General features: G+C 42.7%; 1 protein-coding gene across 6 annotated transcripts; it reads right to left on the reverse strand.

Annotated features, from left to right (window-relative positions):
- Positions 1 to 668: 668 nt before the first annotated feature.
- Positions 669 to 105,072, reverse strand: LOC144495615 (DNA topoisomerase 1-like). Of its 6 annotated transcripts, none has more exons than XM_078215832.1 (25): positions 104,913 to 105,072; positions 104,732 to 104,771; positions 82,000 to 82,141; positions 81,732 to 81,831; positions 80,536 to 80,585; positions 77,514 to 77,622; positions 75,700 to 75,755; positions 73,923 to 74,021; positions 68,161 to 68,274; positions 66,906 to 66,998; positions 58,182 to 58,242; positions 48,991 to 49,160; positions 44,327 to 44,442; positions 29,296 to 29,417; positions 28,308 to 28,430; positions 22,417 to 22,604; positions 20,520 to 20,664; positions 17,270 to 17,413; positions 12,019 to 12,204; positions 9,096 to 9,164; positions 8,797 to 8,911; positions 7,646 to 7,773; positions 6,588 to 6,682; positions 2,466 to 2,615; positions 669 to 1,903 (listed from the first exon to the last, which is right to left on the reverse strand). In XM_078215832.1, exons 1-25 carry the CDS (start codon positions 104,967 to 104,969, stop codon positions 1,801 to 1,803), a joined length of 2,775 nt encoding a protein of 924 aa, XP_078071958.1. In that variant the 5' UTR covers positions 104,970 to 105,072; the 3' UTR covers positions 669 to 1,800. The 6 variants fall into 6 exon arrangements, with proteins under 6 accessions (XP_078071958.1, XP_078071959.1, XP_078071960.1 ...); XM_078215833.1 differs by having other exon boundaries at positions 48,991 to 49,142; positions 104,913 to 105,065; XM_078215834.1 differs by lacking the exons at positions 66,906 to 66,998; positions 68,161 to 68,274 and having other exon boundaries at positions 104,913 to 105,065.
- Between the last annotated feature and the right edge of the window lie 39,107 nt (positions 105,073 to 144,179).

Here is a 144,179-nt window from a genome sequence, read left to right on the forward strand (position 1 = left end):
CATGGGCAACTAAAGGTTTTGGGTTACTAAGTGAATGGAGAGATTACATTTGCATTTTAAACTGGCAAGGACAGTAGATTCAGTTCAAAAATTACAAAATTAGTTGAATTAAAATAAGTAGCCAGAAAAAAAAAGAGTATGTGAAGTTATACAAGCATTATGTATGACATATACCAAAATACTGACACACTTATTCCAAGAATCTTGAAATAAGCAAGTACAAAACTAAGAGCATTGCTGAAAAAGTGTATTGATGAGTGCAAGGCAAAGAGCTTCGACTTGTCTTTTTTTCAAGCAATATTCAAGTTCTATATTTTTAAAACTAAGGGTCTTAGCAGTTAGCATGCGAATATGAGACTTAAACCACTGCAGAACAGTGACCAACAAAAGCTAATTGGACATTGAACTGTATAGCCAGATGAAGTTGTGAACAAACTTTATCGCACCATATCACATTCGCCACTTGAATAACAGTTGTCAAATCACATCCAACTCTAGCGATAACTATTTCTTGGAGGCTATGCATTTGTCATTTTGTTAATTCTACATTGGTATATTTGCCTTGTAGGCAAATATCACACTACCAGATTAAGGTTTAGCAAACGTCAATTCAAATAAGGCACATGCAAATTAGCAATCAAGACTGGACCGTTATGTTTTTCAGTAAATGAGAGAAATATTCTTTTTGTTTGCATGGTGTTATGCAAGTGGGCAAAATGTGGCATGGAGTTAGTTTGGTGGGTTTTTTTTGTGAGGGCCTGCTGGTTTTTCAGATTTTCGTTCTGATTCTTTAGATTTATTTGACCTTTGAATAGCATTGTGTAGAAAGAATATACTCATCAGAAAATCTTACTCCAGTTGCTGGTTCTGCAGTGGGTGAGGATTTCAGTGCTTTGTCTTTTTCATGCTGCCCAAATGAAATTTCCAGTTAAGTGGCCTTATCCTTAACTCATGTTAAGATTCATTACACAGTGCCACCTAGAGGCAGACTATTTTTAAAAAAGAATGTTCTGACTGTGTACCATTCTTAACATACAATTAATTGATCAGTTTCCCGTTTTCTTAGGCCTAAAACATAGGGATTACTTGAGCCTGAATCCAGAGACTATAGCATCAATCTATAAACGGAAGGGGTAGTCACTTTAATTTTCTAACCTAGTTTCATAGGACTTGGGTTTCTGTTCAACTGACTTATAATGCTCATCGTATTACTCACTTGTTTTTGCTCTACGCTATTGTCAATGGCTTGAGCTAATTGGAGATGCTGCATTGCTGTGTGGCAGGTAGTGTACTTTACAGGTAACCATCATTCCTTCTACACTGTGCAATAGCTCTCAAGTTCCCATGCAAGCCAAACAAAGCTGGCCCAAGAGACCGCACACTTAAAACAAATCACCTACTATTGCAAAGAAACATTGGAGGATACTTGCAGGTAATATCAAGAACTTTTTGATAAGGATGATTGAGAGATGTACTGAGACAGTATATAATTGCATGTTTCATTTTTTTCTTTAGAAGCTCATCATGTTATTGCCACATGGTGCAATACAGCACCATTAAGCCAAAAACTTGTACTTTCATTAAGCTTCACATATTTCAGTCACTTTCATCTTAATTATTTCCACTGAACATTTCTCACCAACTGTGCAGCAAAGCAAATTAAAAAATAATAAATTTGCAAATATAAACAGATTGAAAGAAACAAATTCAAAGAAGAGTGTTCAAGTGCAGATTTTTGTAATCTTTTTGGCTCCCTGAGGTATTGTACAATCGTTTTTTGTGGTGTAGATGAGTTCTGTTTTAGAATTCAAAGTTTTCATCAGTCATATCAATGGCCCAGGCAAATTTCTCTCTCTGCGTCTTGTTGTAGATCTTCTCAATGGGAACGTTCCACTTCTTACACCTTCAAAGGCAGGAGATAAATGGGTAAACACATTTCATTTAGTCAGTAATTCAATTGCAATTTCAAAAATATGCAAGATAACACAAAAGATGAAAACAGTGACAGAATTACAAGCCACATGGGAAATAGTCAAAGAGTAGGGTCAGGGCCCAAGTCCTAATATTTGGAGGGTGAGGCAGAAAGATCTCAAAAAGGCTTCTGTTTGGAATATTTTTTAAAATGTTAATTTGAAAAAAACATGGTCAGAAATATACCAGTCAAATCAATATGTGAAGGGGAGGAAGGACCAGTTAAAGTTGAGGGAAGAAATTTTGCCGGGACAAAAATCAGATTCTGGGTCTCAAGTTTATGCCTTCGTCCTATATACTTGAAAAACTGAATTTGATGCGTAGGGGTGCAACAGTATTAAAATATCGCCTCTACTTCCAACTACTTGGCACATTAATGTGACTTGACCAATATTGTTTCTTGTAGTATAGATTATTCAAGATAACAAATGACATCAATCCCATGTCTCAACAGCAGCACTGTATGTCATAAATTGTGTCTAGTTCTTACTGACCAAGCAACGGTGATTCTGGGATCAAGATAGTTGAGTTTGGACGTGCCCAAAGCAATCTGCTTGTTCTCCTCTCTGTCTGTTGCTTGAACTTCCAGCTTCATTAGTTGTTCTTCTAACCTCTGTAATAGTTTCTTCTTCTTCTCCACCACCCTGCATAAAGAAGTTTTATGAGTTTCCTTTCAGAACAGGAAAGTTATTCCTCATTTCCCATCTTCTTGCCCCAATATGACAAGTGACAATTTACATTTCTTTGGGAGATAATAGAAAATTTAAGAGGACTCACTTCAACACCAATCTCTTGTCTCAATTCTTCTTGCTCCCATCCCAAACATTTACTTTCTTGACCGATTCTAGGATACAGTTCCTTTGCCTGCTCTTCATTATCTTGCCACGTGGCATGGTTCAAACTAGCTTGTCAGGGGGATGGGAACCAGAAGTGTGGTCCAAGGAAGTAAAGTTGCTAACAGGAAATAGTGGGACCAGAAGGCAGGAGAAACAAAGCGAAGCATTGAGTGCGTGTCGAATAAAGAATGATGTCAAAAAAGTTAAGGGCATGCTACCCAAATGCACGCAGCATACATAAGGTAGGTGATCTAAAGGCACAAATAGAGATAAATGGATATGATATGATTGCCATTACGGAAATATGGCTGCATGGTGATTAAGACTGGGAACTGAATATTCATGGATATTCGCTGTTTAGGAAGGACAGACAAGAATGGAAAGGAGATGCAGTTGTGCTGATAATAAGGGATGGGTTCAGTGCAGTAGTGAGGGAGGATCCCTAATCGGAAGAACAACGTGTGGAATCTGTTTGGGTGGAGCCAAGAAACAGTAAAGGGCAGCGGAAATTGATTGGAGTTGTTTCTAGTAATGGTAATGTGGGGCATGGTATTTATCAGCAGATAGAAACATAGAAGCTCGAAGCAGGAGTAGGGCATTTGGCCCTTTGAGCCTGCTCTGCCACTCACCTTGATCATGCCTGACCATCGCATTCAATATCCTGATTGCCCCTTCCTCCCATATCCCTTTAGCCCCAAGAGCTATATCTAATTTCTCCTTGAAATCAGACAATGTATTGGCCTCAACTACTTTCTATGGTAGTGAATTCCACACATTCACCATCCTCTGGGTGAAGAAATTTCTCCTCACCTCAGTTCTAAAAGGTTTAACCCATATGCTCAAACTATGACCCCTAGTTCTGGACTCCCCCACCATTGGGAACATTCTTTCTGAATCTACCCTGTTAGAATTTTATAATGAGATGAGATGAGAGAAGCATCTAGCATGGGCAATACAGTAATCACTGGTGACTTCAATCTGCACATAGACTGGTCAAACCAAGTAAGCACTAATGCTGTGACAGAGAATTTCTGGAGTGTATTAGGGATGGGTTTCTCGAACAGTATGTTGAAGAGCCAACTAGAGGACAGGCTATTCTAAATTTAGTATTATGTAATTAGTAACCTAGTTGTAAAATAATCTTTGGGGATGAGCGATCACATGTTTGAAAATGAGGAAGTTCAATCAGAAAGACAGGGTGTTAAAGTTGAATAAAGGAAATCATGAAGGCATGAGGGACAAACTGGCTGAGCTGGATTGCGCGAATACATTAAAAGGTATGACTGTGCATAGACAATGGATGGACTTCAAAGAACTATGACGTAGCTTACAAAATACAAAAAGCCAAAAAACGTCAGTCAACTATGGCTGACAAAGGAAGTTGAGGATTGTATAATATTAGAAGAAAAGGTTTATCAAGTTGCCAGAAAAATTCAATCTCGAGGATTGGAAGGTATTTAAGGCTCAGAAACTAATAAGAAAAGGAGAACAAAATAGGAATGCATTCTAGCAAAGAACATAAAAACAGATTGTGCTTTTACAGTCTATGTAAAAAAAAAATCAATCTGGAATTAAGAATCTACTGATGACCATTGTCAGTTGTCAGAAAAACCCATCCGGTTCACTAATGCTCTTTAGGGAAGGAAATCTGCCATCGTTACCTGGTCTGGCCTACATGTAACTCCAGATCCACAGCAATGTGGTTGACTCTCAACTGCCCTCTGAACAAGGGCAACTAGAAATGGACAATAAATGCTGGCCAGCCAGTGACACCCATGTCCCATGATGGATGAAAAACAGAAAGTGTTTGGCCAAGATAAATGTGAGTCCAATACAGGCAGTCAGAGAATTCATAGTGGGGATTAGAGAAATGGCAGAGAAGCTAAGTGATTACTTTGAGTCTGTTTTCATGAAGGAAGGTACAGGAAATCTCTCTGATGCAGAGATCCAAGAGATTAGCGCAATTGTGGAGTTGAAGGAAAGTAGTATTGGAGAAATTAATGAGGCTTAAAGTTACGAAGTCCCCTGGACCTGACATTATGCATCCCAGAGCGCTGAAAGGGGTTGCTAAAGATAGCAGATGCAGTGGTGATCATCTTCAAAAATTCTAAAGATTCTGGAATGATTCCTGAAGATTGGAAGGTAGCAAATGTCACCCCACTATTTGAGAGAGAGAAAAAAAACAGGAAACAACAAATGTGTTAAGGAAAATGCTAGAATCTATTATAAAGGATGCGAAAAAGGGACACTTGTACAATAATGATTTGATGGCTGGGCTTAGTCAGCATGGATTTATGAATGAGAAATCATGTTTGACAACCTGGAGTTTTTAGAAGATATATTGACAAATAATAAAATTAATAGTTGATGGACACAGTGTATTTAGTTTTCAGAAGGCTTTTGATAAAGTACACCCCTCCCCTCACAGGTTAATTAGTAAAATAAAAGGGCATGGGATCGGAGGCAATATACTGGCATGACTTCAGGATTGGCTAACAGGCAGAAAACAGAGTAGGAATAAACAAGTCATTGTCACATTGGCAAGCTGAGACTAGTGGGGTATGCAAGGATCAGTTCTTGGGTCCCAGCTGTTCACAATATATCAATGATTTTAATGTGGGGTCTGAATGTAATATTTCCAAGTTCACGGATTATACAAAACTAGGTAGAAATGTGTGTTGTGAAGAAGATATAAAGCAGCTATAAGAGGATTCAGCAAAAATATGGCAGATGGAATATAATGTGGAAAAAAGCGAGGTAACCCACTTTTGTAGAACAGATGTGCAGTGTATTTCCTAACTGGTAAGAAATTAGAAAGTGTAAATCTACAAAAGAACAAGAGTGTCCTTGCCTATAAGTTACTGAAGGCTAACATGCAGGTGTAGCAAGCTATTAGAAAGGCTAATGGAATGTTAAGTTTTTATTGCAAGATGATTTGAGAAGAGGATTTGAGTAAAGGAGTAGTAAGGTCCTGCTTCAATTGTACAGAAGCTTGATTAGACCACACCTGAAGCACTGTATGCAGTTTTGGTCCCTTTACTTCAGGATATTATTGCCATGGAGGGAGTCCAACAAAGTCTCACCAGTCTTGCTCCAGGGAGGCAGGACTGTCTTATGAAGAGAAATTGGGCAAACTAGGTCTGTATTCTCTAGGGTTTTGAATAATGAGAGATCACATTGAAACCTACAAAATACTTAAAGGAATAGACATGGTGGATGCAGGTAAGATGTTTTTCTTGGTTGGGTAGTCTAGAACCACCAGGCACAATTTCAAAATAAGGGGGATGTCACTTAGGAATGAGATGAGGAGAAATTTCTTTACACAGAGTTGTGAATCTTTGGAATTCCCTACCCCAGAGGGCTGCGGAAGTTCAATCATTAAGTATGTTTATGGTAGAGAGTGGGTTATGGGGATAGTGTGTGTAAAAGGCATTGAAGTGTCCAATCAGCCATGATCATATTGAATGGAGGTGCAGACTTGATGGGCTGAATGGCCTACTCCTGTTCCCATCATCAACTGACTGGTAGGCATCTTTTGAGAGTTTATATGGCAGAAAAATTGAAACTCTCTCCTCTGATGGAAAAATCCAGACAAGAAAACAATCTTAAAATTTGAGCCAGGCTGTTCAGTGGTGAGAGCAGTAGAAATTTGGAATTCTCATTCAAGTAGCTGTGGGGCTATGCCAATTGAAAATACCAAAACTGCAACTGATCCAACTGAATGCTCTTGCTTCAATATGAAGTTGTTTAATAAATCTGTATGGTCCTGGAAATACTTACTGTTTTGATCTTTCATCTTTTTTCACCTTGTAATCCACCTTGGCATTTTTCAGATCGTGCTTAGCTTCTACAATATGTTCCTTTTTGGTTTCAATCTGCCAATAGAGAAGTATGAACTCTAATCACAGCTTAATTGTTAATGTTGTGTTTACAGATCAGCATCCCAAACATTAATTAGTGCCATTATCTGTCAGAAAGAGAGAAACTAGTAGTCCTTTTCCTCTTCCTGACCAAGACTTGCCTTCGAGGTGCGCAGAGTGCGCCTAATAGTCTTTCAATGAACAGATAAAGCCACAATGAGCCAAATGGTTTGTGCTGTAAAATTTTATGATTCTACATTTAAAAAACAAGTATAGCCAGATGAAGTTTGTTATGGATACTGCAGCCCCCTAGCTGAGAAGAGCTGCTTTAGAATGTTACTCTGAACTGCTTCAGGAAACAAACATGTCCATGATTATTTCATTTTTTTCATTGCATACTTCAAACTTTTCAACATATTTATTTTATACTGTACAGATTGTAACCTGCAAAGTCACACCGAACAAATGGAGTAACAAGTCGGCTAAGAACAAGTGAAAGGGGTGGCTCCAGTCTATTGTGCAAGTGCCTCAGAAAATGATTCAAAAGCATTATCATGCATGATTAAGAGATTGCCTATTTGAAGTTTTAAATATCAAGGGAATTGGCAAACGTAATTTAGACCAATTGCTCACTCAAGTGAAGATTTTGAATAAAAGTCAACAAAGGAATAAGTTAGAACATGTAGGGCAGTTCAGTGGAAGTCATTGTGGGACAAGTTATTCAAAGACCATAAATGAATATATGATATAAATGGATTTGCAACACAATTTCAAATGTTTCTCAAAGAAATATTGAAATACTGTGGCAAGTTTTATAGAAGGAGCAATTTCCTTGCAGTAATACCCTGTTCTTATTCGAGAATATGTAAAAAACACAATAGTCACTTTGTGCCAGCCCAATCCACAACAACAAAATGAATGAGTTTTGTTTTGTTTATTTTGCTATGCATTTTCTGCTCAGGCCATTAAGAAATCTACCTTGGACTGAATGCTTTTCATGGATTTCTCAAAGGTTTTTGGGGGTGTCCTCTGGTGGTTGCAAAGAATGGCCACTGCTCTGTTGGCTCGGTTGTAGGACAAGATCTTTTCTGAAATACTTTCTTCGGCTGTGAAGAAAAGTATATAATGTCATTAATCAAATAATTGATTCACTACAAATTAACAGTTTCAGACAAGGTTTTAGAGGAGTCAGAATTATGTAGCAATGACTTTTTGACAAGAATCAGAAATCATAAGAATAGAGTGGCACGGTGGTTAGCACTGCTGCCTCACAGCACCAGGGACCTGGGTTCGATTCCAGCCTTGGGTGACTGTATGGAGTTTGCACATTCTCCATGTCTGCGTGGGTTTCCTCTGGGAGCTCTGGTTTCATTCCATAGTCCAAAGATGTGCAGGTTAGGTGGATTGGCCACTTCCATTAGTTGGACTCATACCTAGCACAAAGCTAGATAATTATTGCTGTTAAAGGATAGTCACCTCAGTCCCAGGACATTACTGCAGGAGCTCTGCAGGGTGGTGTCCAATCATCTTCAGCTGCTTATCAGTGACCTTCCCATCATCATGAGGTTAGAAGTGGGGTTGTTCACTGATAATTGCACAGTGCTCAGCACCATTCGCATCTCTTCAGATAGCAAAACAGTCTGTATCCATAGACAACATAGAATCATATCATAGAATCCTATAATACAGAAGGAGGCCATTTGGCCCATCCAGTCTGAAACGACTACAATCCCATCCAGGTCCTATCCCCATAAATTTACCCTAGCTAGTCCCCCTGACATGAGCTGACAAGTGGCAAGTAACATTTGCACCACATTTCATTTGGAGAGCTGGTGCAGACATGATGGGCCAATTAGCCTCCTTCCACACTAACAATTCTGAGTTTTCACACATCTATCACAACGCTATGAGAAATTGGAAATGTGCCATGGAATCTTTTACAATCACCCAGATTAAAGTCCAATCTGAAAGATGACACCTCCAATAGTGTAGCACTCCCTCAGTGCTGCAGTGCACACTCTGCCATGATTTTTATGCTTAAGCCCTGGAATGGAACTTGAGACTCAGATGAGTGCGCTACCAACCTATACCAACAAAAGAGTTCAATATTAGGATAATGATTCACTTACGGTCAGTCAATTCTGTTAACTGTTCTTGCAATGTGATGGAGGCATTGTATGTTCGAAACACTTTGGCAGTAAGCCCCTCCATTAACTCCTGAAGGTGTTTGTTCAGGTCAGAGGTCTAAAAAGAGAAAATACATTAGTTCTCTTGCATTAGTTCCAGAAAGATGTCTAATCCTTAGTTGGTGGGAAAATCTGATCTCGACAGATTCCCCTCAGCATCACTTTCCTATAATTACACAAAAGGGCTGATGTAACTGCCCTTGTTAAACTCACAAATGTAAATTTATCGAAAAAAAACATACGTTCAATCTGTCAAACAGGTCATCTACAGGATCCTTATTCTCCATGAATAATTTCAGATTCTTGAACACCTGGGAGAAAGAAATACAAGTAACATATCACAATGGAATTGTATATTTTGTACAAACACACCCAAGTACAAGAAACAAAAGACATGCCTTTATATAGAACCATTCATGACTTCAGGGCATCCAGAAGTGTTTTACAATCAATTAAGTACTTTTGAAGAATAGTCACTTTTGCCATGCAGGAAATAAGGCACCTAAAACATGCACAGCTTTGTCCCAAAACAGCAATGTAACACATGACCAAAACATTTTGCCTTTTTATTAGTAGGGCTGAGAATTGTATACTAGTCAGGACACTGGAGAAAGAGTTCCTTTGCTCTTTTTCAAATAAGAAAACCCACCAACACCTCTACTTTCTCAGGAGGAAACTTGGCATGTCTGCAACAATGCTCACCAATTTTTTATAAATGCACCATAGAAAACATTCTTTCTGGATGTATCACAGCTTGGTATGGCTCCCGCTCTGATCAAGACTGCAAGAAACTACAAAGGGTTACAAAGCCCAGTCCATCACACAAACCACCGTCCCATCCATCGACTCCGTCTACACTTTTCGCTGTCAGCATAATCAAGGACCCCATGCCACCCTGGACATACACTCTTCCACCTTCTTCTGTTGGGAAAAAGATACAAAGCGCCTGGGATCATGTACCAACTGACTCAAGAACAGCTCCTTCCCTGCTGCCATCAGACTTCTGAGTAGACCCATCATACATTAAGTTGACCTTTATCTGCACCCTAGCTATAATTGTAACACTACATTTGCACCATCTCCTTTCCTTCTCCGCTATGTACTCTGAATGGCAAGCTTTGTCTGATTAGCATGCAAGAAACAATACTTTGCACTGTATCCCAATATATGTGACACTAAAAATTAGATAGTCCCGTGGAGTCTGAGACAGCAGATAGGGTCTCTGTTCGACTTCTCACAGTCACACCTCGAACAATGTAGCTGTGAAGTGTCAGTGTCGATTATGTGCTCAAGGTTTTGGAGTGAAGCTTGAACCCACAACCTACAGACTCAGGAAAGAATACCAACTGAGCCGTGGCTGACATTCTGAGGTTGTCACACACAGGCATAGTCAGACAAAGAGGGAAGATCATGTGACTAACAGGGTAATTCATCATAATCCAGGATTAGAAACACAGAAGTCAATTTTAATTCAGTCATTCCACTCGGTTGGATACCCTAATGTTCTCAATAGAATTTTAGTAAAGTTCAATAAATAGACAAGTGAAATATTCCTATTATGCTATTTGAACTACAAAGAAGTACTCAGAACTCTTTATAGATATTGTTCTACTAAATTTGGGCTCTGTTTGGATACCACTTCATTGAGCTAAGAATGCAGGCTCTCAGTGTCAGGAATAATCAGCACTGATAATTTAAAGACACCTTACCCAATGGTTCAGACAATTTAGCCAGATGACCCACCTAATCTGCAATGAGTTAGAAGACAGATGGGAGATGAAGGAAACAAAAATTCAGCTTCTCACTTCTGATGGTCGTTGGGGGACCCTGCTGAATGTGGATTTTGGATGAGGACAAAACTGGGCTCAGCTATAATGTTTCAATCCAGTGATCACCTATTGTCCAAAAATTTCAAAACCAGATTATATTAGCCAAAGGCTTAGACTGACATCAACTGGCAAAAGATGGCACACATTTTTCCTTTGTCCAGTCATTTTCACAGTTGTGATAGGCGCAAATGCCAAGTCTTGCAATTCAATTTACAGTAGAACCTGACAAAAATGTGACTACATCCAGGGAGGTATGCTAGAACACAAGTCACTGAGCTAATGGGTCAAGAGAACATGAGACTGAGGAAAGCAATTAAGTTAGATATTAAAGAGTTGGCTCAATGTGCAAAAAATTCAGAATCCTACATCAAGAAATTTAATTTGCAGAATCATGGTGGCTGCACTCCCAGTTCACATCATGACTGCCTCTGGGTGCTGCCTCCATGCTCAAGTGTTCAGTCAAAATTCTTGTGTTATTTTGCAAATCCCCTGAAGAATCCCTACAGACAGCCCTGGGATCCGTGACCCCCAGCTCAAGGATCACTGCATTTATGCACCCAGCACGAATATAATGCCATGATGCAGGCTGTGCTTTGGATCATATCTTACATTAAGTCCACAATCTCAATTGCGGTGTGTTGCAGGGGCTAAGTGTTTCAGCAGGTAACTGGTACGAAGTTATGCACATCAGGGTTTGAACCATGTGACGTCGTCGTCAATTGCAAATGCATCAGGGTAAGGAATTAAAAACTGGCTTTGGAATCCTCCTCTTTGGAGAAGCAAGAACAAAATCTATCTAAACTTTTTACTACTAATCATCTTTCAATAACTATACCGAGAATGCATATGCAAATGCAGGGTTCAGTTTGGGTGTCATGTTCCACTATGATCAAGAATGTGCCAAAAATCATAGTCTGACTTGAATTAGTGTTTGATTTAATGTGGTTGGTAGATAGCAGGCATGGCTTCCAAGTGCTATTCTTAATGAAAACTCCGCCAAACTTTGTCACCAATCCATGAAGACTGAGCTAGATCACAACTGTACCCACTTTCCATTGTCAGATTCTCTTCAGCATCTCAGATATCAAGGTCAATTTAGTAATCACACTGTAGCCCCTCAAATCAGAGGACATGTAGCTCGTCAGCATAGCTCAGCACTACACCATTGATACATTCACAACTGAGTTATTCAAGGAATTTGTTCAGATTTAAACAATCATATTTTGGTTCTAAACAACCATTATTGAAATAATTGAAATGGCCAGATTAAGGCCAGTTCAGATGATTAATGGTTTTACGTAGGGTACTTGCATTTCTTACTGGGAACACTCTGTACCTGTTTCTCCACTGGAACTTTGTTGTAATATCTGATGGAGTCCTTTCCAAGGAAATCAAATTCCACCACGCACGGCTGTCCTCCATCGTCAGCATGCAATTTAATATGTTCGACCCGGAGTGAGCAGCAACCAACTGTATCAGCAGTCTCTCCTTCCTCCTTCTCATTCCCAGCTCTCAAAGCCAACTGCAGATGAAATACAACTACATGATCAATGTCCATGCATTGCATGTTTGAAGGGATTTACTCAATCTTCCATTATTGGGATGACTATGGCCTAAGTTTTGCGGTTGTAAAACTGTGAAACTGAAAAACATCTGATATCTGCACATGTGAAGTTAACAACTGAACATCAAAAGATTGCAAAAAAAGGGTAATCTCAAGATTACTCCAAGTGCTAGTGAGAAATTCTAATGAGAAACAGGTAGATAGCACAGATGAATATATGGCAGATAAATATGCGGGGTGGAGTGAGGCTTTAAAAAAGTTTCTGCGGCACTTGGACCAGCTTTGGGGCAGGAAGTACTTGTGCTAACTAGGAATGTTGAACCGGAACAGGGTTGGTACTAATGTCTTGATGAGTATTTATCCAAAGCTGTTGGAGTATGTTTAAACCAAGTTAGAAGATCAAAGGACACAGCAGGAGAAAGAAAAGGCAAGGTACACAGACAACCAGAATGGACAAACAACAGAAGAATAGTTTGAGAGAACAGGAGAAAAGAAAGCAGGCCAGCATGGTACTGGAATGCGTGTGTGTTAATGTGAAGAGTGCTGCAAATAAGCTCGAGGAGCTATAGGCACAAGTTGCCAGAGAGGAAACCCTGTTTAAACATAGCTAGGAATATCTAGTTGCCATCTCTGCCTATGTACTCAAGGAGGATATGAAAGGGAAAAAAGAGGGGAGGAGATGACTCTGCTGATCAAGGTTAATACTACAGTTCTACAAGAGTGAGATATACTTAAATAGACTCAGTTTTTGAATCCTAGAGTGAAGGAACAGAACAAATAAAACTGTTTAATTGCTAGGTGTTTACTATAGCCACCCAAACAATTAAAAAAAAAGTGATAGAGAAGCAAATCTGTAGGCAATTGGAAAAAAACAGTCGTAAGAAAGACACTCTCACACAGGCTGGAAAAAATAGTAGCGAGTGAAGAACTCTGAAAATATGTACTCAAGAGCTTTACTAGGACGCGAATGTCACTGGCAGGATCAGTATTTGTTGCTCATTCCCGATTACCCTCAAAGAGGTGGTGGTGAGCCTTTTTGGACCACCGCAGTTCATCTGATTGTAGGTAATACTTACTAGCTCACTGAGAAATAATGTATTGCTGGATTAAATTTTGGGGAATGAAGTAGAGCAAAGAGTGAGTTTCCGTGGGAGAATATCTAGGTGACAGTGATCACATCGTAACTGGGTTTAATGTAGTTAGGAAAAAGGGACAAAGAAAAAGTCAAGTGGAAATGCCCAACTGGAAGCCAATTTCAGCGATTTGAAACAAAACCTAGCCCATGTGGACTATAAGGATTGCCCAGGAAAATAGTATAATGAGCAATGACAGACCTAGTGCAGGCATAAACCAAGCAGATTTTCACGATGGCAAAGGATAGGATATCCTAAGCTAGGGCTCCTAGATGACAAAACAAAGATACTACTCATAACTGAAAAAGGAGACAAATGGCAGTTACAGAAAAGAGTGGAAAATAGAGTGATGGGAAGAAAATGAAAATGGCAATAGGGAAGGTGAAAGGAATGAAAATAAAGCAGGTAATATAAAAGGAAACACAAAATCTTTAAAAACATAAAATAAAAGGATAGTTAAAGGAATGATTAGAGTCAAAAAAAGAAATTTTTTTGAGGCAAAGGCATAATTAAGGTGTTGGATGAATACTTTACACTTTAGTACTCCTATACAGTGTCCTTGTGTACATCTACTGCAGTTGATCAACCTTGTTGAGAAGGTGACCAAAGAGGTGGATGAGGGTAAAGCGGTTGATGTGGTGTATATGCATTTCAGCAAAGCGTTTGATAAGGTTCCCCATGGTAAGCTTTTGCAGAAAATACAGACACATGGGATTGAGGGTGATTTAGTGGTTTGGATCAGGAATTGGCTAGCTGTAAGAAAACAGAGGGTGGTGGTTGATGGGAAATATTCATCCTGGAGTTCAGTTACTAGTGGCGTACCGCAAGGATCTGTTTTGGGGTCACTGCTGTTTGTCATTTTTATTAATGACCTGGATGAGGGCGTGGAAGGATGGATTAGTAAATTTGCGGATGGCACTAAAGTCGGTGGAGTTGTAGACAGTGCGGAGGGAAGTGGCAGGTTACAGAGGGACATAGATAAGCTGCAGAGCTGGGCTGAGAGGTGGCAAATGGAGTTTAATGCGGAAAAGTGTGAGGTGATTCACTTTGGAAGGAGTAACAGGAATACAGAGTACTGGGCTAATGGTAAGATACTTGGTAGTGTGGATGAACAGAGGGATCTGGGTGTCCATGTGCATAGATCCCTGAAAGTTGGCACCCAGGTTGATGGGGTTGTTAAGAAGGCGTACAGTGTGTTAGCTTTTATTGGTAGAGGGATTGAGTTTCGGAGCCAGGGAGGTCATGCTGCAACTGTACAAATCTCTGGTGCGGCCGCATTTGGAATATTGCGTACAGTTCTGGTCGCCGCATTATAGGAAAGATGTGGAAGTGTTGGAAAGGGTGCAGAGAAGATTTACCAGGATGTTGCCTGGTATGGTGGGAAAATCGTATGAGGTAAGGCTGAGGGGCTTGAGGTTGTTTTCGTTAGAGAGAAGAAGGTTAAGAGGTGACTTAATAGAGGCATACAAGATGATCAGAGGATTAGATAGGGTGGACAGTGAGAGCCTTTTTCCTCGGATGGTGTTGGCTAGCACGAGGGGACATAGCTTTAAATTGAGGGGTGAGAGATATAGGACAGATGTTAGAGGTAGGTTCTTTACTCCGAGAGTAGTAAGGGCGTGGAATGCCCTGCCTGCAGCAGTAGTGGACCCGGCTACATTAAGAGCATTCAAATGGTTATTGGATAAACATATGGATGATATTGGAATAGTGTAGATTAGAGGGGCTTTCGATTGGTTCCACTGGTCGGCGCAACATCGAGGGCCGAAGGGCCTGTACTGCGCTGTAATGTTCTATTGTTATCTCAAGGCTTTCAAATCAAATTTTCATAGTCAGTCACAGAATTTTGCAACACAAAAATAGGCCCTTTGGCCCATGTCTGTGAAGGCCATCAAGCACCTATCTATTCTATACCCATTTTCCAGCACTTGGTCCATACCATTGCCTGCTATAGCATTTCAAACAGTCAGAAATGTTGAGGGTTCCCACCTCTATCATTCTTTTAGGCAGTGAGTTCTGGATTCTCACCACCCTCTGGATGAAAAAGGTTTCCTCAAATCCCCTCTCGATCTCCTACCCCTTACCTTAAATCTATGCCTCCTGGTTATTAACCCCTCTACTAAGGGGAAAAGTTCCTTCCTATTCACGTCCCTCAATTTTGTACACCTCCATCAGATCTCCCCTCAGCCTTCGCTGTAGCAAGGAAAACAACCCCACCTCACCAGCCTCTCTTCAGAGCTGAAATGCTCCAGCCTAGGCAAGATCCTAGTGAATCTCTTCTGCACCCTTGCTAGTGCAATTAGGGTTAGTGCATCCTCCCGGTCATGTGACCACCAGAGCTGCACGCACAGTTCTCCAGCTGTGGCCTAATGAGTGTTTTATACAGCTCCATCATAACCTCCCTGCTCTTATATTCTATGTCTCAGCGAATAGAGGCAAATATCCCACATGCCTTCTTAATCACCTATCCACCTTTCTTGCCGCCTTTAGGGATCTATGGACTCCAAGGCTCCTCGTTAGTCCTCCCAAAATGCACCACCTCTCACTTTTCAGGATTAAATTCCATTTGCCACTGTTCTGCTATTCTGTCCATCTATATCATCCTGCAATCCAAGGCTTCTCTCTTTGCTATTCACCACATCACCAATTTTCATGTCATCTGCAAACTTACTGATCATACTTCCTACTTGTGAGTCGAGATCATGAACGTACACTACAAACAGAAAGGGACCCAGTGCCAATCTCTGTGGTTCACTACTGGACACTGGCTTCTAGTCACAAAAAACATTAGATCCAATTTGCCAAATTTCTCTGGATCCTATGAGGTCTTCCTTCTTGACCAGTCTCCCATGTGGAACCTTATCAAAAGCCTTACTTGAAGTCTATACATCCAATGCACTGCCCTCATCTATGCACCTAGTCACCTCCTCAAAAAATTCAAACAAATTTGTTAGACATGATCTCCCTGACAAAGCTATGCTGACTATTCCTCCTCCTTCAAATGGAGATTTGTTCTGTTCCTCAATTTCCCTACCACTGATGTTAGACATCCTGGCAGGTAATTACCTGGCTTATCCCTACTTCCCTTCTTGAACAATGGTACCCAGAAAAGATTTGAAAATTAATGTCAGAGCCACTGCAATTTCCTCCCTTGTCTCCCACCGCAGCCTGGGATACATCTTGTCTGGGCCTGGGGATTTATCCACTTTTAAGTCTGCTATAACCGTTAATACCTCCTCCCTTCCAATGCTAGTTAGTTAGCGAGGATGATTTGCCTTCAAAAAATTTTTGCTGGCTCTTTGATTAAACTGTGCTTTAGCCCCAATTGTGGTATCCAATAATTTTCTTGCCATCGATGTTAGGCTGACTTCCTGTTTATCCTTCTTCCCTTTCTTGAACCAAGTTATAACTTTGGAACCTCTCGTCCTCTGCATCCAAATTTCCCAGACTAGATCTAAGTTGTAGATAATAATTCTAATTATACCTTTGTTTCTTTCATTCAGAACATATTTCATTTGGATCAAGTGACTCACCTTCTTTCAGCTATTATATTTTTGTAAGGCTTCTCTATTTACTATCTTGTTCAGACTTATTTTCTCCTTAGGTGTACCCTTCACATTATTATGCGTTTTTTGTGAAGACTGAAGCAACACACTAATTTAATACTTCAATCATACCCTCTGGCTCTACAAGGCGGCAGCCCTTTGGAGACATCATAGGCCCAACCTTTCCCCCCAACTAATCGCTTACATTGAACACTGTTCATGCTCTGTGTAAGAAAGATCAAACAGCCTTCCTTAGTCTATTGTGCTATGAAATGTTCACATGCATGGATTTCATTCACCTCAAACCGTATAAAAAAATACAGTATAAACACTAGAACATTGTACTTTATCAATGAAATAGAGTGCCACTGCTCGTTGTCGTGTTTTCATTTCCCTTGACTTCCAGTCAATACGATACTGACTCCGAATTGCATCAATCTTGTCTTTCAGGCGGCGGGCTACTTCATACTTCTGCCAGTCCTTCTCACCCTGAAAGCATTAATAGATAGCATTATAAAATCATTTTTCAGTTAAGACTGGACATACCGTTTAACTGAACCCATTTTCTTTAACTCTGCAGCACAAAGTACTTCACCCTCCACATCTCAATTCCAGTTGTGGAACTGAACCAAATAGAAATGCCAAATTCAATCTCAAGTTAGTGTGGAATCTCAACCAAGATTCTATGAGGATGCTGTAATCCGTATCAGCACCCCGGGGTTGTAAAGAGGGGAAACAACTGATGTCTTTCCATCTTACAAGCATATAAAATAGTAGTAGGCCATTCTGCCCATCAAGCCTGTTCCTCCATTCAGTGTAATCATTGCTGATCCTCTACCCGTCAATGTGCTCTCCCCATACCTCTTTAGTTTCTAGAAATCCAGTTTGTTCTTAAATGCATTGTGACTTCGTCTCCAGAGCCTTATATGGTAGAGAATTCCACAGGTTCACCACTCTTGAAAGAAGAAATTTCTCATCTCAGTCCTACATAGTCTATCCCGTACCCTGAGACTGTGACCCGTTGTTCTAGACTGCTCCCAGCAAGAGACACATCAATCTTAGGTTTTTGCTCAAAATGATGGATCGAAGTGCAATGTTAGATGAGGAAGTCACAGAAATAGTCTGGATTCACAACTGAGGGGAAAGAAAAATTTAAAATTTGGAGATAGGAGAATAGGAGTGTAGTTTGAATTCTCAAAAGAAAAAGCATCTGACAAATGGGAAGATCTTTACTCTCACACAATGACATGAATCTTTATATCCGGCATTCTTTTCCGTATGCTTTAGAAATCATCAGTAGTGCAGTGCGTCATAGAAAAACTGACATTAATAAAGGTGTAACACGAGCATTATTCGTACTGGAGTTACTCAACCTCTGATGCATTGCAGTCCCACAAAAGAAACAAACAAATGCCATGACTCAGATATCAGTCACTTGAATTAACTGTGAGCGCAGCCAACAAACTCACTGATGAAGGCTGTACCTGAAGTGTTAATGTTTTTCTTTTCTCCACAGGAGCTTCCTAACTAATTGTGTTTCCTGTCGATGAGTGGAGTGCAGTGAAAGATGGCCCAAAAGTTGGCATAGAGGTTTGGCACCATTCTCGCTGTTTAGGACAAGTTAAAATGTAAGGTTTTGGCCACAAAGGGGGTGATAAATATGTGATGTTCACCTGCATATGAAGAATGTGAAAAAAATTAAAATCAAACAGCACAATGGTGCAATTCTGGGAGACATGTACATTTCAGACCCTTGAGTGACCTTCTGCTCCATTCACCATCTGCACCAGCTGTGGTATAATTAACAATTTGGGATTAAGTGCTGTCCTGCTCTTGATATGCAATTAGAAGCAGCAAAAGAATGGAATTTGGGATGCGGTTCTCTTCACTTCCATACACCAAGCTAAATGGTCCTATTAAAAGTAGAAATTTTCATTCAGAATTACTGGTTCCTGAATTTATTTCCCCATTCTCTTCCTGTTTGGGGATGCATGTCCTCCAAATGCTTACAGCTATATGCCTGAAATCAGCACCTCCGGGAATCACAGATGCTGATCTGCACTCCAACACCGACAAACTGCATTAGGGCATCCATACTTAAGTGAGCAACACTGTTTAAAACATTTGTAAGCTATACCTACTGGAGTAACTTTACTGGACCAGTTTACATTAACTATTTGCAAATAGTTAAAGTGAAATAAATCAGGCAAAGTGTTTACAGATGGCTTCGAACTCTTTGGACTGGAGTGTTTTTTTTAAATAGAAGCAGCAGTCTGGTACCATGACCCATTGATCGCAGACTAGATATGAATAAAAGTCTTCTATTTTACCACACGGGCTCACATAGTCCAACCCCCATTCTGACTATCTTCAGGCATCCAAATGCTCATTTATATAAATTTATGCATAGCAAATCAGGAGTAAAAGTCCTGACCGATTCTAATCCTCCCATTATCCAGGACCTACTGCCACACCAAGTATCTTAGCTTCTTTAAATTAAATTTATTTATATATAAAAATTATTTAAATTAATTCTCAGGATCTGTGATACTGACAACATTACATTTATTACCCATCCATAGTTGTCCTGAGAAAATCGTGGAGAGTTTTCTCTATTGAATTTTGCAGTCCAAGTAACGTATTACTGGGGGTACCCATGAGATGAATGGATGGTAGCTTATTTGAAGGGAACATCACAGCTGAATTCTGATCCCATCTGTTTTATTCCAGGCCGCCATTTCATGAAAGATGGTACTGGGTCCAATCTTTACTCAGTCTTACATTTATTTAGAGAATGAAACATTGCAATCATACACATCCTGACTGAACCACAACAGATTTCAGTAACTGTCCCTTTGTGGATGTTCAAGTACTGCCCCAATTAATGCCTTCGCCTACATATAATCAAACACATTCAATATACGATCAAGGGTCCTCACTAAATGTTCGCACATGCAATTTCAGCAGGGATAGCTCAGCACTGACCAGAGATTTAGGGTGTCTCAGCTACGCTCCGAGTTTTTTTTAAAACTGCAGCGTCAAGTTTCATAATTGAGGCTGTTAGCAGATTGAATAGAAAATGACAGATCAGATTTTTATATCACAAAAAGCCAGTCTGAAATATCCGCTTAATTCTATTCTCCAATCCCCTTTCAAGACCTTTGTTTCAGATATTTATGCACACCCTTCCTTTTGAAGAGCTATTATGCATTCTATTTCCAAAACAATTCTTATTCAGGCAACCGGATTCTTGAACCACCCTCAATTATCCTAACCTAGTCATTCTATGCCATCTAGTACTAACTCATTAGCCACTTCACCACATCCATTCACCATGTCAAAAGTTTCAATTTGAAACAATTCTATCAAAACTCTTCCAAACCTTTTCACAAAAAAAGAGTCCCAACCTACAAGGCCAAGTTAAATAGAGTGTACATGCCACTAAGATCAAGAAGGCAAGGTGAAGGTAAGAATTCTATAAATTTGTGATCCTGAGAAAGAACAAGGTAAAGTAAGGTGTGATAATCTTATATTAAGATTAAATTCATTAAATCAAGACGAAAATTATAGGCAGCCTCTGTCAGAGCATACATACCTTAAGTTTAGAGCTTGGGTTAAGCATGATGTACTTAAGTAGTCCTTGGACGTTTTCTGTCCACGATGCCAGCCACGTTACTTTATTATCAAAACGTACCTCCTTCCACCGGTGATTTTTTGGGGGCTCTGGAATCTTGGAATCCCTGAATATAATAAGCTTATTTTAGAAAAATGAAGTGAAAAACAGACAAGTCTGAACAGGTTAAACTAGCTCAAATTATGGGCCCTATTTTACCATTTTGATTCTAAGTGCTGGGCGGACTTGAAACTGGGAGTGTTTCAGATCTGATTTTTAGACACGTTCTGAGGCACCGCCCCATATGCACTTTGTGTGCAAAAATATCAGCGATTCCGAATCATGCTGCACAAGCCTGTGGGCAGAGCTTAACGCACCTGGAACCTTGCAGCTCCAATCATGTGCCTCCAACTGCACACACGCAGAAAAAAAAAGGTAGAATGCAGTTCCCCTGCCACATCCCTCCTGGACCGGATAATGCCTCCCCCGGCACCCACAGACATTGCCCCACCCCCACAACATTACTGACCCTCTTATCCCCCCCTCCGCCACCCAGACCGATCGCAGGCCCCTCTCCTCTTCTTCCCCCACCAATCTCAAGCAGTGATTAATCCTCCCCCTCTGATCTCAGGCAGAGTGGCAGCGGACCGACCTAGCCCCCTCACCCACCAATCTCAAGCAGAGCACCGTTGGATGCTAGGCACTTACCTCCTCACTAACCCTCACTGATGGAGCGCCCGAATTGGACTTATATGGAGCATGTCTGTTTCACGCTGATTCTGGATGGGCGAATGCGGTGGGAAAGCGGGAAGTGCCGGTAAAGTTGGACGTGCAGCCCATTAAGTCAATTTAAATGTATGCAAATGCATTTAAATGGCCGTCACGCCTGTTTTGGGCGTGGTCCTGAACACAGCCATTTTCAGGCCTTGGTAAAGGGGAAACCGGCGCTGAGGCGGGCGTGGATTGCGTTACTCACCTTACGCCTGACTTTACCAAATTTTCGTGCCCGAAAACAGGCACAACGTGAAGGTAAAATCGGGCCCTATATATGTGCAAGATAGACTGCTCAATGACAGCTCAGCAAACTGATTGCGTAGGGAGGAGAAAGGCACCCTCCAAGTATTGTACTTAGTACTTAAAAGATATACTGACTTCTGTGAAATTGAGAGCCTTTTACTACAAAAAATTTTTTTAGTGGATGGCTGCTTTGATATAGAATTATAACTGATGATCTATGGAACAGGGTTGCACTGACAACTTATGCAGGCCATTGGTTTTGAAAACGTCTGTGCCACCAATTACAGCATTTACACTAATGGGAATCCAGTTTCAAGCTGGCAAATCACCCGATCCACCAAAAACTTAGCAATTTGACTTTGTGTTCACATTTGCAAGGGTATTAAATTAAAATGCCAACTTAATAATGATACTTCATCTCACGTCCAGTCCACGTACACTCAGCTGGAAACATCAGTCCAGCTGAGTGTACATGGTCAGTGGAATTACCTTACTACAAGGAAGAAATAGAGCAAAAATGAATCAAGAAAGTTTGGGAAAACTGTCAGTCTGAAATGAAGCAACCAATGTATGACCGAGTTCCAAAGTCTTTCCTTGCAATGACAAAGGAAGGGGACTAACATTCATATAAAGCAAGTACAGGAGAACGTTCCCTGCCAATCTCTTCAAATAGAAGTGATTGTCACAAGAAGCTCAACCATAAATGCATGGGGAGGGGGGGCAGAAAGAAAATGGTCCAGATTTACGATTAAATCAGAGAAGGAAAACAAAATGGAAAGGTAATAACAAGACAGGACCTAAACGACAGGGTTGCATGAATTCTCTATTGTTATTTCCTTCATTCAGCATGTAAACTGCTTACTTGCTGCAGTTGATAATGACATCTTCAGGCATGATCCTTTTTTTTAGTTTTCCCATCTTTGGATGATCGCCACGACCACGGAACAGCCCCGGTGGCTCAATTTTGAAGTTGGCAATTCTCTCTCGATGTCCATCCATTATACAGTAGCCATAAATCTCGGTAATTGCATCTTGCTCTAACTTTAACTTCTGTAGGAAAAGACTGGATTTTCAGTGAAAAGTTCCAAGTTTGTTCCTATCTAATTTCTTCCTTCCTCCTGTGGGGGGTATAGGTGAATAGACACGTTTCAGAGTTTCCTTTCTTGGTATAGGACACTAAACAGCATGTATTTTCAGAGTGTTTGATTATGGATGTTCCCCAACTCTCTAGAAATCCACTTTCAAATAAGGTAATATTTACACCAAGAACCCTTGTCATTTGTCAGTTTTGTAGGCCTGGGATGCCAAGATGAATAATATTTCTATTGCAACCCAAGAGCTTGATAGAACTTGGGGTCTTGGAACAGTTTCACTTGCTTTTCATTTTTAAAAATGAATTTTTACATCTGTATGGATGATTTAACTTCTGCTCTATCCCTTCCGTTAGATCTACCATGAATTTGGCATGCTTTTCTTCATCAGCTGTAAAACATCAGCTTTAATAACAGGAACTCAAACTAAAGTGCCAACTTGCCTCTTTATAACAATGGAAGTGCTCATTCCTAAATTTTTAGTATTGATCATTTGGTCCCAGTTTTAAAAGGGGGAAGAGCAACCGAAGAGTCACGGCATGTTCTGTTCACACTGTGGGCTTCATTAAAATAAACATTTCTGTCCAATATCCACTCGAGTTCAGTCCACACCAAACATGTCAGTTTCTCTGTTCTCTACAGCGGAAAAGAACAGGCCATTCAGCTGCTTGAATCTTTTCAATATGGAGTCTAAAGGGATGTGGAAACCAGGCAGGAAAATGGGGCAAGATACAGATCAGCCATAATCTATTTGATTGGCTGCATAGTCTACTCTCTTCCTGTTTTCTTCTATCAATTAGATCATGGCCTATCTGCATCAACTCCATTCACCCACCTTGGTTCCACATTCCTCAATGGTATTAATAACAATTTTGAAATGTCCAATTGATAGACTCAACACGTTTTTGGGGAAGGCGATTTCCACTACCCTGTGTGGGAAGAAGTGTTGCTGATAGCATTCCTTAAAATGTCCTTACTTTAAGGTTTTGCCCTCTTATTTTGGAATTCCTCCACTAGAGGAACTGGTTTCTAGTCATTTACCTTATCAAATCTTTTAATTTTCCTAGAACCATCAGCGAGATCACATCTTTTCAAAAAGATATAGAGCCAAATGGGCTAAGTGTCCACTCCGGCAGGGAAATGAGTGTTTCGCCTGGTCTGTGAGCTCAGAGACAGACCTCTTCCCCCCCACCCCGCCAAAAAATGAAATTGTCCTCCCCGCCCAACTGACCAGGGGGGAGTACCACCAACCCTTCACTAAACAGAGACAACTTCCCCCACAAACAAGCACGAGGACGACCCGACCCTTCCCTTCTCTCATCTCAGGCCCGCTTTCCCCTCAGGTCTCCTATTTAACTCCCCTTCAGACCACATGCCTTGGCAGTGTCCATGGTGCACTGCCCCCTAGCACTGACACCCTGGCTTGGTGCCTTGGGTCCCAAGGAAGCCAGTCCAGTGGCAATTTGTCCCTCTTTGCTGCCAGGTTGCAGAGGAAGGGTACCCTCAGGGGTCCTGAGGGTTGGATGGGCTCAGGCTGGGGCAGGGCAAGGGGTTGACCTCACCACTCATCCTGGCATGGTGATTTCAGGCAGCCCTGAATGCAGGTTAGTGAGAATTCTGAAGTGGCCAGGTCACTTTAATCTCCATGTCACCTCACAGGCTTTTAAATCAATGCAGTTCTTCATTCTGCAGCAGAGATTTTCTATCATCCTCCAGCATACGATTGACAGCCTGCGATTTCTTCAAAGCGACTGTGGTTTGTAAAAGAGACAGTAAAACCACAGACTTCAACTTGTCAACATTGCGGACAGGATCAATAGGGTACTTGAGATCCATTCAAGCGTGAAGGGAAATGAACATAAACACAGGTGGCTGGAGCAGAAATCCATTCAGCTGTCAATGGAATCTTTTTCAAGGCACTGCACATTGAATTTGTTAGAGATCGAAGTGTTCCATTGGAATGGAGAGAGTTTAATAGATTTCAGCTCTTTAGGAAGCCACAGCAATTTCAAATCAAAGCTGTATACATACACTGGGGCTGAGTGCACAGCTGTGCAGAAGACTCCCTCCGCCAGGTGAAACTGATATCTCTGTCAGAAGACATCAAAGGGGGTCTGCTCTCACCTGCACCTTCTGGCAGGGAGAAAGGAAAATCTGTGGCAGAATGAAGTGCTGCAATGAAAGCAGACTGATCCCCCCTAAGCTCAAAATATCCACTTTGAGGAACAGAATTGAATGCAGTACTCCAGCTGCAGTCTAACCAGAGCATTGTATTCCAGCCCCTTCAGATGAAGGCCAAAACGCTATTGCCATTTTTTTCCCTGTATTATCCACTAGATTTAGTGATTTCTGTCCATGGACTCCAAAACCTTTTGGCTCATCTAGTTGCTAATTTCTCACTTCAGAAAATACTCTGATCAATCATGAGTCTAACGTGGGTGACCTCATGCTTCTCCATATTAAGCTCCATCTTCAATAGTTTTGCCTGTTAACTTTAATTACAACTTTCTGCTCCCATCTACGCCTCGTCCGGTGTCATTTTTAACTTAATGTCAATGGCGGACGTGGCTATGTAGCTCTCTATTCCTTCATCCAAGTCAGTCCCATTATATAGAGTTGTGGATGACACCACTAATAATGTTGTGACAACTGGAGTACATACCCATTATAATCTTAATCTGTCTCCTACCTCCTGACAAATTTCTTAAGTACATCAATAAGCCAACTCCAATTCCATACACTTTTTATTTTTGGTCGTATCTCAGTAAATGCCATTTGCAAGTCCAAATAAACAACATCCATAGGCATTTCCTTTATTACCACAATAGCAAACTCAAAAATTTTAACAATATTGGGCAGATATGATTTATCACTACAAATCCTTGCTGACTTGGACTAGTTCATACAGAAAGGACCTGCCATACATGGAGGTTACACTCCTGCAAAACTTGACAAATGGAGAAATTGTGGAGGAACATGTTTTTAAATGGAATTCAATTAGATCGGTTCCAGTTATGCGAGGGCAATGTTGGTTTGGGTAGTGGCAGTACTCTACAATAACTTGTGCTTCTTTTCACTGAAGCTGTTGGATCTGCTGTGTACACTCCACCATTTTGCTATTTGTTTCCAATTTCCAGCACTGGCAGTTTTATTTTCAATTTACTTAAAAATCACAGTCAATGAAAAAGAGAAAACCCAGGGCCAACAAGGGGTAAAATATGTCCTGGAAAATTTTTTTTTTTTTAAACCCCCCCCCCCATTCAGATCACTAAAACCAATTCAGAGAGATCACATGAACCAAGGGTCACAAAGACACTTGCATTCTATTGTGGGGTTTCGGTCCTCAGCTGGAACTAGTCCAGTTCCGATTGAAAATATTCGAGAGCACCTACCACACTAGTCTGCATTGTATTGCAGAGTTTCACCACTCAGAAAAGACAAGACAAATCACTTGATATCCAGTCTATTCCTATTCTCAAACTCGTTATTTAAACTCATCTTTACTGGTTCTCCCAAAATCTATTAACCTGCAATAAGCTATAAAATTACATTGAGACTCAAACCAGATTTGTGCATTTGCAAACAAGCATAGATAAGTGAACATTGCTCACGCTATATGGTGTACAACGGAATGTGAAAACACAAAAAGTCGCAAAAGACTAGAATTTTCTATATTTACCCAAGGATCAGGCCCTCTGATCTTTGTAACAGATTGTTAGATTTTAGACTGATAAAGGTCCGTAATTATTTTCCCATCTTTTAGATAGTAGAGTGACATCATTTTTCCAAACCAAGAGGATAATTTCAGAATTGAACGTTTTGAGGGAAGCATCAGCAATTTCCACAAAAGCACTTACAATTTCCAGGATGCTGCCTGGGCTTTAGACTTTTCTAGCATTATATTTTTAAAAGATTCTATGATATAGTTATAAATATGTACGAGACTAGTACACATCAAGGATGATACTGGGCCCACAGACCCAAATTGCACTTCCAGAAAAAACTAGTTCACTGGCATCCAAACAATGGTTACATTTTAACATTAGCAAAGAGCTGATGGGATCATTTAAATTTAGAACACTATTTCAAGCCAAATTTCAACAGGAAAAGGGGCACAAATTCAAGCTGAAGACAAATGTATTACTGTTAGGAAGTTCTTCCAACAAAGTCTCCATTTCTATCTTGAGACCTCCTAATCAATTCCTTATACGAGTCAATAAGTTGACTTAAATTTTAGCTTAATTTCATTGTATTTGTTGGATATCTTACTCATACTCTGCCCATCACTTACGAGAGAGGTATAGAAAGACCCATGGACAATAACAGCCTACTGGCACCTCAGCCAAGTAGTCATTCCTTAAATATGAACTTTGACAATGAATGGCGTCAGCCTATTCACTCTCAGGGACAAGCCCAATCCTTTATTTTCCAAGTTCACTATTAACTATCAAATGACTTTTGCTGCAAATTTATCAGGAGTGAGCAAGCTGCATTAATTTGTTTTCCCTACTCTTGGAGTGCTGAGGCCAATTATATGCTCCCTACTACTGCATGCAACTGACACACCTAACTAGGTCGAGAACATGACACGTTCTGGTGTTTGGTCCAATTCCACATTGTTATAAATTATGCCACATTTCTGGAAATAGAATATGCTTCAGGCATCTGATTTATGCATAGGAGTACTAATATTAACAAACCAAAATCTCAGTTTATTAGGATAGAGTACAAGTAGATTTTTCTTTCTAATCTAAGCAAAAACATTTATCCATTATACAATTATCTGGTACTAAAATCGAAGGAAATCCAGTTTTACATGCCAGGTTATCCCATGGGTCTTATTAATGCAGTGGGGGTCGGTTAGCTCAGTTAGTACGACAGCTGGTTTGTGATGCGAAGCAATGCCAACAGTATGGGTTCAATTCCCGTACCGGCTGAGGTAACTCATGAAGTCTTTCTAAACCTTGTCCTGAGGTGTGGTGATCCTCAAGTTAAAATCACCACCAGTCAGCTTTCTCCCTCAAAAAGGGGAGAGCAGCCTGTGGTCTTCTGGGACTACGTGGCTTTACTTTTAATGCACCAAGTTGGCTGATCAATAATCTCTTGGACTACTATGGAAGTAGGAAGCTAAATCTCCATAGAGGTTCATAATGTTAGGCAAAATGGCTGGATCTTTGATATACCAAGTCTTACAAACATTCTCCCCATAACCAACAACTGATGTCAGAGTGACTGGTCTCATTACTCATTTTAACTTTCTCTCCCTTCCTGAACAAAGGTGGTTTACCTCCAACCCCATGGTACAATTTCCATATCTAAAGAAAGGAAATATTTGGGCTCGACTGCCTGCTTAAATAGCTTGCCTGAATTCACTATCTAGACTTGTAAGTGAAGAATGGTCATTTGGGTGAGCTGCCAAAATCTGTTAGATTATACCTAAGCATTATCAAAGTTAAAGTTAATTTATTAGTTACAATTAAGGCTTACATTGACACTGCAATGAAGTTACCGTGAAATTGCCCTAGTCACCACACTCCAGCACCTGTTCGGGTCAGTGCATCTAATCAGCATGTCTTTCAGGCTGTGGGAGGAAACCGGAGCACCCGGACGAAACTCACAGCAGAGTGTGAAATATAATCTTCCACTTAAAATATTTTCTCACCTGTTTCTCTTCCTTGGGCAATGCTTTCCTGGCCTCTGCTTTTTCAGTGAAGTATTTATGCAGTTGTGAAAAATCACATTTATCTAGGTCAGTGATTATTATTTTTTCTTCCTTGTTCATTTCCTGTACTCGAGGGGAAAGCCACAGCAGTGAATGGGTTTCATTTACAGTAACACAGAATTTACCATTCTGAGCAGCTTACAAACCTTCAGTTTTAACACATCAGAACTTATGCAAAACTGTACCAAGCATGACGGAACAGAAAAAGTTGTAACATGCATGTGCGTAGCACCTTATAAATCAATAATTACTTTTGAAGTGCAGTGACTATTATAAACAGGCAAACTCAGTAGCTGAATTACACAAGAATTTCACAATATGGCAAATGCCATTTGTGGAATAAAAACATATTAAAATGACAAACACGCAGACCACTAAGTCTGCTCAATTGCTATTCCCAAATCATCGTGATTAGTTTCTCCATCAGCAACACTGGAACCTTTAAGGAAAGGCAAAAGAAAAGAAAAATCACATAACTTGGGGACTAACACCTGCAGCAGTAAAGATAGGTTATAAATGGAACTGTGCATGATTCCTCTTAAGTTTTAATTAAGTTTCTAAATCTGTAATGGTAATTTTCTTTTCTCTACTGATGCTGACAGACTTAATAGGATTTTCAGGTTTGAAGTCACATTTGCAGTTTTTTGATCAAATGCATTCATCCTGATCGAACAAAAATGCTGATATTTTAAAGGAAACTACGATTGTCAATGAATTTTAAAACTATGGAAACTAATTTTTCCTCAGGACTCAAAAACTGCAAATATCTTGGTCTCCCTCGGACCTTATGCCCGTGGATTGAAAGACTATGCTCTGCATCACCTAATCAATATTTAGTAAGATTGTCACCATCTTGTAATCTGCTCTTCAGCTTTGGATTTGACCGTTCATCTAGCTTTCTCAATTAAAAAAGTAAAGTAACACACACCTTCCGCCAGTCACGAAAGTAGTTTTGTCTGAAGACTTCCTTTGTAGTGTACTCATGATCCAGCATCTTGGCATAGAAAGTGGCGACTTCCTCTGCTGCAGGGCCCAACGCCATATGATTACCTACATAAACAAAACTGATTTACAAAACAGGCCATCAAATGTGGAGAGGCAAAGATAACCTACTGCATGCTAACTGTTGAAATGCATACTGAAATAAAACTGGAAAATGCTGGGTTAACAGTGCATTTCCATTAACATCCGAAAAAGGAACAAAAAAGTTATTTTTTACTTTTCCAATTCAATCAAATCAAATCCAATTCAGAGTCTCAACAAGTTGAGACATTTCCGATCCAGGCTGACAAGACAGGGCAAGCGACCAAACCACCCTGTCCTGGGCCCGATCTACATGAGCCAAGCTGATTGGAGAAGGGGGAGGTTCCTCCTCCAAGACTTGGGCTCATTTGCATCTTAGCCAAAAGGCCGAGATGCCGCTTTTAAAAATTGCTTCATATGAAACATATGAAGCTTCAATGTAACCTAATGACCTCAACCAAGTGCAGCATCCTCTCCATACTACACTTGATCTTAGCCAAAAGGCCGAGAAGCGTTTGCTAGCACTAAATTAGTTCCAAAAAGTTGAAATAAAAACAAGGTGGTAGAAATACTCAAGCAAACAGAGAGAAACAAGAGTTACCGTTTATGACGAAGGGTCACTGACTGGAACTCTCTTTCTCTCCAAATACTCCAGGCCTCCTGAGTATTTTGAATATTTTGTTTTTATTTCAGATTTCTAGCATCCACACTACTTTGCTCTTAAGAAGTTAACTTCAAATGCTGTCTTATTTCCATGCACAATTTCTAACTAATAACTCAAAGATAAAGGACCAGAAGTAATTAGAACACGGCTCTTTGCAACCTTGTCCATATGGATTAGTTGAAAGAATCTGCTCATTCTGAGCTACAGTAGCAAGTGAATTTAGAATTACCAACCCACCTTCAATTAGCAAACATTACTCAGTTTAGCTGGTGTGAGGACTATAACGTCATGGTTTTTCAGCAAGTGATCTTTAAAGATTTATTTAGATATGCGTTGTTTTCAAAATAAGGTGAGCTTAGTTTAGGTTGAAAAACTCAGTATACTGACAGTTTGTCAGCTCAAGCCCTACCTATGGCCTGGAGCACAACATGTAGACCAACAAGTGCAAACTCCTAACAGACCGTCAGCCAAGGCTGGAATTGAACCCATGTCCCTGACATTGCGAGTGCAGCACCTTCAATGCTCATTGAGCTCAGGGCTCAATGCAGTGTTTCTCAGAGTCCTCATTCAATGAAGGCGGCAAAGGACTGGGAGGTGTCACCACACAGAGCTCCAGCAAAAAGCACCACCTGGCGTTATAGCCAAGGGAAGCTACAGCATGAACAGAAGGGTGGAGGAGAGATCCAAGCAGAGAAAGGCAACTCGCTACATGAAGGGTTTACCGTTGGAGTATCCTACTTACAAATGAACAAGAAGCAGTGCCGAGCACACCTGCATTAGCCAGAGACCTCACACATCACGTGTTACATTATTTGTGAAGACCTGATGTCACATGGGTTTGGAAGCCTCCCTGCTGCCAGTAGCTCTTTGAAGGTGACGTGTTGCACTGAATTTCTGTGTCTCTGGATCTTTCCAGGGATCTGAGAACCTGTGTGGCATCTCTCAGTTTGCAACACATTGATGCATACAGGAAGGTCCATCATTATGTCAGGTTTGCTTTGGATGAAGATACAGACTCAAAAGACTCATTGGCTTTGCAGCCATCTTAGGCTTCCCAAAAGTTCAGGGTGCAATAGGCTACACCCATGTGGCTATACTGTCTCCATGGTAGAAACCCGTAATGTTTATTAACTGCAAGGGCTACCATTCCATTAAAGTGCAGTTAATGTGTGACCATTGCAAACACACCCTGCACATGTGCACAGTACCCCAGGAGTTGCCATGGCTCTTACATCTTCAGCCACTCAGACGCTTGGGATCTTCGAGGGGCCAGAACGTCTGCAGGGACGGTTGCTTTGGGACACTGGCTGATGACTCCAGTGCTTCACTTTCGTGCTTAGGAGAGGTATAATGCTGCACACAGCTCCACACACTCCCTTATAGAGCAGACCATAGGTCTTATGAAAATGCACTTCAGATGCTTGTATTGCTCAGGTAACTGACTATAACACTCTCTGGAGAGGGTTTCCTGTACGATGTGTGTGTTGTGCCCGTTACAATCTGGCTATTCAAAGCAGTTGGCCCTTGCCAGAGAGTGAACTGGAGAGCGAGAGCTCTTCAGAATATGAAGATGCAGAGGTCTAGGAAGCCCAGTGGACTGCTGAGGGATAGTATGAGGGTGCTGAAACCATGGAGGAAGGAAGACATGCCCGTGAGTCTTTAATTGTCAACAGGTTCAAGAAAGAGTAAAGTTACGTGATATTATGGACTCATCTCCCCTCGCCCTCAAAGTCATTCCATGTCATCTAAACATCTGCTCAGAGAATGAATCCTGCATTCACACTTGTGCACTCTGGTCTCAACTAGCTAGGAGATCTCCACTTTGGTCAGTGATGCCCTGTTAAATGTGCTCACTCTATTAATGTTAAAATCCACTGAGGAATGACAATGATTTAAGACAAAGCAGGACACTTCCAACACCATCCAATGATATAAACACTGCCGTGACTGAAATGAGGATCGACTTATGAATCTCATTCAAAAGCACATGTCTTGAGTTGGGGTACTAACACTGAGATAACCCATATGCCGCTAGAGTTACATTGCTGGGTTTGCAAAATCCTACTAACTGTCCTGGCTTGAGTCAATTCATACCTCTTTAACCTGTGATTATCCTTCTCTCCACGCACACAGTTTGTACCTGTAAAGACTCACATTCCAATCATTCTTCACATTCCAATCTGTAATTATCTTGCAAGTATGTCTGCCTATATATGCTGTGTTTGTGAACCTACCCCCACTCACCTGAAGAAGGAGCAGCGCTCTGAAAGTTTGTGATTCCAAATAAACCTGTTTGGACTTTAATCTGGTGTTGTGAGACTTTTTATAGTGAAAAGAGGGGACGGAGAAGAGGTTGGGTGAGATGCATGTCCCCTGTGTGTGGTGAGTCCATCTCAGGGGGTGGGGGCAGAAAATGGAGTGTGAGCAACATGATAGATGGGATAGTGGTGATGTGAAAGTCTTCATGAGAGGAGTGCTGATATCCCTGCTAATGGACGGGCAAGATATGTGATTACATGATGCCATTGCGACAATTTGATATTGGAGGGAGCTGACTTAGCCCAGTGAATTGGATGAGACCATTCATCCCCTTACTGCACTGTGGTGCTTTTGGCACAGGTGCAGCTGACCTTCTGGGTGACAGCTTCCCAGGCCGAAGGAGGAACATTCAGATGAACCTTGGAGCTATTCCTGGGCAGAAGACCTGCCTTTGCGCCCAGACTACACTGATCAAGACCGAGGATCTGGAGGCTGAGCTGGGGTGCTGTTTCTTCTTCAGCCCGGTAGCTTTTTGCTTCTGGCTGGACAACATCTTTCGCAGTATCCTGATGACAGGTGGGCTGGAGAGTGTGATGCACGGAATTTAAACATGGCACCTGGACCTTTGAGCCAGTCAGTAGGCGGACAAATCAGCTCATGACCGACAGGCGATAAGTCTGATACAGGCCTGTGCATAATGAAATTCCAAAATGGAATATCAATTTATCAAGTGCCAAATTCCACCCTACATTTCATAGAAATCATAGAAACCCTACAGCACAGAAAGAGGCCACTCAGCCCATCGAGTCTGCACCGACCACAATCCCACCCAGGCCCCACCCCCACACATTTTACCCACTAATCCCTCTAACCTACGCATCTCAGGACACTACGGGGCAATTTTAGCATGGCCAATCAACCTAACCTGCACATCTTTGGACTGTGGGAGGAAACCGGAGCACCCGGAGGAAACCCACGCAGACACGAGGAGAATGTGCAAACTCCACACAGACAGTGACCCAAGCCGGGAATCGAACCCAGGTCCCTGGAGCTGTGAAGCAGCAGTGCTAACCAGTGTGCTACTGTGCCGCCCCTTTCTGCTGAAAGTTATATTTCCCAGCATTCCCACAGGCTCTTTTCTCCATTACACCAGCACAAATCTTCCAGATTCCTTTTAAAAGACGCTTCACTCATTGACTTCCAGAAAACAAGGCACCCACTAACGATTTCTTGGTTTTTGTACAAATTTAAAGACTATCTTTTCAAATGGAGAATGAGTTTTCACCAGCATTTTATTCCCAACCCCAAGTTCACTGCTTTTTCCATGCAGCTTATTTAGCCCCCTCTCTCTGACAGAGACTCCGAGACCTTGGGGAGAGTCTGTATGGCTACCCATGGCAAAGAAAGAAGTCTACCAAACACCAGGTTAAAGTCCAACAGGTTTATTTGGTAGCAAATGCCACTAGCTTTCGGAGCGCTGCTCCTTCGTCAGGTGAGTGGGAGACCTGCTCACAAACAGGGCACAGAGACACAAACTCAATTTACAGAATAATGATTGGAATGCGATTCTTTACAGCTAACCAAGTCTTAAAGGTACAGACAATGTGAGTGGAGAGAGCATTAAGCACAAGTTAAAGAGATGTGTATAGTCTCCAGACAGGACAGCTAGTGAGATTTTGCAACTCCAGGCAAGTTGTGAGGGTTACAGGTAGATAGTGTGACATGAACCCAAGATCCAAGTTGAGGCCATCCTCATGTGTGCAGAACTTGGCCATCAGTTTCTGCCCAGCGACTCTGCGTTGTCGTGTGTTGTGAAGGCCGCCTTGGAGAACGCTTACCCGAAGATCAGAGTCTGAATGCCCGTGACTGCTGAAGTGCTGCCCAACAGGAAGTGAACACTCTTGCCTGGTGATTGTCGAGCGGTGTTCATTCATCCGTTGTCGTAGCGACTGCATGGTTTCCTCAATGTACCATGCCTCAGGACATCCTTTCCTGCAGCGTATCAGGTCGACAACGTTGGCAGAGTTGCAAGAGTATGTACCGTGTAACTGGTGGATGGTGTTCTCACGTGAGATGATGGCATCCGTGTCGATGATCCGGCACGTCTTGCAGAGGTTGCTGTGGCAGGGTTGTGTGGTGTCGTGGTCACTGTTCTCCTGAAGGCTGGTTAGTTTGCTGCGGACAATGGTCTGTTTGGGGTTGTGCGGTTGTTTGAAGGCAAGAAATGGGGGTGTGGGGATGGCCTTGGCGAGATGTTAGTCTTCATCAATGACATGTTTAAGGCTCTGGAGGAGATGTCGTAGCTTCTCCGCTCTGGAGAAGTACTGGACGATGAAGGATACTCTGTCCACCGTGTCCCGTGTTTGTCTTCCGAGGAGGTCGGTGCAGTTTTTCGCTGTGGCGCGTCGGAACTGTCGATCGATGAGTCGAGCGCCATATCAACAGTTCCAACCCGCCACAGCGAAAAACCGCACCGACCTCCTCAGAAGACAAACACGGGACACGGTGGACAGAGTACCCTTCATCGTCCAGTACTTCCCCGGAGCGGAGAAGCTACGACATCTCCTCCAGAGCCTTCAACATGTCATTGATGAAGACTAACATCTCGCCAAGGCCATCCCCACACCCCCATTTCTCGCCTTCAAACAACCGCACAACTTCAAACAGACCATTGTCCGCAGCAAACTACCCAGCCTTCAGGAGAACAGTGACCACAATACCACACAACCCTGCCACAGCAACCTCTACAAGACGTGCCGGATCATCGACACGGATGCCATCATCTCACGTGAGAACACCATCCACCAGGTACACAGTACATACTCTTGCAACTCGGCCAACGTTGTCTACCTGATACGCTGCAGGAAAGGATGTCCCGAGGCATGGTACATTGGGGAAACCATGCAGATGCTACGACAACGGGTGAATGAACACCGCTCGACAATCACCAGGCAAGACTGTTCTCTTCCTGTTGGGGAACACTTCAGCGGTCATGGGCATTCAGCCTCTGATCTTCGGGTAAATGTTCTCCGAGGCGGCCTTCACAACACACGACAACGCAGAGTCGCTGAGCAGAAACTGATAACCAAGTTCCGCACACGAGGACGGCCTCAACTTGGATCTTGGGTTCATGTCACACTATCTGTAAACCCCACAACTTGCCTGGACTTGCAAAATCTCACTCGCCGTCCTGTCTGGAGACAATGCACATCTCTTTAACCTGTGCTTAATGCTCACTCCACTCACATTGTCTGTACCTTTAAGACTTGATTAGCTGTAAAGAATCGCATTCCAATCATTATTCTGTAAATTGATTTTGTGTCTCTGTATGCCCTGTTTGTGAGCAGATCTCCCACTCCACCTGACGAAGGAGCAGCACGCTCCGAAAGCTAGTGGCATTTGCTACCAAATAAACCTGTTGGACTTTAACCTGGTGTTGTTCGACTTCTTACTGTGTTTACCCCAGTCCAACGCCGGCATCTCCACATCATGACTACCTATGGCAAATCCAGTAGCTCTTTGTTCAGGTGTTAAACCTGGCACCTGATTTTCAGTAAGACTTAATCTAGGTCCCCTGCTCCCATGGTATAACCAGGTCACACCGGCTTGTTGCTGGGTAAAGCTATTAGCAGATCACATGATCCACTTTACCTTGAATTGAAAGAGATAGATTAAAACTTAGCCAACTTATAAAAACCTCCCACTCTTTACAACCTGCTGAGGTAGATGTAAAAGATCATTTGGCAATATGTAAAAAAAGAGAGTTCTTCCAGTGTCATGGAAAATGCTGATCCCTCAGTCAAAAAAATCAAAAGGAATATCACATATTTCTTCACTAACAAAAACAGAACAAAGTGACAAACATACACCACAGAACTTCCCCAGAGTTAGTGAATAGCATTTAGTTGAGAATTCCTGATGAGCATTTGAAATGTTTGGCTGAAGTTCTCCATTCTTTATCAGGAAAAATTCTGGAAATAATTATATCAACCAAATAAACATCATATACTCATCGTAAACTAGGGATCGACTACGAGCATATGGTATGCGTGCCTTTATAGGACGGGGTATAGAGTATAAAAGCTGGAGTCTGATGATGCAGCTATATAGAACGCTGGTTAGGCCACATTTGGAGTACTGCGTCCAGTTCTGGTCGCCGCACTACCAGAAGGACGTGGAGGCGTTAGAGAGAGTGCAGAGAAGGTTTACCAGGATGTTGCCTGGTATGGAGGGTCTTAGCTATGAGGAGAGATTGGGTAGACTGGGGTTGTTCTCCTTGGAAAGACGGAGAATGAGGGGAGATCTAATAGAGGTGTACAAGATTATGGAGGGTATAGATAGGGTGAACAGTGGGAAGCTTTTTCCCAGGTCGGAGGTGACGATCACGAGAGGTCACGGGCTCAAGCTGAGAGGGGCGAAGTATAACTCAGACATCAGAGGGACGTTTTTTTTACACAGAGGGTGGTGGGGGCCTGGAATGCGCTGCCAAGTAGGGTGGTGGAGGCAGGCACGCTGACATCGTTTAAGACTTACCTGGATAGTCACATGAGCAGTCTGGGAATGGAGGGATACAAACGATTGGTCTAGTTGGACCAAGGAGCGGCACAGGCTTGGAGGGCCGAAGGGCCTGTTTCCTGTGCTGTACTGTTCTTTGTTCTTTGCGCATCCAGGAGGGCTTCTTGAAACAGTAAGCAGATAGCCCAACTAGAGAAGGGGCCGTATTGGACCTAGTATTGGGGAATGAACCCAGCCAGGTGGTTGACGTTTCAGTAGGGGAGCAGTTCGGGAATAGTGATCACAATTCTTCAATTTAAGGTGCTGATGGATAAAGTGTAGTCCTCAGGTGAAAGTGTTAAATTGGGAGAAGGCTAATTACAACAATATTAGGCAGGAACTGAAGAATGTAGATTGGGGGCTGATGTTTGAGGGCAAATCAACATCTGGCATGTGGGAGGCTTTCAAGTGCAAGTTGATAGGAATTCAGGACCGGCACATTCCTGTAAGGATGAAGGATAAGTTCAGGAAGTTTCAGGAATCTTGGATAACGAGAGATATTGAGAGCCTAGTCAAAAAAGAAAAAGGAAGCATTTGTCAAGGAACACACGAAGCACGTGTGGAATACAAGGAAAGTAGAAAGAAACTTAAGCAAGGAGTTAAGAGGGCTAAAAGGGGTCACAAAAAGTCACTGGCCAGCAAGATTAAGACAAATCCCAAGGCCTTTTATACACATAAAGAGCAAGTGGGTAGTCAGAGTGGGCTGGCTCATTCAAGGACAAGGGAGGGAATCTATGCGTGGAACCAGTGGAAAGGTACTAAATGAGTACTTTGTGTCAGTATTCACCTGGTGGATGATGAGTCTGGGGAAGGGTATGTAGATAGTTTGGGTCATGTTGAGATCAGAAAGGAGGTATTGGGAGTCTTGAAAAACATTAAAGGTAGACAGGTCCCCACGGCCTGATGGGATATACCCCAGAATATTGACAGAGGCAAGGGAGGAAATTGCTGGGGCCTTGAGAGAAATCGTTGTACCCTCACAGGCTACAGCGGAGGTCCCAGAGGATTGGCGAATAGCCAATGTTGTTCCTTTGTTCAAGAAGGGTAGCAAGGATAATCCAGGTAGGTGCAGGCCAGTGAGCCTTACGGCAGTGGTAGGGAAATTATTGGAGAGAATTCTTCAGAACAGGATTTATTCCCACTTGGAAATAAGTGGACGTATTAGTGAGAGGCAACATGGTTTTATGAAGAGGAGATAGTGTCTCACTAACTTGATCGAGTTTTTCAAGGAAGTGATGAAGATGGTTGATGAGGGTAGGGCAGTGGATGTTGTCTACATCGACTTCAGTAAGGCCTTTGACAAGGTCCCTCATGGCAGACTGGTGCAGATCGCACAGGACCAGAGGTGAACTGGCAAGATAGATACAGAACTGGCTTGGTCATAGAAGACAGAGTAGCAGTGGAAGAGTGCATTTCTGAATGGAGGGCTGTGACTAGTGGCGTTCCTCAGGGATCAGTGCTGGGACCTTTGCTGTTCGTTATATATAAATGATTTGGAGGAAAATGTAACTGGTTTGATTACTAAGTTTGTGGACAGACGACACAAAGGTTTGTGTATTTGCGGATAGCGACGAGGTCCAGCAGAGGGTACAGCAGGATATAGATCGATTGGAGATTTGGGTGGAGAGATGGCAGATTGAGTTTAATCTAGACAAATGTGAGGTAATGCATTTTGGAAGGTCTAATACAGATGGGAAATATACAGTAAATGACAGAGCCTTTAAGAGTATTGATAGGCAGAGGGATCTGGATGTACAGGTACACAGGTCATTGAAAGTGGCAACACAGGTGGAGAAGGTAGTCAAGAAGGCATATGGCATGCTTGCCTTCATCGGCTGGGGTATTGAGTTTAAAAATTGGCAAGTCATGTTGCAGCTTTATAGAACCTTAGTTAGGCCGCAGTTGGAATATAGTGTTCAATTCTGATCGCCACACGACCAGAAGGATAGAGTCCAGGACAGATTTACTTGGATGTTGCTTGATGAGGGCATTAGCCATGAGGAGAGGTTGCAGAAACTTGGTGTGGTAAACCACTGTTAAGCTTATTGCCTGCGTGTGTGTGACATATCTGGACATGCCCCTGCCGGCCCTGCCTGAGACTCCTCCCCCCCTGGTCACGGTATAAAGGTGACTGCTCCCCACCCCCCTGCCTCAGTCTCTGGACCAATTCATCAGCATGGGTGTGCTCCAAGTCTTTTGCGAATAAAAGCCTATTTTGTTCTTGCATACAAACTAGTCTTTGCTTGATTGATAGTGCATCAATTTTATTCGCAAAAAGTTTTGGGATGGAGCAGATACTAAAACCCGATAGATTAGAATTGGATCCTCATGCCGTTGGAGCATCGAACAGCTTCAATCACTGGCTGCGATGTTTTGAAACTTTCCTCACCGCCTCCGCCTCCATCGTCCGGACCGAAACCGACAAGCTACACGTGCTCCACGCCCAGGTAAGCGATCAAGTATTCTCGATGATTAGAGACGCTGAAACTTACGAAGATGCGATCGAACTTTTAAAAGGCCAGTACAACAAAGTCTAATGCAATCTACGCCAGACTTCTTCTGGCTACTCGCAGACAACAGCTAGGAGAATCGGGCGACCAATTCCTGCGTGCGTTGCAAGCACTTGGCAGGGCCTGCAACTGCAAGGCCGTAACAGCCGCCCAAAACACGGAAGACTTAATCAGAGATGCCTATGTCACGGAAATCAGGTCAAACTATATCCGACAACGACTGCTGTAACAGGGTGGGCTGGACCTACAAAAGACTGTGGTGCTTACTGGCTCGTTAGAGGTGGCCTTCCGTAATCTCGAGGCCTACACCCCCGACTACGGGGGCGCATCGCAGACGCCGCAGTCACCGCCACCTCTGTACTCAGGAGGGCCGCAGACCTACGCCACGCCACATCCCACCAATGACCCGACTGCTGTGGCAGTCTCCAGAGGCCCGAAGTGCTACTTCTGCAGCCTGGGGAAGCACCCCCGACAACGCTGCCCGGCGAAGGATGCAATCTGCTCCGGGTGTGGAAAGAAGGGCCATTACGCGAAGGTATGCAGGGCGAAAAATCGACCTCCAAACCCAGTAGCGCCGCGTGTGACCCGCGGGGGCCGCCATCTTGGGCTCCGGTAGCCGTGTGTGAGCCGTGCGGGCCGCCATCTTGGATGCTGTCAGCCACGTCGCAAAATCCAACAGTGGCTTCGGTTATGCTGGACCAATCCAGGCCTCACCAACTCGCCAGGTCCATGATGGACATAGAGGTAAACGGTCGCACTACAAACTGTTTATTTGACTGTGGGAGTACGGAGAGCTTTATTCACCATAACACTGAGTCGCTACGCCCTTTCGGTACTGCCAGTGAAGCAAACGATCTCCATGGCTTCAAAGTCCCACTCGGTGGATGTCCTCGGGTACTGCGTGGCACCCCTGATTGTACAGGGCACAATGTACAAAAACTTCAGGCTCCTCGTGCTGCCACAACTCTGCGCTGCCGTACTCCTGGGGCAAGATTTCCTGCGTCACCTTAAGAGCGTCACCATGGAGTATAATGGGCCTTTTACCCCGCTCTCTGTTTGCAATCACCAGTTCTTCGATCGCCCACCGTGCACCACCTGCAGCCTCTCAACCCTTAAAGTCGCCCCTCCCTCACGGTTTGAAAATCTCACCCCCGACTGCAAGCCCATCGCCACCAAGAGCAGACGGTACAGTGCTGGAGACAGGGCTTTTATCAGGTCCGAAGTACAACGGCTCCTAAGGGAGGGGATCATCGAGGCCAGTACCAGCCCCTGGAGAGCCCAAGTAGTAGTTAAGACTGGGGAGAAACATCGGATGGTCATTGACTACAGTCAGACCATTAACCGCTACAGGCAGCTGGACGCGTACCCCTTCCCCGCATATCTGACATGGTTAATCAGATTGCGCAATATCGGGTGCTCTCCACCATCGACTTAAAATCTGCATACCATCAGCTCCCTATCCGCCCGGAAGACCGCCAATATACTGCCTTCAAGGTAGATGGCCGCATCTATCACTTCCTTAGGGTCCCCTTCAGCGCCACCAACGGGGTCTTGGTTTTCCAGCGTGAGATGGACCGAATGGTAGACCAGAACGGGCTGCGGGCCACCTTCCCGTACCTGGATAATGTCACCATCTGCGGCCATGATCAGCAGGACCACGACACCAACCTCCACAAATTCCTCCACACCCCTAAATCTGACCTATAATAAGGAGAAGTGCGTATTCCGCACACGCCACCTCGCCATCCTTGGTTGTGTTGTGGAAAACGGGGTCATCGGTCCCGATCCCGACTGCATGCGCCCCCGCCTGGAACTTCCCCTCCCCACCAGCCTCAAAGCACTGAGGAGATGCCTGGGCTTCTTCTCGTATTACGCCCAGTGGGTCCCCAATTATGCGGATAAAGCCAGTCCGCTCATCAAATCCACCTCTTTTCCCCTGACGGCAGAAGCCCACCTGGCCTTCGACTGCATCAAGAGATCGCGAAGGCCACGATGCACGCTGTAGACGAATCCATCCCGTTCCAGGTGGACAGCGATGCGTCTGACTTCGCCCTCGCCGCCACCCTTAACCAGGCGTGCAGACCAGTGGCCTTCTTCTCACGAACCCTCCAAGGCCCTGAAATTCGACACTCCTCTGTCGAGAAGGAGGCCCAAGCAATAGTGGAAGCTGTACGGCACTGGCGCCACTACTTAGCTGGTAAACGATTCACCCTACTCAGACCAACGGTCAGTTGCATTCATGTTTAATAACACGCAGTGGGGCAAGATCAAAAATGATAAAATATTGAGGTGGAGAATCGAGCTTTCCACCTACAATTACGACATCTTATACCGGCCCGGGAAGCTCAATGAGCCCCCAGATGCCCTGTCCCGGGGAATATGTGCCAGCGCACAAATGGACCAATTGCAGACTCTCCACAACGACCTCTGCCACCCGGGGGTCACCAGGTTTTTTCACTTCATTAAAGCCCGTAACCTGCCCTACTCCATTGAGGAAGTCAGGTCTATAACCAGACACTGCCAGGTCTGTGCAGAGTGCAAGCCGCACTTCTATCAGCCAGACAGAGCACACCTCAAAGGCCACCCGCCCTTTCGAATACCTAAGCATCGACTTCAAAGGCCCCCTCCCCTCTTCTGACCGCAACGTATACTTCCTCAACGTCATTGAGGAATATTCACGTTCCCCCTTCGCTATTCCCTGCCCGGATATGACCTCGACCACGGTCATCAGGGCCCTGCACAGCCTCTTCACCCTGTTCGGTTTCCCTAGCTATATCCATAGCGACCGGGGATCCTCCTTTATGAGTGATGAGCTGCGACAGTACCTGCTTTCCAAAGGCATAGCCTCGAGTAGGACCACCAGCTACAACCCCAGGGGGAACGGACAGGTAGAGAGGCAGAACGAGACAGTCTGGAAGGCCGTTTTACTAGCTCTGAGGTCTAAAGATCTTTCAGTCACCCGCCGGCAAGAGGTACTCCCTGATGCACTACACTCGATTAGATCACTCCTTTGCACAGCTACCAATGCTACCCTCATGAAAGAATGTTTGTTTTCCCCAGGAAGTCCTCCTCGGGGACCTTACTACCGTCGTGGCTGACATCCCCAGGCCCTGTCCTGCTCCGGAAGCACGTGAGGACCCATAAGTCGGACCCCCTGGTCGAAAGGGTCCAGCTCCTCCACGCTAACCCTCAACACGCCTATATGGCGTACCCCGATGGGCGGGAAGACATGGTCTCCATTCGAGACCTGGCACACACAGGTGCGACGTGGAGATGCCGGCGTTGGACTGGGGTAAACACAGTAAGAAGTTTAACAACACCAGGTTAAAGTCCAACAGGTTTATTTGGTAGCAAAAGCCACACAGGTGCCCCAGGAACCACGACGACCCACAACCCCACACCCCCAACGCCTGTATACAGCATGCCTGAGCCCCAGGAGCCGCCACCACGCACCCGACAATCGGAAGGGACTACAGACGACGCGAGCGACTATGGCCTGGCGCCTGAACCAACACCGCGGCCACCGGAACCGACACCAATGCGGTCGCAGCGGCAGATCAAGCCCCCAGAGAGACTGAACTTGTAAATTTGTAATTCTGTAAATATTGTTCCACCCACCTCACCCCTGCTGGACTCTTTTTTTAAAAGCAGGGGGTGAATGTGGTAAACCACTGTTAAGCTTATTGCCTGTGTGTGTGAGACATGCCTGGACATGCCCCTGCCGGAGACTCCTCCCCCCCCCCCCCCCCCCCCCCCAGTCCAGGTATAAAGGTGACTGCTCCCCACCCCCCTGCCTCAGTCTCTGGACCAGTTCATCAGCATGGGTGCGCTCCAAGTCTTTTGCGAATAAAAGCCTGTTTGTTCTTGCATACAAACTAGTCTTTGCTTGAATCATAGTGCATCACTTGGTTTGTTCTCACTGGAATGACGGAGGTTGAGGGATGACCTGATAGAGGTCTACAAGATTATGAGGGGCATAGTCAGAAGCTTTTTCCCAGGGTAGAAGAGTCAATTATTAGGGGGCATAGGTTTAAGGTGCGAAAGGCAAGGCTTAAAGAAGATGTACGAAGCAAGTTTTCTTTTGTTACACAGAGGGTGGTGGGTGCCTGGAACTCGCTGCCAGGAGAGGTGGTGGAAAAAGATATGGTAATGACTTTTAAAGGGGAGTCTTGACAAATATATGAATAGCATGGGAATGGAGGGATATGGTCCCTGGAAGGGTAGGGGGTTTTAGTTCAGACAGGTAGCATGGTCGGTGCAGGCTTGGAGGGCCTGTGCTGTAATTTTCTTTGTTCTTTGAATCAGGGACTTCCCTGGTCTGCATGGTTCCATTCTACAACTAACAAACTGCACCGCCGATACGGACCTATTGTTAGGCTCACAACACTTAGAAACAAAGAAGAGTAAGGCATTCATGTAAATTAACAGCTATATTTGTAACAAAGAAATTTGATAGAATACCACATCCTTTACATTTTGCAGGAGAGAAAGATTTACTTTTCCTGTTTATATATTTGTAAATTTGACATATTACAAACAAAACTTTTGTTTAAATAACACGCAATCCATTTTTGCAATCACAAAATAAGTAAGAGGAGTGCAGGTAGTTTATCCTTTATCCCATAATTGAGTAATTTCATAGCATCCAGTCAAAGCTGTTACAGTGCTCAAAGTTATCTGAGGTGCAACTCTTTAGAATCTGAATCTGTGCATCTTATCAGCTCCCTACTTAAAAACCATGAACATTTGTAATGACTGAGGGAATGTAACTCATTACAGGAATTCCAGAAATCTACAGAAAGACATCTCCTATGTCACTATAACATTTTAATCCACACACTAAATATTTAGTTAGTGTAATGAGCAAAATACATTAAAAATGAATCTTTTATTGATAATTTCCTAAAGCTATTGACGCATTAAAAATGACTGTCAACATTGGTACTCACCATTGTAACAGAAATTGACACCAGGAGGAAGTGGCTCATAGTCAGGTGCAAACAATGGGCCTTGGTGTTCCAGAAACATCCACTTTACACCATCCTCATAGTGCTCCTCTTCCCACCTAATAACATGGAATAAAAAAGTTAACAGCAAATATTTCGTAATGAAGAGAAGCTACTTGTTACTACTGCTTCATTCTTTAAATTAAATGCATCATTCACATAGCACTGGGCAGTTATTTTATAATAATTTTATCTAGAAAGGTCACAGGAGTCAATGCCTTCACGATTGCAAATGGCATCAGGAAAATCACATATTTGATCCTTGTAAACTGTTGGGACATGCATCCTCGCTTGTCCAGCCACAAAAGGTGCTTAACTTCACTCTGGATTCTCACAAGCAATTTCCTTCACATCCTCAAACAAAGTGCCAGTGTACAACTTCAGCGAACATGTCAGTCCAGAGAGCTCATGATGAGAGATATACAGGATTGGATAATGGTAAAAAGGGAGGCCTATGGTAGATATGGAGTTCAAAATAGTGGAAGCTCTAGCAATATAGAAATTAGGAGAGCGAAGAGGGGGCAAACAAAAATACTGGCGGGCAAAATAAAGCAAAATCCAAAGGTGTTTTAGTAGTAGTTAAGGGCAAGAGAATAACCAGGAAGAGAATAGGGTCCATAAAGGACCAAAGTGGAAATCAGTGTGTGGAGCTGGAAGACATACAGGATTTTAAATTAGTTTTTTTGCATGTGTTCACTATGAAGGAGGATGATGTAGGTACATAAATCAGGGGATTGTAATTTAACTGAATAAATTAGCATTGGAGGGAGGGAGGAAGAGGGTGCCAGCAGTATTAGCGGGCTTAAAAGTGGATAAATCTCCAGGCTCGGACAAGATGTATCCCAGGCTGCTGTGTGAGGCAAGGGAGGAGATTGCAGGGGCTCTGGCACTAATTTTCAAATCCTCTCTAGCCACATGGGAGGTGTCTGAAGACTGGAGGACAGCTAATGTAGTACCATTATTCAAGAAGGGAAGTAGGGATAAGCCAGGTAATTACAGGCCAATGAGTTGAGCATCAGTGGTATGGAAATTATTGGAAAAAATTCTGAGGGACAGACTTCATCAGGGACAGTCATCATAGCTTTATCAGGGGTGGATCATGTCTACCAAATTTGATTGAATTTCGCGAGGTGGTGACTAGATGTGTAGATATGGGTGATGCAGTTGATGTATAGACTTCAACATGGCTTTTGACAAGGTCCCACATGGGAGACTGCTCAAGGTGGTTAAAGCCCAGGGGATCCAGGACTATTTAGCAAATTGGGTCTAAAATTGGCTCAGTATCAGGTGGAGGGTGATGGTCAAAAGTTTGAGATGGTTAGCCTGTGTCTAGTGGTGTATCCAGGGATTGGTGCTTTGTCCTTTGCTGCTTACAGTATACATTAATGTTCTAGATGTGAAAGTAGGAGGTATGATCAATATGTCCGCAGGTGACATGAGAACTGGTGGTGTGGTAGTGAGGAGGCGAGCCTCAAATTACAGGACGATATAGATGGGCTGGTCAGATCGGCAGAGCAGTAGCAAATGGAATTTAACCCTCAAGTGAGATGAAGCGTTTTGAAGGAGATTAACAAAGCAATTATGGGAGATTCCAAACTGAGGTACGAAATCCATACTTTCCTTCCTGACAAATTGTCCCCTCTGGCTGGTTGATGATGCAAGTTGGATGCAAACTCTGTCTTACCTTTTCGACATCTTTTCAGTTCTAAGCATACTGAACCTAAAATTTCAAGGAAACGATTGCTTTCGGTACTGGGAACAAATAAGTGCTTTCTGAACGTCACTGAAAGTCTGGCAAGTGAGAGTAAAAAGCCATGCTCCTCACACAGCTATGGCACATTGAACAGTAATGGAACTGTCAATAGACCAGCCAGCCTTATTCAGTCACAGGTGGCTACGCTGATTAACAATCTTTGTCATGACTTTCCAGAGAAGTTTCAGATTTTGAAAAAGTGGTGGATGATAAATCGGAGTTTGAGAGCCTAGAGTCAGTTACTAACTTATAGCCGACTCCAAATAAGACTGAGCTGCTGCATCTGACCTGAGAGGGCATGTTAAAAACACACAAGTCCATGAGGTTATCATTCTGAAATAGCACTTCCCAGCAGTATTCAGTGCGGAGTAAAACAAGCATTTTGCTGAAATTGCCCTTCATGACTACTTACGAGGTGGGATTTTCCATTCTCACAAAGGTGAAGACAGCACAAAGAAACTGGCTGAACTCTGCACATTGCCCACTCATCCTGTGAACCTGATTAGAGTGAGACTGAGGGGACCAAGCAGGCTCACCTGTCATATTAAAGCTAAGCAAATCTGGCGGAGGTCCTGAAGCTTGGCCAGTTGGCAAAAGTGAATCCTGGGAGAAGAAAGTTTGAAAAACACTGCTCTAACCTTTGCTGTTTGAAGGAGAACAAATTGCAGTGTCTCTATTCTCTTCCCATAATTTCTTTAATTCTTTTTACAAGCCTGCGTACAAACTTCAAATCACCAGCCTATGCTACTATGACCAGTTTTCTGGAGAAACAAAAGTTGAGAGTGATTCAATTACTGTTCTAATGGAAACTGGAATCCTGTTGTCTTAGAGCACTACAATGTCAGTAGAGGACTGTAGTTGCTTTCACTATTTTCAGCAACTCTCGATTAAAAATTCAATTCTTTAAAGCCTCACTTTCAATAATACGGACAAACTGACCACACTTCCCCACCTTATCATTTATCCATTTCCAGTCAATTATCGCGCACACAAGATAAAACCAGTAAGCCTAACATACATATGGTCTCAGGGGTGGGTGAGAGAATGGAACATTTTAAGGCTTAACCAGTAAATAAGTTTAAAAAACTTTGAAGATATTCCCATTTTATCTCACCTGACTACAGAACTGAAGATTGTAACCTACCTCTTTCCTGCAAACTTTGCTCTCTGAACATCCATAACTGTGCATCTTAAAGTCCTAATAAATGAATAGGTGTGTTTTATGTTGAAATTACTAAAAGCTACTTTTGTCACAGTCGCCACACATCTGAACATAACAAAACACACTGCCAGAGATTAGCTTGCTTCAAAACATATTAAAAATGCCCCAGTACAAAACACTTGCTTCACTCGCACTCATTACTGCTTCATTTTGAACTTTCAACCTGCTAACACTTCCTGTGGTCCTGCTATTTTTTCCTTCCCACCGACAACAAATTTCTGCACAAGGTGACTGATCCTAAGATTAGAATAAGCGTCATTTAGTTCCTAGCAAGATTCTCAGTTTTTATTTGTGAAAGTAAACAGGGAGGGAAAAAAAAATCAGGATAACAGGGGAGGGAATAAATAGCCTAATTTATTAGTGAGAATTTTCAAAGTAGTGAAAAAATACTTTTCAACTCACTGACAATGAGGTCCATTGAATCATTTTAGAATTCTTATTCCTTTACAAACTCACATTGACAGTTTCTGAAACTTAGTTTTGACAAATGTCAAAATGCAGTATCAGCTTGAAAATAATTAATGCATAATGATGTTAAATGAATTTTCTCTGTAAAGCTGAAGCTTATTGAAAGAATTTAATAAATCTTACCCTATTCTACAGAATTAGTAGAATGTCAGCCTTGAGGTACCAGCCCCTTGATAGTCAAAGGCGCACCATTGCAGAACCCCCCACCATCAACGTCCTGGGGTTACCATTGACCAGAAACTGAACGAGGCTAGCCACAAATACTGTGGCTACCAGAACAGGTTAAGGGCAAGGGATCCTACATGTTAACTCGCCTCCTGACCCCCAAAAGCCTGTCCACCATCTACAAGGCACAAGTCAGGAATGTATGGTATATTCTCCATTTGCCTGGATTAGGCCAACTCCAACAACACAAGAAGCTTGACACCATCCAGGACAAAGCAACCAGCTTGATTGCTCCCCTTACACAAACATTCAATTCCTCCACCACTGATGAACTGTGACAGCCGTATGTACCATCTACAAGATGCGCTGCAAAAAATTTATTTTGCTCTATTTGTGAAATATTGCTGCATGCAAATTGACTATTGCATTTCCTATTTTAAAGTAGTAACTTCTATACGAGTGCTTGGAGACATTCTATGGCCAGGAAAGGCACTGTACGAATGTATTTTTTCATGTAGGACTCGATGTAAAAAAGAATCAGAGGTCATGGGGCAAGGGAGAGGCAGACAGGAAGGTGTATCTGAGACCACAATCAGATCAGCCATGATTTTATTGAATGGCAGAGCAGGTTTGGGGGTAAATGGCCTACCCTGCTCCTATTTCTTATGTTTTTAAACTACAAATTTAATAGGAAAAGTGTTTAGTGGCCAATTAGGGATATGGGCAGAGGAGTGAGAGGCTGGAGATTTTATGCTGTTCTTTTTTAATCCCTCATTTTGGATGAGGAAAACTGGATTAGAATTGTGTATTAAAATACTCCTCTCAACACATTGCCAAGCAAGTTCAACTTTGCTCGCCAATCCCATTTATTTTTTGAGACCCTGCATATAGATATTGTACAAAAAAGGAAGTGGAGATGGGATCGAAAGTAACATGAATTTAAGAAAAAATATGGAACTTAGACAATCCTTTGCCCCAGTCCAAACCCAGCAATCTCACCATTTCCATTTTTCTGCTTCTCTTTTCTTCTCTTCCTCTTCTCTCAATTGGGTCCTGCTTTTTCCCTCCTTCTTCAATTTCTGCTTTCTCTCCTTTTCTTGGCCCGTGATCTTCACTTTCTTTTTCAGCTTCTCTGAATTTCTTCTTGCTGCCTTGCATGCAAATGATGTCTGTTTTGAAAATTAAAAATACAAACCTTTTCTACAATAATGAATGAGCTTATCATATTCAGGAACACCAAAAGTGAGATCAAAACGAAAAAGTTACTATCCAATTTAGTGAAGTTTCTTTTTCCTTTTCCAAAAGTAAAGAGCAAGAACAAATGCTGCCACATATGTCCTAGGTGTTAAGAACATTATACGTTATTGTAAAGGCTGCAGCAAGGAGATTTCATTTGGTAAAACTACCAGATTTTTCTAAAATGTACTCAAAAAAAATAAAATCAGCAAATAATTCATTCATTTTCTTATTTCTGTAAGTTCTTTACTTACGTAAACCAACAAAGATTCACAATATAGATTGGGAAAATGGTGGCACTGTCACTGAACTAGTGATCCAGAGATCCAAGCTAATACCCTAAGGACATGGGTTCAAATCCCACCACAGCAAGTGGAATTTAAATTCAATTAATAAATTTGGAATATAAAGCCAGTCTCAGTAATCATGACCATGAAACTATCAATTGTTGTAAAAACCCATCTGGTTCATTAATGTCCTTTAGGGAATAAAATCTGCCTATGTGTGACTCTAGATCCAGAGCAATTTGGCTTATTTTTACCATCTGAAATTGCTGAGCAAACCACTCAGTCCAAAGTAAAATTAGGGATGGGAAACAAATGCTGGCCTCGTTAGCGATGCCCACATCCCATGAAAGATTAAAAAAGCCTCAGAGGTTTATTTAACAGCCTTGAGCTCTTGACAAAAACTGACAGAATCTGGTGTTCCCCTTGGCGAATTAATCGGACAGAAGGGTGCTGGGTGCAGCCTTCCAGTCTCCGCACTGATTAAGTCTGTGGTAGAAAGCCAGTGAAATGCTGTACTTCACTGCCAATGCTGTCTCTTAGGTGGACAATTTGTACCCACTCCGCACTTGATCAAGGAACCCGTCAGTGAGTGTGTTGTGGGTGGAGCTGCTGAAAGCCTGCTCTTTCTGCTGGCCCACCTCGTGACCCACCACCCGCCACTCACCTATGCTTGGGTCCTTCCTCGATCTAGACCTTAGGTGGTTGTTGTGCTAGCTACAGCCAGTGTCTCCCCATGGCACTCTTAGTACAGAAGACCCTCTATCTGCTAGCAGCTCTCAGCAGATGGATTTCCGCCACTGGATCCCGTGGTAAGTAATGTTGCTAGCCTGCAAGTGCCTGAGTGGCAAAGATGTGGTAGACCTTCCTGAAAAGAAGGGGGTCCTGGTGTTCTCCAGCTGGCAGCCAAGACCCACAAGATTCTAGCCTACATTGCTACATAGGAAAATGCTTTACAAATTTAAAAATGCTACTCATTATCCTGGCACATGCTACAGGACAGAAGGCAGTCATTTAACCCGTCATGCCTGTGTTGGCTCCTTCACAGAACAATTCAATTAGTCACACTCCCCTGCTCTTTCCCCATAGTTCTGTAGATTCTTATTTCTTTAATTCCTTTGAGAGGTTATTGCATCTGGTTCTACCCACCCTTTCAGGAATTTTATTCCAAATATTGATTCATGATGAAGATGAGTAGAAGGATATATTGATATTATTGCTGTGTCCCTATGTTCATTTGAACATAAGACCTCATTTCAGTGGCCAATATATTTGGAGTCCCAAGGAAGCATGCCAGGTCATTCTTACTAATACTGTCATGGACAGATGCACCTACAAGTAGTAAATTGGCAAGGAGGGGTTGAGTGGGGTTTTTCTTCTTTTTGGTTCCCTCAACACCTGCTGAAAACTCAGTCCAGCAACTATGTCCTTTAGGGCTGATCCAGTTCAAATCAGTACTGGTGCCACCGAGCCACTCTTAGCGATAGGCACTGAAGACCCGACCCAGAGTACATTCTTTATCCTTACCACACTCAGTTTCTTCCAACACAGCCATCAGCAGAAGGTTGGGGGGGGGGGGGTGCAGTAGGTGGCAAGGGGTTTCCTTTCCCATTTTTGACTTGATGCCACAAGACTTCATGGGATTCAGAATCCATGATGAGCATTTTCAAAACAAATCACTTCCGATTATATACCACTGTGCCACCACTGTGTTGGCAGTGGGAAACCACAGAAGGAGGTGGTGCTGGCGTCCGAGAAACTGTCTGCAAGATATTATTGTATAACTAAGTCAGGATGTTGCTTGACCAGTCTTGTAGGACAGCCTCCAGTTCTGACACAATTTCCCAGATGTTTGGAAGAAGGACTTTGCATGGTTGGCAGGTCTGGGTTTCCCTTGGTTTCCAGTGCCTAGGTCAATGCTAGGTGATCCATCTGACGACATTTCTTTTTGTAGGTTTTGTACCATTGCTAATCCAAACTGGGTTTCTTGTGAGGCCATTTCAGAGAGTATTTAAGAGTCAACCACATTGTTGTGGATCTGGAGTCATATGTAGGTCAGATCATGTAAGGATGGCAGATTTCCTTCCCCAAGTGAACCAGATAAATGACAGTGGCTTCATGGTCACTATTACCAACACCAGCTTTTCATTCCAGGTTTATGCACTGAATTTTAAATTCCACCAGCTGTCACTCACTAGTAGCAGATAGCCAATTCAAATAACTATTGAAGGAACTCTTCAAACACTGCCCCAAATTCATATGGGCTACAAGTTCAAAACTCTTATGCCAGTGGGGTTTTCCCACTGGATATTTCATCTGTTCCTGCCATGGCAGACTGGGAAACCCACTGGGGGCTAGTGTGAAACTGATTTGCATCCTGCTAATGAAATGTTGATGAAGGCCCAACTCGATTCTTTGCCCCCGCTCCAGATTCTTTTCACTGCTAGCAGGAAAACACGCTGGTGCAAAAGACATCTTGAACAAACCGGCATGAAGTCAGGACTCACCTAACCAATGTCTGGGGTTGCCCCTGGAGTTCTGGATGGAGGCCACCAGCAACCCTGGACCCAGAACACCACAGCAGTGAGTGGGGAAGCATCTACAGGTGGCACTTCCAGATTCAGTGCCATGAGGAAGTCCATCCTCCAGCCTCAGAGCTCCTGGAGATCCATCTTGTTTCTCCAATTGTGGGGACGTGAGGTTGGCTGCCTTTTCAATATAGCACCCAAATATGATGGCATCATACCCACCCTGCCAAAGAATATGATGCAAAACCCCTGGGTGCATAATTAAAGGAGGTCAGGAAGATAAGGTGCAGTTTCACACCTGCCTCTGCATAGGAAAATTACTCCATGTAACTGTCCTGCTATGAGACTTAGTCCCAGGTGGGAAAATTCTGTCAAATGTTTTTTCCAAGTGGATTTTGAAGTACTGTTGTTTAGTTTGAAAGATTTATGAGCTCCCCCAAAGATTTCCCAATGATATTACAGGACTCATGAGCTCTCCATATTGTGGATACTCGGTTAGAGGAGATGCGGGAAGGGAGTGTGTTAGGAGCCTTACACACATTTCCGAAATGCCAATGTCCCAGGGGGGAGAGGGGCACATTTTAATCTGGCCACCTTGGCATCCCCAACCTCCATCTAAGACCTGTTGTGGTCCTGACTGGAGCCCATCCATGCCACAATTCTAGCATGGATGGGCAATCATAACCTCAGGAAATCACCCAAATCCTAATTTCCACTTCCAAGATGAAAATCCTGCCAGAGCTGATCATTAGAAACTGAGAAAGCTAGTGTGATTTGGCAGGGTGTGACAAGAGAAGGTCTGTGGTCGGGTGGATGACAGGTGAGATTAAATGACAAAACAATTTGTGATGCAAGAAATGGTAAAGGGACAAGTAAAGGAACAGAAGAAGAAGTGTCTAAAGTAGGTGTGAATAGCACAACGATGAACAGCTGCTATATGAAAGCAAAACTCTGGGTAAAAGAAAAAGGAAATAAAATGGGGAAAGGGTTGTTGAACTCCCATGCTGAATCTAGAAAGTTGGAAAATACCCAGTAAAAAGGTGTGGTACTGTCCCTATAGTTTACATAGAGTACTCCAAACCTCCTGCAGTGTTCCAAGGAAAGCAGTCAGTGAGAGAGTAAGATGGAGATTAAAATGACAGGCTACTGGCAGTTCAGTGTCATGCCTGCAGGATGATCAGAAAGTGTATTGCAAAGTGGTCTTGCTACCTGCATTTTGGTCTTCCCTTTTGGTAGATAAGACAGTATTGTTAGCACACTAAACTGAAAGTATACGGAATTCACTGTTTCATCAGGAAACAGTTGGTTGGGGCCTTTGATGGCAAAGGACGAGGAGAAAGGGCAGATGCTGCCCCTCGTGCATGGAAAAGTGCTGTGGGAAGGGGAAGCAGTGATTGTGCAGTGGGTCAGGCTGTCACGGAGGGAATTAGCCTACCACAGAATTAGCCTCTAGAGGATAAGAAGTTTCTCTTACAAGATATTTATGCCTCTGATACCAGGTCGCTCTCTTGATTATCACTTCTGTTCACTGTATGAGAAAACCATCTAACCCCATTCCCACCAAAATTATTGACAAAGATACTGCCATTTCTTGGTTCATCAATTCATTCAAATCCCATTCACATTATTTCAAACCCTCTTCTAAATATTGATAACAAAGCATAACAGCAAAATTCTAAATCAAAACTCATACTGTAAATGTCTGAGCCATTTCTTGCTCTAATGTATGTTTCCTCAGACAGTTAGAGATAGGATGTATACTCCTCAGCTATTCATAATCAAGTTGTAGAATTGGATATGGTTTTATATGGTTTCTAGAACCAAGATGATCCCCCTAACCTTCCATCAGTTAAGTCCTGAAATGAATTGATTGTAGACATGTGCAATGGCAGCTGGGTCCCGCCTCCTTTCTGTGACACGTGCAGGTAGCAGAGGGATTTTAATCTCAGGGTTTTAAATTAAGTAGGCAAAAACATTCTATTCTTAAAAAGGTCCTCTTGATTCAGGAGCAATGCCTTCTGATCGAAAAAATGTGCATAACCTCTCTTTAAAAAGGGCGAGAGAAGGCAGGGAATTTTAAAAAAACCCAAGGCCCTTATTTTGAAACTGTGCACTGTAGTTCTTGATTCCCCCACAAGGGGAAACATCCCCTCAGCATCTTGTGTTTCAATAAAATCAATACTCATTCTTCTAAACTTCAAGTTTGGCCTCAAGTCTTTCATAAAAGACAACCCCTTCATCCCAGGAATCCATCCAGTGAACCTTCTCTGAAATACCTCCAAAGTATATCCATCAAGAGCCCAAAGCCATACATCGGCCTCTAGGTGCAGTCTCACCATGCTCTGCACCCTTCCCCACTTTAATACTCCATTCAATTCCAGTTTGCCTTCCTGATTACTTGCTGTACCAACATGTTAATTTTCTGACTAATGATCAAGGATACTAAGATCCATCTGTACCACAGAATTCTGCAGTATCTCTGCACTTAAATAATAGCTTGTTCTTCTAATTTTCCCAGCAAAGTTGCCACATTATACTCTATCTGCCAACTTTTGGTCCATTATTCTAACCTATCTATACCCTTTGCAGATTTGTTCTTTTCTTCTCAACTCACTTTCCCACCTTTCTTTGTATCATCAGCATATCTGGCTACAATACAGTCAGTCCCTTCATCCTAATCATTAATATAGATCGTAAATAGTTGAGTCTCAACAGTGATCGATGGGGCACACTGCTACTTGCAGTTTGCCAACTTAAAAATGAACTTTTATTCAACTATTTATTGCTAGTTAATCAATCCTCTATACCTGCTAATACACCATGCCCAACACCCATGAGCTCTTATCTGTGGTAAAATATTTTGTGGCATCTTTTGAATGGCTTTTGGAAATCCAAATACAATACAAAATACTGGTTCCCCATCAACCCTGCTTGCCACATCCTCAAAAATCAATAAATTTGTTAGACACAATTTCTGTTGAAAAAAAAACTATGTTGATTCTGTGTAATTATATCAGAATTTTCTAAATGTCTTGCTATTACTCCCTTAATAATAGATTTTAATATGTTTTCCAAATTGCAGATTTTAGCTCAACTGACCTCCAGTTGCCTGCTTTGAAAAGGTGACTTAAGTAATAGACAGGGAAATGCAAATTGCTGCGATTAATATGGACTTCCAGAAGGCATTTGATAAATTCCTTCACAAGAGACTCAACTAGAGTTGAGTACGCTTTGTGCACAAACAGTGGGAGAGAAGCAATATACTAGCATGGATAGACAGTTGGTTAAAAGCCAGGAAACAGTTGTAATAAAACAAATAATTTTCAGATTGACAGGCTGTGGAGCAATGCTGGCCCTCAGCTACCTAAAATCTGCATTAGTGACTTAGATGAAGGGACTGCATGCAACGTACCAAAGTTTGAAGATCGGTGGAGGATCTAAGGAGTTTGCAATGGGATACAGATAGGTTAAGCAAGTGGGCAAGAAAGCAAATTGATATAGTCAAATGTGAGCTATTCACTTTTGATATGAGGAACAGAAAAACAGTAACTTAAACTAGTGGGAAACTATTAAATACTGATGTTCGGGCGATTTTGGGTCCTTGTTCATAGAACCATAGAAAATTACAGCTCAAACAGGCCTTTTGGCCCTTCTTGTCTGTGCCGAACCATTTTTTGCCTAGTCCCACTGACCTGCACTTGGACCATATCCCTCCACACCCCTCTCATCCATGAACCCGTCCAAGTTTTTCTTAAATGTTAAAAATGACCCCGCATTTACTACTTTATCCGGCAGCTCATTCCACACTCTGTGGTAAACCACTTATCCGTTATCTGTGGTGGTTAACCACTGTAGTTAGTATTTATCATTACCTGTATATGTGGCACATCCCTGTCGGTTCCGCCCAAGACTCCTCCCCCTGGTCCGGGTATAAAGGCGGTGGCTCCTCCCCCTAGCCTTCAGTACAGACCAGATCACCGACAGGGATGGCTCCAAGTTCTTGCTAATAAAAGCCTATTTGTCTTGCTCACAACTAGTCTCGGCTCGATTGATAGTGCATCGCACTCCCACCACACTCTGCGTGAAGAAGCCCCCCCTCATATTCCCTTTAAACTTTTCTTTCACCCTTAACCCATGCCCTCTGGTTTTTTTTCTCCCCTAGCCTCAGTGGAAAAAGCCTGCTTGCATTCACTCTATCTATACCCACCAAAATCTTGTACACCTCTATCAAATCTCCCCTCATTCTTCTACACTCCAGGGAATAAAGTCCCAACCTATTCAATCTCTCAATTCATGGAACATGCAAGTACAGCAGCTGAAGTGGCAAATGGTATGCTGCAATGGAATTGGGTGTAAAGCTATACCCTTGCTGCAGCTATACAAGGCTGCTGTGAGACCACACCTGGAGTACCATGCATCTTTTTGGTCTCTGCACCCAAGAAAGGATATACTAGCTTCAGAGGCAGCACAACCAAGATACACTAGCCTTGAATGAATGATCAAGATCAAATAGATTGGGCCTATATTCTGGAGTTAAGAGTAAGAAGTGATCTCATTGAAACATCCAAGAATCAAGAGGGTTTGACAGGAGAGAGATGTATAGGCTCAAGAGAGAAAAAAAAATCCCTTATACAGAAGGTTGCCAATCTTTGGAATTCTATACGTCATAGGGCTATAAGACTTGTATTTTTAAAGCAACTTTGACAACTGCAGGACATTCCAAGTGCTTTACAGCCAATGAAGTATGTTTTCAAATATAGTTAGTGCTGCAATGCAGGAAACATAGCAGTCAATTTGCACAGCAACATATACATTATCAGATAATCAGTTGGATTAAGGGATAAAAATTGGCCTGGTCAAGAGGGATAACTCCCCTGCTCTTCTTCAAAATATGCAATGGGATCTTCTTGGTTCAACACACCACCGACACTGCAGCTCCCTCAGTATTGCATTGAAATGACAGCCTTGACTTGTGCTCAAGTCCTAGAGTGGGACGTGAATCCACACTTGCCAAACTTTAGAAGTGAGACCGTTATCAACTGAGTTAACTATGTGATTTCTAAGGTTTTTGGACTCAGTGAATCATAGGATACGGGGATTAGGTAGGAAAGTAGAACTCAGGTTAAAGATCAGCCTGATCTAACTGAATGGCACGACAGGCTTGAGGGACTTTATAGCAGAGTTATACTTTTATGAAGACACAAGTCAGACTGGTAAAATAAGCAGACACATAACTTGAAAACAAATTGTACAATTCAGAAAGTATAGAAACATTGTGGACAAGTTGAGATGGCAGTTTTAAAACAAGGTCAAATTAAACATTCAGAAATCATTGGTTAGGCCTAAATATTGATTTAGGAAAGATGTCAAATCTTAGACAGGGTGCACAAGAGATTTACTGGGATGGTACCCAGGGATGAGGAACAGTGGTGAGACTCAAGAGACTGCAGTTGTTCTTCTTATAGCAGAGAAGGTCAAGGACAGATTTGACAGTTGTTTGAGAATTATTCAAGAATATGAATAGTTTTGATAGAATAATGGAGAAATTTTTTTGCTCAGTAGTAACCAAGTGATTTGATGAAAAATGAGAAATGACATGGGGAATATTTTTTAAATATAGTGTCAGTTAGTATTATGATCTAGAACGCAATCAGACTTAACAGTAACTTTCGAAAGAGAATTGGATAAAAATTTGAAGGCAAAATAATCAGAGCACTGGGGGAAGTGGGATTAATTGGCTAGCTCTACAAAAGAACTAACATAGGCACTTTGCATCAAATAGCTTTCTTCTATTCTGTGTCATTCTATGATTCTATACTTATTCATTTTGCGAGGCTAATAAGTAGCAATCCAAAAATGTAACACTAGATGAGATCAATTACTACAACACAGGCTGATTATTGTAGGTCAGACACCAAGTGGTGCTGTAGCTCACTAAACCTAATTTTATCAGAAAAAAATGGGCAAACCAGTCCACCTAGTTAACCTTTACCATCCCAGCAGTTGCATAATTAATACAATAATAGACCTGCTGGCTAATCATGGTAGTCTGTTGCTTATACTTATGAGTAGAAATCAGACTAATGTAAAAGTTACTTTAAGCAATATGATTGGTAACAGATAGAAACCAATGACGACATACCTGAGGTATATCATCCTCTTCAGCTTCCTCCACTTTTGGTTTCTTGAGTTTATCATTTGAACTAAAAGTACAGCAGAACAGGAAATTTAAACAATATCAACCAACTTTCTAATTTGTTGTTGCTATGCACGATTTATTCATTTAAGTGCACAAGTCCTTTAATTCTTTTGGGTGGTGGCACAGTAGTAGCAACTAAAAGTGACCACCTTGTACTTGGTCTGCATGGCAACTTGCATGTTGCTACAGGGTCATGCAGCTAAGAGGGAACACTACTACTGACCCATATTGGAGAAATGTATTTAGGAGTGTCAGATTGCTCAGTTGATAGCATTTGTGCCTTCTGAATAAAAAAGTTTTCAAATTCACATCCCACTCCAGGCTGATATTCCAGCACTGAGGAAGTCAGATAGTTACATAAAGCTCTTCTATACCTTTCAGATGCGTGTTAAAGATGCCATGGCCAATATTCCTGCCTCAAGCAACATGGCAACAAAAAGTTCAACTGGACATTCATCATACTACATCACAGAGCGATTCTGTGTATAGGAAGTACTTTGAGACATTTGAGGGGCAGGATAAAATACCTCAAAAAGCAAATGTTTCTGTATAAAAAGCAAAATGATACAGGCAGTTACAATTTTTAACAATCCAAGGTCATCCACTAGCTCATCTGTTCTGAGCCATGAGAATCATATTTATGAATTGTCAGCTAGAATGAAAGTAGCAACTTCAAAATGGAGGTGGGGAGGGAGAATATCATTACACCAAAATGGCACATGTTGAAAAGATTCAACTGAGAGGCCCCCATTCAATTGGATTGCTGACACTCATTTGCCTGGGTTCATGCAGAAAGAATGACAACTTATGCAAGTTACTAAAGCATGTCTGGAATCACAGAATCAACAACAACTTATGTTTAAATAGTGCCTTTAACATAATAAAACATTCCAGGGAACTTCATGGGAGCATTATAAAATAAAATATGACACATGACCACAGAAGGAAAGGATTATCTAGGAGGAAAGTGAGGTATAGAGAAGAGGGAATTCTAGAGCTTTGAGCCTAAAGAACTGAAGGAGTGGCCGCCAGTGAAACATTTAAAATGCACAAGAGACCAAAATTAAAAGAACGCAGATATCTTAAAGCATCAGGGGGTTGGAAGATATTACAGAGATAGAGGGATGAGACAATGGAAGGATTGGAAAACAAGGATGAGAATTTTAAAATCAAAATGAAAGCAAGTGTAGGCCAGTGAGCACAGGCTGATAAATCATAGAATCCCTAGAGCAGGAGGCCATTCGGCACATGGGGCCTGCGCCGTCAACAATCCCACCCAAGCCCCATCCCCGTAACTCCACGCATTTACCCCATTAATCCCCCTGAAACTCAAGAGGCAATTTAGCATGGCCAATCAACATAACCTGCACATCTATGGACTGTGGGAGGAATGATGTGGAGATGCCGGCGTTGGACTGGGGTAAACACAGTAAGAAATTTAACAACACCAGGTTAAAGTCCAACAGGTTTATTTGGTAGCGTTATTTGGCTTTTGCTACCAAATAAACCTGTTGGACTTTAACCTGGTGTTGTTAAACTTCTTACTGTGGGATGAAACCAGAGCGGCCGGAGGAAACCCCTATGCAGTTGGGTAAAAATTTTGCTCTCTGGGATTTTCATGGAGGAGACTCTTATTTGGCATATAGACAAGTTCTTTGTACAATTAAGGCCAGCAGGCAGGCTCAAGATTCAGAAGGGCCACGCAGATGCCTTCCATCTTGGAAAGTAGCAGCAGCCTGCAATGAATGGTAAAATAACAGAGGGTGTTTCAACATGGAGGCATCAGCCCTTCACCAACTTTAAAGCATTTAGGCCACTGTAGAGAGTGTTATCCATCCAGACATGCAGGGAGAACGGTCTGTAAGCACTGATCTCTGGGACTGCTGCTGGTGCCCACTTCCAAGAGTTAATGCATACAATGGGCTCATTCTTGGCACTCGGGTTCATTTTCCAGGTATTTGTGCTCTTAATCATTGTATTGGTTCATTCTCAATGCCTCAATGGCACGTAATTTTTTCTGCTCTTCTATTTCACTGCTGATTAAAGTAACGCTTTTCCTTTTTGTTCCTACGTCCCTTAGAAACAAAGCGTGAAACTAAGTTCTGCAAGCACCAAACCCTAAACCATTTCAGTCTACTTTTGCCTTGGTTTCTTCCCACTTCATGTTATGCATTCTCAATGAAAACTGAAGTCACCGTGTCAAATGTGACATCAATACAACCTCACAACGAGGTTCGATTAGATCTTTAAAATTCTCAGAACTACCTCCTAAAATATTTAGTGGCAGAATAGTTGAGTGCAGTACCTAGTGGTTATAGTACTGGTTTGACAACACAGAACAGGAGTTAAAACTCATAATTTTGTGAAATTAAAATCAAGAGTCAGATAATTTATAATTTAGCTGCAGACAAAGGATCATGCAAGCTGCTGAACTGTCAACACGTACTTCAATTATGCAACCACCTACTGAAGTTAAACACGACAAGTCAAGAACAAGAACTGGGTCTTTGCATGTGCTATTTCAGCAATGCAAAAAAGGTAACTCTTGAAAAATTCAACTCTAACTCAAGACATCTGAACATCACCTGGAGATATTTACATGCAATGTGACAGGTCACTGTTCAATCAGTTCTAAAGGAGGCTGTATTGTCATTTTAAATACCTAAGAAAGAACAAACTAAAGTCAGTCCGCAGGGACATGCAAGAACTGCACCTTGCATAAGAGATAAGCGAGCAGGCACAGGCAAGGTGGTAGTGGGAGGGAGCAGTGTGCAGTGTGGTGGTGAACATGCCAGGTAGTGGGATACCACTAGCGTGTGCGCATTTACAGTGAATGCCCGAGAGCACGGGCATGGAATCAAAGTAACCAATTAATCATTGTGACAGATAGCACATTTATGTCATCTGCTATTTTAAATGCCTTCTGCATGCCGCTAGTGCTATTCATTGGCTGAATGCATCTGCCTGAGATCCGATATAGGAGTAGCTAATGCTACTTGAAGGCAGCTTGTACCTCAAAGGAGAGTAGCAAGAGTAATTTTTTGAAAAGTTAATCTGGGCTATAATACTTTGTCAAAAAGATTGACTATAATACCTTCTGACAATGCACTGGAGGCTTTGGTTCAAGTCATGTAGAGGAGATATATTCTATATTGATGGGAGCAGGGAGCCAGACATATACGAAGGAGCTGGTAGGAATAAGTAACAGTGCAAGCCAGTACCAAGAGTATCACTCTAAGAGCATGGATGCAGTTTAATGATCTGACATGAGTTCTCAAGGCAACTAAGTTCTTCCAATGGCATATTCTACTGCACTCAACCTTATCCACTGTTCAATTCGCCAGCACCTACCAATAACCTCATCAGTTCTTAACCTGACAATCCATATATTTTCTCTCATCCAATTAGCAACTCTGCCAAATCCACACCTATATACTGGCTGCTACTCAACTACGATAGCCAGATTCCCCAAGCATTCTGGCACTTATTTATAAAGAAGGTGGCACATAATCAGGAGGCAACAGGAAAGGGCTGACTGGAGGACAAGCAAAGTTGTATGTTTTTAGCCCAATAGGTGCTGGCCACCATGGAAAGGAGCACTGGACATGTGACCAATGGAAAACTAGAAGGATTGAGGAGTTATAACATAACTAATCATCCCTCCCACTTCTCTCCCTTCCTACAATCACTAACTCAAACTGCATATTTTAAGCAAACAATTTTGACTGTTCCCACTTCCTTTACTGCTGTTTTGTAAACTCATCCTGGATCATGACGACAACAATTTTTCACTGTTCAAAGGAACTCACTGGGATTCTAGCCCTGCCACTTCACAGGAGTCCAAACTGCTCAACAATATATTAATACAATTGTTGGTGTGCTGTCCCAAGTGAATGGCAATGGTTTCATGATACATGAACCTGCTGTCCTCTCAGGTCGACAGGATTCCTGCTCCCACTCCTGCCACTTCATCAGTTCCCTTGCCTAAGCAAGCCTAGATTGCTGCAGCCTAGGCCAAGATGGTGCAGTCTCCAAATAGTTTCTCTAGGTCAACTCCAAGACCACCTGGAGTCTCAAAGGAGGGACAGCAGTTTTTCACAATCTATGCTACAGCCACTCAGGAAGCACCTTGCAGGAGGGCTGGATCTGAAAAGATGCATAGAAAACAGTTACTAAGGGAGAACACAATGTTGATTACTAATAATGATTGAAGTTACAAAAGTTGGATTATAGTATGCATTCTCTAGTGGCTCTTATTTTTATGTTGTCATCAAGGAGATGTAATGGAAGAAACCGGATGTGTGTGGGACTGCTGTGAATGGGAAAATATTAACTCAAGAAAGCCTGGCTAAATTGGCTCCTTTTAAAACATAACTATTGGGTCTGGAAAAGGGAACCTTGTTGCTCCAATCGGGAGGGGATTTAACAGGGAGGGAGCAAATTCATACCTCCTCAACCAGATGACGACGAATAGACAGGTGTCACTCGGATCAATAACTCTGGGGAACCTCACCTGGGGTGGGGATGGGGGGTTTGTAACATTGACTGAGCAAGGAAAACAGACAACAGGGATTTTAAACATCTTGAACACAGTGCATATTGCATATGAACAATATTTATTCACTTTCATCATGAACATGAGCTCATTGATGGGTATGTGACTGTAGCAATGCAGATGACAGAACTGAGAATTCTGACAGCTACAAGGACAATCTGATTAAAGATTGAAGTCTTAGGCGTGAGACACCCGCTCAATGAAAACAAAGTCTATGGAACTGATGCTAAAGAAAGCAACAGACATGTGCAAGTTGTGAAATGTCAGGTAAAGCACTGCATGGCAGATCAGACCAGGAGATACAGTATGCTGAGACAGACCGAAGCAATTGCAGTCAAGGGCAGGGGCAAATACTGTAGAGGACAGCATATAAACGAAAAGAAAAGCCTAGCACAGGGAAAACAATTTTTTAAAAAAATACATGAAGCAGCATTGTTTTGCACATAACTGTTTGGTTCAAAAGAAGCAAAACAGGCCACAGGAGAGATATCAGCAGATGAGTTTGATGAAGAATTGTACATGAAGAATTTAATACGCCTGCTGGAGAGAGCCCACCAGTTGAATCCTAGAAGTGAACAAGAACAAATTGCAAATTAGTCTCTGCCTGGATTCTGACAGGGAGGGCTGTAGCAGCAATGGAGTAACAAACAGAAGCAGAAGCAGTTCAACAATTTGTTGGATTCATGAACTATTAAGCCAAATTTTGCCTAATTTGTCAGCTGTGTGTGAATCATCACACAATCTCACTGCCAAGGATGTGCTGTCGTATTGGGGAACTCAAGAAACGGCATTCAGAAAATCAAACTACTATTGAAAACAATGGACAAAGTCAATGCAGAAGTACTAGGATCTTTGAAGTCACCTTGCAGTGGGACGCCAGCAAGATGAGTCAGGGAACAACTCTGATGCAGCGCGGCATCCAGGCGACGCAATGCTCAGATTGTGCCTGGCTATTGTTTTTGTTTGTGAGCAACATCAGTACATGCTTGAGAGAAACAAAGTAACCATGGAGTCTGACCACAAGCCCCTTCAAAGCACTTTTCATAAACTGCCACTATCTACTCCAAAGCAACTGCAAAGAATGTTACATTGCAAAATATATCATCGGGACGTGACTTACAAGTAAGGAAACCAGATGTGCATTGCAGACATGTGGTTGAGAGCAGCACGCCCCATGAATAAAGTGGAGGACGCTACATTAGAATATGACATAATCCAAACTCAATGTGAAGCAGCAGCTAGACATGATCTGGAAGAAATCAACCCTAGCAGAGACACTGAATCTGACAAACAAGCACCTCGCTCAAATCAAGCAAACTACCCAACAAGATGCAAATTTACAAGTATTACATGAAGCAGTGTTGAAAGGATGGCTGGCGAACAAAGGGTACACCTGTAATTACAAGAGCATATCAAGACGAACTGACAGTCCAAAACTGCATCTTGTACAAAGGAAAAAGTGTGTAATTATCCCCAAGAAGAAGCAAAAGCAAGAAGAGATGCTGAAGCACAGCATGAAGCTGTTCCTTCACAGCAATTGAGTGGGCAGGGAGAAGTGATTTCATCAGCTGTACTGAGTGCAGAACTATCATCAATCTCAGTGGTCCACAAGTCCCCAACAGCCACAATGGAACAACAACAGTCACCAATAAAAGGGCCATGGGAATGACACTGTCTGGACAATGAAGTCTGAAGAGCCAATGTCAATGCATACCCATTTCATTAAGAGACCGGCATGCTTTAGATTACAGGCCACTACACCACTAGGTGTAAGCTAAGTCCTGCTGGAATTACACAGTTTAAAGCGCACTTACCTGCTCTGGAAAATGGCATTCAACCCTCCGCTGGCTGGAACCAATTGGAGCCTGCAGTGAGAGTCCATGCAGGCCACAGTGCAGTACAACTCCAGTGAACTCAGAGGTGTTACTTACTTTTTTAATTACACTGGCTGCTGGAAAGCAGGTATGTTTAAAAGGACCTTATGAAATTGACAGGCCAGAGAGAAGGATTTTGGCTAGTGGAGGGTCTGCTTGCAGGGTGCAGGTCCACTCTGGGAGGCAAGGAGTCAGAGTGAGGGGTTGTTTGGCAGGGGATACAGTAAGGCCCGCAGGTTGGAGGGGGAGGACAGTCCTGTGCGGCTGGGGTTGATTAGTTGAGGAGGTTTCCAGAGTGTTGGGTGTCTGTGCGAGGCTTGGTCTGGGTGTTTAAATTAGTTATTTTGAAATTAGAAGTGATTTTATTTCTTCTAACTCTTTCAGAGTAACTATTTGTTCAAAACTGGCAGAACTATCTGAAGTTAGTGATTTAAATCACTGTTGGATGATTAACAGTGCAGCGCAATTGTCCAGGGGAAGTTAGCTCTTCTGGGCAACTGCTTTGTAAAGCTTTATTCGGAACTTCAGAGGGATTCTCCAGCATATCTTTTAGGTACCCCAAATCTGATTGGATATTATGGGAACGGGCTTAGATTTCATTGTAGTAGGGCATCAAACAAAGTCTTTACATTAAATACAAGAGCAAGTCTAAGCTTTTAAATTCTTTGAAGTTACTGAAAAGTCAATTTGACAAAATTGCAGTGAAAGAGAGAGAAACAGGAAATCTCAAACTTGAGTGAACGGGACAATTCTGTCGCCTTAACCAATGAATTTCTGGGAACGAAAAATTGCTTTTAGGTGGTGAGTTAAGACTTTGACCCAGCAATAATATTACTAAGTTCGCATGGTGTGAGGAATCTCTAGCAGAACTTTCCGGTGACAGTTTTGAAATGTTTTTAAATATACAGGATGTGGGTGTAGTTGGCTAGGCCAGCATTTATTGCCCATCAGAAGGTGGTGGTGAGCTGCCTTCTTGCAATCCTCGAGGTGCAGGTATGTACAAAATGCTGTGGGAGGGAATACCAGTATTTTGACCCAGTGATAGTGAAGGACCGGCAATATATTTCCAAGTCAGGATGGTGACTTAGAGGGGAACCTCCAGGTAATGGAATTCCCAGCATCTGCTGCTCGTCCTTCTAGATCTGGACAATATCTAAGCTTGGGCTGACAAGTGGCAAATAACATTCATGCCACACAAATGCCAGGCAATGACCATCACTGATAATAGAACTCTAACCACCGCTCCTTAACGTTCAATGGTGTAACCATCACTGAATCCCACACAGTCAATATCCTTGTGGTTACCATTGACCAGAAACTCAACTGAACTCCCCACATAAACACACTGGCTACAAGAGCAGGTCAGAGGCTAGGAATACTGTGGCGAGTAACTCACCTCCCGACTCCCCAGAGCCTATCCACTATCAAGGCATAAGTTAGGGGTGTGATGGAATACTCCACATTTGCCTGATGGGTGCAGCTCCAACAACACAAGAAGCTTGACACCATCCAGGACAAAGCAGCCTGCTTGATTGGCACCACATCTACAAGCATTCAATCCCTCCACCACCGACGCTCAGTAGCAGCAGTGTACACTATCTACAAGATGCACTGCAGCAATTCACCAAAGATCCTTAGACAGCACCTTTCACACCCACGACCACTTCCATCTAGAAGGACAAGGGCAGCAGATAAATGGGAACACTACTACCTGCAAGTTCCCCTCCAAGCCACTCACCTTCCTGACATGGAAATATATCGCCAATTCTTCGCAGTCTCTGGGTCAAGATCTTGGAATTCTGTCCCTAACGGCTTGGGGGTCAACCCACAGAACATGGACTGCAGCGATTCAAGGCAGCAGCTCACCACCACCTTCAAGGGCAACTAGGGATGGGCAATAAATGCTGGCCAGCCAGCGACACCCATGTCCCACGAATGAATAAAAAAGAGAGATGGTAGCGGTCGTGAGTTAAATTAAGTGGAAATGCAGATCAAGTCTGAATAACCTACTCCCATTCCCAAGATAGCTGCATTGGTCCAGAAAGTAAAGACCAAATAAACAAAATCTGCTGTTTGATACATTTACAGGAGGAAGGGTTGGTTTTCAAGGAAAGTATGACTTTAAATAGAAAGGGAAAGAGGAATAAAAGAAACAAACAATTGTGCTCCACAAATAATTCTGATAGCTTAAAGACTGACCAAATTCTAGCTACTATATCACATCAATTAGACACTTACAGGTCAGAACTGACATTACAGTAGACCCTTTTCAGTTTCTTACTCTTTTCAACAGGATTCTCATCTCTATCCAGATCTTGTTTTTCACTCAACCTATGATAATAATGAAAATTAACTTCAGATTAGACAGACTTTGATATTTTCATGTCACAGTCCCATTGTGCACGGTTCATCTTAGCCTTCCATTCCACCACAAACCTTCATCTTCACACACAAGTTCATAGTTCTGTAGGTTTAGCTTTGTTCAACAATATTACTTCATTCTAAAATACAACCTGCTTTTGTTGTCAGTTTCTGGCATGTAATTGGTGTTCTGGACAGGGGGCATGGGGAACAAATAATAGATAATACTTGGGTGGTTGGGATTACAGCAGTCAAAATTCAGTTCAGTTAATTGAAGCAATGTACACCTGCGTAGGGGAAAAAAACAAAACATTAAGAAACTATCAAAATAACTGGAAAATGAGGTTGAGAAAGGAAAGATCTGAATGTGAAACTAAATTCAAGATTAATATATTCACTGAATGATCAACAGGACTCAAGAAAGTAAAGAGTGAGCTTGGAATATCCCGCTCAAGAGTGTAGTGGAAGTAGATCCAATCATGCCTTTCAAGAGACAGGGATCATTTGGAGTACAAAAATTGCAGGGAGTGACACTAGGCGTGTTGCTCTCGCAGACAACTGGCAGAGACATGCCAGATGAATGGTCTCCTTCTGTGCTGTAACCATTCTCTGATTTTGCAAGCATAATTCTGCAGCATACTTCCAAAAACGACAAAGCCCAAGATCACTGAATCAGCACTATACTCTGGCCAGGCTGCAACATGAATAATGTTCACATCTTGATTATTGAGGCAAGAGAACACCACCAATGTCCTGGAAATAGAGAAGGATAAGATTGATCACTAGGGGATGGTGCGATTTAAGGCTGTGTCCAACAGCATTAGCCTGGGCCTCCAGTGACATTGCCACTATGGCAACATCTCCACCATGGAAAAAATGTTTTTGAATGGAAACAATCAAATGGTTCTGACTTGTACATTTACGGCTCTATTGTTAATGTTGAAACACATCTCATTGTTCTCAATTTGAAGTAGAATAAATTTAATATAGAAAAAATGTCAGGTGCAATAATTGCAACTCCAGCTTAAAAACAGTTTTTTTTAAAAACACCAGGAACCATCTTTATTTTTAGACTACATTCACTGAACCATCACCTTTACAGAAGTGCCATTTAAAAAAAAATCACACTCACTTTAAAGAAGGATCCTCGTCCTTCTGATCATCATTTTTTTCTATCTGCTTGCTTTCAGGAATTCCAGAATCTTCCTTTGTGATCTGTGGCTTTGATTTCACATTCAAATCATGGCTTTTTAAAGAAGAAATTTCAATTTGATTGAGTACACCGAGGATGTCACTGCAAATCAATTTTCTGAGACACAGTACTTGATTAATGAGAAAAAGGGGTAGGAGGAATTCTCAATAGTTAAGCAGAGTAGTACCAGTTAGGAAGAATGTGCCTATCCATTGGTACAAGGCACACAAGTGCAACCACATGCAAGGCAGAGGAAAATAGAAAAAAAGTTGCTTTTGAAAACAAACTATGTTGGTTGGGTTCTGTGCAAAGTTCATCTCACTTTGCTATAAGATCAGTGCGCAAATCTACATGGCCCATACATGCAGCATACCAGGTGGCAGGCATAACAAAAACGCAAATCAAAAAAATCATATCCACCTAGGTGAATAAAATGCTGCCTTTTAAAGGGTAATGCATAGTGGTAATGCTTAAAAGATGGATGGATTCAAAATAATGAAGATCAAATTACTATTTCACACAAAGAATGATGCTGAACATTTGGTCTGCACTGTCCAAAGACATGCTTGAAGTCACTACTAGCAGGCACTAGTGAGGAAAATTAACAATACTGCGTTTTTAAAAAAAACTACAGGCTTGCAAGGTAGACTAAGATGGTCTTTTATTTTTGCTACCGACGATTCAGCATTGATTCTAACAAAGGATATTCAAAAAAAATACCAGCTACCCTTCCCTGTTGATTCTTTTGCACAGGACTAACTTTACAGGCCACTGGATTATGTTGGCTGGTGAAATTTCACTTCTCTTCGAGCTAACCATATACAAAAGGAGTCAAAGATCAGAATGACACAAATATATCTTACTTGTTTATATGAAGTCAATGATTTGTATACATTATGCTGTAGAGGGAGGTAATAAACAAAAGCCTCAGCAAATTTGAAATAAGAACTAAAAATGATGGACCAACAAAGGAAATTAGTAAATATCTGAGTCAAGAAAAGGTGAAATGTTTCCACTTTCATGTCTTTAGAATGCCAAATAATGATTTTCTAGCATTTAGTATTTGGACTTCAAATGAATAAAAATTGATTGTGAAGTGATCTATAATCATAGAACATAGAAAAACTACAGCACAAACAGGCCCTTTGGCCCACAAGTTGTGCCGAACACATCCCTACCTTCTAGACCTACCTATAACCCCCCATCCTATTAAGCTCCATGTACTCATCCAGGAGTCTCTTAAAATACCCTATTGAGTTCGCCTCCACCACCACTGATGGCAGCCGATTCCACTCGCCCACCACCCTCTGTGAAAAACTTATCCCTAACATCTCCCCTGTACCTACCCCCCCAGCACCTTAAACCTGTGTCCTCTCGTAGCAGACATTTCCACCCTGGGAAAAAGCCTGAGTCCACCCGATCTATGCCTCTCAACATCTTATACACCTCTATTAGGTCTCCTCTCATCCTACGTCTCTCCAAGGAGAAAAGACCGAGCTCCCTCAGCCTATCCTCATAAGGCATGCCACTCAATCCAGGCAACGTCCTTGTAAATCTCCTCTGCACCCTTTCAATCTTTTCCACATCCTTCCTATAGTGAGGCGACCAGAACTGAGCACAGTACTCCAAGTGGGGTCTGACGAGGGTCTTATATAGCTGCATCATTATCCCCGGACTCCTAAACTCAATCCCTCGATTGATAAAGGCCCAGCACACCATATGCCTTCTTAACCACCTCCACCTGCGGGGCCGATTTTAGAGTCCTATGGACCCGGACCCCAAGGTCCTTCTGATCCTCTACAGTACTAAGCGTCTTTCCCTTTATATTGTACTCCTTCATCCCATTTGACCTACCAAAATGGACCACGACTCATTTATCTGGGTTGAAGTCAATCTGCCACTTGTCCGCCCAGTCCTGCATCCTATCTATGTCCCTCTAACTTCTGACATCCCTCCAGACTATCCACAACCCCACCAACCTTCGTGTCGTCGGCAAACTTACCAACCCATCCCTCCGCTTCCTCATCCAGGTCATTTATGAAAATGACAAACAGCAAGGGTCCCAGAACAGATCCCTGGGGCACACCACTGGTGACCGACCTCCATTTAGAAAAAGACCCATCTATACCCACTCTCTGCCTCCTGCTAAATATTGGAAGTAAGGTATAGAATTAAGTGTGTTTAATTTAGTGTTTCTATATAATGAAAGGGAAAATTCTAGTTAGATTTGTGTTAGGCAAAGGTGTTTGCATGTATGGGGGAAATTTTGGTTTCAGTTCAAACTGTTGTTTCTATTGTGCTGAAAAGTGTTTATGACGTGTAAAGTAAATAAAGATTGGAGAAAGGATGGGAAAGAATGAGAAAGAAAAAAATTGCTGGGGCCTTGAGAAATCTTTGTATCCTCACTGGCTACAGGGGAGGTCCCAGAGGATTGGACAACAGCCAATGTTGTTCCTGTGTTTAAGAAGGGTAGCAAGAATAATCCAAGTAACTACAGGCCGGTGAGCCTTACATCAGTGGTAGGGAAATTGTTGGAGAGGATTCTTCGAGACAGGATTTATTTCCACTTGGAAATAAGTGGACGCAATAGAGAGAGGCAACATGGTTTTATGAAGAGGAGGTTGTGTCTCACTAACTTGATCGAGTTTTTCGAGGAAGTGACGAAGATGATTGATGAGGGTAGGGCATGGATGTTGACTACTTGGACTTCAGTAAGGCCTTCGACAAGGTCCCTCATGGCAGACTGATGCAGAAGGTGAAGTCACATGGGATCAGGTGAGAGTTGGCAAGGTGGATACAAAACTGGCTCGTCAAAGAAGTGGAGATGCCGGCATTGGACTGGGGTACGCACAGTAAGAAGTCTCACAACACCAGGTTAAAGTCCAACAGATTTATTTGGCAGCACAAGCCACAAGCTTTGAGTGCTGCTCCTTCATCAGGTAAGTGGGAGTTCTGTTCACAAACAGGGCATATATCGACACACACTCAATTTACGAAATAATGGTTGGAATGTGAGTCTTTACTGTAAAGACTCACATTCCAACCATTATTTTGTAAATTGAGTGTGTGTCTATATATGCCCTGTTTGTGAACAGAACTCCCACTCACCTGATGAAGGAGCAGCGCTCAAAGCTTGTGGCTTGTGCTGCCAAATAAACCTGTTGGACTTTAACCTGATGTTGTGAGACTTCTTACTCGGTCAAAGAGAGGGTAGCAGTGGAAGGGTACGTTTCTGGATGGAGGGCTGTGACAAGTGGCATTCCTCAGGGATCAGCGCTGCGACCTTTGCTGTTTGTATATATAAAAAATGATTTGGAGGAAAACGTAACTGGTTTGATTTGTGGACGACACGAAGGTTGGTGGCTTTGCAGATAGCGATGAAGACCATCAGAGGATACAGCAGAATATAGATCGTTTGGAGACTTGGGCGGAGAGATGGCAGATGGAGTTTAGTCCGGACAAATGTGAGGTAATGCATTTTGGAAGGTCTAGTACAGATAGGAAATATACAGTAAATGGCAGAACCCTTAAGAATATTGATCGGCAAAGGGATCTGGGTGTACAGGTACACAGGTCACTGAAAGTGGTAACGCGGGTGGAGAAGGCAGTCAAGGCGGCATACGGCATGCTTGCCTTCATCGGCTGGGATATTGAGCTTAAAAATTGGCAAGTCATGTTGCAGCTTTATAGAACCTTAGTTAGGCCGCACTTGGAATATAGTGTTCAATTCTGCTCACCACACTACCAGAAGGATGTGGAGGCTTTGGAGAGGGTACAGAAAAGATTTACCAGGATGTTGCCTGGTATGGAGGGCATTAGCTATGAGGAGAGGTTGGAGAAACTTGGTTTGTTCTCACTGGAACGACAGAGGTTGAGGGGCGACCTGACAGAAGTCTACAAGATTATGAGAGATATGGACGGGGTGGATAGTCAGAAGCTTTTTCCCAGGGTGGAAGAGTCAATTACCAGGGGGCAGAGGTTTAAGGAGTGAGGGGCAAGGTTTGAAGGAGATGTACAAGACAGATTTTTTTTTTTTTACACAGGTGGTGGGTGCCTGGAACTCACTGCCAGGGGAGGTAGTAGAGGCAGATATAGTAGTGACTTTTAAGGGACGTCTTGACAAATACATGAATAGGATGGGAATAGAGGGATATGGTCCCCGGGAGGGTAAGGGGTTTTAGTTAAGTCGGGGAGCATGGTCGCTGCAGGCTTGGAGGGCCGAAGGACCTGTTCCTGTGCTGTAATTTTCTTTGTTCTTTGAATGAGCTGTTGCTTATCAACCAAGGGTCACTTTTAGGGAAAAAAAAGTTTTGAGTTCAATTTTAACTGTAAACAGGGGTAGAAAGAGCTTAGCAGTGAGACAGGGAACATCTCTGCTAGTAGAAAAGGGTAAAGACCAAGGAAGCAAGTGCCAGAAATCTAAAGAATTAAGGAAACTAGAAAACAATGATGTTTCCAGGAAGTTTGAAATTAAACTGGAACAGTTCAGCAAAGTCACAGATAGAGCTGAGAAGAAATTGGCTCGTGAGAAGCCAAATATAAGTAAAGTGATCCTAAGGTTCACTTATTTTACTACAGCCTGTGAAGCAGTGGCTAGATCTGTTTGTGTAGAAGCTTAAAAACACTCAAGACAAAGGAATACTGAAAAGAAAGTTGAAAAATCATGAGGCAAATCCTAGATGAAAACAGCTGGGGAAAGCATTGTTAGAAAGAAGAGTGTTTTTTGAGAGTGGGTTTTGGAAATAGTTGCGTGAAAATCATCGGGGGGGGGGGGGGGAAGAGAGTTTGAAGAGAAACCCACAGAAGACTGATTGAGTTGCATGTGCCACTGGCTTTCAGAGTGGGGTGTTGTCTGACCACAGTTAGCCTGTTGGGTTACAGTGGGTGTGTCTATTGAGAATATTATAGCACAAGGTATATCGTGCAAACTGTTATCCTTGAAATCTGAGTACATTTATGGAAATAATGGGGGAAGTGAAGGGGCACTGTGTCATAGTTAAATTTTCCATGTTTAATAAATGTTCTTGTTGTTAAAAGCAACCCTGTCACCCTGTCGATCCACATTTTCTAAAAGAGTAAAAGTTTAGTTGTTTGAGCCAGGGTTCAATTCTGGGATCTTTCCATCCAGTTATATCAACTGGAATCTTAACAGCTACAAGGTGGTAAAGCAGTGTACTAGGGATACCAATATAACAAACCACAGCAAGAGGAGAGCCAGAAGTGATTGTTCCATTCTCCATTTCCAATCTTCCTATTGCAGAGCAGTGATGAGATGAGGGGAATCAGGTATAGTTTCAAGGGGAGAATGAAGATGTCTTGGTGGGAAGTCTCAGAGCAACAGAGCCCTACCTGCTTCTGGATATAATGCCCATTTTGCATTCTTCCCTGTCCAATGACAAGAAACTAGCAAATAGAGAAAAATCATAGGACTGGCAAAGGTTCAAGAAATTTGAATGATCTCAATTCTATTGATGACAATTGTATTTATCAATACACTGCCCCAGACAGTATCTCTTTTGGAAATGTCCTTGAGAAAATCAATTATCAGCATTGGTAAAGGAGAGCAAGGCTCCACCGAGATATGAACTCAGATCGCTGCATTCAAAGTCCAGAGAGCTTACCATTACACCACGGAACACTGAGCTTCTCACCACTAACAAACAGAACAAACAGAAAGGTAGGTTTAAGGTTTCTCATCTTACTCCTCAGAAAGCTCATCTTCCTTCTCTGGAGTTTCTTTGTTTGCTTGCTTTTCAGCTGTGTCTCTATCACTGATTATTGATTTCAGGTCATCATTTGGTCTAAAAGTACAAGAATACATATACTTGGTCAGATCATCAAAAAGCTTTCAATTAAAAAGGGGTAAAATTTCTCAGGAAACAGTTGATTGGTAAACTTACAGTAATAGCAATATTTAAAATTGGCAGGACAGTCCACAACCAGAGGGCAGCCTAATTGTAAGGAGGTCTTTAAAAGAGGCTTTAAGCTTGGGGGTAGCAGTGGTTAAAAGTCAAAATCACTCTCAGCAGAAACAAACAATAACATGAACTTTTAACTGGATTGGTAAATGCAGTTTACTGATCTGTTAAAACTATAGTGAGTGTCACTTGAGTTTCGATAATTCTGTTCACCAGGGCAACTGTTTATTGGTTCTCATTAGAATTCTCGTGTGTGAGATATTAGTGCATCTTTAAGAGATTTTTTTTTAAATCATGATCTCTGCAGTTCTCTCAGTTTCTCAGCTCATGTCATTGTGTTGCTGGGCTGACTACGATGAGTCCTTTTATTGCTACTTAAGTGGCTTAAATGGGGTTGTCTTTACTCTGGGATTAGATTTACGATCCTGCATTGTTATGAGGGCGGTCATGTGTTTTTGAACAGTTTTTTTCCCCAGTTTGGAGCTGCAGTATTGAGTTGAAGTTTTAGAAGGGACAGCAAGCTAAAAATAAGTGTTTTTCCCCCCGCCGTTTTTTTTTCTTTGGAAATTCTCTTTTTTTCCCTGAAGGGTGAAAATCTGCTATTGTTGGGCCTGGACCAGAATATCTCTGGTGCTTTGGGAAGCTGCCTTGTCTTCAAATTGTTCGGAATGAATCCAGAGAACTACAGACTTCAAAGGACTCAATTTCCAGCATCACATTAGCATTAGTCTGCGCTGTGTTAAACCTGTGAAAGGGGTCTTTTGTCTATGGGATTGGTTTGATTAGAACATTGTAGATATCTTTAAGGGTTATACATTATAGTGGTCGTTTTGTTTCTTGTTCGTAATTGATAAAAGTTCTTGCCAACTTTCTTACTATACATGTTAATTATATTCTTAAATAAATGTTGTTTGATAAAAACTCCCTAGTGGGTCTTCTGAATCACACCTAAAGTGGAACATATCATACTTATCCTAGCCAAGTTCAAGATGCAAAACTTATGATTCAGGTGGGCTTCATAAAACACTGGAGTTTTTAAACCTGATCCATTACATTTTAAACTAAATTCAGATGACCAAACACTGAAAAACGACATTGCTTTCTGTTAGAACACAGATTATGGGACAGTAATGTTTATAATTATAGGTGACATTTTCAATTTGTTCTTGGGATGAGAGCACTGTTGGCAATATAAGCATTTATTGCCCACGAGCAAGTGCTGGTATGCCACCTACAAGTGAATGGCTTGCTTAGCCATTTCAAAGGACAGTTAAGAGTCAAGTCACATTGCTGTGGCTCTGGAGTCTATGTAGATCAGAGTAGGCAAAGACGGCAGATTTTCTTCCTGCAAAGCCTTGTATAGAGAATTCACATTGTGTTGGCAGTTGAGGCAGAGATTGTCAACATTTAAGATTATATTGAATAGATGAAGGAAAAGGGATGAAGGAATATGGGAACAGAGTAAACCAGATTACAACGATTATTTTACATGTAAAATGGATAATAAAATAAAAATTGCCATGTAGAAATAATTCAAAATCACACTAGCCAAAAATATTACCTGCCAAGGGTATTTTCCTCCTTGTCTTGTGGTTTATTGGAGGAAATAGTCTTTTCCTGTAAAAATAATTTTATACTGAATACTACTTGCATGTAAATAGTGTACTTCACATAATATTGCCAAACTCTTCACACATGTATTTTCAAGTGCTGTTATTGATATAATACACGTGAACAACAGCTATTCGCAAAAAGTTGAACTTTTATGATGGAGTTGGATTTCCTAAAGAAACATTGGACCTGATTTTACCATCGCTTTGCACCTGTTTCAGGCATGAAAACTTGGTAAAGTAGGGCGTGAGGCAAGTAGCGCAATCCGCGTCTGCGCCAGTTCCTCCAAAAATGGACACGATTGGGAGCGCGCCCGAAACGGGCATAGCGGCTATTTAAATGCATTTGCATGTATTTAAATAGACTTAATGGGCTGCACGCCCAACCTTACTGGCACTTCCCCCTTTGCCACCACATTCGCCTATCCAGAATCGGTGCGAAACAGGCATGCTCCATAGAAGTCAGGTTCGGGCGCTCCAGTTAGTGAGGAGGTAGGTGCTGAGTGTCCGATGGCTCTCTGCTTGATATTGGTTGGGGTGGGAGGCGGTCGGCTGCCACTCTGCCTGAGATCAGTGGGGCGGGGGGGGGGGCGGGTGTGTGTGTGTAAGGGGGTCAGTAATGTTGTAGGGGTGGGGGAATGTCTGCGGGGGTCAGGGAAGGCATTATCCGGCCCAGGAGGGACGTGGCAGGGAAGCAGCATTCTATCATTTTTTTTCTGCGCATGCGCAGTTGGAGGCGCCGATCGAAGCTGAAGGGTTTCGGGCGCGTTAAACCCCACCCACAGGCTTGTGCAGTGCGATTCGGAATTGCTGACATTTTTGCTGGCAGAGTGCGTATGGGGTGGCCTCAGAATGGGTCTAAGAGTCGGATCAGAAACATTCCCAGTTTCAAGTCTGTGCAGCACTTAGAATCAAAATGGTAAAATAGGCCCCATTCTCTTTAAATAAAGTCACTGTCTGAACTTCATTCTAATTAGACTTGCATACTATCAAGGTATAAAAGAGATTGGCTTTGCTTGTGTATATTTGGTCATCTGAAGATGGAGCATAAAGGCTGTGGTACCTCTACAACGTTTCTGACCATTTGAAAAGCCACTTTAAAAAATACAAGTTAATAGTGCTACCAAAAAACATGATCCCCACTGACAAGCAGCCTGAAACACTGATATGCTTCCAAGTGGTTGAGCCTTTACCCATTGCCAGTGAATCCATTATAGCAGGCTGCATCGTATTTGCTTCACTTTCCAGTTCAATCTTGATTCTCAGTGGGCCTGAACACCCGCAGAGTGACAATTAGAGTCAGATTACTACTCTGTTCCTACTTTCTTACCCCAAATTTGTTTTCAATCTCATCTCCAGCAAGTTGTTGATGTGGGATTGTACAATTGTTATTCCAGATGTTACGAGCGTTTTTAATCCTTCCAACATTTAATAGGTAACTACTGACGTAACAGTTGGAACCCAAGGACACATCTTTTGGCCCAAAATGCATGAAAATGTTCCTTACCTTCAGAAACTCAATTAGTCTACACTGAATGTGAATATAACATTGTGATATGACACCCCATGTCCCAATCCTTCCATTTGGTGCTCAAAGTGAGCAAATGCAAGCATAGACTGAAACACATTTATGGAGGCGGGGGGGGGGGGGGGGGCTGTGGCAACGGGATGGAATGAAGAAGAATCCTGAAAGGGAATAATACATGGTCTCCAACTGGAATAGGCTTGATGGCTCCAAATCTTGTTCAACACTATGCATAATTACCCTTTCTTTGTGTTTCCTATCCTTATTTTTCTGTTTTCTGGCACAAAATTCTTTGAGCTGTTCATCCATACCCATGAGCATATCTTCAAAGGATTCCTGACACGTAGACCTGAGCAAAAAAAAAGTGATCCACAAAATTCATAGAACATAGAAAGCCACAGCACAAACAGGCCCTTCGGCCCACAAGTTGCGCCGATCACATCCCCACCTCTAGGCCTATCTATAGCTCTCAATCCCATTAAATCCCATGTACTCATCCAGAAGTCTCTTAAAAGACCCCAACGAGTTTGCCTCCACCACCACCGACGTCAGCCGATTCCACTCACCCACCACCCTCTGAGTGAAAAACTTACCCCTGACATCTCCTCTGTACCTACCCCCCAGCACCTTAAACCTGTGTCCTCTCGTAGCAACCATTTCAGCCCTTGGAAATAGCCTCTGAGAGTCTACCCTATCCAGACCTCTCAACATCTTGTAAACCTCTATCAGGTCACCTCTCATCCTTCGTCTCTCCAGGGAGAAGAGACCAAGCTCCCTCAACCTATCCTCATAAGGCATGCCCCCCAATCCAGGCAACATCCTTGTAAATCTCCTCTGCACCCTTTCAATGGCTTCAACATCTTTCCTGTAATGAGGTGACCAGAACTGCGCGCAGTACTCCAAGTGGGGTCTAACCAGGGTCCTATAAAGCTGCAGCATTATCTCCCGACTCCTAAACTCAATCCCTCGATTAATGAAGGCTAGTACGCCGTACGCCTTCTTGACCGCATCCTCCACCTGCGAGGCCGATTTAAGAGTCCTATGGACCCGGACCCCAAGGTCCTTCTGATCCTCTACACTGCTAAGAATGGTACCCTTCATATTATACTGCTGCTTCATCGCATTGGATCTGCCAAAATGGATCACTACACACTTATCCGGGTTTAAGTCCATCTGCCACTTCTCCGCCCAGTCTTGCATTCTATCTATGTCTCGCTGCAACTTCTGACATCCCTCCAAACTATCCACAACACCACCTACCTTGGTGTCGTCAGCAAACTTACCAACCCATCCCTCCACTTCCTCATCCAGGTCATTTATGAAAATGACAAACAGCAAGGGTCCCAGAACAGATCCCTGGGGCACTCCACTGGTCACTGACCTCCATGCAGAGAAAGACCCCTCCACAGCCACTCTCTGCCTTCTGCAGGCAAGCCAGTTCTGGATCCACAAGGCAACAGCCCCTTGGATCCCATGCCCTCTCACTTTCTCAAGAAGTCTTGCATGGGGGACCTTATCGAACGCCTTGCTGAAGTCCATATAGACCACATCCACCGCTCTTCCTTCGTCAATGTGTTTGGTCACATTTTCAAAGAACTCAACCAGGCTCGTAAGGCACGACCTGCCCTTGACAAAGCCGTGCTGACTACTTTTGATCATACTAAACTTCTCTAGATGATCATAAATCCTGTCTCTCAGGATCCTCTCCATCAACTTACCAACCACTGAGGTTAGACTCACCGGTCGGTAATTTCCCGGGCTGTCCCTGTTCCCTTTCTTGAATATAGGGACCACATCTGCAATCCTCCAATCCTCCGGAACCTCTCCCGTCTCCATCGACGATGCAAAGATCATCGCCAAAGGCTCCGCAATCTCCTCCCTCGCCTCCCACAGTAACCTGGGGTACATCCCATCCGGTCCCGGCGACTTACCAACCTTGATGCCATTCAATAGTTCCAACACATCCTCTTTCTTTATGTCCACATGCTCGATCCTTTCTGTCCACCGCAAACCAGCAGTACAACCACCCAGATCCCTTTCCACCGTGAATACCGAGGTAAAGTATTCATTAAGCAGCTCCGCCATTTCTAACGGTTCCGCACAAACTTTTCCCCCTTCACCTTTTAAGGGTCCTATGCCTTCACATCTCATCCTTTTACTCTTGACATATTTGTAGAAAGCCTTGGGATTCTCCTTAATCTTACCCGCCAAGGCCTTCTCATGACCCCTTCTCGCTCTCCTAATTTCCTTCTTAAGCTCCTTCCTACATCCCGTATACTCCTCTAAATCCTTAACACCTCCTAGCTCTCTGAACCTTCTGTACGCCTCTCTTTTCTTATTCACCAGGTTCATCACAACCTTCGTGCACCACGGTTCCCGTACCCTACCAACACCCCCCTGTCTCATCGGAACGTTGTCATGCAGAGCTCCAGACAAACATTCCTTGAAAATCCTCCACTTTCCTTCGGTACTTTTCCCCAAGAATGCCTCCTTCCAATTTACCCGTCTAATTTCCGCCCTGATGACACTGTATTTCCCTTTACTCAACTCAACTTGTACCAACTCAACTGATGGTTTTAAAATGACCTAACAACTTCCCCATTTGACAACACTCATTTGACAAAGAGAACTTCAAGGAAAAGAAAAATACCAATTTGGCAGGTAGAGTGCATTCTACTGCTTAAAACCTTCCGACGATGGTCATCATCTAATATCTCCTTGCGACTTAGTGCCATATTTTGCTTTAAAACTTCCGAGAAGTGCCTTGGGATGTTTTATTATATTAAAAGGTGCCATATTAATAAGATGTTGTCAGACTGCATGTCTAACATTCAGTACTGGATGAACAAAAATTTCCTTAAGCTAAATTTCAAGACCACAATATACAAGCTGTTGTTGTTAGAATTCAGAAGATCTGAGAATTATGAAGACTTTGGACAGGAAAATCTCTTCACTGGACAGTTGCTAACAAGGGTGCAAGGTCATCATCCAAAGAGGAAGAAAGGAGTTTTTTTGTTGAAAGAAGAAAGGCTTTTTATGCCCTACCAGAAACAATGACGAAAGCAGAATCCATAACATTGCTTTAGAAAGGGAAGTGGATAAATATTCATTTTAAACAAAAAGAATATAGGAAAAGATATATTTGAATGGATAACTCAGCCAACAAAAGCACATGAGGCAAATACCCTACTTCTGGTGTTGATTTTATTTTTAAAATCTCACTTTTAATTTTAAAACATACGGCACAAAAATTATTTTTTACCTCTTCAACAAGTTTCCTTTCAGCTTTGTTTCTGTAGAATCATAGCTCTCCTGTAATAAATAATGAACTATTTTGATATTATATAGGGATTGAGACATAATAAACCACCACATGGAAATTGATTATCTTAACCCAAAATAGATATCATATACTACTCTTATAAATATTGGTCCCGAGTAACCAGATCAATCCCAAGTCTTCCATTAACCCCACTATCTGTCTAAATTCCAAGTAAAAACACTGCACAATCACTAAAATGTTTTTCTAATCTTTCTCTCACATTGAGCCCAGAATAAGCCCTACTCAATGGCAATCATTTTCAGGAGGTTTATAAAATGAGGTTTATAAAACCTCAGAGGTTCATAGAGGTTTATAAAATGATGAAGGGGATAGATAGAGTGAATGTTCAAAGACTATTTCCTCGGGTGGATGGAGCTATTACAAGGGGGCATAACTATAGGGTTCGTGGTGGGAGATATAGGAAGGATATCAGAGGTAGGTTCTTTACGCAGAGAGTGGTTGGGGTGTGGAATGGACTGCCTGCAGTGATAGTGGAGTCAGACACTTTAGGAACATTTAAGCGGTTATTGGATAGGCACATGGAGCACACCAAGATGATAGGGAGTGGGATAACTTGATCTTGGTTTCAGATAAAGCTCGGCACAACATCGTGGGCCGAAGGGCCTGTTCTGTGCTGTACTGTTCTATGTTCTATTCAGGGCTCTCCCACGAACCCTATAGTTATGCCCCTTGTAATAGCTCCATCCACCCGAGGAAATAGCCTTTGAACATTCACTCTATCTATCCCCTTCATCATTTTATAAACCTCTATGAACCTCTGAGGTTTTATTGGGTAAAGATACCCAAACAGTATACCCCAAAGCTACAATGTTTCAGGTTTGATCTGCATTGCAAACCAAATTGGCTGATAGGCAGCTGGGGATGCTATGAATTGCTTCAGCATCACTGGAATAGAGGGCTGGATATCAACTGAGAATCAGGCTTGGCCTTGATAATCTCCATAATAAAACTGCATTATTGGGTCACAGGAAAGAAATACCAAAATAGGTCAGGTACAAGCGAGTAAGCAGCACCATAAAAACTGCAAACTGACAACTGCACTGTTAGAAAATAAAGAGAATACTGGGAAGCTGGGGAAAATAGAAGCCAGCAGCCTAATTTCCACCACAACGTACCTTTTGCTCAATTTTTACTTCTTTGTTGATTTGTAGCTCTGAGGTGTCTTCCTTGTGCTTTTTGTTCAAGTCATTTCCTGCCAGATTATTTTTCCGTTTCCTTCACAAAAACAATTATTAAAAAAGACAATAAAGGGGCAAACACAAATCATGGGTTGAATTTCCAAAGTCAAAGTATGTCACAAGATGCTTCAATCCTTTAATAACTAAACTACTAATCAAGTTCTTCTCTGCATTAACAGCATTTGTTAATTCATTCAATTGTTACCTGTGACTTGGTACACTCTCAGTTTTGGGCCCAGGTTGTGAGTTATGTTTTGAATTCTTGTTTTTCTCATCTTTCTTGCTCTTGTCAAGTTTAGTGACCTTTTTCTGCTTCTCCTCATCTTTTGTTATGGCACTATTCAGATCTGAAATACAGACAATAAAATTGGCAACTCATGATCAACATTCAATACTTGCATAGCGAAATAATAGATGTTGTAAAACTAGAAAATTCTGTCAGGCAGTATCTGCAAATATTTCAAAATGGGCTATTCTTGGTATGGTTGAATCTAACACATTTGACATGCAGCCCAGATGGAAATTAAACTTATTCCACTTGATTTTCTTTCAAAAAAAAGTTTATAAGAAATTTAATACAGAGATATACTCGAAAGCTCTTCACAAAGTGTTGCTTTCCTCCATTCTGAGTAAAGCATCAATATCTGTGACCTGCAACTACATCCTGGTCTAGACGATGAAGTTATAAGGTCTCAGGTTCTCTCTAGCTTCTCTTCTGCAGCCTTGTAACCATCCAATGCTGAACAGTACCCAACGTCGGTTTTCTAATACAAATTTCGTGTAGCTCGAAAGGCCCTTGTAAGTTCATGTACTTTGCTTTCTTTCTTTAAATTTACTGGGCTTTCCTACTGTATGTTTTTTATTTGATTTGTGAAGATCACACAGCAAACGTGGTTCTAATTATTATCCATCTATCAGTTATTTCTCGCACCCCAAATGCTCCTTTTTGATTTTACTCTTTATCTAGTGCCGCCTATGATGTGTGTATGCAAAAACCTTTTCACCCAAAACAGGAATATGAGAGTTATGCCTTGGATGGATCCGTAATATGAGACACAGAAACAGGAGTAGGTCAGTTTGATTTTTCTTTTAAGTAGCAATTGAGATGGAAGCACATGCAAGGCAGAGAAGATGAGAATGACCCTACAACCCCCTTTCTCATTCCATTACAACCATACCAGATAGCCAGTCTGGGTTTAATGAAATGCTCATAAGAGGTAGAAGTGATCAGGCATACATTAAAATGAGCTGTCAACCTGGAGAAAACTAATCACAGCACTACACAGAAAAAAAAACAAGTAGTACAGGCAAAGCAATATAACCTTGTTATATATTTAAGGAGGGTTGCAGGTTGTTTTAAGAGCTGATCCCAAAAGAAAAAAATCCTTACACTGCAGAATGGGGCCATTCAGTCCATCGATTCTGCACTGACTCTCCGAAAGAGCATCCCGCCCAGCTCCCTCCCCCCTCCATCCCGACACTTCCATGGCAAATCTACCTAACCTGCACATCTTTGGACTGTGGAAGGAAACTGGAGCATGCGGAGAAAATCCATGCAGACATGGGGAGAACATGCAAACTCCAGAGTCACCCAAGATCAGAATCGAACCTGGGTCCCTGGCATTGAGGCAGCAGTACTAATCGCTGGGCAAATAGAGGCTGCTGTTTTACTTTCAGCTTATACTCAGAACATCTCGTTCAATAAAAGCTGTTGTATGTTCTTTTGAATCTGTGTAAACCACATTCTTTTCGTTAAAACTCACACCCCACAGCTGGGACATGCAAATTGGCAACAAGTCAAGATTCTGTTTCATTGAGAACATGGAGAAAAGATCCCAAAAGAAAAAAAATCATCGTGGGTCCTCACACTTCGAATATTAGAAAGTTGGGAGAAGCAACAACAGGATTAGACTGGTGCAGGAAGACATGAAATAAAAAGCTGTGTTCTGAAAGGGGGGGATTTTCTCAGAGAAGGGTGAGGTTCCAGGCATGTGTGGCATATTTGAAAAGGGAAGGTCTGCTGTACAGCTGGGGCCATTTGAAAAAAACCTCAAGACTCCAGGGTAAAAAGGGGAGTGCTGGGAAGACAGTAAAAAACATACTGAGCACACTCTAATTGCTAATGCCTGCTAAAGAGTTGGTGGGTCATTTAGGATTTATGGGCCTTATCAATGAAGAAAATGAATCAGTTCCGAATCAGAGCATTTTCAGCACTTCGTATGAGCAAATAAAATTGCAAATGGGTTGTTCATACCAGTTTTTCCTCATTACAATAGGATGTAAAACACTCAATTTGCTATGGAACTTGGTTCATCCATCAAAGCCAGGAACCAAACCTTACGACTCAAAGATCCATGAAGAACGTTATTCTCCAAAGCCAATGATCATAGAACGGCCAGATTCCACAGAAGGAATCCAGTGCAAGGCGAAAGCATGACAGTTTGTTGCAACCTTAACATGTGAGAGTTTGGTGAGTCATTAGAAGATTCTCTGTGAGATAGTCTAGTTTGTGGTCTCCATATTGATGCTATCCAAAGAAGACTGTTTACTGAATGGGCTTTGATATTAAAGACAGTAGTGGAAATCTCTGTTGATGGAATTGGCTGGTGGAAGAAACTTTACAGTTTGGTGCAGTAATGAAGATCCACAAGTTGGGAATTAACACAAGTCAAAACAGTCACAAGCATATCATCGATGCGTCAAAATAGGCCGTTCAGCAAATGAATACTGCAGCAAGGACAATCAATGCAAGAATGGTGGCAAAATGGGTCACACTGCCAAAGCTTGCAGGTCTAGACCAGCTTCCCCTGAGAATAATATTCCAAAGAAGAATCTAGGTACCTTCAAGAAGAGCAAGTTCCATTCTACAAAAATAATTTACAACATGGAAGAAAAGAATTACGCTCATGAAGAAAAGAATGTCCAGAAACATGAGTTTCAACTGAACATCTTATTCATACAGGGTGAATTACAGAACTTTAGAATAACCCAGAATTTAAGTGGACAACATATTAGGATGGAGATTGATACTGGTGCTGCTGTATATTTAATTCCTGAGAGAACATATTTACAAAAGCCAAAACGTCTTCCTTTAAAACCAGCCGATGTGATTGGACATACATGGAAGAGATGATGACATTAAAAGGTTACATCATGGTCAACGTAGAGTTGAGTGCCTCACTGCATGGTCCGTGGTAATTTTCCAGCTCAAATTTGGAGGGTCATGGTAGAGCTCAAAGCAAGAGCAGTGCCGTATGCAATTTGTCTGAAGGTCAAAGAGGAATTAGTATGACTTGTTAACACTGGCATGTTGAAACAGTTACAATAGTGACTGGGTTACCCACATGCTGGTCATGTTCAGGTGGTTCAGTTTGCATTTGTGGTGATTTTAAAACAACTATAAATCTAGTATTGTGTGCTGATCAATATCTGCTTCCTGTAACTGAAAATTTGTTTACTGGGTTATCAGATGGGCAGAAATTCAGCAAGATTGATCTTTCACAGGGACGTTTATAGAGCGAATATAGCCGCTGTATCTCAACCATTGCTTACCATCATTACTCAGAAAAGGTCTTTGTTATAAAAAGTTGTCTTTTGGAATGATATCTGCACTAGCCCTATTCCAAAGATTGACGGATCTGATTTTATGTGGCACCTGATGTACAATGCTACAGGGTCTGTCTGGATAGATAGGTTCGTGATTGATAAGGGGATCAGGGGTCATGGGGAAAAGGCAGGAGAATGAGGATGAGAAAAAAGAAAATCAGCCATGATTGAATGGCGGAGCAGACTCGATGGGCTGAGTGGCCTAATTCTGCTCCTATGTCTTAAGGTCTTAACAAGAGCACCTGAATTATTTAGAAGCAACAATGGATCATTTTCAAGCGCACAGAATGTGCATCTAGAAAAAAAAGTGTAACCTTTTCTAGATGTCAGAACAGTATTTGGGTCATGTTATTGATACTAAAGGCCTACATAAAACACCTAAAAAGATGGAAGCTATTTTAGAAGGACCACATGATTTTGATTGGATTTATTGTCACATGTATTAGCATACAGTGAAAAGTATTATTCCTTGCACGCTATATAAAGCATACCATTCATAGAGAAGGAAACGAGAGTGTGCAGAATGTAGTGTTAGTCATAGCTAGAGTATAGAGAAAGATCAACTTTATGCAAGATAAGTCCATTCAAACGTCTGACAGCAGCAGGGAAGAAGCTGTTCTTGAGTCAGTTGGTACATGACCTCAGACTTTTGTATCCTTTACCCGTCGGAAGAAGGTGGAAGAGAGAATGTCCAGGTTGCGTGGGGTCCTTAATTATGCTGGCTGCTTTGCCAAGGCAGCGGGAAGTGTAGACAGAGTCAATGGATGAGAGGCTGGTTTGCGTGATGGTTTGGGCTACATTCATGACCTTTTGTAGTTTCTTGTGGTCTTGGGCAGAGCAGGAGCCATACCAAGCTGTGATACAACCAGAAAGAGTGCTTTCTATGGTGCATCTGTAAAGGTTGGCGAGAGTCGTAGCTGACATGCCAAACGTCCTTAGTCTTCTGAGAAAGTAGAGGTGTTGATGGGCTTTTTAAAAAAAAGTGTTAGCATGGGGAGACCAGGACAGGCTGTTGGTGATCTGGACACCTAAAAAATTGAAGCTCTCAATCCTTTCTACTTCGTCCCCATTGATGTAGACAGAGGCATGTTCTCCTCTACGCTTCCTGAAGTTGATGACAATCTCCTTCGTTTTGTTGACATTGAGGGAGAGATTATTGTTGCCACACCAGTTCACCAGATTCTCTCTCTCATTCCTGTACTCTGTCTCGTCATTGTTTGAGATCCCATCCACTACGATGGTGTCGTCAGCAAACTTGAAAATTGAATTGGAGGGGAATTTAGCCACACACAGTCATGGGTGCATAAGGAGTATAGTAGGGGGCTGAGAACACAGCCTTGTGGGGCACCGGTGTTGAGGATGATCGTGGAGGTGGTGTTGTTGCCTAAGCTTACTGATTGTGGTCTGTGAGTTAGGAAGTTCAGGATCCAGTTGCAGAGGGAAGAGCCGAGGCCCAGGCCATGGAGTTTGGAGATATGACTTTCATGGGAATAATGGTGTTGAAGGCTGAGCTGTAGTCAATAAATAGGAGTCTGACATAGGTGTCTTTGTTATCTAGGTATCAGACATATATGATGCAACTGAAATCCTTTCTAGGATTAGTAAATTAGCTCCTAACTTAGTAAATTATGCAATGGCTTTAATAATGTAGCTATGTGCGAAACAGTCATGGGGAGTGGATAGCAATGTGAGAAAGCACACAAGGATGTCAAAGATGCTTTGCAAAAGTCCGAAATATTGGTTCATTTTAATCTGATGCTACCCATTACTGCTTGCTTGCGACACTTCACCTTACGGAGAGGGGCACTAGTTTCACATACTATGCTTTTGGGAACTTGTGTGTTACGTACTTTGACTATTGCTGAATCTATGCTCAGCTAGAAAAAGCATCAAGTATAATTTTTGACATATGAAGGTTTCATCATTATTTGCATGGCCACATTTCACACTATTGACTGATCATCGACCCTTTACTATTTTTGGGCTTTATAAAAGCATATCTTCATTAGCTGCTAGCCGACTGCAATGATGGTCACTGATCCTGTCTTCACACTCTTACAATATAAAGTATAATCAGAGTGTCATGCTTACCCTTACCTACTGAGCAGATGCCAACAACTAATTTTGCTAATATTCTTCATTTTTTGCTAGTAGTTCATTTGCCTGTAACAGCTTCTCAACTTCACAGACATGCCGATGATGATCCCATGGTGGGGATTGTGATGGATATGATATTGAAAGGAATGACAGCTGGAACGCATCGGCCTGCATCCTGATTTTGAACCATGTGTCAAGAAAGCTCGAATTGATCTTTTGAAAGGTGGATATCTATTGTGAGGAATCTAAGTGATCATTCATCCTCGTCTGCTTGAACAATTATATGAAGGACATCCTCGTGCAGTCAGGATGAAGGAATTAGCACGTAGTTATTTTTGGTGGTCAGGTCTGGATGCTCAGATTGAAGAAAACGTGGGACAGTGTCAAAGCTGTCACAAATGAGAAATATACCATGGTCTCTTTTGCACCTTTGGGACTGGCTCAAAATGCCATGGCAACGTAGAAGATTTTGCTGGTCCATTTAAGGATTACATGCTCTTAGTCTTAATTGATCCATTCAAAATGGCCAGAAGTTATGCCATCAACCCAACTGTCCAAACCATTGAAAAAATACGGACAAAATTTGGTAAACTGGAACAGATTGTTAGCAATAATGCTTCACAGTTTACTTCACAAGTGAGAATTATCTCAAAGTAAATGGTATTTAGCATATAAAATCTGCACATTATACATCAATCAATGGATTAGCTGAAAAATTCATACAATCCTTGAAACATTCTTTAAAAGCTTCAAAAGAGCAATGCTCGTGATCACATCATGTGAACAGCTTTTTGGCATCTATTGCAATACTACTCATGCAACTACCCAAAGTTCACTTGCATTAGTACTCGTAGAGAAAATTCAAGTCTACGTTAGAAAAGTCAGATAGTCAGCAACAATCTCAAGTTGCTGGTCGAGATGCAAGGGCAAATCAACACTCACTGCAACAAAATAGAGGGTTAGCATATAATTATGCCTCGAGTGAGAAACGGATATCAGCCATATAGTTTTAGCAAAACCAGGTCCAGTTTCTTACACTGTTCAAACTGAAGATTAAGTAGTTTGGCAATGCCATGCTGACTGATTGCTTTGATCTCAAGATGATTTCTCAATCATCTCCAGAAGTACCAACTTTGGCCCTTAGCGTTGTGAACACCATGGTATCCAGATCACCAACAACTGGTCCTGGTCCCCCCATGCCGACACTATAATTAAGAAAGCCCACCAATGCCTCTACTTTCTCAGAAGACTAAGGAAATTTGGCATGTCAGCTACCATTCTCACCAACCTTTACAGATGCACCACAGAAAACGTTCTTTCTGGTTGTATCACAGCTTGGTATGGCTCCTGCTCTGTCCAAGACCGCAAGAAACTACAAAAGGTCATGAATGTAGTCCAATCCATCACGCAAACCAGCTTCCCATCTATTGACTCTTGTCTACACTTCCTGCTGCCTCGGCAAAGCAGCCAGCATAATTAAGGACCCCACACATTCTCTCTTCCACCTTCTACCGTCAAGAAAAAGTTACAAAAGTCTAAGGTCATGTAGCAACTGACTCAAGGACAGTTTCTTCCCTGCTGCCATCAGACTTTTGATTAGACCTACCTTGTATTAAGTTGATCTTTCCCTACACCCTAGCTATGACTAACATCACATTCAGCACTCCCTCGCTTCCTTCTCTATGAACGGTATGCTTTGTCTGTATAGTGTACAAGAAACAATACTTTTCACTGTATACTAATACATGTGACAATAATAATAAATCATATCAGAAACTTTAGTTGAATCTGGATTGAGTCTTAGTGTCTATACCACGCGAAAATGATGCAGAATTAGCTTGAAGAGTACTCAAGTTTCAAAACGTATTTCTAGAGTCCAGGATAGCCAAATTCCAGAACATTGTATACAATCAATGAGGAATCGATGACCTCCTGATTGATTGTGTATAAATGATTAATGATGTGTCTAGAATATTATTGATCGTATGCATAAATTGCAGTAATTTGTCTTGATTACTGAAGGTGGAAAGATGTTATATTTTTTTTTAAAATGGTGCTGCTGTTTTACTTTCAGCTGTACTCTGCAGTGCAGAGAACATCTTCGTTAGGATCGGTGTATGTAAACCACATTCTTTTCTTTTTGTTAAAATCCCCAACCCTTAAGAGTTAGGATATTACAAACTCGCATCCAACAGACCAGGTTGGAACCATGCAACATCTTGTTGTAAATGAGAAGACATTAAAACAACTATCAGGGCAGCTCAATGAACACCCCCATCCTCAATGACGTCCAAGTCCATCACGTGTGTGCAAATGATCAGGTTAAAATATTTCCAACCATCTTCAGTTGGGAGTGAAAGAGATTTCTCAGTCTTCTTCCAAGATCGCCACCATTACAGATGCCAATCTTCAGCAAAACAGTTGAGTGTACCATACAAAGTGATGTTTACCACCATCCACTGCAGAGCTAAGGTGACCTGTGATCCAGAACTAGCCAAACTGGTCCAATAGTGACACCTACCCAATAATGAAGAAAATTGCTCTTGTACATCCTATCCACAAAAAGCATGACAAACCCAATTAGTTATCATTTTTATTACCCTATTCCCAATCAGCAAATCAATGAATGGGCAGACTCACCAAGTGCTACCAGTGTCACTTACTCTGCAATAATTGGCTCATCAATGCAGTTTGGATTGCACCAAGGCCAGCTGGCTCATCCTCATCTCAGTTGAGATCTAGATGAAACATGGATACAAGAACTAAATTCCAAAAGGGGTCAGATACCGCTCATGCAATCCCTGAAGTTTGTGAGGAATTCAAGGACAATCTTAACAACATGGCCACAGTAGTTATGTATTATAACCCAATGCATCTCTGTTTTATTAGAGATGTGACATCAGAGAAACAGGTTTTCTCCTCTCTTCCATCCTGGACTATAAACAAGCCATACATATTCAATAAAGCTCAACTATCCACCGTGCTGGCTACCTTTTCATCCTTATATCCTGCGGTACAAGTGAGCTGACAACAAACTGGCAATGAGGTCGGTTTTCTTGCGAGATCGTTGACAAAGACCAATTTTAGACAAAACTGGTGGCAAGTGTTTTCCAACAAAACAGTCAAAAGAAAATCAGCTCAGACCTGGACTTGGTGTCAAGGAATGATTCCAGAAGACCAGTAAAACAGACTGTGGGAATCAGGCATTATCAAAGGCTAGGAATATCAATTATTTTTTAAAATTAAAAAAAAGTAATCAGGACTGACCCCACCTTTGTTTTTCCACTCAAAGAACAAAGAATAATACAGCACAGGAACAGGCCCTTCGGCCCTCTAAGCCCACGCCACTCCCTGGTCCAAACTAGACCATTCTTTTGTATCCCTCCATTCCCACTCCGTTCATGTGGCTATCTAGAAGTCTTAAACGTTCCCAGTGTGTCTGCCTCCACCACCTTGCCCGGCAGTGCATTCCAGGCCCCCACCACCCTCTGTAAAATACGTCCTTCTGATATCAGTGTTAAACCTCCCCCCCTTCACCTTGAACCTATGACCCCTCGTGAACGTCACCACCGACCTGGGAAAAAGCTTCCCACCATTCACCCTATCTATGCCTTTCATAATTTTATACACCTCTATTAGGTCACCCCTCATCCTCCATCTTTCCAGTGAGAACAACCCCAGTTTACCCAATCTCTCCTCATAACTAAGCCCTTCCATATCAGGCAAGGTCCTGGTAAACCTCTTCTGCATTCTCTCTCTAAAGCCTCCACGTCCTTCTGGTAGTGTGGCGACCAGAACTGGGCGCAGTATTCCAAATGTGGCCGAACTAACGTTCTATACAACTGCAACATCAGACCCCAACTTTTATACTCTTTCCCCCGTCCTATAAAGGCAAGCATGCCATATGCCTTATTCACTACCTTCTCCACCTGTGACGTCACATTCAAGGATCTGTGGACTTGCACACCCAGGTTCCTCTGCGTATCTACACCCTTTATGGTTCTGCCATTTATCGTATAGCTCCCCCCTACATTAGTTCTACCAAAATGCATCACTTCGCATTTATCTGGATTGAACTCCATCTGCCATTTCTTTGCCCAAATTTCCAGCCTATCTATATCCTTCTGTAGCCTCTGACAATGTTCCTCACTATCTGCAAGTCCAACCATTTTCGTGTCATCCGCAAACTTACTGATCACTCGACCATGATCACAGAGAGAACAGAGAGTCAGAGGCAGGAGACCAGAAAAAGCCAGTGAATCAACTCAAAGTAGTCGAAGTAAACCAGTAGATGTAACAAAGTGAACAACAACAACCTTCCGGAAATCAAGGAAACTAGAGTGTGATCTAGAGAAAAGGAAAAGGAAAGCTACCACTGCTAACGAAGCCAAGCAAGGATCAATGCTTAAATCTGGTTTTGGATTGGTAATTGCATATTTTTAAAAATAGTTACAGTTCCAAAAAATTAAAGTAGTAATATGACCCAAGAAGTGGTAACTGCAATGGTGGGCAAAAGCGATGCTAAGGAAGCGTTCAATGAAAACGTGTAATGCTTATGATCTTGCAGCAAACAGGGTACTGGATAAATTTAAAATCACTTTTCACCTAAGCCACTAAAATTACTGAGATTCAAATTCCATTGATGGAGCAAGGAAGGGGGCAGAAATATTTTGCAATTCATTGCAACATTCAGAATGCTAGCAAAGAACTGAGTTTGGCCTGACCCTCAAATACACTCTGCAAGATAGGCTTGTTTGTGTTTAGTGAAATGTAGCAATTCAAAGCCAATTGCTCACTGCAAGTCTTTTAACATTAAAGCTTGCTGTTGAGATCAGGGTGTCCACAGAATAGGTTGCAAAAGATGCTTCCCAAATTGGAGGTGGAGTCAAGGTCGGAACTGACAGCAAGAAATCTTGTAAAATGCAAGCATCCATAGGTGTGGCACTCTCCATATGAACGGTGGAACAGGGAAAATACATTTAGAAGCTGTGGCAAGAAAGGCCATATAACAAAGGCATGTTGTACATGATAGACTTTGCTAGCCCCAAAGGTGTGCAAATGCAAGAATTAAAGATGGGGAATAAATGCCAGCCCACATTGCCAATGATATCTACATCCCAAGAGTGAAATGATAAATTTCTCAACTGAGAGTTTTGGTCAATTGGCCATGGGACAGTATGGGTGTTTGCATTTATAATTCAGATTGTCCTATACATTAGCTTCATTCAAATGGTTCACCTTCTTATGGTATGCCTGATGGTTCTAGTGATACATCAGGTCACCTGATTATAGGTTGTTACAAAATATACAATTTTGCTGTTGATGGATAGGTACCTGATGAATACCTAGTTTAGGGTTATCTTACATTATAGTGGAGAACGTCCTGTTTTTAGAAGGCCTGCTTACCCCTGAAAATGTACTTGCAGGTAGCGAATCTATGTCAGGTAGGTTGGCAAGGACATGGAGGCTGCTCAATAATATTAGTTCCCTCACTATCAGATGCAGTCCCAGCCTGAGAGAATTATATTTATCACACCAACTATGATGATAATGCCAAGTCAGCCTTAATGTTAAGCAATGAAGTCCATTTAGAATGATTTCTATTATCCTCCCTCCTGAAGCGCTTCCTCCAAATTGTGTTCAATAATTATTGATTTATTTTCCCATCAGTTAAGGGGTGTAGTAGCTGGTTAAAAAAAACAAATTTGCTTGGCCTTGTTCTATCTGAATTATTGTCACATTAGTATACAGTGAAAAGTAGTGATTCTTGCACGCTATACAAAGCATACTGTTCATGGAGAAGGAAACAAGAATGCAGAATATAGTGTTACAGTCATAGCTAGGGTATAGAGAAAGATCAACTTAATGAGAGGTCGGTCCATTCAAGTCTGGTGGCAGCAGGGAAGAAGCGGTCTTGAGTCCGTTGGTACGCGATTTCAGACTTTTGTATCTTTTACCCAATGGAAGGTGGTGGACGAGTGTATGTCCGGCGTGCGTGGGGTCTTTAATTATGCTGGCTGCTTTTCCGAGGCAGAGGGAAGTAGACAGAGTCAATGGATGGGAGGCTGATTTGCGTGATGGGTTGGGTTACATTCACGACCTCTTGTAGTTTCTTGCAGTCTTGGGCAGAACAGGAGCCACACCAAGCTGTGATACAACCAGAAAGAATGCTTTCTATGGTGCATCGGTAAAAGTTGGAGTCGTAGTTGCCAAATTTCCTTAGTCTTCTGAGGAAGTAGAGGCGTTGGTGGGTTTCTTAACTATAGTGTTGGTATGGGATGGGAACCAGGACAGGTTGTTGGTGATCCAGACATCTAAAAGCTTGAAGCTCTCAAACCTTTCTACTTCATCCCCATTGATGTACAGAGGGTCATGTTGTCCACTACGCTTCCTGAAGTCGATGACAATCTCCTTCATTTTGTTGACATTGAGGGAGAAATTGTCGTTGCACCAGTTCAACAGATTATCTACCTCATTCCTGTACTCCGTCTGATCATAGTTTGATATCCGATGCGCTACGGTGATGTCATCAGCAAACTTGAAAATCAGGTTGGAGTGGAATTGGACCACAGTCATAGGTGTATAAGGAGTATAAAAGTGGGCTGAGGACAGAGCCTTGTGGGGCACTGGTGTTGAGAATGATCATGGAGGTGGTGTTGTTGCCTTTCCTTACTGATTGTGGTCTGTGAGTTAGGAAGTTCAGGATCCAGTCACAGAGGGAGGAGCCGAGCCCCAGGCCACGGAGTTTGGAGATGAGTTTTGTAGGAATAATAGTGTTGAAGGCTGAGCTATAGTCAATAAATAGGAGTCTGAATAGGTGTCTTTATTATCTAGGTGCTCCAGATTGAGCGCAGGGCCATGGAGATGGCATTTGCTGTGGACATGTTGCAGCGATAGGCATTTCTGTAATGGATCCAGGCAATCTGGGAGGGTGGAATTGATTTGAGCCATTTCAAAGCACTCATAATGATAGATAATCACAGCCACCAGACGATAGTCATTAAGGCATGCTGCTTGGCTTTTCTTTGGTACCGGGATGATGGTCATCTTCTTGAAGCAGATAGGGACCTCAGTTTGTTGAAAGAAAAAGAGAGGTTGAAGATGTCTGCGAATACCCCTGCCAGCTGATACGTGCAGGATCTGAGTGTTTGTCCGGGTACCCCATCCGGATCAGTCGCTTTCCGTGGGTTGACTCGAGAAGGCTACTCTTGACATCTGCAATGGTGACCTCAGGTTCATCCGAGGCTTCTGGGGTGGAGGGAGTGCTCTCACTGACCTCTTGCTCAAAACGGGCAGAGAATGCATTGAGCTCATCAGGGAAGGGTGCATTGGAGACAGCGATTTTACATGCTTTCATCTTGTAGCCCGTTACGTCTTGCAGACCTTGCCATAGTCGGTGGGGCCCGTGGGGCTAGCCTGGGACTCGAGCCTGGTCTGGTACTGTCTTTTGGCATCTTTGATGGATCACCTTAGATCATTTCTGGCTTTCCTGTATAGGTCAGGGTCGCCTGACTTGAATGCCTCAGACCTAGACTTCAGCAAGCAGTGGATATCCCTGTTCATCCATGGTTTCCGGTTGGGAAACACATGGGTTTGCTTCTTTGGCACACAATCTTCTACATAGTCAGTTACTGTAGTGGTGCACTCGTTCAGACTGGTCGCAGAGTTTTTAAATACCGACCAGTCCACTGACTCAAAGCAGTCCTGTAGAAGATCATTTGATTCCTCAGACCAACATTGCACAGCTTTCTTTGACCGATTCTCCCGCTTCAGTTTTTGCTTGTAAGCCAGGAGCAGGAGCACAGTCTTGTGGTCTGATTTGCCAAAGTGTGAGCGGGCGATAAAGCGGTAGGCATGTTTGCCATTTGTGTAGCAGTGGTCTAGGATGTTTGAGCCTCTGGTGGAACAGGAGACGTGTTGGTGGTAACCTGACAAGACAGTCTTGAGCTTGGTTTGATTGAAGTCCCCAGCCACAATGAACAAGCCTCAGGATGTTTCATCTCAAGGCTATTTGCGGTGGTGTATGTTTCATCCAGTGCGATCTTCACATCCACAGGTGGGATAGAAATGGAGGTGAACTCCCGCAGAAGGGGCAGCATTTTAGCATCAGGTATTCTAGGTCTGGGGACTAGAAACTCACCAGTGTTGCTACAACTAGACACCATGAAGTGTTGATTCGGAAGCAGACCCCACCTCCCCTAGCCTTCAGCCACTGTACAGTCCATTTGGTGGATTGAGAAGCCCTCTGGTTGTAAGGCACTGTCCGGTGACGTAGGAGTGACCCATGTCTCCGTGAAACAGAGCACACAGCAGTCCCACAGTTCTCTTTGAAAAGCGAATGTGGCTTGTTTTCCAGAGATTGGACATTTGCCAGGAGTAAGCTTTTTGGCTGCGGCCGGGGGGGGGGGGGGGGGGGGGGGGGGGGGGGTTGTTTCACTCTCACCTGCAGGCTTGCACATTTCCCACGCTTCCTAGTGTGACTGCTGCTTTTCGGGCTTGGGAGATGGAGAGAGTATAATGTGTTAAGAGTATAGGTGTGTCCGATGAGGTTCTTCTCTCTGGTCAAAGATAGATGATTTTAAACATAGGAACATAAGAAATAGGGGCAGGAGTGGACCATTTGGTCCCTCAAGCCTGCTTGGCCATCCAGCTAGATCATAGCTGATTGACCACAAAGCCATTTTCCTGCATTATCCCTACATCCTTTGATATGTTTAATATCTAGAAATCTGTTGCCGCCAACCCGCAGCCCTCTGGGGGAGAGAATTTCAAAGATTCACCATCTCCTGACTGAAGTGTTGAGGACTGCCTGGTCTTGTTCAACTGACTGCATATTACGCGCTTCTATTACTATCCTAGTGATGTGCAAGCACATACTAATGTGGGAATGTCCGAAATCTTACTGTCAGCACAGCTATCAAGTTAGTCCCTATTCAGGTTTGTATACTCAAAGCATTGGGGAAGAAATTCACAAAAATCATCCGAGTATAGCTATTACAACAGTTAATTCTGAAACTAGGTCCCAAAAATTAAATGCATTGTTTCCTTGAATTAATGTTGCTCTTTACCTTCACGCATGTAAACTTGACAAAAATTGTTTGGGAAACTCTCTGCACCATTAAGTGAAAAGACTAAACTCGACTATGACGACACCAAAAGACTAAACCCGACTATGATGTCATTAAATAGTCAGCAACTTACCTCAAAGGAAAAGTATCGCCTCTTAAAGCAAAGTGCCAGTCACTGAAATAATTCTTTGGAACAAATTACATTCACAAGAAAGGAAATTTACAAAAAAGCATGTAATTATCCAAAGTTGAAAAGCATTAATCTGAGGAACTTGGCACTGTGGAAGTAAAGTCTTATTTTCCAAACAATCAAATGTGGGTTATTACTGATCAACAATTTCATTTTGAATACTTCCTGGTTTTAACTACTCACTTTATCACTTGCAATTTTCAAAAACTCCAAATAAATCTCTGCAGCCAATGGCATTAAAGGTGGCAACTGATGTCACAAACCAGATGCTAAGAACGTCCCAACAGGGACATTAACTGAGCTTCAATATGCAATTCTCAGCCAACTAGAATGTTGCAAGTGCTACAATTGACTACCAATCTTAGTTCACATTAGCGAGACCTGGACAGCATTCAGGCTTGGGCAAGTTTCATTTGCAGTGCCGGGCAATGGCCATCTCCAACAAAAGGGAATTCCATGACCTTATTACATTCAATGACATTACCACCGCTGAATTCTCCATTCCTCAGTCACATATTGTGGCTCGGAATTATATTGCTATTCTTACTCTCACCGGGTCAAACTCCTGGAACGCTATTCCTAATAGCACTGTGGGTGTACATACACCACAAGTTGCAGAAGTTAAGGAACTGGTGCACTGCCACCTTCTCAAGGGCAATAAATGCTGCCCAAACAAGCAAAGCCCAACATCCTAAGAAAGAATTGAGCATGGGAATTTTATATGAAAAATAATTTCAGGAAAGAACTTAGAAGTTTGGACGGAACAATGGAAAAATGGAACAGATGGACCTGTGGAGATCACAACTGCGGAACAGCACGTTAAGAGTGTTTGCATGCCCTCCTCATTAGGACTAGTGTGCTTCTCATTTTCAGTTCACATTGTTGGCTTGCAGAAATGGGAAAGATGGAGCCAAATTTGCAAGAGCCTCCATGTCAGCACACATCCGCTCCAATTCTCAATTATGTCTCATTGTGGCAGAATGGAAACTGCCTCTCTCTCTCGGACCCAGCTTCAAGTTTCAGAAAAGGTTTGGCCTCCAAACATGCATTATGCAGGCCCACTGGCTCGTGGGCACACACTGGCACACATGGAACAAACTCTCAGCAATGGACAAATAGCTCTACTGCTTTGTGGATACCTCAGGAAGTAATGACAAAGCAACTAAACCCTGACAAAAACTTTGAGCAGCCCAAATGCGCCATCCATCTGGGCAGCACGGTGGCACAGTGGTTAACACTGCTGCCTCACAGCTCCAGGGACCCAGCTTCGATTCCTGGCATGGGTCACTGTCTGTGCGGTGTCTGCACATTCTCCTCGTATCTGCATGGGTTTCCTCCGGGTGCTCCAGTTTCCTCCCACATTTCCAAAAGACATGTTGGTTAGGTGCATTGGCTATGCTAAATTCTCCCTCAATGTATCCGAAGAGGCGCTGGAGTGTGGCGACTAGGGGATTTTCACAGCAACTTCATTGTAGTGTTAATGTAAGCCTACTTGTGACACTGATAAACTAATCTCAGTTTATTACTCCACATGAGGCGATATTTAACAGGGTAGACCAACATAACACAAGCGATCATCTTTATCACCACCTATGCTTTGTAGTGGCCTTTACTGGAGAAAACTTGGCACCATTATTTAATGGGTATAGAGCATCCTTGCCATATTCAGGAGCATGGCAGCGCATTCACATTTTTGTTCCTCATTGGTGAAGTCACCTCTGATAGGGGCTCAAAACCACACAAATTTGTAATAGTTAACTGCTTATATGTGAAATAGGAGTAGGCCATTCAGTCCCTCCAGCCTGCTCTGTAATTCACTAAGATCGTGGTTGATCTGTTCGAGTTTCGAATTCCACACTCCAATCCACCGTCAATACCCTTTTATCCCCTTGCCTAAAGATTACCCTCCTTTGAATAGGCACATGGCTATTAAAAGGGTTTATTTGGGGCAAAATCAGTTTTATGATATAAGTAATCAACATTACAATAGAAGTTGGCCATGAAACATAGTCAATCCTTTATGGCAGTCAATACTCAAGATAACTGCGTGAACTGGTGCACAATACATTATTGATAATTGATTGCCTGATTAGTTGAAATACAAAATTCACTAGGAGTGAGAAGGGAATTGCAGAGAGGTCAGTGCATGGATTCTTTACAAGGAATAGTTGAGACATTGACTAATGTACCTTATACTCGACATGAAAGACATAAGAATTGTAGAATTTGCTTTCAAACGGTTAAAGCAAAGATTTAGCATGTCTACTATGGGCTGAATAGCCTTCTTTGCTGGGTAAACTGATTATAAATCTTAACCATTTGCGATATTTCTGGATTTTTTTAGAATATAAACCACACGTGATTGTCCACTAATTAGAGTTCAGAAAACATTTTGATACAGTGCCTCGAGACTTAAAATTATAGCTCCTATAATGGAAGATGAGATTGCAAGTTATTCATGTGATAATATCCAATAAGTGTTGCTTCAGGCGATCTACTTCATGAGCGCCTTGAATGTTAATGTTTTATACAAAAATTTAATGTTCGTTCTAACTGTATGTCTTCAATGCAATCCCCAAACTGTAAAGAGGCCAATTTAAAACTCTGTTGCAAATCATGTCCTATGTCAGTCCCGGAGCACTTATTCTCTCAAATGTAAATTAGCTCAGCTCCCCCGAACGTGAAATTCAAAGTTTTCATCTATATTTACGATCCCCTCTTGGCTTCGTCTTACCTTGAATCCTCCAGCCTGTGCCTTTGATTCAGCCAACTCTGGCCTGTGCATCTTCCCCTTCTTCACTGATAGCACAGGCTCCCTCCATCTTATTCTTTAATACAAAACTTTTAATGCCCCCACCTTACTGCTAGTCAGCTTTTTTCAAAAACCTTTTCAAACATTGCTTTTGGTTTTTAACTCTTCTTACTGCTCACCATCAGTTTCTCTTCTACAAGTGCGTTTTCTATAAACAGGCTGAATAATGCTATGTTGATGAAAAATGGTAACTTATTCATCTCCTGAATGCAGGAGTCATATTACCCATCTCCATTTGCCCAACAAGTTGGTGGTGGCTTACCTTCTTGAACCACTACAGTCCATATGGAACAAGTGCTTTGATATAAATCAAGTAGCTTGTTAGGCCATGTTGGAGAGAAATCCTAGTAGGTTAGAGAAATCTTAAACAATTAGGGATTTAAGACACTAATCAAACCACTGACACTATGTGAATTGGCCTCATTTCAGACTCTTAGTCTAACAGGGGAACTGTCTACATGAACACAGTAAGAAATTTAAATAAGTATTAGATTTGAACAAGTAGTTCTGATTCAAACATGTATTTTGGCATTTTAAATGTATTAACTGTATTTTATAAAATTGTGCATTTTAGCCAACAGCAGGCTGCAGTAAAGGATGATGGGATGAAACCTTAGCATACAGAACCACATTCTTTGGAAACAATTAAACTGCAAAATGTGCAAGTTCTCATCAGCGAAAGTGGATTCTCAGGGCTACTTACGAATAAGGTTTTTCACACTATCCAGATAAGACAGGGTCTCTTCCCAGTGAGAATATACATCTGTCTGGTTTGGCCAGTGATGTAGCAGACGTTGGTGGGAACCTTAACTTTGACCTTTGTAGCTAAGTGTCAGGGGTTACTAGGCAATAGAGGAAGAAGCATCAGGATTCTATGGACCAATGAAATCCCACGATGTCAGAGGGTAGAATGCAACTGGTTAAAGTATGTGACAAGTGTTATCAATGACTGATTTATATTGAAGATGATTTGATCAAAACTAACAGAAGGCAGGAACATTTGATGCGAGAAATGTTTAATTGTTTGAAGCCTTTTGACTTCAGAGCCTTCTCTTCTAGAGAAGCATTGGATTAACCAATGTTATCTCTCCCTTCAAATCGTTGGTCAATAAAGATGCGACTTTTACCAGGACACTGGCTTTCGTGAGCCTTTGTACTGGCTGAAGTTTTGGCAATACCAAGCCTCCAGAGAACCCTGCAACAGGCCACTTCAGAGGACAGAGTCAACTTCAGAAGTGTGGATCTGAAGCACATGTAGCCTGCCAAATTATTAAATTGTAAATGCTATAGACCACCAACATAAGGGGAGCAGATAGAAGGCAAAGATGCTCAAGCAGATTAGGTTATTTGTGGAACAATAGAAGTAAATAATAATAAAAAATAATATCACAAACAAGTATAAAATTAGATATGCAAGAAAATCCAAGAAAAAGAGTCAAGTCAGCTGATCAAGCTCACTATCTAGAATCCATCTGAATTCTGTAGCATCCACACCACTGAAAAAAAAATCTGGGTTATATATTCTTGCTCTGAATTACATTCAACATAACACAATACAATGAAAACACAAAACTAATCACATGCTACAAAGCCACACCAATTCTACAGTGGAGTAAAAGTTTTCAGCCATTATGAGCATCCTCCCCACGTCTATGTATTAAAAGTAAATTCTTATGGCTAAATGTTATGAATTAGAGATTGGATGCAAGTGCCTTACTCAGAAGTACAGACCTCAAAATACATGAACTCTATCAAGTTAATGTAGATTAACCAGCGATTTAAGCAAGACCCTGGTACAGACAAAAAAGGCCAAGTTAGAATGCAAGATTTATTTAGTAACTCCCTAGAAATGTTCCCATTTAACATTACAGGCGATGTATGAATTTAATAAGATATACAAAAATAAATTAGTGTTGATATGTGGTTAACAGTGTTCTTGGTTTTTCTGTGCAGAATTTCTTCCATTCTTTCCCAAAGGAGGTGATTTATTCAGGTACAGTTCCACAGCCTCCAACCATCCTCCAGTACATCATTCAAGCAGTCATTCTTCACATGAATCTAGGAGTGTTGGCAGGTTTGACCATCTCAATCCAGCTCGATTCCATCTTCGGTAGTCACTTATTTAGCACATTTTCCGTCAGCTTATTATTCCATCAGATAATTAATTACTGGCACAAATACTTCCGCTTTCCCCTGCACCTTCCTCACTAGGTCCACTGTGCTAAAGCAAACTGAACTATCTAAATAGTTAATCAGCAATCCAATTCAAAATGTGTTAGCATGTCTAATGAACCTACATGACCAAATAATTTGAGTATTAATGGTGTAATTTAACAGCTGAAATTGGTGGTGTGAAGATCTCTGTTGATCCAGAAAATAAAATTAAAACACAATCTTTTTTTTTAAAAAAAAGAAAGTTATACATAGTGATGAGCTATGATGGCAGAGCCAAAAAATGGGAAAAAACTGAAAGATTCCTAAAATGAACACTAAAATGGCAGACATAACATCTATACATTTGCTGGGACAAAGGTTTGGACCTCTTGTCCCTGAGAAAGCAGAACGAAATTAGCTTTCACTTTTACCTTCTACCATTTCCTTACCATGTATTAAACCACCAAATATAGTATTCTGCAACAAAACCTCAGGAGAAAAAAAATTGTTTAAATAGAAGAGTTGCAGGATCAATGAAAAACTACAGATTTGGGAAAGAAAATCATTAATACACAACTGTCCCCAGGCACTGTATTCAAGCCATCAAGAAACATGACAGTATGCACTTTGCACCTCAAGTATAAAGGAACAATTTGTTCTCTGTTGTGATAAAAAGGTGCAGAAGTGGATAATACAAATTCTTGGAGATCATACATAAAGCTATTTAATCATTATGAATGTTATGTTGTAGAAAGAACACCTATTACATTTTTTGAATGAGATCAGAATATTCAATTTTAAAATTATATTCATAACATCTATTTCAATTAATCCAATGGATACCAACATTATTAAAAGTATCCATGTTTACCTGCAATTCTTAATACACCTATAGGCTAAATTAGAGAGAGATTTTCAGTGTTATGGTTTGCTAATGTTAGGAACATCCAAAGATCACCATTCAGGGACAAACCTGGAAAAACTAGATAGTACAACTTACACTGCATGAAAAATGGGAACCTATGTAATTCTTTAATATATAAAGCACTGGTTAGGTCACAGCTAAAGTATTGCATTCAGTTCCTGTCACCACTTCAGGAAGGAAATGTAGGTCTTTGAGAAGATGCAGGGGAGATTGATCAGAATGGTATGAGATGAACTATCCTACAGGGTGATGTTGGAACAAAGGAGAATTGATACAGGTATACAAGTTTGTGGTTCAGACAAAGGAAAGCTGTTCCCATTAACTGACAGTGCACATATGAGGTTTTGATCATAGGATCCCTACCGTGCAAAAATTCGGCCCATCGGGTTTGCATCGACTCTCCAAAGGCCCTCCAATCTGCCCCATCCCCGTAACCCTGCACAATCACCACGGCTAATCCACCTAACCTAGATATCTTTGGACCGTGGGAAGAATCCAGAGGGAACCCATGCAGACATGGGGTCATCGTGCAAACTCCACACAGTTACCCAAGGCCTGAACCGGATCATCCGGAGGAAACCCACGCAGGCACGGGGAGAATTTGCAAACTCCACACCGACAGTGACCCAAGCCAGGAATTGAGTGCAAGTCCCTGGAGCTGTGAGGCAGAAGCGCTAACCACTGTGGCACTCAAGAGACGTAGAAGAAATATGAGAAAGAACTGTTTACGCAATGATCTTGAACTCTGTCTCTAGGAAGGGGTCAGTTGGGAAATTGAATGGCATTCAAGGCGAATAACCTTGGAAGGTTATGGAGAAAGGAGGAGTGGGACTGACTGAATTCTACAGAGAGCCACCATGGAGTTAATGGGCCAAATAGTCTGTGCCTGTGCCCCTCCCCCCTCCCCCTTATGTGCAGAAGTGGAGGGAGAAAAGCAGAGAGAGAATTGCGCGGTGTGAGAGGGAAGGAAGCTGAATGAATTCAACAGATTTTGTCCGGGCTAAATGGGCAGCATGATGGCACTGCTGCCTCACAGCGCCAGGAACCTGGGTTCAATTCCCATCTTGGGTCATTGTCTGTGTGGTGTTTGCAGATTCGCCATGTCTGTGTGGGTTTCCTCCGGGTGCTCCGGTTTCCTCCCACAGTCCAAAGATGTGCGGGTTAGGTTGATTGGCCATGCTAAATTGCCCCTTAGTGTCAGGAGGACTAGCTAGGGTAAATGCATGGGGTGGGATTGTGGTTGGTGCAGGCTCAACGGGCCGAATGGCTTCCTTCTGCACTGTAGGATTCTATGATTCGATGGCCTTATGGGGGCCGGTGCAGGAAAAAAGTGCGACTCATCCATATAATGTTTAGAATTCCGAGTGCAGAAGGAGGCCATTCAGCCCATCGAGTCCATACCAACCCTCTGACAGAGTATCTTACCCAGGCCCTTTCCCCTGCCCTATCCCCATAACCCCACACATAGCTAACCCATCAAACCTACACATCTTCAGACACTAAAGGGGCAATTCAGCATGGCCAATCCACCTAACCTGCACATCTTTGGACTGTGGGAGGAAACAGGAGCATCCGGAGGACGCAGAGAATGTACAAACTCCACCAGACATGCAGTCACCCAAGGCCGGAACTGAATCCGGATCCCTGGCACTGTGAGGCAGCAGTGCTAACCACAGTGCCACTCCAGCGCCAGGGGAGCATGCAGGGGGGAAATGGGGAGGGGGCGGGGGAGAGAAGAGAGAAAGAAGAAGGGGAATTGGAGGGGGAGGGCAGAAGAAAAAGGGGGGAAATGTGGGGTAAGAAAAAGGGAAGTGGGGGGGCAGAAGAAAAAAGGTATAGTTTTACATGTGAGGGGGTGAGTGGTACAGTTGGCGGGTGCAGGGTTGGGGTGTGTGCGCGCGCATCCTCGGGGGGGGGGGGTAAAGCACGCGCCCCACAAGTCAGATGTCGGTTGACGGGGGGCGGGGGTTTAAAGTGAGAGAAGGGCTGCCCGCTGAGGGCTACAGGCCTGAGGCCATCCCTCCATCCTCCTTCAAAAATAAACAGTGGCCGCATCGACATCCAACTGAAATAAAGCCTACTCACCACTACTCGAGGAGGCCGGCACCTGATGTAAGCTCTCCTCCTGCGGGAAAGACACAAACAAAACTTTAACAAGGTGCGTTTTTTGGGGGGGGGACGGAGGCGGAGGGGGGGGAATTAAAACGAGGAATGAAAATAATTCAGTCGCATAGCGAAAGCTTCTATTTTTTCACAAACTTCTCACCTCCGTTGGCACTAAGGTCACGGCTCCGTTAATCACAGTTGATGAGGTTGAAGCCATCAGTTTGATTTTTAAATTGAAAAGGAACCGCTGCCTCAGCCCTGCCGCCCTCTCCGCCCCCTCTTATAACCTGCGACCAAGTGCCGATCGGCGCTCACTGCGCATGCTCCCGAACTCCCATTCCTCCTCCCCTCCCCATTACTCTGCCCAGAGTCAGCAACGATGTGGAGATGCCGGCGTTGGATTGGGGTAAACACAGTAAGAAGTCTCACAACACCAGGTTAAAGTTCAACAGGTTTATTTGGTAGCAAAAGCCACTAACTTTCGGAGCGCTTGCTGCTCCTTCGTCTGGTGTGTGGGAGTCCTATTCACAAATAGGGCATATAAAGACTTGTAGAGGAAAATGAGCCCTATCATACCATGTTGTATCATAGAAACATGGAAAATAAAGTTTATTCATTCGTGTCACGAGTAGGCTTACATTAACACTGCGATGAAGTTACCGGGAAAATCCCCTAGTCGCTGCACTCCGGCACCTGATCGGGTACAATGAGGGAGGATTTAGCATGGTCAATGCACCTAACCAGCACGTCTTTCGGACTGTGGGAGTGTGGTGGACCTCAGTTGTGCCTTTGTCCTATATGGACCACCGTTGTGTGTGCTTGTCATACCTGGACACATCCCCTTCCAGTTTGGGTCCTCCCCTCAGCACCTAGTATAAAGGTGGCTGTCTCCTCCCCCTTGTTCAGTCCAGGTTGGTTATATGTTGGGATCTGCTCCTGATTCTGTTGTGAATAAAAGCCTACACTTATATTGGCATATCGGTAGTCTTTCGCCTTATTGATAGCGCATCAATTTTATTCACAACAGTTACTAGTATGGAGCAGTTTCTAAAACCCGACAAGTTAGCATTAGACCCTCAAGAGGTTGGAGCCTCTGATAAATTTGATCATTGGTTGGACTGCTTCGAAGCATTCGTCGACACCACTACGGCCATCGACACCGACACTGCTAAACTCCAATTGCTCCACGCTAATCCTCAATATGCTTACGTAGCGTACCCTGATGGGCGGGAGGACACGGTTTCTGTCCGTGACTTGGCACCCGTGGGTGCCCCTGAGGTCACCACGTCCTTCCGCCCCACAGTCCCTGGTGTCGTCCACTCGGAGACTGCTACGCCTCTTCCTCCCTCAGTCCCTGTCCCCAATGTAGTGCGCCCTGAGCCTGTTGCGGCCCCCCAGCTCCGGTTCCCACTGTTCCCCATACGCCACCAGGGCCACTGCTCACTCCTCTCGCCCCTATGTACAGCTCGCTTGAGTCGCCGGAGCCGTCGCCACGCAGTACCCGACGACTGGACGGGACGACGGATCGGTCCGCTTCACACCACCTGGCGCCTTTTCTGGACGCTCACTGTACGGAGCCTGGGCCGACATCACTCCCTGCTCGGATGACTCTGCGACCTGCACTACGACGATCGCGACGGCGGATCAAGCCACCGGTTCGCCTGGACTTGTAGTATTGTTTCCGCTTCACCCCCGTGTTGTTTTTTTAAAAGGAAGGGGTGAATGTGGTGGACCTCAGTTGTGCCTTTGTCCTATATGGACCACCGTTGTGTGTGCTTGTCATACCTGGACACATCCCCTTCCAGTTTGGGTCCTCCCCTCAGCACCTAGTATAAAGGTGGCTGTCTCCTCCCCCTTGTTCAGTCCAGGTTGGTTATATGTTGGGATCTGCTCCTGATTCTGTTGTGAATAAAAGCCTACACTTATATTGGCATATCGGTAGTCTTTCGCCTTATTGAATAGCGCATCAGGGAGGAAACTGGAGCACCCAGAGGAAGAATTTAGGGTCTGGGTTGATGAGCTGGGGTCCAGGTTTCAGACACTGCAATGCACCAGGGAGGTAGAATGTTACCTGGACACTTTGTTCCAGAAGGCAGTCACACCCCTTAGACTAGGTGCTTCAGATTTGGTTTGTGATCAGGGAGGGTGTGTCTATGAACAAGACAGGTATGGGGATCCAGAAGATAGCAATGAAAGAGCCTCGGCCCTTATAATTGTCCGTGCAGACACGAGGAGAACATGCAGACTCCACACTGACGTGACCTAAGTTAGGAATCAAACCCGGGTCCCTGGCGCTGTGAGGCAGCAGTGCTAACCACTGTGCCACCGTGCCGGCCCAGTGATTGTCCTGTTCTCTGGAATCCCCCCTCTCTTTTTGGTGGGCATCATCAAGGGTGAGATAAAAAGATTTGGAGAGCCATAACACCATCTGTTGGTGTTGGGACCGGAAAATCCCAGCCTTAGTTTTGAAATTTTCCATTGATCTATCCATGACAGCTTTTTGAGGATGGAGTTCCAGATTTCCACTTGACTTTATGTCAAGAATTGCTTCCAACATCACCCTGACCTCTGTAATTCTTATTTCAAGGTTATGCCCCCTTGTTCTGGATGGAAGTAGTATCTATCTACCCTTTCGTTAATTCATTAATCATCTTTAACATAACAATTAGATCACTCAGTCTTTTATACTCAAGGGAATACAAACAACTTGTCTTCATAATTTAACATGTTTAGCCCGCTTGTTTGGCACCCCATTGATAAGATATTAATTTCCTCCATCACCAATGTACAGTGGCAACAGTGTTAGCATCTACAAGATGCATTGCAGGAGCTCACTAAACCTTCTTAGACAGAACCTTCTAAACCCACGACCACTACCATTTAGAAGGACACGGCAAGACCACCGCCTGGAAGTTCCCCTCCAAGCCACTCAGTGTCCTATCAGAAATATATTGCTCTTCCTTCATTGATTTTGATTTGATTTGCTTTGATTTATTATTGTCACATGTATTAACATACAGTGAAAAGTATTGTTTCTTGCGTGCCAAACAGACAAAACATACCGTTCATAGAGAAGGAAATGAAAGAGTGCAGAATGTAGTGTTACAGTCATAGCTAGGGTGTAGAGAAAGATCAGCTTAATGCAAGGTAAGTCCATTCAAAAGTCTGACAACAGCAGGGAAGAAGCTGTTCTTGAGTCGGTTGGTACATGACCTCAGACTTTTGTATCTTTTTCCCGAAGGAAGAAGGTGGAAGAGAGAATGTCCGGGGTGCGTGGGGTCCTCAATTATGCTGGCTGCTTTGCCGAGGCAGTGGGAAATGTAGACAGAGTCAATGGATGGGAGGCTGGTTTGCGTCATGGATTGTCGCTGGATCAAACTCCTGGCACTCCCTCCCTATGGGTGAACCTACACCACATGGACTGCAGCAGTTAAAGAGGGCAGCTTACCACTTCCTTCTCAAGGGCATTTAGGAATGGGCAATAAATACTGACCTAGCCAGTGACGGCTAGATCACATGAATGAGTGAAAAAAAAGCTTCAGTGTTATTCTAGTGAATCTGTGCGACACTCGTTGACCAATATACCTTCTCCGAGGTACATGTCGAGAACTATTGATAGGGTATACTCAACGACCTATACAGATGGACATAATTTACATCACTATATATTCCAGTCCTTTTGAGGCAAACAATAGCATTCCCTATTATTATTGTGAGGAGTTGGTTAGCTTTGATGGCAAGAGCAGGTTGCAGAATAACGTTGACAGCATGGGTTCAATCCCTCTAACTGTTGAGATAATTCCATTAATCAAAATCCATTTCTCCCGTGCCAATCTCTGACCCACGGATTAAACTCTTTGATTTTATTTACCCTATTTGCAATTTGCTCGTGGCTTAGGTAGTCATCCAGAGATGATTATCTTTGTGGTTTTTGCTTTAAAATTTAGTCCTTAGCTGCTCATATTCCCTCAGCAGCACTCTTAGTTTTTTTATGTCGTTGGTACCCATATGGACCACAACAATTGGATCTTGCCCCTCCCATTAATGTTGCTTGCAAGCTCTGAGGAGATATCCAGAACCCTGGCAGGGCTTCCTTCAGGACTCTGATTCTCAGCTGCAGAGAACCGTGTCTAAGTCCCTAATTATACTGTCCACCTACTACATTTCTTTTTCTTTGCCCACTTGAATGGCCTCCTATACTGTGGTGTTGTGGTCAGTTTGCTCATCCTCCCTGTAGTCCCTGCTCTCATGCATCAAGGTTGCAAAAACCTCAAATCTCTTGGAAAATTGCAAGGGCCGAGGCTCCTTCAAAGCTACCTTCCGGATCCCCATACTTGCCTCGTTCATAGACACACCCTCCCTGACCATGAACCTAATCTGAAGTACCTAGCCTAAGGAGTGTGACTGCCTCCTGGAACAAAGTGTCCAGGTAACATTCTTCCTCGCTGGTGCATTGCAGTGTCTGAAACCTGGACCCCAGCTCATCAACCAAGAGCCTAAATTCTTCCAGCTGCAAACATTTACAGCATAGGGATCACCATGGATCACACCGGTATCCACCAGCTCCAACACATCATCTGCCCTGCTGTTTGCTTTTATTTAGCTAATTAGGTTTCGAGTTTAGTATTTCACTTAATGATTATCCGTTGATATATAATTGAGGGTTGACTAGTTTATACTATAAATTTAATATAATACATATGTCTCCCCAGTACCAGTTTAAACTACTGCCCAAGCTTAGAAGTGTAAAAAAAAACTTTATGTACCTGAACACCTAATTAATGCCTCCAGGCTTCAGCTCTCCAGTCTCACTATCTCCAACTCCCTCTTTTGGACCACTCCTTTTCTGTAAAAAGGCCAGAACAGCACCTCCTCCTTTAATGCACTGTATTTCCTCATTTATGAAATTCATGGATTTAAATGCTCGGTCTCACTTTACTAAATTTTGAGTTGTCACCATTGAGTGATTTACCGTATTGTAATGGGGGACTCCTAATCTTCCTCAGCTTCACTGTGATCAACTTTTGTTCTTTTTTGGATAGAATGGTCAGATGGATAGAATGGTCAGAATGGTCAGAATGGTCAGGGATTAGCGGGTAAATATGTGGGGGTAGGGCCTGGGTGGGATTGTGGTCGGTGCAGACTCGATGGGCCGAATGGCCTCCTTCTGCACTGTAGGGTTTCTATGATTTTCTATTAAGCTCTCAGCTATAAACATAACGTGGCAAACAATGATATGAGATTGTGGACTTTTTCAACATTCTGGTTGCTCCACACCTGATGGACAGTGATGAGCTATATATGATTTACTTGGGCTTGTGATAATGCTATTAGATAATGCCCTTGGAACATATTCCTCCACATATAATAGCATGCAATCTGTGCATCATCATAATAATATAAATTATTATTTCACTCCCAGTACTCTGCTGTGACCCTGACTGCCCATTGGAAACATTACTCAATGCATTTAAATGAGGCAGGTGTGATCTTGTAACTCCCTAACAATCTTCTGCATTTCTGTCAACTTACTGCCTCTACAAATCATTTCCATTGTAAAGGTGGTTGTGCTGAGAAGGTATGGTGGTCCACAATAGTACTAGTGCTTGCAATTATATAGCACTACAGCACCGTTAACATAATAAAACATGGCAAAGTGCATCACAGGAGCATTATCAAACAAAATGTGACAGAGAGCTACATACAGAGATAGGATGGATGATGAAAAACTACAAAAAGAAATATATTTTAAGTAGCATCAAAGGAGCAGTAAGAGATGGAGTTACAGAGAGGAAATTCCAGGCCTTATGACTGAGGCAGCTGAAGACAAGACCACCAACGGCAGAATGATTAAAATTGGAATGGAAAAGAGACCAGGACTGAAATTCTTCCAGAACAAAACTAAGTGCCCAATAGGTGGGAAAACGGGAGTATTTCCCGCCCATTTTTTGGGTGTACTTACCAGAACAAATCTCTGACACTCTGAGCATTCAGATTGCCTCAGCATAATTCCCTCTGGTAAGTAGGGGGTGGACCTATTCCCACCCGAGAGGCCAGCAGCATAGCACTGAGCGGGCAACTGCGCATGCGTGACTTGTCAGTGTGGAATTTGGCACAAGAGCACTGGCCTCCTATCGCCTGCTTCCCACTCATCCCCAAGGGATCTTGCCCAAGACCACTGGCCTACCTTGCAAACCCCCTGATCACTGGCCTTCCAGAACCCCCACATCCCTGATCGCTGGCCTACTGGACCTCCCCAGGCCAGCCCTGATCTCCTTCCCCACCCCCAGCCAGCTCCAATCTCCCCACACACCCCTCCCCACCCCCAGCCAGCACTGCCTGGTGGCAGTCCCAACCCTCCCCCACCCTGATGACCTGGCCAGAAACCCACCCTCCCCCCTCCATGGCGAGTTCCAATCGCCTCCTCCCTCCCTCTCCCACCGATCCTGATTTCAGAGTGGTAGTGGCTCTGCCCCCCGCATTCGATCACCTCCCTAATATGCCCCACCCTCATCAGTATGCCCCCTTCTGGTCCTGCCCCCTTGGCATAGCCTGGTGCCTGGTGGACAGTGCCAAGGTGCCCAGTGAGCAATGCCAGTTTTCCCTTGGGCAGTACCAGGGTGCCAGGCTGGTACTGCCAAACTAGAACTGCCTAAGAAGCAACTCCCTTTTCTCCAACTTCCCGGGGGGACCTCAATGGCCTCTGTTACCACCAGAGGGATCAGAACGCTTGTTCCCCATTAGTGGGGAGCAGTCGTAAACCCCGCTGGACGGAACCACTTCCAGCAGGGGGAGAGATGCTAGTGGGCCTGGAGAATACCGTCCCGGGCCTGCTAATCATGTGGAAATTCAAATTTCCATATGATAATCAGCTCTGTGCCAATTTCTGGCACTGAGTTGATTGCGCTAAGAAAAGCACTTGAGAGACTTAGGACTGGCATTATGCCAGTTGTGAACTTTGCTAAAGGTGTGGTCTCCTGGCCCTGATTTAGAGTAATGGAGAGATTGAGAATCCTATTAACATCCTATTAACTTCAATTAGATTTGCTCTTATTCTTCTAAACTCCAGTGAGTAAAGGTCTACACTGCTCAATCTCTCTTCATAAGACAAGTCCTTCATTCCTGGAATCAATCTAGTGGACCTTCTCTGAACCACCTCTAATGCATTTACATCCTTGCTCAAATGAGAGGACCGAGAATGTGCGCAGTACTCCAGATACAGTCTCACCAATGCCCTCTACAGTTGCAACAGCACTTCTCTATTTTTATACTCTATTCCATTAGCAACTCATTGTGGAGTTCTGTATCTGTGTGAGCGAGTGGTAAGTATGTTTCTGTGTCTGAGAGAGAGAGAGAGAGAGGAAGGTGAGAGGGTATATGTGAGAGAGGTGAGTATGTGTGTGTGGTGTGTGAGAGAGCTGAGAGTGTGCATGTGAGAGTGAATGTGCATGTATGAGAGAGCTGGTGTGCCAGAGAGATGAGTGTGTGAATGTACATGTATGAGAGTGAGTTTGTGTATGTGAGAGAGGTGAAAGTGAGTGTGTATATGGGTGAAATAGTATGAATTCTTAAATTCTAAGCGCGAATGAATCTGAAAAATTAGGCAAAGTGTGATTCACAGCAGTAGGGGGAGTGGTTGGAGTCTATTCACACCGAAAAACAGGTTGCTCGCACTAGAGGGCGCTATCGTGCACACGCAGATCTCTCCTGTGCAAAGAATAAAGAGAGAACTCTCAGTGTTCCCCCCGCCCCCCCCCGATATCCCTCCCCACAATCGCTGGCCTCTCCGACCAATTGTCACCCACCCTCTTGGATATTGCCTCGATACCATTGCACCTCAACTTCAGCCGATCGCCCCCACGACCCCCCAGCCTGGTCGGTCGCTGTCTCGACCGATCCCTGATTGCAGAGTGCACAGCTCCCTCCCCACCTCCCCTTAGGCCCCACTCCTCTCATGGCCCTTCCTCTCCCCTTAGGCCCCACCCCATCATGCCCCCACCCCTTGGCACTGCCTAAATTTAATTTGAAATATCGAAATCAGCCTTGCGCCCGGGAAGGTCATGAGGTGGATCTCACCGGCAATCCAGGGCCAGTAAGATCGCGAGAGGCGAGAAATGGTATTTTGCCTCTCCCCCGATCTTCCTGGTTCCCCACGTCCATCGACCGGCATGATGAGCGGGTAAGATCACCCCAAGTGTATTTTCACCCATGTGGTTGCAGAAAATCCATGTTAGCATGATATCAGATGTAGGTAATGCAATAGTCTGTTCATTCCTCAATCAAACAATGAAGGAGATGAGATATCAGACTGGAAAGAAAGTGTACCCTTGAGGCAGATCAACATAAAATGGAGGGTGTGAGAGTCATACTTCTGTTGAATGGATAAAAGCCAGATGGTGAAATACAAAACAAGACACAGGTCTTTTCCTTGATAGTATGTTTATTCACAGGGAGCAACATTACAGATCTCTGCCTTCTCACTAATTAACCATATCCCAACAGATTTCCCTAATGTTCTTTGAATATCAAATAAACTAATTAACAAGCTCTTAAAGGAGAACCGTAACTAAAACAAAACTGCAAAGGAATTAAATTGAAATAAAGTTCCCGGGGCTGAATGCAGTCTCTACAGTGCCCATTGGTTGCAAATTCACTTTATAGTCTTTTGAGTAAAAATCAAACAAACAAATTAACAGCCCTTAAAGGGGGCAATGTAAAACAAAAGCAAATTGTTAAAGGAAACGTACCTAATTTAAATTAAAATAATGTTTCAGAGATTCCCTTTAGTTCTCAGTCCTTAATCAAACAATGGCTATCACCTATGTATCTTTAATAATGTAATCAATTGACCATTAACAGATTCCCCATTTTTAGACAAAAAAACTTTTAAATATACATAAATAATTAAAATACCAAAGAGAAACTAGTTCTTACAACTGCTTACAACTCATCATAACACAATACATCCCTTCTCTCGGGCCTCCAGCAATTTCTAGGAGAAAGCATTTCTCTTTGTCATGCTCTGCGAGACCATAAAGCTCACCGAATATTCCTTGACTTAAGCCTTGATGAATGCCCTTCTCCCTCCACGTAGGGCATTCAAGTGTGCAAAAAAGGTGGATCTAACTGTAGTCCCTCCTGAGGCTGGTGAGGGAGTTATCACACAGCACTGAGGGTATTCTTGGATCTCACCCATAGACCAACTGATACAGACTATAGCCCCAAACATTTGAAGCAAATTCCTCACAGCCAGGGCAGATGTTCGCTTATAATTTGTTGGTCAATTAAACTCTTACGGAGCATCTCAATAATCGCCTGTGATTTCTTCCACAAACCCCAGTATAAAAAGGACTTTCAGCTGTAACCTGTAACGTTCATGACTACAATGTTCAAACTTTTACACGTCTCCAAAATTTTTCATTGTCAACCTCCCAGCGACCCCATCCTTGTTAGGGATTTAGCCAATGCCCTAGTCCAGTCCCTGTCCAATTTTCCATGATTTTATCCACACTCCTTTGTCTCTTGCCTTGTATTACTGTAGATATGGTGAATTTGATGCCATGTCTATGAAATGTGAAATGAAAATGTTTCTATCCTTGTGGAAAATCTTTAGATCCATAGCTACTACTTCATTAGTCTTGAGCGAATGGTAGATTTACAATAAGCTGTGATGGTGTCCTCCGATACCTTTTGCATAGATCACATTTTTCAACTAAACTTTGTGTACCTATCATCAACAACTCCTACAGAAGGATTTTAAATCTGTGACCAGAGGGATGAGCATATTGAGGAAGGCAAGTGTCTGGTAAAATTGCAAGTGGCTGAAACTGAGACTCAGGGAGAGGCAAGTGGGAGGAGGATTGATACTTGGCATAATTCAATGAATGTAAAAACTAGCAACTTGGTACTCAAAGGCAGAGAAACTTCCTATTGGAGAGCTTGTGATGTTGTAGCAAGTATGCTGTAATGATTTCAACATGTCATATCTCATATTGTACATGACTGTAATGGTGCTGAGCATTGTGACTTTCATCTCCTGCACAGGTGAAGCCTCTTCCATGGATCGTAATAGAGATGCCGGCCCGACAATTCCCTCCAAGGATGAAGACAGTGGGTATGTGCTCTAACCTGCACACACCATAGGCCTGGCTTTGAGCTCAGAGATTCAGAGCCAGGGCAACAGGGAGACTGAGAGCCGGGACTCTATGCCAGTTCCTGGGACCTCACGAGGCATGGTACATTGGGGAAACTATGCAGACGCTGCGACAACGGATGAATGAACACCGCTCGACAATCACCAGGCAAGACTGTTCTCTTCCTGTTGGGGAGCACTTCAGCGGTCACGGGCATTCGGCCTCTGATATTCGGGTAAGCGTTCTCCAAGGCGGCCTTCGCGACACACGACAGCGCAGAGTCGCGGAGCAGAAACTGATAGCCAGGTTCCGCACACACAAGGACGGCCTCAACCGGGATATTGGGTTTATGTCACACTATTTCACATAAATATTTCTGCTTTTTTCCTCCTGAGTCTTTATCATGCGATCCTAGAATCAGAATTTATGTCACACTATTTGTAACTCCCACAGTTGCGTGGACCTGCAGAGTTTCACTGGCTGTCTTGTCTGGAGACAATACACATCTTTTTAGCCTGTCTTGATGCTCTCTCCACTCCCATTGTTTTGTTTCTTAAAGACTGGATTAGTTGTAAGTATTCGCATTCCAACCATTATTCATGTAAATTGAGTCTGTGTCTTATAAGTTCTGTTTGTGAACAGAATTCCCACTCACCTGAAGAAGGGGCTCAGAGCCTCGAAAGCTTGTGTGGCTTTTGCTACCAAATAAACCTGTTGGACTTTAACCTGGTGTTGTTAAACTTCTTACTGTACCTCACGGAAAGGCAGGGAGGTGCAAATGGTACTGATGGTGGAGAATGAGCAGCTGCTGCTGCCACCTGAATGCCCCTCTCAAGGCATTTCTGATGCGGGCAGCCTTTCCTCCACCCATCCACTGTCGGCATGTTCCTTATATGGTGCCGCAGTGACAGAAACTCCTTCTGCCTCTCTGCAGGAGTCTTCTAACGTGACGGGGCCCTCAAGTCCCTAGCCATAGGGACTTGATGCCCACCAAAGTCATCCAGGACTAAAGGAATAGCAGATCAGAACCGCTCTTCAGTGCAGCAGCAAGTGAGAGGGGAACACTGCACTAGGAATACGCGCAAAATAACATCCATCACATGTTGCTAGTGAACAGCCAGCCACTGGAGATGGAAGTAGACACAGGGGCATCAGCTACTGTTGTGAGCGAGCAAACCTACCAAGAAAAGATATACCCCTGAGGTTGAAGAACACTGTTGCTATGTAGGCTACATATAGCAGAAAGGCCATCAAAATAGTGGGAAGGGCCATGACTCCAGTGAGTTATAGGCAGCAGTCTGCCCAGCTACCATTGATAGTAGTATCCAAAGACCAAGTTTAATGCGGCATAACTGGCTCCAACAGATGAAGTTGAACTGGCTGGAAATGTTTAAAATAAAAGAGGGGGTCCTGGATGAAGTAATCAGAAAATATCAGGATGTGTTCCAGGGTGAACTGGGAAAGATCAACACATTGCAAACAAAAATCCATGTGGATTCGGAAGCCACCCTGAGATTTTCTAGAGCAAGACATGTGATCTATGCATTAGTAGAGAAGTTAGAGACAGAGCTAAAATAACTGGAAGACTTGGACATCCTTATGCCCATACTATTTGCAGAGCGGGCAGTATCCATTGTGCCAGTAGGCAAACCAGACAAGACCATTCGTATTTACGGAGACTATAAGCCGAAAGTGAACCAGGTTGCGAAACTAGATAGGTAACCCTATCCCCAAAATAGAGGATCCATATGCGAAGTTTGCTGGGGGTCTGACATATACCAAATTGCGTAAGGAGTCTAACAACACCAGGTTAAAGTCCAACAGGTTTATTTGGTAGCAAATGCCACTAGCTTTCGGAGTGCTGCTCCTTCGTCAGATGGAGTGGAAATCTGCTCTCAAACCGGGAAGCCATGCTTACCAACAGTTAGAACTGGATGACGCGTCAAGACGATATGTCACCATAAATACCAACGTTTACCATTTGGGGTTTCTTCAGCTTGCTCCATCTTCCAGTGAACTATGGAGAGTTTGTTGCAATGTTTGCCCAGAGTTGTCATTTATTTGGACAACATTCTAATAAGAGGATCCAATGAAGAGGAACATTTGGCCAATCTGGACAAAGTTTTAAGGGGATTTCAGGAAGCAGGAATGTACCTAAAAAGAGAAAAGTGAACCTTTCAAGCAAATGAGATGGTTTATCTTGGTTATCATGTGGATGCTCAGGGGCTACACCCCATGGAGGATAAAGTGAGGGTGATTAAGGAGGTACCAACCCCTAGGAACATCTCAGAACTCAGATCCTTGGGGTGGTCAACTATTATGGGCGGTTCCTTCCAAATCTATCAACATTGCTAGCATGTATGTTAAATAAACGTCAGAGATGGTGTTGGAAAACACCAGAAAAAGAGGCTTTTAAACAAGTTAAGCAGGTGTTTCAGTCATCATGCTTATTTGTGCATTTTGGCCCCTCTAAGAAGATAGTACTTACATGCAATGCATCACTATATGGGGTTGGGGCTGGTACTTGTGTGATATGAATGTTACTTGCCACTTATCAGCCCAAGCCAGGATATTGTCCAGGTCTTGCTGCACTTCAGCATGCACTACTTCAATATGAATGATACTGAACATTGTGCAGTCATCAGCAAACATCCCCACTTCTGACCTTATAATGGAAGGAAGGTCATTGATAAAGTAGCTGTAGATGTTTGGCCCTAGGACACTACCCTGAGGAACTCCTGCATTGATGCTACTCAGCAATTGAGCTACGTCATCCCCAGAGAAAGCCCCCTGACAGACTGTTTCTGATAACTTGTGTTAGAAATTTTCATTGTTAATGGTTTTAGAATTGTATAAGTTATCTATGCACTGTGTAACAAGGGAGTACAGGGGAAGTATGTAGTACCTTTAAGGGGAATGGATCGGGAGTGTCATGTGACCAATTACCCAATGGGGAATGAGGGCAGGGATCTCGAGGCAGAGCACGGGAAAAACCAGGCAGCATGCCTCAATGACTATCGTCCAGTGGCTCTAACATCCATCGTTATGAAGTGCATCAAAAGGTTAGTCATGACACAAATTAATTCCAGCCTTCCGATTGCCTGGATCCACTACAGTTCGCCTACTGTTGCAACAGGTGCACAGCAAACGTCATCTCCCTGGACCTGCACTCAGCCCTGCAACACCTAGATAACAAACTATGTCAAACTTCTATTTATTGACTACAGCTCAGCCTTCATCACTATTATTCCTACGAAACTCATCTCCAAACTCCGTGGCCTGGGGCTTGGTACCTCCCTCTGCAACTGGATCCTGAACTTCCTAACCCACAGACCGCAATCAGTAAGGATGGGCAAAAGATGTCAGTGCAACAGTTACCTTCAAAGCTACAGGCATTGGGTGACCACAAACGCAGCTGGAAGATATCTCTGCTGCCAATATGCCACAAAGGGGTGGCATGATGGCACGGTGGTTAGCACTGCTGTCTCACAATGCCAGGGACGTGTGTTCGATTCCCGGCTTGGGTCACTGTCTGTGCGGAGTCTGCACGTTTTCCCCGTGTCTGCTTGGGTTTCCTCCAGGTGCTCCGATTTCCTCCCACAATCCGAAAGACGTGCTGGTTAGGTGGGTTAGCCATGCTAAGTTCTCCCTCAATGTACCTGAACAGGCGCTGGAGTGTGGCGACTAGGGGATTTTCACAGTAACTTCATTGCAGTCTTAATGTAAGCCAACTTGTGACAATAATAAATAAATAAAGAAAAGGGTAACTGTGGATCTTGCGAGCTTGAGCCTCCTTGGCATAGTGTCTCAGTCATTTGAAGATAGGTCAGTCTCTGCCTATAGTCTCTGCAACAGTGGCCGTGCCTCCGGCGCAGAGTCCGGCCCAGCAGCTCAGAAGGGGAGGGAAAGGGAGGATGAGCAAACTGACCACAGCACCAGGGTACAGGGAGCCATCCAAGTGGGGGGAGAAACAAAAAATGTTGTAGAAATTGGGGATAGTACACTTTTGGATGCTGTTGGGGGGGACGACTTAGCAGGGGTAAGCCATGGTGTACAGGTCACTGGCTCAGAGTCTGTCCTTGTGGCTCAGAAGGGAAGGGGGGAGAGGAGTAGAAGATTAGTCATTGGGGACTCCATAGATAAAGGGACGGATAGGAGATTCTGCGGGAACAAGAGAGACTCGCGGTTGGTGTGTTGCCTCCCAGGAGCCAGAGTCCGCGATGTCTTGGATTGTGTTTTCGATATCCTTAAGGGGGAGGGGGAACAGCCCCAAGTTGTGGTTCACATAGGCACTCAAGACATAGGTAGGAAAAGGGATGGGGATGTAAGGCAGAAATTCAGGGAGTTAGGGTGGAAGCTTAGGGCTAGAACAAACAAAGTTGTTATCTCTGGTTTGTTACCCGTGCCACGTGATAGGGAGGAGAGGAATAGGGAGAGAGAGCAGTTGAACACGTGGTTACAGGGATGGTGCAGAAGGGAGAGATTCAGATACCTGGACAATTGGGGCTCTTTCTGGGGTAGGTGGGACCTCTACAAACAGGATGGTCTGCACTTGAACCAGAGGGGTACCAATATCTTGGGGGGGAAATTTGCTAATGCTCTTCGGGAGGGTTTAAACTAATTCAGCAGGGGGGTGGGTACCTGAATTGTAGCTCCGGTGTACAGGAGGTTGAGAGTACTGAGGTCATGGATGAGGTTTCAGAGTCGCAGGAGTGTACTGGCAGGCAGGAAGGCGGTTTGAAGTGTGTATACTTCAACGCCAGGAGCATCCGGAATAAGGTGGGTGAGCTTGCAGCATGGGTTGGTACCTGGGATTTCGATGTTGTGGCCATCTCGGAGAAATGGATAGAGCAGGGACAGGAATGGTTGTTGCAGGTTCCGGGGTTTAGATGTTTCAGTAAGAGCAGGGAAGGTGGTAAAAGAGGGGGAGGTGTGATATTGTTAGTCAAGGACAGTATCACGGTGGCAGAAAGGACATTTGATGAGGACTCGTCTACTGAGGTAGTTTGGGCTGAGGTTAGAAACAGGAAAGGAGAGGTCACCCTGTTGGGAGTTTTTTATAGACCTCCGAGAAGTTCCAGAGATGTAGAGGAAAAGATTGCAAAGATGATTCTGGATAGGAGCAAAAGTAACAGGGTAGTTGTACTGGGGGACTTTAACTTTACAAATATTGACTGGAAAAGCTATAGTTCAAGTACTTTAGAGGGGTCGGTTTTTGTCCAGTGTGTACAGGAAGGCTTCCTGACGCAGTATGTAGATAGACCAACAAGAGGCGAGGCCACATTGGATTTGGTACTGGGTAATGAACCAGGCCAGGTGTTAGATTTGGAGGTAGGTGAGCACTTTGGTGACAGTGACCACAATTCGATTACGTTTACTTTAGCAATGGAAAAGGATAGGTATATACCAAAGGGCAAGAGTTATAGCTGGGGGAAAGGAAATTATGATGCGATTAGGCGAGATTTAGCTGGCATAGGTTGCGGAAGGAAACTGCAGGGGATGGGCACAATTGTAATGTGGAACTTGTTCAAGGAACAGCTACTATGCGTCCTTGATAAATATGTACCTGTCAGGCAGGGAGGAAGCAGACGTGTGAGGGAACCGTGGTTTACTAAGGAGGTTGAATCTCTTGTGAAGAGGAAGAAGGAGACTTATGTTAAGATGAGACGTGAAGGCTCAGTTAGGGCGCTTGAGAGTTACAAGTTAGCCAGGAAGGACCTAAAGAAAGAGTTAAGAAGAGCCAGGAGGGGACATGAGAAGTCTTTGGCAGGTAGGATCAAGGAAAACCCTAAAGCTTTCTATAGGTATGTCAGGAGTAAAAGAATGACTAGGGTAAGATTAGGGCCAGTCAAGGACAGGAGTGGGAAGTTGTGCGTGGAGTCTGAAGAAATAGGAGAGGCACTAAATGAATATTTTTCGTCGGTATTCACACAGGAGAGGGACAGTGTTGTTGAGGGGAGTACTGAGATGCAGGCTGTTGGACTGGATGGGGTTGATGTTCATAAGGAGGAGGTGTTAGCAATTCTGGAAAGGGTAAAAATAGATAAGTCCCCTGGGCCGGATGGGATTTATCCTAGGATTTTCTGGGAGGCTAGAGAGGAGATTGCAGAGCCTTTGGCTTTGATCTTTGTGTCGTCATTGTCTACAGGAACAGTGCCGGAAGACTGGAGGATAGCAAATGTTGTCCCCTTGTTCAAGAAGGGGAGTAAGGACAACCCTGGTAATTACAGACCGGTGAGCCTTACTTCTGTTGTGGGCAAAGTATTAGAAAGGATTATAAGAGATAGGATTTATAATCACCTAGAAAGGAATAATTTGATTAGGGATAGTCAGCACGGTTTTGTGAAGGGTAGGTCATGCCTCACAAACCTTATTGAGTTCTTTGAGAAGGTGACCAAAGAGGTGGATGAGGGTAAAGCGATTGATGTGGTGTATATGGATTTCAGCAAAGCGTTTGATAAGGTTCCCCATGGTAAGCTTTTGCAGAAAATACGGACACATGGGATTGAGGGTGATTTAGTGGTTTGGATCAGGAATTGGCTAGCTGTAAGAAAACAAAGGGTGGTGGTTGAAGGGAAATATTCATCCTGGAGTTCAGTTACTAGTGGTGTACCGCAAGGATCTGTTTTGGGGCCACTGCTGTTTGTCATTTTTATTAATGACTTAGATGAGGGCGTGGAAGGATGGATTAGTAAATTTGCGGATGACACTAAAGTCGGTGGAGTTGTAGACAGTGCGGAGGGAAGTGGCAGGTTACAGAGGGACGTAGATAAGCTGCAGAGCTGGGCTGAGAGGTGGCAAATGGAGTTTAATGCGGAAAAGTGTGAGGTGATTCACTTTGGAAAGAGTAACAGGAATACAGAGTACTGGGCTAATGGTAAGATACTTGGTAGTGTGGATGAACAGAGGGATCTGGGTGTCCATGTGCATAGATCCCTGAAAGTTGGCACCCAGGTTGATAGGGTTGTTAAGAAGGCGTACGGTGTGTTAGCTTTTATTGGTAGAGGGATTGAGTTTCGGAGCCAGGAGGTCATGCTGCAACTGTACAAAACTCTGGTGCGGCCGCATTTGGAGTATTGCGTACAGTTCTGGTCGCCGTATTATAGGAAAGATGTGGAAGTGTTGGAAAGGGTGCAGAGGAGATTTACCAGGATGTTGCCTGGTATGGTGGGAAAATCGTATGAGGAAAGGCTGAGGGGCTTGAGGTTGTTTTCGTTAGAGAGAAGAAGGTTAAGAGGTGACTTAATAGAGGCATACAAGATGATCAGAGGATTAGATAGGGTGGATAGCGAGAGCCTTTTTCCTCAGATGGTGTTGGCTAGCACGAGGGGACATAGCTTTAAATTGAGGGGTGAGAGATATAGGACAGATGTTAGAGGTAGGTTCTTTACTCAGAGAGTAGTAAGGGCGTGGAATGCCCTGCCTGCAGCAGTGGTGGACTCGTCAACGTTGAGAGCGTTCAAGTGGTTATTGGATAAACATATGGATGATATTGGAATAGTGTAGATTAGAGGGGCTTTAGATTGGTACCACTGGTCGGCGCAACATCGAGGGCCGAAGGGCCTGTACTGCGCTGTAATGTTCTATACATTCGAGAGATATGAGTTCTTCTGCGCCTCCGTTCATAATTCATGATGTCTTCAATAGGTTCCTGGTCTGAGACAGCTCTGCCACCTCCATCCACCGCCAGTGCATCATGGACCTCTCAATCTGTCCTTCCTTCTCTCACTCTGCTTTATATATAAAGCATTACCAGCAGTCACAGCATCCTGAACTGCTGAGTTCAAACTCAGGACTCAGCTCCAGACTTTAAATCCACCCTAACAAGCTAACTGCTAAAAGAAAACGAGAAACCCACCTGACATGAAATACACCTTCCAAGCATTTTATTGCTCATAACATATTATTTGAGTCAACTGGGACATTAATGACCTTAAATATTGAATTTAATTAAATTTGAATAACATGGGCTGGCTCCTGAATTGTAGCCCCTGCCCACATGCCATATTATCTAATTGGGCGGGATGATATAGGGAATGCGACCCAAAGTAATCGTACACGATAATACATTGCTAAGGGGGAAATACCATTTTCACACAGTATTACTCAGCCCATTGGATTTTTTAAATACAGTATCAACAAGTCTTTTATATCTTGCTTTCTAATATCTCCAAATAGTTCCGTAAATCTTAGAAAACAAATCTATGTATTTTTTTCATACATAACCTCTCACCCAATCCTCAAATAATTTGGACTCTGGATGCCACCATGTGCTGTTACCTAAAGTACTTTAATTTACCTATAGGTGGCAGTGCAAGACTGGAATTCACATGCAGCATTAATACCGGAACAATTCTGCTACTAATGGAAAATAGATATTAGTTCGGAATAATTTTATTTCCTGCCTTTATGGTGGATTTGATGTTCGAATTGTGAAGTCTCCAGTATGAATTGTCAGAAAGAGTGGAGGAGTGTAGAGAACAATGGGCTGAAGGGCCTCTTCCTGTACTGTAATACTCTATGGGCGGGATTTACCGCACACATGAGGCAGCTCACCATTGGCTGGCCGCGGGATCTTCTGGTCCCGCCGTTTTCAACAGGGTTTCCCATTGAATGCATCCCTCACCACCATGAAAACCAGGCTGGGGTGTGTCATTGGCCGGACCGGAAGATCCCGCCTGTGTGAACGGCCAGAAAGTTTTGGCCTATGCCTGTGACTCAATGGGCGGGATTTTATGGCCTCGCTCAACCCAAGAATGGAAAATCCAGCTTGAGGTTAACAGACCTTCCCATTTCCGCTCCTTGCCCACTCCAATTCCCGTGGCGGGTGGGGTGGTAGAATTCTGGCCTACTCTATGAAAAGGCTAAGTGTGAATTTTCCTGTACAACAGCAGTGGGGCGTCAACAGGTGACACCAGCCTTGGGTATACACCTCATCCCTTGAAGCTGAGGCTAATTCAGTCCATTGTATATTTATGTTTCTTAAATGCTGTTTTGGTCTGTGTTTAATATTTTGCATCCGGTAGTTTGGAAAAAGGTTTTTTTAGATCTCTTGCCTCATTAATAGATAAATCCTAAACCAGGTAAATCACTGAAGGGTTACAGTGCAAAAAGAGGCCATTTAGCTTATACTAAGATCTGTTAGTATAAGCAATTCAGATAAATTCAAATGAACGGAATTACACTTTATCTGCGATTCCCAAGGCTCGATAAAACACACATTTTGTGATCTACAAAGCCAAAGATCAGTCACTCCCAGACATTAGGATAACAATTCCTTTGGTTTCTCTGTTAAAACGGGACAACACAGATATTTGTGAATACAAATTCAGAACAGAGGAGACCTTCATTACTGCAGTTGATAGGAGTGGTTACAGCACAGGAGCAGGCAATTCGGCACATCATGTCTGGGAATAGAGGGATTCTTATTTCTCTTACCTTAAACAGCTTACTTTACCACATTGTCGACATTTATCCTAACCTCATCCCATTGCCTTGGAAACCCTTTCCCACACTTTTAGTTATTTCCAGATTCAAGTCTCTAATACTGGATTCCCTGACTCCATTCTGTAAAAATTCCCAACTTAAAAAAAAAATCTGCATCTCACTCCATACCAAGTCTTTCTTGTCCTTCATGTCTGTCCTTACCAACCTCCATTCATTCTGTTCATTAAATTTTACTTCATTCTCAGAGCAGAAATCTGTCGTTTAGCTCAGTTGGCTGGATGGCTGGTTCGTGATGCACAGCAACGCCAACAGCCCAGGTTCAATTCCTGTACTAGCTGAGGTTATTCATGAAGGCCTTGCATTCTCAACCTCGCCTGAAGTGTGGTGATCCTCAGGTTAAATCACTGCCAGTCAGCTCTCCCCACTCAAAGGGGAGAGCAACCCTCAATGGTGGCTTTACCTTTTACCGCTTATAGTCAGTTTTAGAGGCTTGATACTGAAGAAACAAAAACACAACAGTTTTTCAAACAGCCAGACCAGACATGATGCAATAAATCATGTCAAAATTTACACCAAGCTTGCCATCTACAATTTTACCAAAGTTATCCCAGAATCTCATCAACATACATTGGAAAATAAACAGCACAACAGATCAGAGATTGGTGCAAGAAATCAGAGTCCAAGTGATACAGGTTTCCTTTATATATGAAATTCAGAGTGTGAAGCTACCAAACCATCCATTAGGCACGTTAAGATAGCATGTTTTAAGAAAATACAATTGTGGAAGCTTGTCGATTTTTAATATATCTTATTCAGGGTGTAAAAATAGATTCAAAGATACAGGAAATACAGAGAGGAGCAATTTTAAAAATAGCATCACAATTGCCACAAAAATCAGAAATATGATTTTGGGTTCTGCTGATGATAAAATGTTATATGTATGTTTGTGCCTGTTCTGAATTGAAGGAGACATTTATTCTTTGTTCTTTTGCACAGAGAGAAGTGGAACTGTGTTAATGAACATCAGAGAGTTTGGTGAAGGCTTCACTAAATTTAGGAAGAGTAAGGATATTTAAGGACAGGATTAAAAAGGGTGTAAGTGATTTACATATGAATGTCCTCAATTTTGCAACGGTATTGTGGCACACGTTTTTAAAAGATTTCTTGGCCAAAATTATTAGTTTGAAAACTGACAGGACCCATGGTACTCAGAGAGTTTGAGAACCGTCCAAGAATGCCAAGTTCTGATGAAAGGACATTTATCTGAAACATTACCTCTGTTTCATGGAATCATAGAATCCCTACAGCGTAGAAGGAGGCCATTGAGCTAATCGAGCCTGAACCGACAACAATTCCACCCTTAACCCCATGTATTTACACTGCTGGTCCCCCTGACATCAGGGTCAATTTAGCATCGCCAATCAACCTAACCCTCACATCTTTGGACTGTGGGGGGAAAACCAGAGGACCCCGGAGGAAACTACACGCATGGGGAGAATGTACAAACAGACAGTGACTCGAGGCCGGAATTGACCCTGGGTTCCTAGTGCTGTGAGGCAGCAGTACTAACCACTGTGTCATCATGCCGCCCATAATTGCTCAATTGCTGCCTCACCTGTTGAGCATTTCCAGCGATTCCTTTCTTTAAACTTTCAGATTCCCAGCATCCGGCGCATTTTGCTTTTGTCAAAAAATGCTCCTGGTTTCATTATTTTACTGCAGTTTGTTTGCCAATCAATAGAGGGCAGCAGCACTCCACTATGGTATATCTCACAAACATTCCACACAAGGAACGTGGCAACACAGGAGGGAGAAAAAAGAAGTTACGTGACACAGGTAAGGATAAGAGAGGAGAAAAGGAATTGGTAACGGCACAGATAGAGTGAAAAACTAAAAGAAAAAGAGATAGTAAGAGAGAGAAACAGGAAGAGACACAGGACAGAGGAATTGGCAGAACAAAATTGAAAGACAGTTATATAGATTGAGCGCCAATCTGAAACTGAGCAGTAAGTCGAAACAGAGATAGACTAAACTATAAAGACAGGAAAACAGAGATAATGACCGGAACTTTACTGGCCTGCCCGCCACCGGAATCGGAGCGGACGAGGGATGGAACATGGGAAGATCCATTGACCTTGGATGGGATTTTACGGTTTCAGGATGAGCGAGGCTGCAAAACCCCACCCAATGGGAGAGATAGGCAGAAAGACACATGGGAAGTAAAAGATAGAGATGTACAGAGAGATTGTGAGACAGAGACACAGAAACAAGAGGATGGAATTTAATGAGTGTTATGGTATTTTTGTTCCAGTTAGAAAGTCAGTGGGAGCCCTGCATTGCTTTTCTTTGGGAAATCTAACAGAATAACCGGAGAATCAGACATTTAACTGAATTCTAACAGACCTTCCATGCAATTAAGCCCCTAATAGAGTGTATATCCTGTCCACGTGAGTTGCTGGCCAATCAGAGGTCAGCAGCGGCAGTACCACTGGGACTAATGGCCACTGTCTGTACAATAAGAAGTCTCACAACACCAAGTTCAACAGCTGTTGGACTTTAACCTGGTGTTGTGAGACTTCTTACCCACCCCGGTCCAACGCCGGCATCTCCACATCATCACTGGCTGTACTACAGGAGATAAAGGTGAGTGTAGTCAGGATAGAGGTTGGAGGTCAGAGTTCGCAATGAGTGCAGGGGCAGCAGGAAGTGGCAAAAGAAAATTGATTTGTGAACACTTGAAATGATTCAGGGAAGTCACGGAGGATGTAGAATGCAGAAAGGTTCAAAATCTACAAAGGATCTGCTGAAAAGAATAAAGGAAAACAGAAAAAGGCTGCAAGTGAGACAGCTTAAAAAGGTACACCAAAGTACAAATCTGTAAAGCAATAAAACTGCTAAAAAAAACAAGGCAAAAGAAAAGCACACACACAGGCTGTGAGTGAAATTATTAGCTGCAGAGAAAAAGGACGAAGGAAACATTGAAAGAAGCTGCAACTCAATACTGAGTAAAAATGGCTGCAGTAAATTTTCTGATCCCATCTCCCGTAACATTGGGTGGTGATGCGTGGCAAACCTGGCAGTTTTTCCTCTTACAATGGCAAAACTATAAGATTGCGATGGGCTTAATTAAAACTGTGAACAATTTTGGTCCCTTAGCTCAGGAAAGATATACTGGCATTGGAGGCAATCCAGAGAAGGTTCAGTCGGGTGATCCTGGGTATGGAGGAATTTTCTTATGAGAAGAGGTTGTGTAGGTTGGGCCTGCACTCATTGGAGTTTAAAACCCTATTGAGATATATGGGATTCTCAGGAGCTTGACAGGATAGATGCTGCAAAGTTGCTTCCCCTTGTGGGAGAGTCTCAGATCATAGTGTCTGAGTAATTTTACAGTAAGGAATCACCCATTTAAGACAGAGATGAGGAGGAATTTATTCTCCCTGAGGGTAGTGAATCTGCGAAATTCTTTACCACAGAGTGCTTTAGAGGCTGAGTCATTAAATATGTTCAAGGCTGAGTTAGACAGATCTTTAACCAGTAAGGGAATCAAGAGTTATGAGTTTAAGATGGGAATGTGAAGTTGAGGATTATCATATCACATCAGTCATGTTCTCATTGAATAGTGGAGTAGACTCAATGGGCCAAATGGCTCACTTCTGCTCCTATGTCTTGTGGTCTTAATTAAGAAGCCTGACCAATAAGAGTTGCCACAAATTAACACTGATGGGGAGGGACTGGTACAAAGTATATACCATCCTAAATCTAATGCAATTTTTGAATGTTAAATATGAATGATATATATTCAACATTAGAGTTTAGAGTGAAAATGAGATTATTGAACGGTATGTCACAGCAGTAACACAGCTAGCAGTATCACGTGAATTTGGAAAGCTCCGTGATGATCTGATTTAAAGATAGATTGGTCCTAGGCATGAGTGACCTCTCGATGAGAACAAGTCCACTGACAAATGAGGAACTGATGCTAAAGAAAGTGATAGACGTGTGCCAAAATGCAGAAATTGTGAGATGTGAGCTAGGGCAGATATATAGCACAGCAGACCAGGAGATGCTGGGAGAGTCCAAGCCAAAAGAATAGAGCAATCACAGACACAGGGCAGGATGCAAATATTGTGAAATATTGCATGCACAGGAAAAGAAGGACTGCCCACAATGAGGAAAACAGTATTTTATATGTAGGAAGCAAAATCATTTTGCACACAAATGCTTGGTCACAAATGTAAAGCAATCCTATATAAATGGCCACTAGAGAGATATCAGCAGAGGGTCTGATGAAGAATTATACATGCTGCAGCAGGTTGGTTCAGTGAAGCCTATAGGCTTGTGCCTGTTACAACAAGGACCACAGAGAAAAAGCATCAAGCAAACAAAAAATGTTAGATAGATATACAATATAATGACCATCGATCTTTGTGAGTTGTTCAACATGGTGATCCAAAAATGAAGCCCTTGAAAGTAAGATTGAGACGATATGGTTGCACAAGACTCGTACCAAGAGGACAGATTAATCTGACCGTCCAGTGCAATAACAAGAAGGAAGATCTCAAGTTCCAGATTATAGATGGGACACAACTGCCACTCATCTCAGCTGGAGCAAGTCTAAAGCATGGATTGGTAACCTTGAATGTACCAACAGAAAAAGGGCAAAGAAAATGCCAGACAGAGAGAAGCATAAGACCGCAGAGTGGGGAGACAGAAGACCCCCGGGGAAAGGGAGCCAATATTCAAGTAAACCACAAGATAATTGGCGACCACATCAGTGCAATGAAATGGACCAGCCAAAGATAAATGTTCGACAGGAAAATGTTCACATCAGAGCTGAGCTGGAAGAGTTGAAGGGTGAGATTCCAGCTGAGTCTATACCTTTGAAAATATACAATAAACTGAAGTCTTCAATCAAGCAAGCTGTGCAAGATCTGACCAAACAAATTTTATGGACAACATCAAAGTACCAGGAGGAAAGAATGGCCCACACGTCCATTGTTGGCAACTCAAAGCAGGAGTTGAAAAATCTCAACCAGATATGCAGGTGCAACAGTAGGCATATGTACTCAACCAGGGAAGCTGCTCCTTCACAACAATCAGGTGGTCAGGGAGAAGGATCCTCACCAGCTGTATTGAGTAAAGAACTATCATCAATTCCAAAGATCCATGAATCCCCAATAGTCGCAATTGAACAATAGCAGTCACCATGGCAGCAAGGGACATGGGAATGACCCTTGTCTCCAGACAAGAAATATCACCAAGATATATAATCAATGTCAACATACACATGGACCATTAAGATACATGAATGTTTTAAAACCATGTGCACAATGCGTATGTAGTAATTGGGTAGTAGAACAAATAGTGTTATTCCATGAGGACAGTGGATAAAGCTAGGTAACTCACAGTCACATGGGATTGTGCATGCAAATGTGTATTTTATTTACGAGGAAAAAGGGGATGTTTATATTTTTAGTTCGATATGAAAAGGAGGATATTAGGGTTTTGAAATGTAATTAGTTTGATTGACACATGCTTTCCATAGTCATGTAAGTATGCCATGAGGCTGCCTCTGGAGGCAGACATCATATTCTCAGTTCTATAAAATCTGCTCACAGAAACACACTGAGGAAGTTTGGCTGTCCTTTTACTTAAAACAGTTTGGAAGCAAGGACAGGAGTTAGCTTTCTACAAGCATACCTCTTTTTCTGATGCTGAGTCCTGTGATCAGGCACAGGGTGGCTGTGAATGGGAAAACACCCTCCTTGTTGGCCTGCCTGGAAAACCAGTCCCCTGTTCATTAGTTGACTTTTAGTGACAATGGGGTAAGGTCCTTAAATGGCCCTTAAATGGTACTTAGGGACCTCAATTGGCTTCTGTCATCCTTCTTGTCCAGAGCCTGATTGGAAAGAGGCAGGAGGGTAGCAAGGTTCCCACCCCAAACTCTCCCACCTGATCAAATGATCCCCCCCAGCCTTCAAATTCACCTCCAGGGTGAGCATTGAATTCCACCCAGGAGGGTCAGAGATGGAGAAAGACCATACAGTGACAGGGATAGATGGACAAAGGAGCAGAGGCAGAGCCATGGGTAGAAAGAGGGAGATAGGAATAGATTAAATCAAAGTGAGGGAGATAGATGAAGGAACAAAGAGAAATAATTAGAGACATGGCAAAGGTTAGAAATAGAGATAGAAAAAGTGAGGGCAGGCCACAGACAGAACAAAGACAGATAGGCAGATTAAAACAGACAGAGAAAGCAAAATGGGAGACAGATGATGTCACAGAAAGAGAGTGAGAAACAAAGATAGAGGCAAAGGGTTTGATCAAGTGGGAGAGACATAGACAAAGACAGAAGAATACAGAGAGACACAAAGGGAAAAACAAAGAGCAGATTAAAAGGCTGCCAGACCATGACAAAGAGATGGCTCAGACAGCGGGTTTTCCAATTTAAGTAAATTTCAATTAAAACATTAACAGGATTGTTTGTAACTTATGTGTCAGACATTTTACTTTTCTCCAATTTCTCCTGCCAGCTTTCTCCTCTCCGGAAAGCATTGACTCATTGTGGAGTCTAGGTTCAACTTCAGTAACCCATCCACATGGCCATTTCTAATGTGTGTGCTTTTTGTAGCGAACGTCAAGAGATAATTTGGGCACTGGAGGCATTAAAGCTGAGGCCATTACTGACCATACCTGGCATCCAAATGCAGAAACAGGAATTCAGATCACTTTTCATTTCCCAGGTCACTAAATGCGGCACCCTGATCACTGCCCCAGATGCCACTGAGAAATTCTGGCTTCCAAAAAGTAATTGTTTTCATAAGGTTCTTATGTAGAGCTCTGTACATGTGCATTAGCTGCACACAGACCGGAACAGAATTATTGGAGTGCTATATAGGGAACCCCTGGGACAGTACGTTCTCGCTCCTCTCAAAACCATCAGTATACATACATCCTATTGGTTTAATTGCAGGAACATTCTTCCATTTTTTTCCTCCAGTTTCTGCTGAGTACTTGAATGTGTATATGTATATATATTATATAATTAACAGAGGAATGCCATATGTTAATTAATATCATGCCAATCAGTTTTAAATTTGGAAGAGAAGTTTTTAGGATTCTTAGGAGAAAATGCATGTTGGATGGTGAAACAGCAGAAGGATGGAAATATTTTAAGGGAAACAAAAAGAAAGAATTTGTGTGAGGAACAGGCGAAACAGCGCAATATTTGGAAAATCGTGGCTGAAAAAAGAGGTCAAAAATATCCTATAGGTCAAAAAGACTTATTTCAAAAGAATAATGAATGAATCTAGCTACTTATTGTAGCTATGAATTGTAACTACTTATAAACTTTGGAGATGAAACAAAGGCGACCCTTCGTCAGACATTTTGTCCTGACAAAGGGTCATCTAGACTCAAAACATTGGCTCGATTCTCTCCCCACAGATGCTGTCAGACCTGCTGAGATTTTCCAGCATTTTCTGCTTTTGTTTCAGATTCCAGCATCCGCAGTATTTTGCTTTTATATAAGATTAAACAAAAGTCAATTCTAACTGTTGTGAATTTCAGACTTGTGATCATTCCATTGCAATGCTATTTAGTAAGGATAGGAATGCCATACTGTGAAATTCATTATTCTGCTGTGGTGGATCTGTATCTTTTAAGGCCCCAAAATTCAATTGTCATTAAGCAAATTGACTCAGGTCAATCAAATGTAATTGTTTAGGCAAGGAACTTTCAAGCTAAGAATATTAGTTTTCAGGTAAGAATCAACAAGAATTTTAAGTCTTTTTATCTGTAAAAAAAAATGTAGGATCAGGAGTATGATATCTGCATGTCTTACGCATGCTATTTTAATGAAGTTATTATATGGACAATACAGAAAGGTAGATAGATAGGGTTGCACTGTGGCTGTTATGGCATCATCAAGAGATTTCAGACTTTGTTTGGAACAAAAGATATTTATTGATAAGGGAAACTTAGCTACAGGAGGATTGCAGCACATGGCTGCCGTGGAGTAGAACTCCAGTCCTTATATGTTTACAACATGTCTTCTAGATGATTCTGCCTGAGAGAGGACTCCACCTTCTGGTATGATCACTCATTCTCGGTTTCCATTGGTCCCTCAAGTCAGATGATTCACTTCTGTTGTACCATCTTAAAGATTCAGACACCACATACACAACACTCCTCCCCCTTTAGCTTTCCTATACAATTTTCAAAATCAATTTACTCAACCCACATTCTAAATAAACATAATACACACAAGTTAGACATTCATAAATCGATTTAGAGATTGTTCAATGGAGGGATCTTGAGACATTCATTTAACATAACACTTTTTCTAGAAAGCTTCAACTATGCACAGTTTCAAATATGGCCTTACATGGGATTCTTCCATACAGGCTTTCTGCTTTTTGAGTTCTGTCCTGGACTGTGCACTGAGCAAGGACTACATACTCTACTCTGCGGATGGTGTCAGTCTCCAATCCACTGTTGATCCTTTTATCTGTCGAGCAACTTACTCAACAATGCATGCAGATACCATCATTGCAATACAATACTGTCTTACATCTTGACAGTTCTTGCACAATCTCAGTTTGTCACTTGTGAAGGAAATGGTCGTGGTACTCGGTTTCTGGTACTTAGGCCATGTAATAAAGTTTCTTCTCTTCCTAGCTTTTCTATTTGGCATGTTTTCCACTGACCATGTTATATATGTTCTTATGCATTACTATTAGTGTAACCATTTCAGCAATCTTGTTCTGGCATGCAATCTCAGTTTTTTTATCTGCCTGAATTGCTGCTTTGTCCAGTTCTCTCTAGCGTATCTCCTTTGCTGGTTGGCTTCATTTTCCAATCTCTTCCTTCCATCTTCCATGTCAACCAATCTACTGCTTGGACTTGAATAGTTCTTTATTCCATGCATCGGCTTTTGTAATCCAGTCAGTTTATCCATCTTTCAGTTTCTTCCAAGGTAAATCCATCACTCATGGAAAATAAATACAACCTGTAGGAATACATATGTCCTATGAATTAATAAAAACATGAAGTGGGGTCACAACTAAGACTTAAGTCTTTGTCTATGTGATTTGACTACTCACTGTTCTAAATAACTGAAAGATGAGTGGTGGTGTTGTGTTACAGTTCACTCAGGGAGTTGATGTTGTTTTAGGATCGTAAATGTTGCAATCTGAAACTCTGGCAGTGATGGTATAGGCCCCAATGTTCTTCCCATCACATGGCTGACCAGGAATCTCTCCCACTCTTAGCAACAGCTTTTGAAGTGTATTGGAAGAACTTACAGGTTGATACTCAACTTGCTAAGCACATTATGGATACATCTTTCTTGGTCATCAGGTCCTGCAGTGGGTCTCAAAAATTGAGCTCCTAGCTCACAGGAAGGAATGCTACTCATTGCAGCACAAGATCTCCAAATGATCGACTCGGCGGAATATTAAAGACTGTAATATAATCCTTTGATGGTGGCACAGTGGGGGGTTAGCAATGCTGCCTTGCAGCTGCCTCGCAGCACTGGGGACCTGGGTTCGATTCCCAGCTTGGGTCATTGTGTGGAGACTCCACACAGTCAGTTGAAGTAGTGTTAGGAAGGTGAGTGGTTGACCAACCATTCAGAGCAAAGCTGCCAGGTCCAGTGTAAGACCAACATAGCAAAATAAATCACCCCCTTTGCAGGAATATTTGAATTCTGGGTTAGACACTTTTATTGTGCATCCCAGAGCTTGGAACGCTATATTGGCTTCACTCCTTTTGCTGAAGCATCGGTTTCCTCCCACAGTCCGAAAGACGTGCTGGTTAGGTACATTGGCTATGCTAAATTCACTCTCAGTATACCTGAACAGGCGCCAAGGGGATTTTCACAGTAACTTTATTGCAGTGTTAATGTAAGCCTATTTGTGACACTAATAAATAAACTTTGAAGGACACATGATGGAGAACCAGGATGTATTAAATGTGAGATTTCACTAATTAAGACACAGGAATTTCTTTCTCCAATTGAACTGACACCAGAAAGTATATGCTTATAGAGATCAATGCATTATATAGATTAAAAAAAAACAAAGTATGTGCTCATTAACTACAAGGAGGTTCCATGGAAACAATCACTAATAATGCTACTCATAAATAAAAGGAATAATTTTAATATTGTAAGATTAACTGAAAATTATTAAAATAAGTGCCTCCAAAGTATGGTAAGGATGTTGCAGCAATCAGTCTGCAGATTTACAAGGATCCTGTATGAGAAAATACTTGAAAAATTGGTACTACTGTCATTAGGATGGAGGAGGTTATGGGGTTGTTTGTTGATGTGTTTAAATTATGCAGTGATAAGGCAGGAAATAGAAATAATTTGTTTCCAGAGGGCTTTAGAACAAAGGGACATTGTTTTTAGGCTAAATGTAAGAGATTTAGAATAGTGAGCAGAAAGAACATTTTTCGACAGAGAGTTGTGAGGCTGGAAGTTAATAATTGAAGTAGAGATCATGTCAACATTTAAGAATTGTGAGATAGATATTTGATTGGGAACAAGGCAGCCACATAGGATTGGATTTATTGCTTTTGTGGAGATTAAAAGTAGAACACGGATTCATTGGGCCAAATGGCTTGTTGCCCTGTTGTAATTTCTATGTAATTCGATGCTTCAGCACAAGGAGTGAAGCCAATATAGCGTTCCAAGCTCTGGGATGCACAATAAAAGTGTCTGATGCAGAATTCAAAAATTCCTGCAAAGGGGCTGATTTATTTTGCTACGTTGGTCTTACACTGGACCTACAGCTTTGCTCTGAATGGTTGGTCAACCACTCATCTCCCCAGCACCTTCCAACTGATAATTACTGCACCTTTGCCAATACTCACAGAATCACTCAGCAACTTTGAACAAGTAGTTTCAGCCCAGGAAATCCAATTGAATGGGACACTTTTTGCTGGGGTGCAAAGGAATTCAAATTTCATAATTGTTAGGTTGGTGAGCAATATCATGAATTTTGAAGATTTGTCTGTTAACTCTTGTACAGTTACAGTAATATCTCAATGTTAATTCCTATATATGTATATTACAAGTACATAAAATTGTGTTAAGTAAAGCTCTTTGGGACATTTTATTATGTTAAAAGCACTATTTAAATATATTTTATTGTTGTAACAACTGCCAATTTGTTCAGATCTGAGAATTTTAGTGACTGCAAACCCCACATTGCATTTGAAGTATTAAGTAAACACAAAGTATAGTTGGGTGTGGATAATGCATAAATCATAAACTGTAAAAGCATTTGTTCCTATTAAGAATTCAGAATGCTGAACACTTCTGCATGCAATATTTTTATTATTTTTTTTATTGATTAATTTATTAGTGAAGATCAAGAAACTTTAGTCCTTCTTAATGCCATGAGGGTGGTTCCAAATCTTTTCGTGTTATTTCCGCAATAGAGAGAAATTAATGAGATGCTTCTAAACACCATCAACTTCAGTTTAGGGAACACATTGATCTCCAACATGTCACAGTCTGAAGCTGTGTGTATTTTAGACATCAATGTATAATAAAGAGATTTTACTCTGCCTTGTGTATCATAAGTTATTAATGGGGTGTGTTCCACCCGGTTTTGCTTCTCTCTTCAATCTAAATTGCTAAGGGGACAGTCGCCAAACTAAAGATTAAGGTAGTGATTGGGCATTAGTGAGGAAAACCATTCGGAGTTTCATTTTAGGGAGGCAGTTGATAAATTATATCTAGTGTAGAGAACCACTTGTTCACTCTTTCATCTGTTCTGTGTAAGAGGAAAGTAATGAGACAAAGCTAGTCACTTCTCTGAAACCAGCATTTCTTCCCAAAACTGTCTGGTGTCTGCCTTTATCTATAAACTTCTGATTTTTAAATTTCTGGCCTCCTAAAGCAAAGCAAAATATTGTTGGGGACAAGTCCCAAGGACGCTAGCAGCCTCCCAATGCATTCCTAATGAGTGAACCTCCACATTTAATCCCTGGCTATGCATCCATTTTCCACAGGACTATTTATTAAATGCCTTGCAACATGTTATAGCATTAATGGTCTTACTTAAATGCAAGGTATGTGTTGATTGCATCAAAGCTGAGTTCATTCCTGCTCTCACCTCTATTCAGCTTTCCAGCAGGAGTAGATGTGATTCTGTAAGAAAGAAAGGGCTTGGTTTAAAATTTTGATTAAGCTCAGTAATAGGCACTAGGATCACAAAGGCAATTACCCCGCTCTAGTTGAGGCAGACAGCATGTAACCCATGTGCCCTGCTCATGCCATGATTGTGGCTTGCAGCCCAGCATGAAACATGGCAGTGACTGGTGGCAAGCACAAGAAATGGCTCTAGTGCATATGTCACTAATATGAAGTTTATCTAGCCTGTAATTCTAAAGACATCCTGCATCTCTCAAAGGAAGCTGTAGCAGCTGATGGAACTGTGTCAGAAAGTCTTTGGTGGAAGGAATGTGGTTGACTCTCAAATAGAGAGCAGCTAGGGATGGGCAATAAATGCAGGCCTAGCCAGTGACGCTACATCCCGTCAAATGAATAAATAAAAAATTAAATTTGTATCTCTGCAGAATGATTGAGAGACAGGGGTTAAAATGATTTCTGACTAGCTCCACAATCTGGTCAAAAGACTTGTGTTTGGAGAGATTAATATTCTCACTAAACTGTAATCTCTGAGCCACAGACTGTAAACAAACTAACACTCCTCTTGTTTTCCATCGTTTTTTCATATGCAACAAAGTAATATCATTGACTTCTGGGTCAAATGGCTTGATCTTTCCTATCATAGATGTTGCTAAATGAGTGTCCTATCATAGATGTTGCTAAATCTCTACACTAGATACACTAGATTTCTTCTTACTCTTGACATTCAAGTCTCCTCCACCTCCAAGCTGGACACTACAAGCCCCAATGACGTTGGTTTGCTTTGTCATTAATGTAGTAGATCGGGAGTGACTCGATACAGCTCTAACAATAAAGGCTTTATTGCCAACAATTGCAACTGTTCTTCTTGACTGCCTGGCTCCAGCTGCGAGTCCCTACTTGACCCATGGTCCACGCCCTCCTACTCATTGGCTCAGCTTCCAACTGGGACAATCCATAGGCTGATGTTTCAGCTTCATTGCAGAACAGCTAGAAACTATCCAACTTCTCCGTGCTGAAAGGAAGCTCTAGCTGAAGAAAAGTCCACAGCAGGTAAGTTTTATTTTCCTCTTGAGACATTGGGACTCTCTGGTTGCTGCTTTCTAATGGCAACCAGAAGATTCCTGGTACAGGCAGCGAGGGTCACAGTTACAGGCCCCTCAAACTGCCGCCCATCTTTCATGAGCCAGTGGGATCATAGTAATAATCTTCATTTGGTGTGGTGACATCGCATACTTCTACTCACTTGTCCTATGCTAGGCTGTGGTAGGATGTGAATTCATTGTCCCACTCCCATGCAGTGAATTCCTGATCATGGACAAAATTATTCAAAAAAAATCTGTGAAGGGTAGTCATCTAATAGAGATGCAATGGAAATTTGAGAGTAAGACTTCAAGATCACTCTCTAAGTATACACCGTCACAACTGCTGGAGGCCTTGGAGCAGGTCACCTGCTCTCTCAGCCACGGATCTATAAAAGACATGAAAAAAATAAAGAAATAAAGTGATCATAGGCACTTATTGATCTTTCTCCAATTTGCTGGTTACTGGTTGACAGGAGAAATGAAGATGATTGACAAAAACACACTGACAATAAATCGCCTACCCTCCCCCACAGAAATGCACAGGAACAAGTCCATGCTTTCTAAGTGCACTTTAAGACTCCTGTCCTTAATCGTTACTGTAAAGTGTACCAGCACAATGAGACCTACCGAACAATAGATCAATGCTAAAGGATTTAGTCCATTCACCACATTCCTTTAAGTCAATGGAAACAAGAAATCAATGAGGACCAGGCAATATAAGACTCAATATCAGGGCCCCTTTAAAGACCAAGCACTTGAAAAACATATTTGAATATTCTTCCATTTGTTTCAATCTATTTCTGTCATTTTCTTTGTGTTTTCTTGGTATTTTGATGCTTTTGAGGTAAGGAGTATTGTTATTAAGAATCTGAGTTCTATTGTTTTTAAATAATTGCAGTAACTATTGTACTGTGATGGTTATTTTGGACATTGTCAGACCTTAGGAACAAGATAAATTATCAATGGGACTTGAATACATAACCCTGTAGCTCAGATGGGCATGCTACCGACTCAGCCAATCTAAAACTCAAACATTCCATGGTCAGACAAAGTGCCCCGAAGTAAGTAAGCTGATCACACAATGCATCTTAGTCCAACATCCAAGGAGCCCCTTTGGTAAAGATTCATATGCTATTTCCTATGTTAAATGCAGTTTGACATTTTCATTCCCTGTACTATCCCATGACCATTGCCACTTTTTCATAAAGCTTCACATCTGATGATATTTGTCTCATTAATAACATTCCATTAATTTGCTACCATGACCATAAATTGCAAACCCATGGGCATTGATAAAAATTCATGAAAACCAAAGCATGTATGTGATTCAGATAGAATTTCTTTGACAAACGTGTCTTCAAAATATGGACCATTTTGGTCAGGCTGAATGAATTAGTGGTCTTCTTTTGTCTGAAATACATTACCTTTACACATTAACTTTCAGCTGAAAAGAAACATTTATTATCAGAGCTAACCCTATTGAATCTCTTTGTAAAATTAATCAACATGTAGAATCCCTGTTTATTGTGCTTTCCCTTCTCTTTTTACCTTTGTCAGTCCTTTAAAGTGGCTTCTCCTCTTGAACTATGTCAGTTATGAGAAACAAACACTACTCTTCTTTCTCACAAATTAATCTATTGAACCATCTCATTTCCTGAATACAATACATTTGAATTTTCAGCAATAAACAACTTGGAGGATTGACAAGGCAAGGGAATACACAATGAATGATAAAACTCTCGGGAGTACAGATCACCAAAGGGACCTTGGGGTGCATGTCCATAAATCCTTGAAGACAGTAGGACAGTTAGAAAAATTGGTTAAGAAGACATGTGGGATATTTGCCTTTTATTATTCAAGGTATAAGAGCAGGAAGGTTATGATGGAGATTTATAAAACACTCGTTAAGACACAGCTAGAGTACTGTGTGCAGTTGTGCTTGCCACACTATAGGAAGAATGTGATTGCACTAGAGAGGCTGCAGAAGAGATTCATCAGGATGTTGCCTGGGCTGGTGCATTTCAGTTCTGAAGGCTGGCTAGGCTACGGTTATTTTCCTTAGAGCCGAGAAGGCTGAGGGGGGACCTGATTGAGGTATACAAAATTATGATGGAAAAATATATGGGAGATAGGAAGGAACCTTTCTCCTTACTAGAGTGGTCAATAACCAGGGAGCATAGATTTAAGGTAAGGGGTCAGAGATTTAGAGGGAATTTGGGAGAAACATTTTCACCCAGAGGGTGGTGGGAATCTGGAACTCACTGCCTGAAAGGGTAACAGAGGCTGGGATTCTGACAACATCTAAGGAGCATTTTGATGAGCATTTGAAACACTATTGCATACAAAGCTACAAACCAAGTGCTGGAAAATGGGATTAGAATAGATAGGTGCTTCATGGCCAGTGCAGACATGATGTGCTGCAGGGCTAATTTTGTGCTGTAAAACTCTTTGACTCTAACTAATTGCAAACATAGGCTAGAACATTGCAGCCCCACTGGAATAGGATGCCAGGTGGGCGAACGTAAAAATAGGATGCCATGTCAGAGATCCCATTCCCAGCATCTACCTATCCATCCCTATTTCTGTTGCAATTTTACAAGTGGTGAAGGAGGCATTAGGTGGTCCACCTGCACAGAGGCCAATTGAGACCCTTAAGTGGCCAATTACCAGCCACTGAAGGGTCTCTTCCCATCGCTGCCATGATTTTACCTGTGGCAGGGGGAGGCATGCACAGTGACAAGTTTGCTCAATTAAACCTGGCACACTGGTGGTTGGGTAAGGCAAGCTGCCTAATTTATGAGCCCCATGTGCCAATCAGTGACCAACCACAAGGTATTTCCCTTTCCTTACGTTTCCTCTCCTCCATTGTCCTATCGACCCCAGCTCCTCAGTTCCCTGACACCCTCCTGCGCTTCTCTCTCTCACCCCGCCACCTGCCTAGCCTCAGCTCCTACCTATAAGTTTTTGGCTTGCAGGCCTAGCAGTGGTCATCATTTCTGGTGCTGCTGCTGGGATCAGAGAACTATCAAACATTTGAATCCGGCCAATGGGGGTGAAATTCCCACCTCAAGCCAATTAGCCCAATGGCCACTAGATAGAGTCATAGTGTCAAAGAGGTTTACAGTATGGAAACAGGCCCTTCGGCCCAACTTGTCCATGCCACCCTTTTTTTAAACCACTAAGCTAGTCCCAATTGCCCACGTTTGGCCCATATCCCTCTATACCCATCTTACCCATGTAACTGTCTAAATGCTTTTTAAAAGACAAAATTGTACACGTCTCTACTAATACCTCTGGCAGCTTGTTCCAGACACTCATCACCCTCTGTGTGAAAAAATTCCCCCTCTGGATCCTTTTGTATCTCTCCCTTCTCACCTTAAACCTATGCCCTCTAGTTTTAGACTCTCCTACCTTTGGAAAAGATATTGACTATCCAGCTGATCTATGCCCCCTCATTATTTTATCGACCTCTATAAGATCACGCCTCAGCCTTCTCCGCTCCAGGGAATAAAGTCCCAGTCTATCCAGCCTCTCCTTGTAACTCAAACCATCAAGTCCTGGTAGCACCCTAGTAAATATTTTCTGCACTCTTTCTAGTTTAATAATATCCTTTCTATAATAGGATGACCAGAACTGTACACAGTATTCCAAGTGTGGCCTTACCAATGTCTTGTACAACTTCAACAAGACATCCCAACTCCTGTATTCAATATTCTGACCAATGAAACCAAGCATGCCGATGCCTTCTTCACCACTCTGTCCACCTGTAACTTCATTTCAAGGAGCTATGAATCTGTACCCCTGGATCTCTTTGTTCCATAACTCTCCCCAACACCCTACCATTAACTGAGTAATTCCTGCCCTAGTTCGATCTACCAAAATGCACCACCTTGCATTTTTCTAAATTAAACTGCATCCGCCATTCATCAGCCCCCTGGCCCAATTGATCAAGATCCCGTTGCAATCCTAGGTATCCTCACTATCCATTATGCCACCAATCATCTGCAAACTTATTAACCATGCCTCCTAAATTCTCATCCAAATCATTAACATAAATGACAAATAACAGTGGACCCAGCACCGATCCCTGAGGCACAACGTTGATCAGAGGCCTCCAGTTTGAAAAACAACTCTCTCCAACCACCCTCTGTCTTCTGTCATCAAGCTAATTTTGTATCCATTTGGCTACCTCACCCTGGATCCTGTGAGATTTAACTTTATGCAACAAAAAAACCCAGAAGTCCACCATGCAATCCCATACACCTACCATGCAGTACCTTGTCAAAGGCTTTGCTAAAGTCCATGTGGACAACATCAACTACATTGCCCTCATCTACCTTCTTGGTTACCCCTTCAAAAAGCTCAATCAAATTTGTAAGACATGATTTTCCACTTACAAAGCCATGCTGACTGTCCCTAATCAGTCCTTGCCTCTCTAAATGCCTGTAGATCCTGTCTTTCAAAATACCTTCCAACAACTTACCCCCTACAGATGTTAGGCTCACCGGTCTGTAGTTCCCAGGCTTTTCGCTGTAGGTAGATTGTTGCATAAGGTTAAATCTCACGGGATCCAGGTGAGGTAGCTAAATGGATACAAAATTGGCTTGATGCCGGAGAGTGGTTGTAGAGGGTTGTTTTTCAAACTGGAGGCCTGTGACCAGTGGTGTGCCTCAGGGATCGGTGCTGGGTCCACTGTTATTTGTCATTTATATTAATGATTTGGATGAGACTTTAGGAGGCATGGTTAGTAAGTTTGTGGATGACAGCAAAATTGGTGGCACAGTGGATAGTGAAGAAGGTTATCTCGTATTGCAATGGGATCTTGACCAATTAGGCCAGTGAGCTGACAAATGGCAAATGGAGTTTAATTTAGATAAATGTAAGGTCATTTTGGTAGATTGAACCAGGCAGGACTTAATGGTAGGGCGTTGGGGAGAGTTACAGAACAAAGAGATCACGGATTATAGGTTCATAGCTCCTTGAAAGTGGAGTCACAGGTGGACAGAGTGGTGAAGAAGGCATTCGGCATGCTTGGTTTCATCGGTCAGAACATTGAATACAGGAGTTGGGACGTCTTGTTGAAGTTGTACAAGACATTGGTAAGGTCACACTTGGAATACTGTGTGCAATTCTGGTCACCCTATTATGAAAGGATATTATTAAACTAGAAAGCGTGCAGAAAAGATTTACTAGGATGTTATTGGGACTTATGGATTGAGTTATAAGGAGAGACTGAATAGACTGGAACTTTTTCCTCTGGAGTGTAGGAGGCTGAGGGGTGAGCTTATAGAGGTAGCAATGTGTACCATCTAGAATTCACTGCAGAAACTCACCAGGCTCTTTCAGCAATAACTTCGGAACCCGTCACCTCTAACACGAAGAAGGACAAGGGAAGCAGATGCATGGGAACACCACTATCTGGGAGCTCCATTCTGTAGAAGGCCAAAACCCAGGGAGTGTGGGCTGCAGCAGGAGAGGAGTGTGTGGAAAGGGTTAAGCAGACAGCACTGTAGCATCCACATTCTGTGCAGGCAGACAGGACAAAATACAAATAACTATATCTTAGACGGTACTAAAACAGTTACACCCCAGATGGTATCAGTCCAAGGTTACAACAACAATTTGATTTGATTTGATTTATTATTGTCACATGTAATAGCATACAGTGAAAAGTATTGTTTCTTGTGCGCTAAACAAACAGAGCATAACATTCATAGAGGAGTAAACGGGAGAGTGCAGAATGTAGTGTTACAGTCATAGCTAGGGTGTAGAGAAATATCAGCTTAATGCAAGATAGGTCCATTCAAAAGTCTGATGGCAACAGGGAAGAAGCTGTTCTTTAAAATTAAAGTTTATTTATTAGTCACAAGTAAGGCTTACATTAACACTGCAATGAAGTTACTGTGAAATTCCCTTAGTCACCACAGTCCGGTGCCTGTTCAGGTCAATGCACCTAACCAGCACGTCTTTCAGAATGTGGGAGGAAACCAGAGCACCCGGAGGAAACCCACGCAAACACGGGGAGATTGTGCAAATTCTACACTGACAGTGACCCAAGCCGGGAATTGAACCCAGGTCCCTGGCGCCATGAAGCAGCAATGCTAACCACTGTGCTATCTTACTACCCACGAGTCGGTTGGTAAGTGATCCCAGACTTTTGTATCTTTTTCCCGATGGAAGAAGGTGGAAGAGAAAATGACCGGGGTGCGTGGGGTCCTTTATTATGCTAGCTGCTTTGCTGAGGCAGCGGGAAGTGTAGACAGAGTCAATGGGAGGCTGGTTTCCGTGATGGATTGGGTTACAGGTTTAGAGGAACCATTGTGCCTCTGAAAACTTAATCAATTATCCAGGAGATGGGACAGTTAACACTCCATCAAAATTGGTTTGACAAATACAACAGTTTGACACTGTAAACAGGTAGACAGGATATGTCCAGAAAACGATTATGTTAAAGCACAGAGGACAATGGATCCGCATAATGTGATCAAAAGCAGAACTGTAACCAATTCGATTTAACAATCTGATGACTTTATCGAAATGTAGCACTTTGTAATGCGAAGAAGTATAAGAATATGTAAGAACTAATGATCGGTAGAGTA

Source organism: Mustelus asterias, chromosome 7 (genome assembly GCF_964213995.1).
Source record: "Mustelus asterias chromosome 7, sMusAst1.hap1.1, whole genome shotgun sequence".
NCBI lineage: Eukaryota > Metazoa > Chordata > Chondrichthyes > Carcharhiniformes > Triakidae > Mustelus > Mustelus asterias.

Excerpts from the sequence above, each read along its gene's own strand:
- LOC144495615 (XM_078215832.1), bottom strand. The coding sequence starts at position 104,969 with ATGGCTTCAACCTCATCAACTGTGATTAACGGAGCCGTGACCTTAGTG. Across the intron at positions 81,832-81,999 it reads GAGAGTGTACCAAGTCACAG|GAAACGGAAAAATAATCTGG; the intron begins GTAACAATTGAA and ends GTTTTTGTGAAG. Across the intron at positions 22,605-28,307 it reads TGCCCAAGGAAGAGAAACAG|AAGTTAAAGTTAGAGCAAGA; the intron begins GTGAGAAAATAT and ends CTTTTCCTACAG.